The 121,896-nt window shown below is 51.4% G+C and overlaps 10 protein-coding genes, 1 long non-coding RNA gene and 1 other non-coding gene across 18 annotated transcripts in view; 4 read left to right on the plus strand and 8 right to left on the minus strand.

Annotated features, from left to right (window-relative positions):
* The window catches only part of LEUTX (leucine twenty homeobox), a 4,504-nt gene extending 3,124 nt beyond the window's left edge, over positions 1–1,380 (minus strand). Inside the window, exon 1 of the mRNA XM_038525554.1 lies at positions 1,374–1,380. Within this exon, the coding sequence (XP_038381482.1) occupies positions 1,374–1,380 (7 nt within the window). The remainder of the gene's footprint in view (positions 1–1,373) is intronic.
* Positions 1,381–19,474: 18,094 nt separating this feature from the next.
* On the minus strand, positions 19,475–20,572 carry LOC484507 (ferritin light chain-like). Its single transcript, XM_038528905.1, has one exon. It carries the CDS (start codon positions 20,374–20,376, stop codon positions 19,591–19,593), a length of 786 nt encoding a protein of 261 aa, XP_038384833.1. The 5' UTR covers positions 20,377–20,572; the 3' UTR covers positions 19,475–19,590.
* A 99-nt stretch (positions 20,573–20,671) lies between these two features.
* On the plus strand, positions 20,672–21,866 carry LOC612523 (EP300-interacting inhibitor of differentiation 2). Its single transcript, XM_038525555.1, has one exon. The coding sequence runs from the start codon at positions 20,741–20,743 to the stop codon at positions 21,290–21,292; it is 552 nt and encodes a 183-aa protein (XP_038381483.1). The 5' UTR covers positions 20,672–20,740; the 3' UTR covers positions 21,293–21,866.
* Positions 21,867–29,819: 7,953 nt separating this feature from the next.
* SELENOV (selenoprotein V) lies at positions 29,820–38,524 on the minus strand. The gene is made up of 7 exons (XM_038528907.1): positions 37,867–38,524; positions 36,432–36,456; positions 36,232–36,285; positions 36,051–36,125; positions 35,835–35,908; positions 30,164–30,209; positions 29,820–30,042 (listed from the first exon to the last, which is right to left on the minus strand). Exons 1-7 carry the CDS (start codon positions 38,382–38,384, stop codon positions 29,956–29,958), a joined length of 879 nt encoding a protein of 292 aa, XP_038384835.1. The 5' UTR covers positions 38,385–38,524; the 3' UTR covers positions 29,820–29,955.
* Positions 38,525–46,452: 7,928 nt separating this feature from the next.
* On the minus strand, positions 46,453–54,445 carry DLL3 (delta like canonical Notch ligand 3). The gene is made up of 9 exons (XM_038528906.1): positions 54,297–54,445; positions 53,902–54,183; positions 52,994–53,048; positions 51,690–51,932; positions 50,453–50,667; positions 49,328–49,550; positions 47,890–48,481; positions 47,575–47,659; positions 46,453–47,234 (listed from the first exon to the last, which is right to left on the minus strand). Exons 1-9 carry the CDS (start codon positions 54,363–54,365, stop codon positions 47,229–47,231), a joined length of 1,770 nt encoding a protein of 589 aa, XP_038384834.1. The 5' UTR covers positions 54,366–54,445; the 3' UTR covers positions 46,453–47,228.
* Positions 54,446–58,762: 4,317 nt separating this feature from the next.
* On the minus strand, positions 58,763–66,733 carry TIMM50 (translocase of inner mitochondrial membrane 50). The gene is made up of 11 exons (XM_038528908.1): positions 66,585–66,733; positions 65,568–65,727; positions 64,995–65,026; positions 64,746–64,767; positions 61,721–61,779; positions 61,510–61,629; positions 61,005–61,109; positions 60,812–60,910; positions 60,285–60,441; positions 59,831–59,937; positions 58,763–58,973 (listed from the first exon to the last, which is right to left on the minus strand). The coding sequence occupies exons 1-11, from the start codon at positions 66,690–66,692 to the stop codon at positions 58,872–58,874; spliced, it is 1,071 nt and encodes a 356-aa protein (XP_038384836.1). The 5' UTR covers positions 66,693–66,733; the 3' UTR covers positions 58,763–58,871.
* A 1,448-nt stretch (positions 66,734–68,181) lies between these two features.
* Positions 68,182–97,445, minus strand: SUPT5H (SPT5 homolog, DSIF elongation factor subunit). Of its 5 annotated transcripts, none has more exons than XM_038528910.1 (30): positions 97,368–97,445; positions 97,028–97,105; positions 91,364–91,529; positions 86,991–87,056; positions 86,435–86,446; positions 85,873–85,942; positions 85,690–85,758; positions 85,527–85,592; positions 85,242–85,272; positions 84,830–84,898; positions 80,066–80,317; positions 78,665–78,754; positions 78,486–78,556; positions 76,902–77,007; positions 76,581–76,674; positions 76,352–76,488; positions 75,737–75,892; positions 75,494–75,640; positions 74,523–74,669; positions 74,311–74,436; positions 73,362–73,446; positions 72,915–73,034; positions 72,721–72,823; positions 72,504–72,631; positions 72,299–72,404; positions 71,730–71,888; positions 71,444–71,612; positions 70,680–70,883; positions 68,693–68,788; positions 68,182–68,615 (listed from the first exon to the last, which is right to left on the minus strand). In XM_038528910.1, the coding sequence occupies exons 2-30, from the start codon at positions 97,100–97,102 to the stop codon at positions 68,472–68,474; spliced, it is 3,264 nt and encodes a 1,087-aa protein (XP_038384838.1). In that variant the 5' UTR covers positions 97,103–97,105; positions 97,368–97,445; the 3' UTR covers positions 68,182–68,471. The 5 variants fall into 5 exon arrangements, with proteins under 5 accessions (XP_038384838.1, XP_038384839.1, XP_038384841.1 ...); XM_038528911.1 differs by having other exon boundaries at positions 97,217–97,443; XM_038528913.1 differs by having other exon boundaries at positions 97,382–97,436.
* Positions 97,446–97,531: 86 nt separating this feature from the next.
* LOC106559902 lies at positions 97,532–102,732 on the plus strand. Of its 2 annotated transcripts, XR_005354638.1 has the most exons (5): positions 97,532–97,752; positions 100,152–100,330; positions 101,247–101,388; positions 102,025–102,120; positions 102,524–102,701. It is a non-coding gene; the product is annotated as an uncharacterized LOC106559902 (long non-coding RNA). The 2 variants fall into 2 exon arrangements; XR_005354639.1 differs by lacking the exon at positions 100,152–100,330 and having other exon boundaries at positions 97,533–97,752; positions 102,524–102,732.
* IL-15L (interleukin 15-like) lies at positions 99,332–102,700 on the minus strand. Of its 2 annotated transcripts, none has more exons than XM_038528916.1 (4): positions 102,217–102,700; positions 101,660–101,737; positions 101,413–101,457; positions 99,332–100,309 (listed from the first exon to the last, which is right to left on the minus strand). In XM_038528916.1, exons 1-4 carry the CDS (start codon positions 102,358–102,360, stop codon positions 100,055–100,057), a joined length of 522 nt encoding a protein of 173 aa, XP_038384844.1. In that variant the 5' UTR covers positions 102,361–102,700; the 3' UTR covers positions 99,332–100,054. The 2 variants fall into 2 exon arrangements, with proteins under 2 accessions (XP_038384844.1, XP_038384843.1); XM_038528915.1 differs by having other exon boundaries at positions 101,579–101,737; positions 102,217–102,694.
* A 1,488-nt stretch (positions 102,733–104,220) lies between the features above and the next one.
* Positions 104,221–107,349, plus strand: RPS16 (ribosomal protein S16). The gene is made up of 5 exons (XM_038528917.1): positions 104,221–104,381; positions 104,502–104,603; positions 106,738–106,834; positions 106,965–107,012; positions 107,139–107,349. The coding sequence occupies exons 1-5, from the start codon at positions 104,334–104,336 to the stop codon at positions 107,282–107,284; spliced, it is 441 nt and encodes a 146-aa protein (XP_038384845.1). The 5' UTR covers positions 104,221–104,333; the 3' UTR covers positions 107,285–107,349.
* Positions 107,350–109,588: 2,239 nt separating this feature from the next.
* Positions 109,589–120,201, minus strand: PLEKHG2 (pleckstrin homology and RhoGEF domain containing G2). Its single transcript, XM_038528909.1, is given in 20 exon segments — positions 109,589–112,687; positions 112,770–112,986; positions 112,988–113,695; positions 113,807–113,983; positions 114,113–114,129; positions 114,294–114,332; positions 114,412–114,459; positions 114,580–114,681; positions 114,775–114,808; positions 115,168–115,254; positions 115,345–115,437; positions 115,871–116,071; positions 116,217–116,354; positions 116,628–116,778; positions 117,020–117,066; positions 117,207–117,273; positions 118,249–118,349; positions 118,426–118,697; positions 119,528–119,654; positions 120,105–120,201. Coding segments are annotated over 19 exon segments (4,167 nt in total). The 5' UTR covers positions 119,637–119,654; positions 120,105–120,201; the 3' UTR covers positions 109,589–111,128.
* A 1,247-nt stretch (positions 120,202–121,448) lies between these two features.
* TRNAI-UAU lies at positions 121,449–121,541 on the plus strand. The gene is given in 2 exon segments: positions 121,449–121,486; positions 121,506–121,541. It is a non-coding gene; the product is annotated as a tRNA-Ile (tRNA).
* The last annotated feature ends 355 nt before the right edge of the window (positions 121,542–121,896 follow it).

Genomic DNA, 121,896 nt, shown 5'->3' on the forward strand with positions numbered 1-121,896 from the left:
AGAATGGAAAGTTAAAAATAAAAATTTAATCAAGGATGTCTAATATCAGCAATATTGGACTACAGAGTACCTCTTTAACTTAAAAAATTTTCCAGAGAATATCTTGAAAGTATTATAAAATAAATGATTTACAATTTGAGAATAAAGTGTAAGAGTCTCCAGGTTGAGGCTACTCAAGGATGAGCACAATAAATGATAAAAAGGACCCATTGTTGCAAAATATCAGAATACAAGAAATATAGAAAAGCCTAAAAGCTTCTTTTTAAATTTTTACTTATTTATTAATGAGAGACACAGGCAGAGGGAGAAGCAGGCTCCACACAGGAAGCCCGATGTGGGACTTGATCCCGGGTCTCTAAGATCACGCTCTGGGCTAAAGACAGACAGATGCTCAACCGCTGAGCCACCCAAGCATTCCAAGCATATAAAAGTTTCTAAATGAAAATAAAAGTTCCATACAAAAAAATGATAATCAAAATTCCATTGGTCTTCAGTAAAGTGACACCGTGTATCAGAAGACAGTGAATCAGGACTTTAACTTTCTTTAAGATTTATTTTTATTATATAAATATATTTTTTTAAGAGAGAGAGAGTGCTCAAGTGAAGTGGAAAGAAGAGGGAGAGGGAGAGAATCTCAAGCAGACTTCACGCTCAGTGTGGAGCCTGACCCAGGGCTCCATCTCACAACTCTGAGGGCATAATCTGAGTCAAAATCAGAAGTCCAACACCTAACTGACTGCGCCACCTAGGTGCCCTAAGACTCTGTTTTTAAGTAATATGCATACCCAATGTGAGTCTCTAACTTACAGCCCTGAGACCAAGAGTCCCGTGCCCTACCAAGTAAGTCGGCCAGGTGCCCCAAAGACTGTAACATTCTTAAGAAACCTATTTTCTTTTCTTTTTTTAAAGATTTTATTTAATGGAACCCCTGGGTGGCGCAGCGGTTTGGCGCCTGCCTTTGGCCCAGGGCGCGATCCTGGAGACCCGGGATCAAATCCCACGTCGGGCTCCCGGTGCATGGAGCCTGCTTCTCCCTCTGCCTGTGTCTCTGCCTCTCTCTCTCTCTGTGTGTGACTATCATAAATAAATAAAAGTTTAAAATAAATAAATAAAGATTTTATTTATTCATTTATGAGAATACACAGAGAGGAGAGAGAGGCAGAGACACAGGCGGAGGGAGAAGCAGGCTCCATGCAGGGAGCCCAACATGGGTCTCCATCCCGGGTCTCCAGGATCACACCCTGGGCCGAAGGCGGGCGCTCAACCGCTGGGCCACTGGGGCTGCACAAGAAACCTATTTTTAATGTAGAATTCTCCATGCAAATTTATCCTTTCATGTGAGAAAAGAATAAAGGCAGTTTCAGCCAACTTACCTGCCATGTACCCTTTCTTAAGGAACCATGTGAGGATGTAGTTCCAACAAACAAAATAAAAGAAAGGGGGAAATGTGTATGGGAGAAAAGAGAAGTGTAAAGAGAAGTCCCAGATGGATGCTCAAACACCAGGCCTAGAAAACAAAGTGGCGGATTTCAGGAGGATGACACAAGCTCTGTGCAGAAGCTTCCCTTTATCCTCGATTTCATTTTCCCTGGTTTCAGTGACTCCTGGTCACTCGTGGTCCTGAAGCAGGTGATCCTCTTTCTGACCTATTGTCAGAAGTTCAATAATAGCCTAACATAGACATCACAATCCATACATCATTTGCCTCACCTCGCTTCACCACATAAGCATTTTATCATGTCATATCATCACAAAAAGGATGAGGACAGTGCAATACTTTGAGAAACTAAGACTACATTCGGGGATGCCTCGGTGGCTCAGCGGTTTAGCACCTGCCTTTGGCCCAGGGTATGATCCTGGAGTCCCAGGATCAAGGCCTATATTGGGCTCTCTGCATGGAGCCTGCTTCTTCCACTGCCTATGTCTCTCTCTCTCTCTCACTGTGCCTCATGAATAAATAAATGAAACCTTTGGTAAGAAAAAAAAATTAACATAACTTTTATAACAACTTATTGTTAAAGTTGTTTTATTTTTCCTTTAAGATTTTTTTTGAGAGGGATCCCTGGGTGGCGCAGCGGTTTGGCGCCTGCCTTTGGCCCAGGGCGCGATCCTGGAGACCCAGGATCGAATCCCACGTCGGGCTCCCGGTGCATGGAGCCTGCTTCTCCCTCTGCCTGTGTCTCTGCCTCTCTCTCTCTCTCTCTGTGACTATCATAAATAAATAAAAATTAAAAAAAAAAAAAAAAAAGATTTTTTTTGAGAGAGAGAGAAAGAGAAAGAGCATGAGAGAGCACAACTAGTGGAGAGGGAGAAGTAGATTTCCCATTGAGCAGGGACCCCGACTTGGGGATTGATCCAGGACCTTGGGATCATGACCTGAGCCAAAGGCAGACACTTAACCAACTGAACTACCCAGGCACCCCAGTGTTGTTCTATTTTATTACTAGTTATTGTTATTAATCCCTTACTGTGCCCAATTTATAAACTTTATCAGAAGAATGTATGTTTAGGAAAAAATACATAGAGGATTCGATGCTATCCGCAGTTTCAGGCATCCAATGGGGTCTTGGATTGTAATCCCCCCACAGATAAGAGCAAGACTCCTGTATAGTAGACAATCAAGAAAATGAACCCAATTGACTACTCGATTAATGGGTTTGGATATTTGGGGAAAAAGATTGAATATACCAGAAAACAAATTGATAAACTGTAAGGTTGAAAATTAAGAAAGCTGCATCTTAAGCATATGAGAAAAAAAGGAAATTATTAACACTTAAAATTATGAAGTTTATATTAAATGAATCATTCAGATGTGGACTGAATCTGCAGTAATGATATTTACAAAAGTCTGAATAAAATGAATTGATATTGACTTAATCAAATTATTATCATACCTGTATTTATAAATTATAGAGAATGAAATTGAAGAAGGATGCAGATGTGATTCTGAAATCATCTACCAATCTGAGAGATCAGTATATAAAAAAGGTGAATTAATATTTTCATTAGTTCAGTATTAAGCAACATGGAACATCTATCAGAAGAGCCAGTTACAAGTTCCAATAAGTGCGTGTGTTGAGACACAATACGGCTCTTTCTATTCTTAAAATGAAGTTGTTTTTAAAAATTCAAGGAAAATATGAATAAAATTATATTCATGTCCTTAGACAAGAAATAGCACTTTTCCGAGTGCCTGTCAGAGCGTGTGACTCTTGATCTCAGGAGTCATGAGTTCAAGTTCCACATGGGTGTAGAGATTGCTTAAAAAATAAAGTCTTGGGGATCCCTGGGTGGCACAGCGGTTTAGCGCCTGCCTTTGGCCCAGGGCGCGACCCTGGAGACCCGGGATCGAATCCCACGTCGGGCTCCCGGTGCATGGAGCCTGCTTCTGCCTCTGCCTATGTCTCTGCCTCTCTCTGCGTGACTATCATAAATAAATTTAAAAAATTATAAAAAAAATAAAAATAAAAAAAATAAAGTCTTAAAGGGGTGCCTGGGTGGCCCAGTCAGTTGAGCACCCAACTCTTGGTTTTGGCTCAGGTCATGATCTCAGGGTCATGAGATCAAATCCTGTGTCAGCTCCATGCTCAGCCAGGAGTCTCCTGAAGAATCTCCCTTTCATTCCCCCCACCCCCACCCTTTGCTTGCCTGCTCACATTCGTGCTTGCTCTTGCACACTCTCTCTCGCAAATAAGTAAATATTTTTTAAAGTATTTTATTTATTTATTCATGAGACATGGGGAGAGAGAGGCAGAGACACAGGCAGAGGGAGAAGCAGGCTCTATGCAGGGAGCCCAATGCGGGACCCGATCCCGGACCCGATCCCGGGACCCCAGGATCATGCCCTAAATCGAAGGCAGACGCCCAACCGCTGAGCCACCCAGGTGTCGCTAAATAAATATTTTTGAAAAATAAAAAATAAAAATAAATCTTAAAAAAGAAAAAGAAAAAGAAATTCAGACCGAGCCCCAGGTCAGGCTCTGTGCTCCATTTGGGGTCTACCTCAGATTTTTTCTCCCTCTCCCCCTGCCCCTCCACACTGCGTGGGCCCTCTCTCAATAAATAAAATCTCTAAAAAACAAAACAAAACAAAAAAAAAAAAAAAAGCAAGAGTAGTGCCTGGGTGGCTCAGTCGGTGAAAAGGCTGCTTTCAGCTCAGGTTATGATCTCAGAGTCCTGGGATCAAGCCCCGCATCAGGCTCCCTATTCAGCGGGGAGCCTGCTTCTCCCTTGCTTGTGGTCTCTCTCCAATAAATAAGTTAAAAATCTTGAAGAAAAAAATCAAACAAACAAACAAAAAAAAAAAACAGGGCAACCCGGGTGGCTCAGCGGTTTAGCGCCGCCTTCAGCCCAGGAGGTGGTCCTGGAGACCTGGATTGAGTCCCGCGTTGGATTCCCTGCTTGGAGTCCGCTTCTTCTGCCTGTGTCTCTGCCCCTCTGTCTCTGTCTCTCTGTCTCTGTCTCTCTCTCTCATAAATAAATAAAGTATTTTAAAAACAAACAAAAAAGACAATGAGCTCAAAAAGGAGTGGCTCATGCTAGTCCCCACATCACCATACTGAGACTTAGAGTTTCTGCTCTCCCAAGAAAGAAACCTTAAACCAATCAGGAATTGCTGGATCACCACTAGTTAGGGAACCACCTGATAGACCTCGCCATCCCCCAGGGGAAAGCAACCTTGCAATAACCAATCCACTTGTTTGCCCAGAAAAGTCTTTCTCTTACTACAGCTCCCCAGAGGCCCTTTCTATCTGCTAGATTGGATGTGGCCTGATTCATGAAACATCAGATATTGCCAGTAAGATCTTAACAATTTACCCAATTGAATTTCACTATTTAACACCACCAAATGGTTGACATTTGAACATCTGACGGTACCAGGTGTTAAAAAGTACATGGAAAGGGACACCTGGGTGGCTCAGCGGTTGAGCATCACCTTTGACTCAGGTCCTGATTCTGGGGTCCTGGGATCGAGTCCCATGTCGGGCTCCCTGCATGGATCCTGCTTCTCTCTCTGCCTGTGTCTCTGCCTCTCTCTCTCTTTCTCTGTCTTTCAAGAATAAATAAATAAAATCTTAAAAAAAAAAAGACTTGGAAAAACAAAATCTCAAAGTAATGGTGGAATCCAGTTACAAATAGTTTTCCAGTGCTTGCTGTTGGTATAACCCAGTGGTTTCCCAAACTTACCACTTGATGTTGGCAAGAGGCTACCAAAATCCCACCCACTTACCTCAGCCTGTCCGCAACCCAACCGCTCAACCCCTAGGACTGCAGCATACCCTTGCCCCAGCTTACCTGCCATACTGTCCTCTTGAAGGGCAATGACTTCTTCAGCTGTGTGTTTTCCAAGCTCCTGAACTCAACTATGTATCTGCTGGGTTTAGGGACCTCTCATTTAAGAAAAATTTTGATGCAATCAGGTCCCTGCTCTACCCCTCCCTAACGTCACACCCTCCAAAAATCCAATTAACATGCGCTCATAGAGAACCTCTGTGCCCAGTGCTGAGCAGGGCCCAGGGATAAAGCGGTGATTCCAGACTTAATCTCTGCCCTCAAATGGTGGAGAGAAACAAATGGAAGTCAAGCAAACAGAAAATGGATAAAATGTTCAAAACTTTCACCCAGGACAAAAGGGTGCTGGGAGAAAGAGTAAGCTGGTAAGACAACTGAATCCGGAAGGTGAAGGATGGACTCTGTGTGGGCTGCTCCTGGTGAAACCTGCAGAGGGGGCATGAGGTACCAGAGGGGAGAGAGGATGGGGAGCACGGGAGAGCCCCCACCACCCCGCTACCTGGCCGTTCCCAAATGAGGCAGCAGCAGGCAAGGGTGAAGGTCTTGGCAGAGCCTAAATCATAGACATCTTCGTAAATTCTGTTAAGGAGTTTGGGTTTGGGACAGTTGAAAACCCAAGGAGAGTTCTGAGCAATGGAACTCAACATACAAATCGCCTTTCTTTTTTTTTTTTTTTTTAATCATACCTCCCTCTTGCCTCTGAGCTTCCCATTCCTTGTCCCTCTGTTCTGTATTTTCTCCATCTCTGGCAGACATGTTTGCTCTCTTCTTTATTCCTTCCCGTGGTGTTCTTCTCCAAGACAGGTTTTATTCATAAGAAGGGTCTAACTGGATGGACGAGTTGGCTCTAGTGCTTGGTCATCCTCCCTGGATGCCCCACACCCAATGTGGACCCAACTTCTCAGAAGTGGAGCTTGGACTCTGGCCTAGGCCCATCTCACCTGCACCCCCACTCCACCCTCATCCTTCATCCCCACACACTCATTAGGCTGGCTTGGAGAGGTCTTGAAAGAGCCAAAGAACCCAATGAAAACATTGGAGGAGGGGATCCCTTGGTGGCTCAGTGGTTTGGCGCCTGCCTTGGGCCCAGGGCGTGATCCTGGGGTCCTGGGATCAAGTCCCATGTCAGGGTCCCTGCATGGAGCCTGCTTCTCCCTCTCTCTCTCTCTGTCTCTCTCTGTCTCTCTCTGTCTTTCAAGAATAAATAAATAAAATCTTAAAAAAAAAAGACTTGGAAAAACAAAATCTCAAGGTAATCGTGGAATCCAGTTACAAATAGTTTTCCAGTGCTTGCTGTTGGTATAACCCAGTGGTTTCCCAAACTTACCACTTGATGTTGGCAAGAGGCTACCAAAATCCCACCCACTTACCTCGGCCTGTCCGCAACCCAACCGCTCAACCCCTAGGACTGCAGCATACCCTTGCCCCAGCTTACCTGCCATACTGTCCTCTTGAAGGGCAATGACTTCTTCAGCTGTGTGTTTTCCAAGCTCCTGAACTCATCTATGTATCTGCTGGGTTTAGGGACCTCTCATTTAAGAAAAATTTTGATGCAATCAGGTCCCTGCTCTACCCCTCCCTAACGTCACACCCTCCAAAAATCCAATTAACATGCGCTCATAGAGAACCTCTGTGCCCAGTGCTGAGCAGGGCCCAGGGATAAAGCGGTGATTCCAGACTTAATCTCTGCCCTCAAATGGTGGAGAGAAACAAATGGAAGTCAAGCAAACAGAAAATGGATAAAATGTTCAAAACTTTCACCCAGGACAAAAGGGTGCTGGGAGAAAGAGTAAGCTGGTAAGACAACTGAATCCGGAAGGTGAAGGGTGGACTCTGTGTGGGCTGCTCCTGGTGAAACCTGCAGAGGGGGCATGAGGTACCAGAGGGGAGAGAGGATGGGGAGCACGGGAGAGCCCCCACCACCCCGCTACCTGGCCGTTCCCAAATGAGGCAGCAGCAGGCAAGGGTGAAGGTCTTGGCAGAGCCTAAATCATAGACATCTTCGTAAATTCTGTTAAGGAGTTTGGGTTTGGGACAGTTGAAAACCCAAGGAGAGTTCTGAGCAATGGAACTCAACATACAAATCGCCTTTCTTTTTTTTTTTTTTAATCATACCTCCCTCTTGCCTCTGAGCTTCCCATTCCTTGTCCCTCTGTTCTGTATTTTCTCCATCTCTGGCAGACATGTTTGCTCTCTTCTTTATTCCTTCCCGTGGTGTTCTTCTCCAAGACAGGTTTTATTCATAAGAAGGGTCTAACTGGATGGACGAGTTGGCTCTAGTGCTTGGTCATCCCCCCTGGATGCCCCACACCCAATGTGGACCCAACTTCTCAGAAGTGGAGCTGGGACTCTGGCCTAGGCCCATCTCACCTGCACCCCCACTCCACCCTCATCCTTCATCCCCACACACTCATTAGGCTGGCTTGGAGAGGTCTTGAAAGAGCCAAAGAACCCAATGAAAACATTGGAGGAGGGGATCCCTTGGTGGCTCAGTGGTTTGGTGCCTGCCTTGGGCCCAGGGCGTGATCCTGGGGTCCTGGGATCAAGTCCCATGTCAGGGTCCCTGCATGGAGCCTGCTTCTCTCTCTGCCTGTGTCTCTGCCTCTCTCTGTGTGTGTCTCTTGTGAATAAATAAATAATTTTTAAAAAACCCTCTTCTCTGATCCTCTGAACGAGGTCAGGATCTCTGTTTTATGTGCCAGCATTCCTGTACCTCATTTTAACCTTTCTGGGTTTATTTGTATGGGTTCTGATAATGCTTCTCTCCACGGTGGGGGCTCCTTCTCTCCCCGGTGATCCTCAAAACCTACAGAGGACCCAGTCCCTGGTAGTTGCTCATAACAAGAGTTTAAGGGGCATGAAAAAATATTGAACTCCTTCTGGAGGAAAGGGCGGCTATAATTGACCTTGCTACTGCAGGATTTTGAAAATAGAACTTTTTATTTCAGCGGACCTTTGAACAACGCGGGTTTGAACAGCATGAATCCACTTATTTTAAGTATTTTTTAAGATTTTGTTTACTCATTAGAGACACAGATCCCCATCTTTATGATTTTCTTAACCACGTTTTCTTTTCTCCAGCTTACCTTTTTTAATTTTTCTTTTTTTTTTTTTAAGATTTTATTTTTAAGTAATCTCTACACCCAACGCAGGGCTCAAACCCACAACCCTGAAATCAAGAGTCACACACTTGGGACGCCTGGGTGGCTAAGCGGTTGAGCATCTGCCTTTGGCTCAGGATGTGATCCCGGGGTCCTGGGATCAAGTTCCATATCGGGCTCCTCTGGGGAGCCTGCTTCTCTGTCTGCCTATGTCTCGGCCTCTCTCTCTCTCTCTCTCTCTCTCTCTCTCTCTCTGTCTCTCATGAATAAATAGATGAAATGTTTAAAAAAAAAAAAAAAGACTCACACACTCCACTGACTGAGCCAGCCAGGGACCCTTAGCTTACTTTATTGTAAAAATCCAGTATATGATACATAAAACATACAAGATAGATGTTGATCAACTCTATGCTATCTATAAGGCTTTCAGTCAATAGTAGGCTATTAGTAGTTACATTTTGGAGAGTCAAAAGCTATACGTGGTTTTTTCCACTATGCCAGAAGTCAACATCCCTAACCCTTGCGCTGTTCAAGGGTCCACTCTTTTTAGTGTCTATTGCAGAATTGTGAACATGTTTCTAAGTTGGTGAATTATGGGGCACCTGGGTGGCTCAGTCAGTTAGGCATCTGCCTTCGGCTCAGGTCATGATCCCAGGGTCCCAGGATCAAGCCCTGCATCAGGCTTCCTGTTTAGTGAGGAGTCTGCTTCTCCCTCTCCCTCTGCAGCTCTCCCTGCTTGTGCTTGGTCTCTCAATTTTTTTAAAAGATCTTTAAAAATAAATAAATAGGAAATTATGCGGTAGGAGGTGTGCGAAATGGGTGAAGGGGGTAAGAGACACGGGCTTCCAGTTATAGAGTGAATAAGTCATAGGAACAAAAGGTACAGCATAGAGATCATAGTCAATGGCATTATAATAGGGTTTCATGGTGACAGATGGTAGCTACACTTGTGATAAACAGCCTAAAGGTAGAGACTTGTCGAATCACTATGTTGTACACTTGAAACTAAGGTAGCATTGTGTGTCAACTATAATTCAAATTTTTTGAAGTTTTACCATGCATACTTTATTTTTTTAATAAATTTATTTTTTATTGGTGTTCAATTTGTCAACATACAGAATAACACCCAGTGCTCATCCCGTCAAGTGCCCCCCTCAGTTCCCGCCACCCAGTCACCCCCACCCCCCGCCCACCTCCCCTTCCACCACCCCTAGTTCGTTTCCCAGAGTTAGGAGTCTCTCATGTTCTGTCTCCTTTTCTGATATTTCCCACTTATTTTTTCTCCTTTCCCCTTTATTCCCTTTCACTATTTTTTATATTCCCCAAATGAATGAGACCATATAATTTTTGTCCTTCTCCGATTGACTTATTTCACTCAATTTTTTAAAAGCCAAAACTAACTAACTATATGTAGTTTGTCACTGTAGGTAGTACTTCGGACCACAGGACACTTCCACTAGCCTGTCTCAGGCATGTCCAGTTTATAAACCACGATTTTATTTTCTATTTTTATTTAACATACGTATAGAGAAGTACACAAACAAGTGCACAGTTGGTGATTTCTCGCGCACGCACACACACAGCACCCAGATCTTGAAACACAAATATGACCAGCACCCTAAAAGCCTCTTTCATGCCCTTCCAGTGTCTGCCATCTAATGGTAACTCTTCTTCCAACTGATGACATCAGAGTAGTTCTGCCTCTGAGCTTTATCTAAATGGATCACACAGTGTGGTGCTCTTTCCTGTCTAGCTTCTTTTGCTAAACATATGGTTTCCATCAATAGTTTACTTATTCATTCTCATTTCTGTATTATACTCAATTGTGTAAATGTACCAATTTATAAATTCATCCTAATGTCAATGAGTATTTGCGCAACTTGGACTATAACAAACAGTGCTGCTATGAACATTCCTGTACATGTATTTTGGTGGACACATGTAAGCATACATTCCATATTTTCTGAGATTTTCCCAGGATCCAGCCTTGGAGATTACCCTTTCCCAAAGACCTTATGTACCTTGTTGAATTTATTTCTAGTTGTGTGATCTTTTGAACTGGTCATTGAGGCCTCCTGGACTCTAAGTTTTCCAGGTAGAGTTTGTAGTGGTTTTCCATTTGTTTGAATAAACATTTCATTTGGAATAATTGTAGACTTACAGAAACCTTGCAAAGATAGAACAACGTGTCCTTATACACTTTGTTCAGCTCCCTCTGATGTTAACATTTTACATAGCCAAGTACATTTCCCAAAACTAAGAAATTTACATTGCTACATTATTATCAACGAAATTTTAGACTTTACAATTTTTTAAAGATTTTATTTATTCATTCATGAGAGACAGAGAGAGGGGGCGGGCAGAGACACGGGCAGAGGGAGAAGCAGGCTCCATGAAGGGAGCCAGATGCGGGACCCGATCCAGGGAATCCAGGATCACACCCTGGGCCGAAGGCAGGCACCAAACTGCTGAGCCACCCAGGGATCCCCCCTGCCTTTTTTTTTAAGTAGACTTTACAATTGATTATCTTACTGTCTCCATAATTTTTCCTTTTCCTAAATGTCATATAGCTGTAATCATATAGTATGGAGCTCTTGCAAATTGGCTTCTTTTGTTTAGTAATATGCATTTAAGGATCTTCCACATCTTCTTGTAGCTTGATAGCTTATCTCTTTTTAGCACTGAATAATATTTCATTGTCCGGATGGATCAGTTTATTTATCCACTCACATACCGAGGGACATCTTGTTTGGGTGGTTATGAATAGACATTCCATAAACATTTGTATGCAGGCTTTTGTGTGGACATAAATTTTTAACTCCTTTGGATAAATATTTAGGAGCACAACTGCTGAATCATAAGAATATATTTAATTAGGATGCCTGGGTAATAAATACATTTAAAAAAATTTTTTTAAAAAGGATATGTTTAGGGAAATCCCTGGGTGGCTCAGCGGTTTAGCGCCTGCTTTTGGCCCAAGGTGTGATCCTGGAGTCCCAGGATCGAGTCCCACATCAGGCTCCCTGCATGGAGCCTGCTTCTCCCTCTGCCTGTGTCTCTGCCTCTGTGTGTGTGTGTGTGTGTCTTTCATGAATGAATGAATAAATAAATAAATAAAATCTTTTTTTAAAAGATATGTTTAATTTTGTAAGAAACCACCAAACTGTCTTCCAAAGTAGCTGTACTATTTTGCATTCCCACCAGCAATGAATGAGAACTCCTGTTGCTCACACCCTCACCAGCGTTTGGTACTGCCAGTGTTCCAGATATGGGCCATTCTAATAGGTATGGAGTGGTATCTCATTGTTTTAATTTGCAATTCCCTAATAACATATGATGTGAAGCATCTTATCATATGCTGATTTGCCATCTGTATGTCTTCTTTGGTGAGGTGTCTGTTCAAGTTTTTCGCCTATTTTTAAATTGGGTTGTTCATCTACTTGTTAAAAACAATTCTCTATTTCTTTTGGACAACAACTTTTTTTTAAGATTTTGATGAAAGATCAAACTTTGGCATGCATGAGAACCGCCTGGAGGGCTTGTGAAACACAGCTGGGTCCCAGCTCCAGAGTTTAAGTCAGTAGGTATGGGCTGGGAGCCACAAATATGTATTTTAAGAAGTTCCCAAATATACTGATGCTGTTGGTCTGGAAACCACATTTGAGAACCACTGTTCCTGGAAATCCCAGGGTCATCTTTTCATAGATACTGAGACCTCGTGATGACTTCTTGGATGAACTATGAAGCTTTAGGCCAACTCTATAACTGTTATAAATGTTACCAAAGGGTCACCTGGGTGGCTCAGTCAATTAAGCATCTGCCTTTGGCTTAGGTCATGATCCCCGGGTCCCAGGATCAACCCCCACATGGGGTTCCCTGCTCTGTGGGGAGTTTGCATCTCCCTCTGCTGCTCCCCTTGGTTGTAATCTTTCTCTCTCTCTCTCTCTCTCTTTCTTCCCTCTCTCTCTCTCTCTCTGTCAAATAAATAAAATTTATTTTTACAAATGTTACCAAAATTAAGTTTCAATGGTAGTTTTGTTTTAAAAAGCCTTTTAATAAAAAATAATAAAAATAAAAAATAAACTAAAAGCCTTTTAAATTTATGACATTATGAAGTGCCTGGGTGGCTCAGTCAGACTCTTGATTTTGGCTCAGGTCATGATCTCAGGGTTGTGTGATTGAGCCCATGTCAGGCTTTGTGCTGGGTGTGGAGCCTGCTTAAGATTCTCTCTCTGTCAAAAAAAAAAAAAAAGATTCTCTCTCTGTCTCTCTCTCTTCCTCTCTCTAAAGAAGAAGAAGATGGCTTAGTATCATGATACTATGTCATAGTTTTTCTCAGTAGTGATAGGTCTTTATTGTGACCGGATCAATGAGAGATCCAGCTTCAGTTTCCCATTGTAAGGCTGCAACTGCCTTTTAGGATTTTTCTGGCATCAGCTTGGTTTCCACTCTTCCCTCTAAATTCTGAAGTGTTTCTTCACACTCTCTGCCTAGTAGATAAAAGGAAATATTTGTTCATCTGCTGTCATCCCCAGTAGTTAAAATGCCACCCTCCTGGCATCAATTTCCCTGCAAGTACATGGATGCTGAGAGTGCTTCTGCAGGACTGTTGGGCCAAGTGTGGAAGAAACCCAGTGGTAGGCAAAGAACAGTGCTGAGGAAAAGTGCTGTCAGCATGCTCCTACGTGAAGCTAGCAGGAAAACTGTGGCCCCGGTCACCTCAGTAATGGCTGCAGTAAATGTAAGTCTAAGAGGTTATAATGGGATGCAGAAAAATCCTGATATACTGACCTCCTTTCAGTTCCCCAGGCACGCCAGGCTCATTCTTGTATTCGGAGCCTTTTATATGACAACTGTCCTGGAAACTTCACAAAATGACATAACAAGACAGGAGGAATGTTCTGGATTAAGAAAGACAAAAGAGACAGAGCAACCCCATGGAATGCATGGCACTTGGACTCTGGACTTTTTTTTTAGATTTTATTTATTTGACAGAACGGGAGAATGAGCAGGGAGGAGGGACAGAGGGAGACGGAGAAGCAGACTTCCTGCCGAGCAGGGAGCCTGGTGTGGGGCTCAATGTAGGATCATGACCTGAGCTGAAGGCAGATGCTTAACTGACTGAGACACCCTGGTACACTGGATTCTGATCTTTAAAACTGCTATAAGGGACATGTTTTTGGACAACTGGGAAGATTTAACTGTGGAGTGTACATTAGTCGCTTATTCTTTAGCAGGAGCAGAGCAGAATGGCTGTTTTGTGGAAGGTACAAAAATGGGAACTTGGTATTTGCCAGGGGGAGGAGATCCGGTTAACACCTTCCCCTAAAGTTGGAGCCCCAGAGGAATACACCCTAGGGGAAGAAGTGTACCAATCAGCTCTCGGAGCAGTCAAAGACTGAATCTGATCAGCTCAGACACTATTTGGATTAAAATAATATGTCTTTCCCCCACCACCACCACCCTGCCCCTCATTCTCACTGCATGAGAAGCTAATCCACTCTAGGCAAAGATAGTATATTATCTTCTTTATCTTCACATAAACCCTGTGATGTCGGACAAACCTTTTGAAGTAACTGGTTTCTACCCCTGGGCTAACAAATAGAATCAGGCTTTGAATCCAGCCAATTCCGGTCCAAAATTTCCTGTCTTAATCACAATGATATTGTTATCAGCCTCTCCTCTGAGCTGGAGCCTTGTGTGTCTTGACTTCTGATCTCATCTTGACTATCTCAAAGGATCACTGTTATCTCCAAAATCAAAATCCTGATTTCCTTTTCCCAAACAAACATCCTCCAGTTTTTCCCATCTTTGGGACTGCCAACATCATCCATCCATGGCAAACAAGTCAGAAAGCCAGTCCCCTTCCATCCATGAGAGTCAGGTTTTCCTCCTAAACATCCCTTGGGTGTGGCCACTTTCTCTGTCAAACCCTAGGCCTGCTTATCCACATCATCCAGTTGCACAACTGTGGTAGCCAAGATTCAAGTGACCTGCCTCCCGCACCCCATTTTCCAGGATGTAGCAAGACACATCCTTTCAGATACATATTGAAGCATGTCACATTCCCTTGTCACACACCAATGGTTTCTCGTTGCTCTCAGGTAAAGATCAAACCCTTGACAATAGCGTTTGGCTTCGCATGAGACCGCTGCACACTTGTCCCTCCTCAGTTCCTGGAGGGAAAAATGTCAAAGACTTTGTTTTCATATATGAAAACCATCACAGTAACGAATGAATATGGGAAGAGACTTTGAGGCTGTGCAAATGACCTGTCTCACCTCACGTTCCTCCTCCTGATTTTAGCATCCATCAGTGGATCTTGCCTGGGATGGTTATTACTGTGTTGTTCTTTTTTCTTTCTTTTTTTTTTTTAAGTTGGTTCCATGCCCAATGAATTTGGCTTGAACTCTCAATCCCAAGATCAAAAGTCACATGCTCAACCGACTGAGCCAGCCGGGAGCCCCTAAAGTGTGTTTTTTCTAATCCGTGAAAAATATCTTTCAAAAACAAATGTGAACTCTTGATGTTTTTCACGAAAAAAAAGGTCCTTATGAGGCACCTCAGTGGCTCAGTAGGTTAAGCATCTGCCTTTGGCTCAGGTCATGATCCTGACGTTCTGAAATTGAGACCTCTGTCATTGGGAATCTGCTTCTCCCTCTCCCTCTGCTATTCCCACCCACCCCCTTGTGCTCTTTGGCTCACTCTCTCTCTCTCTGTCAAGTAAATAAATAAAATCTAAAAAGAAAGAAAAGAAAGAAAGAAAGAAAGAAAGAAAGAAAGAAAGAAGAAAGAAAGAAGAAAGAAAGAAGAAGAAAGAAGAAAGAAGAAAGAAGAAGAAAGAAAGACAGAAACAAGAAGAACTAAATACGACAGAAGAAATAACAGCCCTCCAGCAGACGACAAAGAAAGAAAGAACAAAAGAATAGAAAGACGAAAGAAGAAGAAAGAAAAGAAAGAAAGAAAGAAAGAAAGAAAGAAAGAAAGAAAGAAAGAAAGAAGAAAGAAAGATCCTCCATAGCAGACCCATGGTATAAGAAATGTTAACATCCTTACATCCTTGAGGGAGAAGAAAAATGATACCAGATGAACATCTGGGTTTACACAAAGGAAGAAAGAATGCTGGAAACTGTTGCTACATGTGTAATTACGTAATTGACTGTTGAATTAAAATAATAAATAAAAATAACAATGTATTGCAGAGTTTATAATATATAAAAATAAAATACATGATAATAGCATAAAATCAGGGGAGACATAGAAATACACTACAGTAAAATTTTTATTTTTTTATTATTTATTACTTTTTAAAGATTTTATTTACTTATTCATGAGAGACACACACACACACAGAGAAAGGCAGAGACACAGGCAGAGGGAAAAGCAGGCTCCATGCAGGGAGCCTGACATGGGACTCGATTCCAGGTCTCCAAGATCAGGCCCTGGGCCAAAGGCAGGCACTAGACTACTGAGCCATCCAGGAATCCCAAAAATTTTAATTTTTAAATTATGGAATTATACCACCTAAAGGTAAACTGTAATAAATTAAATACATATAGTAAAATCCCCAAATCAACCACTAAACTAAAATGATTTTTTTCATATTTTATTTTTAAGTAGTCTCTACACCCAACGTGGGGCTCAAACTTATAGCCCCAAGATCAAGAGTCACATGCTCTACCAACTGAGCCAGTCAGGCATCTCCAAAATGAAGATTTTTATTTATCTCATAAGCCAACAAAGATAAAATGAAATCATAAACACACTTGAGTAATCTAAAAGACAGAAGAAAAAAGAAGTAGTGAACAAAGAACAAATGGGACAAGTAAATAACAAATAGCCATATGAGGGGATCCCTGGGTGGCTCAGCGGTTTGGTGCCTGCCTTCGGCCCAGGGCGTGATCCTGGAGTCTGGGGATCGAGTCCCACATCGGGCTCCTTGCCTGGAGCCTGCTTCTCCCTCTGCCTGTGTCTCTGTCTCTCATGAATAAATGAATTAAAAAAAATAGCCATATGATAGACTTAAACTTAACCATTTCATAATCACATGCAAATTATCTAAACTCTAGCTGAAAGGCAGAAGTTATATAGGGTTAAAAAAAAAAAAAAGAAAGCAAGACTCAACTATATACTACTCATAAGAAACACACTTTAGGGCAGCCCGGGTGGCTCAGTGGTTGGGCGTGTGCCTTCAGCTCAGGGCATGACTCCAGGGTCCTGGGATCAAGTCCCGCATCAGGCTCCCTGCAGGGAGCCTGCTTCTCCCTCTGCTTGTGTCTCTGCCTCTCTGTGTGTGTCTCTCATGAATAAATGAATTTTTAAAACGAGCCTCCATCCAAAACACCATTTCCAACCTCCTTGTCCTTCTCCATAAAACAATCTCCCTCTCCTTTGTTAGACCTGCCTATGGTTTTGCTATAGTTTGCATGTCCTGAATTGCAATTCTCTGCCTTTCCTGAATAAACCTGTTTTGCTGGCAAAATCACTGGCTGTTTTATTTATTTAGGTTAAAAACGTTAAGGACAAATTTCCCACTCAGGGCTCTTTACTAGAGGTTTTGCAACCATTGAGACAAGTGGATCTTGTTCCTTTCCTTATAAACTTCACCTCCTCTTTAAACATGTTTGTTGGGCATGCCTGGGTAATGCAGATGGTTAAGCATCCACCTCTTGGTTTTGGCTCAGGTTGTGATCTCAGGGTTGTGAGATTGAGCTGGGCCTAGAGACTGCTTGAGGTTCTCTCTCTTCCTCCATCTGCCACTCCTGCTCCTGCTTACTCTCTCTCTCTCAAATAAATAAATAAATAAATAAATAAATAAATAAATACATACATACATACATACATACATACATACATACATACATAAAATTAAAAGCCACACACATACTAACTGCAGAGATGCTGGTGAGAAGTTGTGTTTAAAGCAGCAAGTAGGCTTGGACCGGAAAATAAAAATGCAGCCTCCTGATCTGTGAGGAAGACTTAACTGCCTCAAAATAGCTACTTCTGGGACTCCTGGGTGGCTCAGTGGTTGAGCATCTGCCTCTGGCTCAGGGCTTGATCCCAGGGTCCTGGGATCCAGTCCTGCATTGAGCTCCCCACAGGAAGCCTACTTCTCCCTCTGCCTATGTCTCTGTCTTTCTCTGTGTGTCTCTCATGAATAAATAAAATCTTAAAAAAAAAAAAAAGAATAGCTACTCCTGACAGGGCAGAGAGCAATGTCACTAAGTTTACTTGCTGATGCTCATGAATCACAGCACCATGATGGGGGGTGGGAGGGTCACACCAGCAAAATCAAAGGTGGGATTTCCCTATCTGAAGTTTTCTCTCGAACTTAGAATAGAGAAAGTAACTGAAAACCAGTATTTAAGATGCATGTCGTAATATTCTGAGCCACATAACGAGAATAGTAATGACTGTGGGGTTGCCTGGGTGCAGTCGGTTGAGCGGCCGGCTCCTGGTTTTCGGCTGGGGTCATGATCTCTGAGTCCACAGATTGAGCCCTGCATCCTCACTGCCCCTCTCCACCTCAGTTCGCTTGCACACGCTCTAATATAAATAAATAAATATTTAAAAAATAGTAATGACTATGTAACTCTCAAGAAAATGAACCATTGGGGCGCCTGGCTGGCTGCGACGGTGGAGCATGCGACTCTTGATCTCCATGTCGTGAGTTCAAACCCCACATTGGACTGAGACTACTTAACATTAAAAAAAATTTTTTTTTAAGAAAATGAACTATTGGGAACCCTGGGTGGCGCAGCGGTTCGGCACCTGCCTTTGGCCCAGGGCGCGATACCAGAGATCCGGGATCGAATCCCACGTCAGGCTCCTGGTGCATGGAGCCTGCTTCTCCCTCTGCCTGTGTCTCTGCCTCTCTCTCTCTCTGTGTGACTATCATAAATAAATAATTTTTTTAAAAAAAGAAAATGAATTATTTATAACCACAATGAAAAAAACCCACAATGAAAAACATGAATCTCAAAGAAATAATGTTGTGTGAAAGAAACCAGACATAAGCATACATAAAGTTCAAAAAAATAAGGAAAACTAAAATACAGAAATGCATCCCTATCCCTAGGTAGTAAAACAAAAAGCAAAGCAAGTAAAAAATTACCATAAATACCAGGATGGTAGTTACCTCTGGGTAGGAAAGAGAGGACAGTGAAGAAGGGGGAAGGGCTCAGGAATACCGGAAATTGATTTCCAACGGTAGTTACACTGGATGTTCACTTTCTGATAATTCAGTCAGCTGTATTTATTTTTTAATATTTTATTTACTCATGAGAGACACATACATACAGAGAGAGAGAGGCAGAGACACAGGCAGAGGGAGAAGCAGGCTCCATGCAGGGAGCCCGATGTGGGACTCCATCCCAGGACTCCAGGATCATGCCCTGGGCGGAAGGCAGGCACTAAACCGCTGAGCCATCAGGGATCCCTGTACATTTATATTTCATATATCTTTCTACATATGTTATATTGCACAAATAAGATTTAGAAAAAAAATCCAAGAGTAGCCAAAGAGGCCTCCTAGGTTCTCTAGCAGAAGAAGGCATCTGCCTTCTGCTGAGGTCATGATCCCCAGGACCTCGGATCCAGTCCCACATGGGGCTCCCTGCTCAGCAGGGAGTCGGCTTCTCCCTCTGCCCCTCCCCCTTGCTTGTGATCTCTTTCTCTAAATAAAATCTAAAAAAAAAAAAAAAAAAAGAAGTATGGGACGCCTGGGTGGCTCAGTAGTTAAGCATCTGCCCTCGGCTCCAGGCGTGATCCTGGAGTCCCTGGATTGAGTCCCACATCTGACTCCCTGCATGGAGCCTGCTTCTCCCTCTGCCTGTGTCTCTCCCTCTCTGTGTGTGTCTCTCATGAATAAATAGATAAAATATTTTTTAAAAAGGTAGCCAAAGCAATTTTCAAGATTACAAGAAGGGAGTGTAATTATAGAGCTTCGGTAGATAAGAGGCTTATTGTGGGGAAGATAGAAAAATGAATAAATGGAAAATAATAAAGAACACCCTTTCCCCCTCCCAACAAAAAACCCTCATGAATCTAGAATATTTTGGTATATAATACAGACGGCGTTTTTTCTTTCCCCCTGCAAAAAGCTTTATTGTTTCCATTCAGTCCGGGGTGGTTAAAAAGCTGCCTGGCGGCAGCTGGACAAAACAAACAGAGGCCCTGGCACAGAGGGGGGCCCTCAAAGGCCGCTGGGCTCCAGAGGCTGCCAGGCATGCTTGAGGGTGAGCCTTTCGAAGAGATACTCGCCCAGCCCAACCAGGGGGCAGGCCAGCCTGCGGAGGTTAGTCAGGTGATCGCCCATCTCCTTGAGGAGTTTCACCTCCTGGCCTAGGAAGTGGCCCTCCAGGAAGTCACAGAGATGGGCGTCGGCCTGGGCAGAAGCCAGGGCATGCAGATCCAGAAGGGCCTCGTTCAGGTTCTTCTCCAGGACCACAGCAGTTTCCATGGCGTCCAGGGCTTTGCCCCACTTGTCGTGGGACGGCTTCTGCACGTCCTGGAACAGGGCGTTGCCGACGCGCTGGGTTTGCAACTTCAAGAGCCGCTGGGCGCCCTCGTGCTTCTCCCGGGCTAACTCGCGGAAGAAGTGGCCCAAGGCCTCCAGAGCCACCTCGCTGCAGTCGAAATAGAAGGCCAGGGAGAGGTAGGTGTTGGAGGCCCGCAGGTGCATGTTGGCCAGGCAGCTGATGGAGGACTCCACCTCGGCGGAATAATTCTGACGACCCCGACAGCTCGTAGTTGACGTGCAACGAGGGGCTATGCTCACAAAGCGGGGTTGGCTGCACCCCGTAGGACCCCCGGAGGCAGAGGGTGGCTGAGGAGGCGGTTCGGGGGGTTGAGGCTGTAAAACCGGCTGGAAGGTGGTCGGAGCCGGGAATAAGGGGTGGCCCTGGGTCTGCTCAGCCCAAGGTCGGCTGAAGCACGGAGCAGGCCCCGGGGCCCGCCGGGCGCTCTGCATGTGGGGCATTACAGTCACCGGAGACGAAGCTCAGAGTGAAGCATCCTGGATGGGCTCTGGGGAAAGCCGACAAGAAGCCGTCTTGTAAGGCTCTCCTCGGAAACGTTAAGCTGGTCCAAATGGAAAATATGGCTGCGCCCCTCGACGTTCGGTCCCCCCCGACCGCGGGCAGTTTCAGCCGCGACGGCGCTTCCGGACGCCAGGTGGCGCCTGGCGGGAGCGCGGGCGCCCGGCAATGACGCGTGCGCAGTGCTCCCCGGGTGCGTCGTAGGGCCTCCGCTCGCGCACGCGCACTCGGCTGCACGCCCGCCATCCCCCCGGTCGCGGTCTTGCGGTGGCTGCGGCGGCGGCCGAGCGGAGCCCGCGGTCCGAGATGTCCGAGCTGCCCGCCGACAGCAGCGTCCGGCAGACGGACGCGGCGAATGGCCCCCGCGACGTCGGGCAGGCGGAGGTAGGCGGCGGGAGGCGGGAGCCCGCGCCGGCGCGGCCTGCGGAGCCCGGGGAAGGGGCGGCGGCGGCGGCGGCGGCCAGGGAGGCCCGCGAGTTGGCGGGGCCGGCGGAGGAGGAGGGCGCGCAGGCCAGGCCCCGGCCCCGGCCCGCCAACGGCCCCGGCCTGGCTGCGTTGCCGTACCTCCGCCTCCGCCACCCGCTCAGCGTCCTAGGGATTAACTACCAGCAGTTCCTCCGCCACTACCTGGAGCACTACCCGATCGCCCCGGGCAGGATCCAGGAGCTGGAGGAGCGCCGCAGGAGGTTTGTGGAAGCCTGCAGAGCCCGGGAAGCCGCGTTCGACGCCGAGTACCAGCGGAATCCCCAGAGGATGGATTTTGACATTTTGACGTTTACAATAGCTCTCACTGCATCCGAGGTTATCAATCCCCTGATAGAAGAACTTGGTTGCGATAAGTTCATCAGCAGGGAATAGCCAGGCGATGGAACTGCTTCCGGGGGAGCCCCTGCGTTCAGGACCTAACGCCAAATCCTGTCGCCGCACTTTAAAAAGTCATCGTATATGAGATAAAGCCTGGCCTGGCGGGGTGGCAGGGGACGAGTTTATCACGAAAAAGCACCAGGAAAGAGAGAAGGGGGAATTCAAAGCCCCGTGCCTCCTTCTCCCGCGTTGAGTTTGCGATTGATGACAGATTCTTTGCCCTGCGGCGTGGAGAGGCCTTTCCAGAATTGCTTCCCCGAAAGGCGAAGGATGGGTTTTAGGAAACCGAGACTGGATGAAGAAGTGTTGAGGATAGCAGAGCCCGGGATGATGGAAGGGATTATCAAATAATGATGGGAGGAGTGAGGAGTCCCAGGGGAGATGCCCGGGGAGACCCCGGAAGGCTACGGACAGAACTTGAAATTGGCGGAACGCGTGCTCTCCTGGTTCAGGTTCCACGGAAGGTTGTAGTCTAAATGGATTTTGTGTTTTCTGAGGCATTTCAAATGGCAGGCAGTGTCACTGTTGTACATATTCCCTGATAAATATGTATTCGAGAACATCTGAAGTTTGTGAATTTTCTTTCTTTTTTTATTTTTACTCAAGCTTCTTCTGGTAAATGTATTCACAAAGCCCCAAAATGTAAATCTATACTCCGAAAAGCCTTCCATCCCTGTCCCCTCCACCCAGTGGGTACCACAACCCACATCTGTAGTTGCCTCCTCTGTCTTAAAGTTTTCTTGTGTACACACGAGTGAATGCGAATTTGGGTGGGTGTTGTTTTTTTCATTTCTTCACAAAAGTTGGTGTATTTACTAAGTTATGCGTTGCTCTTTTCAGTAAGAATGTATTTTGAAGATCCTTCCAAATGGCTCCATTTTCCTCGTTCTTTTTTAGAGCTGCATTTTGTTTCATCCTGTGGCTGGTTATGTTGTAATTCTCTAGAAATGTACTGATGGGCATCTGGGTGGTTCCCCATCTTTTTCTTTTTCTTTAGATTTCTTTTCCTTTCTTTTGAAGATTTTATTTATTTGAGAGCACAGCGGGAAGGCAGGGCAGAGGGAGAAGGATAAGGAGACTGTCCACTGAGCAGGGAGCTGGATGTGGGACTTGATCCCAGAACCCTGAGATCATGAGCTGAGCTGAAGGCAGACACTTAACTGACTGAGCTACCCAGGTGCCCCAATAATATGTTTTTTTTTTTTTTAAGATTTTATTTATTCATGAGAGACAGAGAAAGGTAGAGACACAGGCAGAGGGAGCAGCAGGCTCCATGCAGGGAGCCCGATGCAGGACTCAATCCGGGTCTCCAGAATCACACCCTGGGCGGAAGGCAGATGCTCAACTGCTGAGCTACCCCGGCGTCCCAATATCAGTTTTTTTTTTTTTTAAGAGAATTTTTTTAAAATTTTTATTTATTTATGATAGTCACACACACAGAGAGAGAGAGAGGCAGAGACACAGGCAGAGGGAGAAGCAGGCTCCATGCACCAGGAGCCCGACGTGGGATTCAATCCCCGGTCTCCAGGATCACACCCTGGGCCAAAGGCAGGCGCCAAACCGCGGCGCCACCCAGGGATCCCCAATATCAGTTTTAATTTGCTTTTCTCCTATAAGTGAAGAATCTCTTCTGAGAATTCTGTATATTCCCTTTTCCATGAACTGTCTTTATATCTTTTATGCATTTCTCGCCTGAAGAATTTTGTCCTTTCTCTGTTGATTCCACTGGCTATTTATGTCATAGCGATATGAGATAATGATAATTGTTTGTAATGCAAGATGGGTATTTTTTTCCCAGCTGGTCTTTTGCGTTTGGTTTTCCTGAAAGCCTTTTGGCATGGAGAGTTTTCCCTTTCTTTTTGTTTGCTGTTCTCTTTTAAACTGGTAAGGTTTTGAATCTCAAGGTTTTCTTGGGGGAGGGGGTGTGTGTAGTTTGTGTATATTTGAGTCTTTGAACCACTTGGAATCTATGCTGATGTACAGTAGGAGGTAAGAATTCAAAATTCCTTTTTTAGATGGCTACTGGCTGTCCTAATACCAGTTACTAACTAGTCCATATTTTCCCCACTAACTTTGTTTAAAGATGCTGCTTCATCGTATACTAAACAGTGCTTTCGATTTTTTGACTACGTACTTTCCAATCTGGAAGTGCTAAAACTCTTCGTTATACTTCTTTTTTCAGAGCTTTTGGCTGTTTCTGTTTATCTTACTGATCAGCCTCAAAGTCAACTTACCTTGTTTCAGGCAAAGTTGTTGTTTTGTTGTCGTTGTTGTTTTTGAGAGAGGGAGGGATGCCTCCAGCCCAGGGTGTGATCCTGGGATCCCAGGATCGAGTCCCACGTTGGGCTCCCTGCATGGAGCCTACTTTTCCCTCTGTGTCTTGGCCTCTCTCTCTCTCTCTCATGAATAAATAAATCTTTTTAAAAAAAGATTTTATTTGTTTATTCATGAGGGACACAGAGAGAACAGAGACATAGGCAGAGGGAGAAGCAGGCTCCCTGCGAGGAGCCCGATGTGGGACTCGATCCCAGGGCCCCGGGATCACGACCTAAGCCAAAGGCAGACACTCAACCACTGAGCCACCAGGCATCCCAGTATTTGTTACTTTTAGATATTAATGTTATCAATCATATAAATAATCTGGAAGCCTTCCTTTCCTATATTCTGGAACACTTTAAAATCCACCGGAATTATCTTGCTTTGGTAACATTCCTTTTGACCGAGCCCGTGCTTGTGGTGGAGAGGGTGAGGGTGTCGCCACTTTCCCTCCTTTTCCCCGTGGTAAAAGCAGTAGTTGTACTTAGAAGACAGACGTGTCCTCACAGAGTCCGATTGCAGCGTTTTTTCCTGACTTGCTTGATCAGATGCCTTTCCCTGCGCTCTACGGTAACAGAAGGGAGTTGCTGGACTCGGAGGACGGCATGCAATAGATGAAAGTGCGTGGCACATAAAACTGCAAAGAATCTCCGTGAAGCGCCAGGTTTCACTTTCTCCGGTGTGGTGGGCATCTCAAGGTCAAAACTGTCTCCCTGGGTGTGGGAGGTCAGCCTGGAGTTTCTACCTATCAAGTGACCTAGTCTCAGAGTTCTCCCGGGATCTGGCCTGAGACAGACACTGCAGGTGTCTACCCCACAGAGAAGCTGAACTCTAGTTTAGAGAAAAAGAGGCTGTTGCCCAAACAGGAAGCATCGTGTGAACTCAGACTTCCATGGTTCCCAACTGCTCAGACATTTTGTCCCTTATTTTGTCCAGAAAAGAACACTGAGGCCTAGAAGCCTCCAGGTCCATCTGACTCCAGATCATGTGTTCTTCCCACCAAAGGTCATGGACCTGAAAGTGGGGCTAGCCTCTCAGCAGGGGAGCAGGACCAGGGGGAGGGGGGTGGCATCAGGGAGGGTGCATATAAACCGCATCACTTCGGGGGTCAGACTACTTGGGTTCATGCTCTGATTTTGACATTTATCTGTGACGCCCCAGGCTTAATACCCAATGCTCTGTTTGTCTCTTAAATTTCTCCCACTCCATTCTTTCTACACCTCTCTGAGTGATGAAATCTTAAAGAGGTTAAATATATACAGTTTCAGAATTTCAGCTGAGGGGAACACAAGAATCTAGACTTCCCAGACCAACGCACATCCTTAGAATGTCTCAATACATATTGTCATGCGGCCAAATTAAGTTTTCTTTTATGAAAACCTGAGTATAGGACATCCTAGCAAGAGTCCCAGACTCAGCTGCTTTAGAGAAATGATCACCTGCCATTGGGTGTCCAATAGAAATGGCTTTGGACCATCAGTTCCAAAGTGGATATAACTAGGATAGTGGGTAAGTCTCTGCTTTCTTCAAGGACTGAGAGACGCAGAAAAGGAAAGTAGGTAGTTCTCTGTGAGCTAATAAAAATGGCTAAGTGGTTTCTCTTTCCTCCTGTCCCCAAGACCTGCCCATACCTATCATTTTCTGCAAGGAAAGAAGAATACTTCTATTTCTCCGGAAATGGATGGGTGGCAGGACGCCAACGTGAGTAAACACCCAGGTGAGAAGCATTTCCACCTCAAAGTAGAAACAGCCTTTCTGGTATAATGACACTTGGTCTCTGTCCCTGGTTGCGGCACAGAGCTCCCAAAACCTGGGATTCCCTGAATGATGAGGATGATGTAAGCATCTTTTGTTCCTTTTTAAGATTTCATTTATTTATTCATGAGAGACACAGAGAGAGAGGCAGAAACCCAAGCAGAGGGAGAAGCAGGGGCCCTGCAGAGAGCCCAGTGCGGGACTCGATCCCCAGACCCGGGATCACGCCCTGAACTGAAGGTAGATGCTGAACCCCTGAGCCACCCAGGCATCCCGAGCATTTTTTGTTCTAACGAGGTGACTCGGTGGCCCCATAGCTAGCTTCCAGATAAGAACTGGCTGCCAGGAAGACCAGGCCTTGATGAGAAGCTTCCAGCCCCACCCCCAACCTCTGGGGAAGAGAGACAGGGTGGAGATTGAGTTACCCACAGCCGGTCACATCTACATAAGGAAACCTCCATAAAAACCCTGAATCCAGAGTTTGGAGAGATTCCAAGTGGGTGGACACCATGAGATGTGGGGAGCATGGGGCACCCAGAGAGGATGCAGAAGCTCCGTGCCCCTCCCAGCACACCATGCCCTACGTCTCTCCCCTATGGCTGTTCCTGAGTTGTGTCTTCTGTAATAAACCAGTAATAGTAAGTAAAGTGCTTTCCTGAGTTCTGTGAATCATTCTGGTGAACTAGCAAACTCGAGGAGGGGCTAGAAGAACCCCTGAACTTAGAGCTCATTGGTGAGAAGTACCGGTGACAACCTGGGGGTCCTGAGTGGCATCTGACATGGGGCAGACTTGTGAGGCTCAGCCCTTAACTTGTGGGATCTGACACGAATTCCAGGAGATAGTGTCAGCACTGAGTTGAATGGTAGGACACCCAGCTGGTGTCCAGAGAGTGGGTTCCTGGTTTAGATAAAACCCACACATTTGGTGTCAGGCCTGTTTGGGGTAATCTCCAGTTTGATTAACTCAAAGTTGGCGCAAAATCCTTTTTGTCATTTAATATGACACAGTCATGGGAGTGCTAGCCCATCACACTCCCATATCCCACACTAAAGGGAAAGGGGAGGGATTATATGAAGGTGTAGGTCATTGGGGGTCACCTTAGAATTCTGCCTACCATTAAAAGTAAATATTTTAGGGGGTCCCTGGGTGGCTCGGCAGTTTAGCACCTGCCTTTGGCTCAGGGCGTGATCCTGGGGTCCTGGATCAGGTCCCGCATCAGGCTCCCTGCATAGAGCCTGCTTCTCTCTCTGCCTGTGTCTCTGCCTCTGTGTGTGTGTGTGTGTCTCATGAATAAACAAAATATTTTTTAAAAAGTAAATATTTTATTAAAGTACTTACTACCTTACTATGAAATCTTACATTTATCTTATGACATAGTAAAAAAACAAAAAGCCTACAGTTGAACCTTCTGGCTCACCCATTGCTCTAACTCGTGCATCACATCCTCCCAATCCTGGGGCATTTGTTATGATTCAGGTTTGACAGTGTGTGACAGAGACCCAAAATAACAGCATCTTTTTTTTTTTTTTTTTTTTTTTTTTTTTTTTCAAAATAACAGCATCTTAAACAAGAAAGCTTACTTTTCCCTCCTGTAACGGTCCATTTCTGGCAACTCCACCAAAGGATCCCAGGCCCCTTCCCTATTGTTGCTCCATCCTCCCAACTCCACCCCCATGGAATGTTCCCTGTCTCATACCAAGATGGCGCACCATCAAATTCCACATTCAATACAGAAGGTTGGATGGCACCCCTTCTCTTAGGAGCACAACCCCAAAACTGCACATATCACTTCTGATCACTTCCTATCATCCAAACTTGGTCCTGTGGCCACGCCTAGTGGCAAAGGAGGCTGGGAACTGTAGTCTTCCTCTGGGGGCTATCTGGGAGTAAGGGAGGAGAGATACGGAGGGACACCTAGTGGTCTCTGCCACAACTGGGATGGCCAACTCTTTGTCTTCATTTTGTGGCTGGAGACACCAAGCTTGGAGGGCTGATGTCACCAGAAAGGGATGGATAAATCAATGGGGGGGGGGGGGGGGCATCCTCTGTACCGTAGCCCAAGACCAGGGCTTTTACCAGCTGAGAAAAGCTAACATCTTGGGGCACCTGGGTGGCTCAGCGGTTGCGCCTGCCTCCGGCCTAGGGCTTGATCCTGGGCTCCTGGGATCGAGTCCCGCATCGGGTTCCCTGCGTGGAGCCTGCTTCTCCCTCTGCCTGTGTCTCTGCCTCTCTCTGTGTGTTCTCATAAATAAATAAAATCTTAAGAAAGCTAGTATCTCATCTCTGGTGCAGGGAAAGGCACACAAATGAAGGTGGGGAAATAGATTGGACAAACAAGGGCCATGAAGGTGTCTCTCTCATGGTTGTCACTTCGTGTCTGCGTGTGGGGTTGTGGACGGCATGAGAATGTTCTGCATTTACTGAAGCACCAGTCCTGGGCTCCGCAGACACACGGCCCCCGGATTCTCTGCTTACAGGAGCTAGGCAGGACTTCTGTTCTTTCAAGCAGATAAATACACCCTAAGAGATTTAACCTTCACATGGCTCCTGTGCATCTTCCGAGATTTTCACATATTTAACTTGTTGACTCTTTTCAACAGCCCTAGGAGCTAAGTGCTATTATGTTCCCCATTTTACAGATGGAGCCACTGAGGCACAGGGAGAGCCATGGAGAGCCATGCCAGAGCCAGGAAGTGGCAAAGCCAGGATTCAAATCCAGGCAGGGATTTGGCTCCAGGGTCTGTGCTTTTAACTGGTCGGTTTTAGGGTTTTCCGGTCTGCCCATGAGCTGCACCTGCTAATTGCTGCCGGGAACAGAGTCCAGACTCGGGAGAGGTGCAGAGCTTCACTGTGGAAGTCTGGGCGGGCGGCGTGTCCGACCTCCCTCCAGCCACCGCCACGGCGGCCACTGTGCTGGGGCAGATCCTGTTCCATCCTGTTCCATCCTGTTCATTGGAGCCAAACCCCATGCTGAGCCCAACTGTGAGGTCTCCCCTTCTCCCCTCCACCCGCCCACCATTCCCTCCCCGGGAGGAGGACAGACCCGCCCAGGCGGCAGGGGAGTTTGAAGTGTTTGAAGAAGGTGATCTGACATGGAGAGTGGGTGGTGCTGGGATGGGGGGGGTTGGAGGGAGACAAATATGTTCTTTCCCCTCTGTGCCCAGAAAGGTGATGGCTTGGGGGATGAGGCCAGGCTGCAGGAAATTGTGAGCATTATCAATGAGGAGATTGGCAGAAGGAGCAGGAGCCGGCAACCTGGAGGGGAGGCCAGGGAGGTGAGGTTGAGGGGGTGCAGAGGGGCAGGGGGCAGGGCACCGTCCTGGCATCACAGCAGAAGACTGGGGGCGGGGGGGAGGGCTTCCTTGTTCAACCTTCTTCCGTCTACAATACAGACATAATGGGTAGAGGTGCAACAATGAAACAGTGTGTGTGAGCCCCAAAGCCCCAGATGGAGGTCCCCAAAGCCAACACTTCTTTTCATGGCAGAAAAGAAATATAGGGGACACCTGGGTGGCTCAGGGGTTGGGCATCTGCCTTTGGCTCAGGTCGTGATCCCGGAGTCCTGGGATCGAGTCCCACATCCGGCTCTGCCCTGCAGGCAGCCTGCTTCTCCCTCTGCCTCTGCCTCTGCCTCTGCCTCTCTCTCCCTCTCTTTTCTCTGTCACTCATGAATAAATCAATAAAATCTTTAAAAAATAAAAAAAGAAATCCAGAAAGACTGGGTCTCTGATGGCATCGCTGGACAGCCAGCCAGCTCCAGCCCCTCTTACCAGTTCATAAGGAAAACAATTGATTTGTCCTATTGGGTGAGCCACTGGTGGTCTGGCTTGCTGTCACTTGCAGAGAGGAGCACCCCAACTGAAACCTACTTATTCTGTGCCAGGCCTTGGGAATTCCACGATTAAATAGTGGTGTGGGGATCCCTGGGTGGCGCAGCGGTTTGGCGCCTGCCTTTGGCCCAGGGCGCGATCCTGGAGACCCGGGATCGAATCCCACATCGGGCTCCCTGCATGGAGCCTGCTTCTCCCTCTGCCTGTGTCTCTGCCTCTCTCTCTCTCTCTCTGTGTGTGTGACTATCATGAATAAATAAAAAAAAAAAAATAGTGGTGTGATGCCCACTTTACAGAGGAGGAAATTAAGGCTCCCAGAGGTGGTGTCCCTTATTGGAGGTCACAGTAATTAGGCAGCAAAGGTCTGACTCCCACACCTTGCAGTGACCTCTTGGCACGTGCCCAGTGACCCCACGGCACTTATGTCCCCACTTATTTATGTCCCATAAATCCACAAGTGGCCCTCCATCCTCCCCGTCCTGGTCGCCGAGACGCCTCCCAACATTAGGGTTCGAGAATGCGGGCTCCAGGGTGTAAAGAAGTTTGGGACGTCGAGGGTTTGACACCTGCCACAACCCCCATTTCTGTCCCACCCCCTAAAAGAATACCACTAAGACTAGAAATTTTCCAAATGTATCCCAAGCCAGGGATGGGAAATGGAGAAGCTGCCAAGGGAGAAACGGACCTGAGAGCACGAGGAGTTGAGGCCAGATGACAGGGTGCAAACCTGGGGAGCAACAGGGCAAGGCTTCTCTTCACAGCTGCCCCTGCTCCCCGCCACCACCACCCAGTCCAGGCCGCTGGCGATGCTGGGAGCCCAGGAGCAGGCGACGGCCACACACCTGGGGGGACGGGGTGCCAACACTAGACGCGGGCAGCCCAGGATGCAGGGGGGCAGACTGTATGTATTTCCCTGTCCCCCTCCCCGACCCGCCCCAGCCCCAGCCCCCATCAGAGAAGGACCTGACTTGGCAACATTTCAGCCCTTCTCGGCATCCTGCTGAGGCTCCTGAAATGGAGAAAGAGAAATTTTTCTGAGATACAATAAATAGTGGTTATTTAAAATAACGACACCATCAAAAACAGCCTTTATGTTGGGGTTTCCTATGCGTCAGGCACCGTCCTAACACTCCCCCCTTGAGTCTCCTTGCCATTTCTCAATACACAGGACACAGTCCTACCACAGGCCCTTTGTACTTGCTGTTCCCTCTGCCTGGAATACTTTCCGCCAGATAGCCGCACGGTCCCACCCCTTACTTCTTTCAAGTGTTTAAAAGATTTTTTTTTCTGTTATTGAGTGAGAGAGAGCACGAGTGGGGGAAGGGAGGGGCAGAGGGAGAAGCAGACTCCCTGCTGAGGGGGGAGCCCATATGGGGCTGGATCCCAGGACCCCGGTATCACAACCTGAGCCGAAGGCAGACGCTCAACCCGCTGAGCCACCCAGGCACCCCCTCAAGTGTTTAAATACCCTCTTCCCCAAAAGGTCTTCCCTGACCACCCAATCTCGGATTGCAAAGAACTCCCAGCACCCGCCCGCTCCTTTCTTGCTTTCTTCTCTTCTCACTCCTTATTTTTATCTTCCGTCTGCCTGGCGTCTTGTTGGTTGTCCGTCCCCACCACTAGACTACCAGCTTCACTAGGGCCGAGGTCCTATCGTCCCCACCACCTAGAACACACACAGTAGGTTCTCAGCAAGTGTTTGTCGGGTAGAATGAAATCCAAGGAGGTAAAGGCCCCCGTAGTTTCTGCTTTACAGAGGAGGTCCCCGAGGCAGAGAGAGGTGACAGCCTTAAGTCACACAGCCAATAAATAGCAGAGCTGGGACTGAAGCCACACGGCACTGATTTAGCCATTATCCACCCTCCGGATTTGCCATGTCCATCAGGTGTACTATGTTCCCTTGGGCCTCAGTGATTGGTTCAGGGATGAACATGTGACCTAATCCAGGCCAGTGGGAACGAAGTTTTTTTTATGATTTTTTTTTTTTTCTTTCTTTCTTTGTTTTCCAATGGGAACTTTCTTCAGGATTTATGCCACCAGGAGGAGGAGCCAGTCTGAGAATAAAGTTGGCCCAGGGGAAAAAACAGAACACAGAGTAAGGGAGGATCAGATTCCCAATGACTATGTTTTGGTGCCTGGATCAAGTTATGCCTGAAGCTGCAGGAAGCCTCTAGATTTTTATTCTCATGAGCCGATTTTTTTCTCTTAAGCCAATTTGAACTGGTTTCTCTGCTTCAGTAAAAACAGTCACGACTTATTCCAATAACAACAGTCATCACTTACTGAAGAAGGGTTTTGACAGGTCTTTAATTCACAACATCTAATATCATTTGCTTCAGCCTTGTGTGGCTGGTGGATCCAGGGTTTGAACCTAAGTCGCTGTGCCCCTGGAAGCTGCATGCACAACCACTATAGTATTCTGCTTATTGACAGATGTGAGACACAGGCCTCTCCTCTGCCTGCCCTGCCCCCACCCCAGCATGGCTGCTTGAACAAAGACCTAGTCAGAGCCTGGCACATAATAGGGGTCCAAACCCTGTTTGTAATTTAAAAAAAGGAGGGGGGGGCAGCCCAGGTGACTCAGCAGTTTAGAGCCGCCTTCGGCCCAGGGCCTGATCCTGGAGTCCTGGGATGGAGTCCCACGTTGTCGGGCTCCCTGCATGGAGCCTGCTTCTCCCTCTGCCTGTGTCTCTGCCTCTCTCTCTCTGTGAGTCTCATGAATAAATAAAATCTTAAAACAACAACAACAACTAACATACGATGTGGACATTGTCTGGATCCTGATTCTCAAACCACCTCTAAAAAGATATTTTTTTAATTTTTTTTAAGATTATTTATTTATTTATTCAGAGAGAGAGAGAGGCAGAGACACAGGCAGAGGGAGAAGCAGGTTCCATGCAGGGAGCCCGACGAGGGACTCAATCCTGGGTCTCCAGGATCACACCCCCGGCTGCAGGCAGCGCTAAACTGCTGTGCCACTGGGGCTGCCCTAAAAAGATATTTTTGAGACACTTGAGTAGTATTAGATGACATTAAAATTTTTTTAATTTGTTTAAATTTTGAGGGGCTGGCTCACTTGATATAGAATGCAACTCTTGGTCTCAGTGTCATGAGTGCAGGCCCCATGTTGGGCAGGAAACCTACCTAAAAATAAATAAAATAGGGCAGCCCGGGTGTCTTAGCAGTTCAGCGCTGCCTTGGGCCCAGGGTGTGATCCTGGGGACCCAGGATCGAGTCCCGCGTCGGGCTCCCTGCATGGAACCTGCTTCTCCCTCCCGTGTCTCTGCCTCTCTCTCTCTCTTTGTGTCTCTAATGAATGAATGAATCAATCAATCAATCAATCAATAAATAAATAATAAATATAGGGCACCTGGGGGTATCAGTTGGTTAAGCATCTACCCTTGGCTCAGGTCATGATTCCAGGGTGCTGGGATCGAGCCCTACACCAGGCTCCCTGCTTGGCAGGAGCCTGCTTCTCCCTCTCCCTCTGCCTAATGTCCCTGATTGTGTTCTCTCTCTCTATCAAATAACTAACTAAAATCTTTTAAATTAATTTTAACTAATTAATTGATTTAACTTTAATAAAGAAATTAATTTAATTTTTTAAAATAAATTTTTATTTATTTATGATAGTCACACACAGAGAGAGAGAAAGAGGCAGAGACACAGGCAGAGGGAGAAGCAGGCTCCATGCACCGGGAGCCCGACGTGGGAGTCGATCCAGGGTCTCCAGGATCACGCCCCGGGCCAAAGGCAGGCGCCAAACCGCAGAGCCACCCAGGGATCCCAGAAATTAATTTAATTAATTAAAGTTTCTATTGGGTGTGAGAATGGCTTTGTACTTCTGTTTTATTTCATTTTTTTATTTATTCATGAGAGACACAGGCAGAGGGAGAAGCAGGCTCCATGGAGGGAGCCCGACACAGGACTCGATCCCATGTCTCCAGGAGCATGTCCCGGCAAAGGCAGTGCTCAACCGCTGAGCCACCAGGGCTGCCCCTGTACTTCTGTTTTAAAAACTTATTCATTAGGGATCCCTGGGTGGCTCAGCGGTTGAGCATCTGCCTTCAGCTTAGGGTGTGATCCTGGGGTCCCAGGATCGAGTCCCACATCAGGCTCCCTGCATGGAGCCTGCTTCTCCCTCTGCCTGTGTCTCTCGTGAATAAATAAATAAAATATTTTTTAAAAACTTACTAGAGATACATACCGAAGTATTTACAGGTGGAATAACGTGAGGTTGGAATATATCTTCATACTACCATCACACACACACACACACACACACACACACACAAAAGCAGGGAGGAAAACAGTGGAGAGTGTAGGTTGATAATAGACCTGGTTGGTGAGTACGTGGAACTCATTATACTCATCTCTGAACTAGTGTATATGTCTAAAATTTTCCAACAAATATGTTTAAAACCATTATCACCTCCATTTATGTAAGAAGTCTAGAAAATGAGAAGTCTAGAAAATGAGAAGTCTAGAAATGAGCCTGGGTGGCTCAGTCAGTTAAGTGTCTTGCTCAGCTCAAGTCATGATTTCAGGTCCTGGGGTCAGGGCCCCATGTCTGGCTACCTGCGCAGCGGGGAGCTGGCTTGTCCCTCTCCCTCTGCTCCTCCCCCTGCTTGTTCTCTCCCTCTCTCTTAAATAAATAAAATGTTTTTTAAAAAAAATCAAAAAATCCAGAAAATGTAGGGGTATCTGGGGTGCCTGGTGGTTTCACAGGTACATTCATATGTTAAAACTCATCAACATACTATCTCTTACACATCACTTATACCCCAAAAAGGTGAAAACTTTTTATAAAAAATAGATATACAACAGATAAAGTATTAAATGAGTAATGGCAAAAAATAAATAAATAAATAAATAAATAAATAAATAAATAAATAAATAAATAAATAAATGAGTAATGGCTTGAAAATATGTATATAGGGATCCATGGGTGGCGCAGCGGTTTGGCGCCTGCCTTTGGCCCAGGGCGCGATCCTGGAGACCCGGGATCGAATCCCACATCGGGCTCCCGGTGCATGGAGCCTGCTTCTCCCTCGGCCTGTGTCTCTGCCTCTCTCTCTCTCTCTCTCTGTGACTATCATAAATAAATAAAAAAAAATTGAAAAAAAATATTAAAAAAAAAAAAGAAAATGTGTATATAGTAAATGGGTTTTTTGTTTGTTTTATTTTTTTTTTTTTTTTAATTTTTATTTATTTATGATAGTCACAGAGAGAGAGAGAGAGGCAGAGACATAGGCAGAGGGAGAAGCAGGCTCCATGCACCGGGAGCCCGACGTGGGATTCGATCCCGGGTCTCCAGGATCGTGCCCTGGGCCAAGGGCAGGCGCCAAACCGCTGCGCCACCCAGGGATCCCTGTTTGTTTTATTTTAAAAGATTTTATTTATTTATTTGAGAGAGAGAGAAAGCACACAGAGAGAGGAAGACTCAGACTCCCCACTGAGCAGAGAGCCTGATGGGGGGCTCGATCCCAGGACTCTGGGATCATGACCTGGGCGGAGGAAGACAGATGCTCAACTGACTGAGCCACCCAGGGACCCCTATAGTAAGTGGTTTCTAAAATCCAGTATCTGGGGGGGAAAAATCCACTATCTGGGGCCCCTGGCTGGCTCAGTCAGAAGAGCATGTGACCCTTGACCTCAGGGTTGTGAGTTGGAGCTCACGTTGGGTGTAGGGATTATGTACATAAATTTTAAAAATTAATAAACATTTAAAAATAAAAATCCAGGTCAGCCCGGGTGGCTTAGCAGTTTAGCGCCGCCTTCAGCCCAGGGCCTGATCTTGGAGACCTGGGATTGAGTCCCACGTTGGGCTCCCTGCATGGCGCCTGCTTCTCCCTCTGCCTCTCTTTCTCTCTCATGAGTAAATAGATAAAAATCCAAAAAAAAAATTTTTAAATAAAAACCCAAAAGAAATTACTGTGCATATGCTTTAATACCTTAAAACAACATTAGCAACGGAACTTTCTGAGTCCTATATCTGCACTGTCCAATCCAGTAGCCACATGTGGCCAGTGTGACTAATAACTGAGTTTTTACTGTATTCCATTTTAATTAACTGTAAATTGCAGAGCTCCGGGCTGCTATGGATAGTACAGCTTTACAATTAAAAGCAAGCAAGCAAGCAAGAAGAAAGAAAGAAAGAAAGAAAGAAAGAAAAAGAAAGAAAGAAAGAAAGAAAGAAAGAAAGAAAAAGAAAGAAGAAAGAAAGAAAGAAAGAAAGAAAAAAGAAAGAGAAAGAAAGAAAGAAAGAAAGAAAGAAAGAAAGAAAGAAAGAAAGAAAGAAAGAAAAAGAAAGAAAGAAAGAAAGAAAGAAAGAAGTCTAGAGCTCTTTTGGAAAAAAAGTTAGCTGACATCCACTGACCCACGTAAATTTATTACATTATGAGGCATCTTGTGGAAGCATCTCAACAAACCCATTTTACAGAAGACACAACTTCAGAAAAGGGTATAGATGACTTGCCCTGATCTGAACTGGGAGGATGGGCTGAGCCAGGACTGGGACTAGGGTGCCCTTGACTCCAAGCCAGTGCCCTGCCTCGTGCCCTCCCCGCCACCCCCTCTGCTCCCCCCACCTCACCTCCCTCACCTCTCCTCCAGCTTGCCATTTGCCTGCTACCTTTTCCTGACCTCCTCCTCGATAACATTCATAATCTTCTGCAGCCTGGCCTCATCCACAAAACCATCACCTTTCTGGGCACGGAGGGAAAAGAGCACGGACATGTTTGTCTCCCCCACCCACCTAGCCACCCACCCTCACCCTCACCCTCACCCCCACCCCCAGGGATGCCAGCAAGGCCCTCCTTCCCTGTCTGGAACCCTTGCTCAGAATCACCTTCTTTGAATGGACCAGTTTTCCATCCACAAACACTTCAAACTCCCCTGTAGCCTGGGCAGCTCTCTCCTCCTCCTGGGGAGGGAATATTGGGGGTTGAAGGGCAGTGAGAGCTCCCCCCAAGCCCCTGGGTTCTCGGACCCCTGACCATCCCCCTCCTCCGGGCCACGGGCACACTCACAAAGAGTAGACAGTTTGGAAATTGCTGTTCCAGACTTTTTTTCAGTAGAATGTACTGCAGAGAGGAAACGAGATCATGGAGTCATGGGATCCCAGGATCATGGGGTCCCAGGTCTTGGGGAGAGGGGGAAACAGTACCTCCTTCCAGATTCATGTCGTATACTCCCACCCCCACCCCCTCCAAAGTCAAAAACTACTTACCCGAAGGCCATAGCTTCAGAGGCCGCTGGAGGCCGAGGGTAAGAGCAGGGAGGGCGGAGAGAGATGGAGGGAAGACACTGCATCAGGATCTCCTCAAGCCCGGAGGGAACACACGAGTCCAATCCCGTCCCTCCCCTGCTTGGAACCCTCTCGTCGTGCCAGCTCAAGCAGGGAAAACGCCAGTCCTCTGCATGGTCCATGAGCCCCCACGGGATCCACCCCATCTCCGCCACTCTCCCCAGGCCCACCGAGCTCCAGCCACAGGGACCTCGGAGCTCCTCCTCCAATACTCCAGGCAGGCCTGCCTCAGGGCCTTTGCACTGCCTGCTCCCGCTGCAGAATGCTCTTTCCCGGGTATCTACATGGCTCCTTCTCGCCCCTCCTTCAAATCTTTGCTCATACATCACCTTCTCAGGGAGGCCTTCCTGACCACCCCAGTTACAATTGTGACCCTCCCCATGCCTTCTGCCATTAGCACTGATCGCCTTCTAAGATGCCAGATAGTTACTGGGTGTCATATTTATTGTTCATTCCCGTCCCCTACACACCAGAATGTGAGTGCCACAAGGACAAAGATTGTCTGTCTTACTCACTGCTATGTCCCTGGTGCCGAGGACAGGGCCTGGCACAAGGTAGGTGCATAATAAATGAATGAATTAGTGAATTCATGAATCCATGGAGTCAGGGATAGAGCTAGGAAGGAGAAGGCAGAGAAAGGGGGCGGGGGGAGATGAGGAAACATGGGGAGAAGGAGAAAGAGACACACACAACATGGAACACTGAGTTGGGGAGAGAGAGCTGGAGAGATGGCCTGGGCAGACAGAAGCAGGGGTGGGGGTAGGGGGGTGCGGGAGGAGTGAGGTTGGGAGAGAGGAGGGGAGAGGAGGGGACGTTTTACGCAGGAGAGAGGCACGGGGATTGCAGGGAAAAACAAGCCCCCCCCCCCCCTGCTGTTACTGTCAGCGCTGGGATCAGCAGTGAGAACAGAAGCCACCTTCCCTCGACCTCTGCGCTCGGGCTCCCCTCCCCCTGGCTACTCGGCCCCTCCCGCCGCCCCAGCTCTTTCTTCACCCAGAGGCTTCCTTCTCACCGCGCGGAGAGGCCCTCCCCAGGGGCCAGCCTGAAATCACCCCGCCCGCGTCCTCCGGGGCGCAGCTCTGCGTCTGCAATGCGCCCCCCAGCGTGGGCTGCGGGGAAGGCGGGCGGCTCCGCTCCGCGCTCGGCCCCGCACAGGCCTGGCCCAGGGCGGCCGCGCGCTCCGGGAGGGAAAAGGGAATGAGCGTGAATGAGCGCGGCTCAGAGCAGGGATGCGAAGCCACAGATCTCTGGCCCCGCTTCCAACCTGGGACCGGCGACTCCCTCGCCTCCCCCTCCCAGAAGCCCCCGCGCCGCGCCGCTCCCCCAGGAGGCAGGGGCGGACGCGGACGGCCCTCACCAGTAGATCACTCGGACCGCGATCTTGTCCACCGAGCAGCTCTCGCCGACGGGGGCGAAGGTGTTGGTGGACGTGGCTAAGGCGGTGGCCGCGAAGGGGTCGGTCCCCGGGATGGGCACCCGAACGGATTCCGAGGTGGAATCGGTCAACTTGGTGGCCGAGGAGTCTGCCCTCGAGGTGGACCCAAGGGTGGGCCCCAGGAAATCAGTGGCCGGTGGAGTGAGGTCAGGAAGGGGCTCTTGGGTGGACCCGAACCCATTTGTGACCGATGGGAGGGGCTTCACGCTCGGCGTGGGCGAAAGATCCTGGTGGGGCGAGGCCGTCGTGGGCTCCGAGGCAGGTTCTGGGGGCGGTTCCAGGGGCAGGGCCGAGCTCCCGAAGGATTCCGAGGCAGGGGCCGCGGCCGCGGCCTCGACCTCCCCCGGGGATGAAATTGGGGTTGGGGTCCGGGCCGGAGTCGGGGTCCAGATCTGAGTAGGCGTCCGGGCCGGAATGGGGGCCCGGACCTGGGTCGGCATCTGCAGGGGAGTCGGGGTCCGGATCCGGGTTGGAGTTCGGACGGACAGTCCGGATTGCGAGCGGGGTCGGGGTCGGGACGGGAGTCGGGGTCCGGGCGGAGGTCGGAAGGGGGGCCGGGGGCCGGGCCAGGGTCGGGACGGGAGTCGGGGTTCGGGGCGGGGTCGGAAGGGGGGCCGGGGGCCGGGCCAGGGTCGGGACGGGAGTCGGGGTCCGGGCGGAGGTCGGAAGGGGGGCCGGGGGCCGGGCCAGGGTCGGGCCAGAAGTTGGGGTTCGGGGCGGGGTCGGCATCTGGATGGGATTCGGAGTCTGGACGGGAGTTGGGGTCCGGGCGTAGGTCTGAATGGGAGTCGGGGTCCGGGGCTGGGTTGGGACAGGAACTGGGGCTCGGGGTGGGGTCAGCATCTGGACCGGATTCGGGGTCCACGCCGAGGCCGGGGTCTGGACGGGAGTCAGGGTCCGGGCCAAAGTCGGGATGGGAGTCGGGCCTCCAGCCGGGGTCGGCGTCTGGACCGGATTCGGGATTCGGGCCGAGGTTGAGGTCTGGACGGGAGTCGGAGTCCGAGCCAGAGTTGGCATGGGAGTCGGAGTTTGGGCCGGGCTGGTCATCTGGACGGGATTCGGGGTCCTGGCCGGAGCTGGGGTCTGGACGGAAGTCGGAGCCCGGGAGGAGGTCGGAATCAGGACAGGATTCAGGGTCCGGACCGAGGTCGGAATCTGGGCGGGATGTGGGGTCCGGGCAGGAGTGGAGGAGGCCCGGGCAGGCGTTGGGGTCCGGACAGGGATCGAGGTCCTGACGGGGGTCGAAGCCCGGACCCAGGCCAAGACCCGGGCCGAGGTGCGGGGTGGGGCCCTCGCCTGGTTGTTCATGGGGGGCAGGGGCCCCGGGGTAACGGGGGTTGGGATCCCCGCCGGGTCCTCCTTCCTCCGGCAGGGAGAGCCTCACTCACACCAGGGTTCTAAAATGGAAGGTGACCACAAGGGGGCACTGTGACATCGTGTTCCACCCGGTGCTCAGGTTCCATTGCTCTGGGCCGGGGAGGCGGTGGGAGGGACCTCTAGGTCTCACCCAAAAATTCCCATCCCTAAAACCCCACCTCCGAGGTAAGAAGCAGAGATGTCTCCAGTGTTCTCACTGTCGCTAACATTCACATGTTCAGTATATATTTCTTGAGTGCCTGCCGTGTGCACGGTCCTGTCCTGCGAGATTCTGAGGTCAGAGTCCTCATCAGCAAAGGCCCGGTCCCGTGATTAGGTTCCCAGCCCAATGACGGAAACACACCTATCACCAAACGACGGACAGCGCAGCCTGGTGGGGGCTGGAGGAGGGGAGGCAAGAGGCAGAAGGATCAGAGATGCGGTGAAGGAGGCACAGTAATCTACAGGATCCCAAAAGGTGCTCCAACCAGCCTGGGGCAGAGAGGGCTCTCTAAAGGGGTAACCGGGTTATCTGGAGAAAAAGAAACATAATAGTAAAAAACAACAACAACGACAACAACAAAAAACAGAGTTTACAATTACACACTGTTAAGTGCTACACATATAACCACAGCTAGTAAGCGGCACAGCCAGGATTCAGATGGACACTGTCAGGCTCAAGTCCTGGCACTTGCACCACTTGGCCCCATCGCACTGGGAGCTCCTTCATGGGGACTTGTCTTGTGCACTGCTGAATCCCCAGCTCCTAGAACAAGGCCTGGCATGTTCACAGGAGGTGCTTCCTAGATATTTGTCTTTTCAAAGTTTACCAGTCACACGAAATTGGAAAAATAGTACAGAGAATCCTGTATAATTTCCACCCAGCTTGAAAGCTGATAATAACATCAGATGTAACCATGGTGCGTTGCCAAAACCAGGACTCCGGCATTGCTCCAATACCATTAGGTCAGGTACAGAACTTATTTTGAATCATACAAGAGTTTCTTTTTTTTTTTTTTAAGATTTTATTTATTTGGGGGAGAGGGAGAGACAGAGCCAGAGAGAGCAGGGGAAGGGGCACAGGGAGAGGGAGAAGCAGACTCCCTGCTCCCTGGGAGCAAGATGTGGGGCTCGCTTGAAGGACCCTGAGATCATGACCTGAGCCAAAGGCAGAGGCTTAACTGCTTAACTGACTGAACCCCCCCCCCTTGTGTCCCATGGATGTTTTTTTTTTTTTTTTCGTTTTTTTTGTTTTTGTTTTTTAATTTAAATCTAAATTTAGTTTCCATGGAAGGAAACTAAACTTTTTTTTTTTTTTTAAGATTTTATACTTATTCACGAGAGACAGAGAAAGGCAGAGGGAGAAGCAGGCTCCCTGCTGGAAGCCCGACGACTAGGGACTCGACCCTGGACTTCAGGATCACGCCCTGAGCCGAAGGCAAGGCACTCAACTGCTGAACCACCCAGGTATCCCGAGTCCCAACTCTTGATCTGAGCTTGGGTCATGACCTTGGGGTCCTGGACCAAGCCCCAGGTCAGGGTCCAGGCTCATCAGGGAGTGTCCTTAGGATTCTCCCTATGCCCCTCTCCCACTACTCACTCACGTGCACTCTCTCCCTCCCTCTCTTTCTCTAAAATAAATAAATCTAAAAAAAGGAAGAGTTATGACCTACTGCGCTTTGTGAGCTCTGAGCACTTCCTGTGTTAACCCTTGGGCCTGTGCCTCAAACATATAAAGATCATGAGAGGGGATGCCTGGGTGGCTCAGTGGTTGAGCATCTGCCTTTGGCTCAGATTGTGATCCCAAAGTCCAAGGATCAAGTCCCGCATTGGGCTTCCTGCGAGGAGCCTGCTTCTCTCTCTGCCTATGTCTCTGCCTCTGTGTGTGTGTGTGTGTGTGTGTCTCACGAATAAATAAACCTTAAAAAAAAAAAAATCATGAGACACACCGAATTTCCTGCATGATGCTAAGCAAGTTTCTACCCCTCTTTGGGCTACAGTTTGCCTCTCTGTGAAATGGGCTTTTCTCTGCCAGCGTCATATTGAGAGCTAACACTTACTGAGCATGTTATCTGCGGCCTCTGATAGAAAATGCTTTGTGCACATTTAAGACATTTCTCCGAGGCTCTGTTCCTTTTCCGGCTCTTTCCCTCTAGTTCAGATTGCACAACCTCTTTTACTCTTATCTTCAAGCTTGAGAATTCTTTCTTCTGACTGTTCAAATCTATTACTGAGCCCCTCCAGAGAATTTTGCATTTTAGATATTGTACTTTTCAACTCCAGAATTTCCATCCGATTCTTTTTTAAATAACACCTGCCTGTCCGTTGGTGTTCTCGATTCGGTGCTTGTACTTCCGTTACTCACGGTTGCCTGTCCCTCTCCAAACATGTTTGCAGCAGCTACTGGGTTTTTGGTTTTGGTTTGGTTTGAAAGGCTCCATGCCCAGTGTGAGCCCAACACAGGGCTTGAACCCACCACCCAGAGATCAAGACTTGAGCTGAGATCAAGAGTCTGAGCCACCCAGGCATCCCTGAGGAGGCTACTTTGAAGGCTTGGTCTGTTCATCCCAAGGTCTGGTCACTCTCTGGGACAGTTTCTGTTGCCTCCCTCCCCTTCCTCCATTATATGGGTCTTATTTTCCAGTTTCTTCACCTTGCTCATTTTTTTGTTGTCGGCAACTGGACATTTCAGATAGCAAACAAGTGTAGAGCCAGGGTGGGAGGCGCAAGGCCTAAGATACGCCCAGGCATCCTGGGCTGGTGGGTTTGGGCAGGTTTTCTGGGTCTTTCTCTGACCTTGCTTGGCTAGTAGGCTCCACCAATCATCAGCTGTTGCTCTACTGGTCTCATAATTTCAACACGGCGGGGAGATTGATCCAATCAAATTAGGGATCCTTAGAAGGGTTACTTCCCAAGCTCCCCAAGTAGGTTTAAGATTAGTTCTGACCCAGGGAGGGCTCTTGCCAGCTGCCTCTTTCCCTGGATCTCTGGCAAAGTAGCCAGAATCTATCAGTCTCCTTCCTCTGGCCTTCCACCACAACCTCCGCTGTTTCCGAGGCAACTTTAGCCTTGAACTTCTCCATACTCTGTCGTGAAGAGAGCCACGGAAAGACATGGAGCTCTCTGCTCCGCAGCCTGCTTCTCCTGCAGACAAAATCTCTGAGCAGGAGGATGGTTGGGGTGGGGAGGATGGTTGACTTTGCTCAGAGGGACCCCACTTTAGGAGGGGAGTCCTAACTGGGGTGAGGCGGCAGCCCCAGATCTCCTAGCTTGCCCTTAAAAAAAAAAGATCTTTTTTTTTTTTAATCTTTAAAAAAATACTTCATTTATTCATGAGAGAGAGAGAGAGAGAGGCAGAGATGCAGGCAGAGGGAGAAGCAGGCTCCATGCAGGGAGCCTAACGTGGGACTCGATCCCGGGTCTCCAGGATCACACCCTGGGCCGAAGGAAGGCACTAAACGCTGAGCCACCCAAGATGCTCCCCCGCCCCCCACAAAAAAAAATCTTATTTAGGGATGCCTGGGTGGCTCAGCAGTTGAGCATCTACCTTAGGCTCAGGACATGATCCTGGGATCGAGTCCCACATTGCACTCCCCGTGAGGAGGCTGCTTCTCCCTCTATGTCTCTGCCTGTGTCTCTCATGAATAAATAAAATCTTTTAAAAAGATCTTATTTTTTTGAAAGAGAAAGAGCATAAGCAGTGGGGAGGGGCAAAGGGAGAGGGAGAAACAGCCTCCCCGCTGAGCAGGGAGCCCGACTCAAGGACCCTGGGATCATGCCCTGAACTAAAGGCAGAAGTTTAAATGACTGAACCACCCAGGTGCCCCCTGGCTTGCTTTCTTGATGTGAAACTACTGCCCTGGGAGTCGCAGAGGGGCAACCAGGGCCCCAGTATTTTTAGCCATACCATGACCAAAATACAGCCCCAAAAGTATGGGCTGGGCTGAAGATGGGCGCTCCCACCTCATGGCTGTGCTCCCCCAGAACTCAGCCTCAGCAACATGTAGTTGGGGGCAGGATGAGAAAGGCTGACACCCTGTCCTACCCCTTCCCAGGATAGCCCTCCAACTGGGAGTTGGGAGCTGGGGGCAGAGAGGGAGCCCAGTCAGGAATGGGAGGGAGTTTTGTGGAGCTGCGGGGGGAGGGGGGAGGGGGGGCATGGTGATGGTGGGAGCACTGGGGAGGGAAGAAGAGGGTCTTGATTCACCCATCACTGATTCTCCCTGTGTTCACCAAATTTTTAGTAGATTTTTTTAAAGATTTTATTTATTTATTCATGCGAGACACAGAAAGAGAGAGAGGCAGAGACACAGGCAGAGGGAGAAGCAGGCTCCATGCAGGGAGCCCGACATGGGACTCGATCCCAGGACTCCAGGATCACACCCTGGGCCTAAGGCAGGCGCCAAACTGCTGAGCCACCAGGCGTCCCGATTTTCTTGAATAAATGTTTATTAATTTGCTATGTGCCCTCTGGATCATTCCCAGAAGCTTCAAATGGTTGGTTTGTCATTTCGTTTTTATAACTTCCACCAGTGTGCCAGCAGGCAGGTCCGCCGAGCTCCTTCCATGCCAGAAGTGGAACTCCATATAGTCCATTTTTAAAACACAAATGGTAGCACCCTATGGGTTCTTCTGTACCTTCTACTTTCCCCATTGGACAAAATCTATCAAAGATAATTTCATATTAGCATGTCTACAGCATTTTTAAGGGTTGTGAAATATCCTGCTTATAAATGGCCCCAAATTAAAATAACCAGTCCCTTCTTATCAGACATTTAGATTGTTTACGGCCTTTGGCTGTTACAAACCACTGCACTACAGAGAGCTTTGTGCTCAAGTCAAAGTTTACACATAAAGTCCTAGACCTGAGACCATTAGATCTAAAGGAATGTGAATTTTTTTCTCACGTTAGAAGTTATATTAAATTACTTTCTTGATGTTTTATTTTGTGATACCTTATAAACATCAGGGTGTTGCAGGCAGCCAACATAGCTGCATTTTTTTTTTGTTTTTTTTTCTTAAAGATTTTATTTATTTATTCATGAGAGACACACACAGACACACACAGAGAGAGAGAGAGAGAGAGATGGGCAGAGACATAGGCAGAGGGAGAAGCAGGCTCCTCAAGGGGTGTCCAATGTGGGACTTGATCCCAGGACTCCGAGATCACACCGAAGGCAGATGCTCAACCCCTGAGCCACCCAGGCGTCCCTGCATTTTGGTTTTTAGAAACAGGGAAGCGTAACACGGATCTACAAAAATCCTACAAGCTGGGGATCCCTGGGTGGCTTGGCAGTTTAGCTCCTGCCTTCGGCCTAGGGCATGGTCCTGGAGTCCTGGGATCAACTCCCGCATCCAGCTCCCTCTGCCTGTGTCTCTGCCTCTCTGTGTGTCTCTCATGAATAAATAAATAAAATCTTAAAAAAAAAAATCCTACAAGCTCTTTAGCACAAAGGCATCATGCAGGATGACTGCACCCCAAACCCCACACTGTCTTTGCAGTAGTTACTTCAAACTCTCTGAGCCTAATTTTCTCTTCTGTAAAATGAAACTTTTTTTTTTTTTAAGATTTTATTCGGGGATCCCTGGGTGGCTCAGTGGTTTAGCGCCTGCCTTTGGCCCAGGGCATAATCCTGGAGTCCCGGGGTCAAGTCCCACATGGGCCTCCCAGCATGGAGCCCGCTTCTCCCTCCTCCTGTGTCTCCCTCCTCCTGTGTCTCTCTCCGCCTCTCTATCATAAATAAATAAATAAATAAATAAATAAATAAATAAATAAATATCTTAAAAAATAAATAAAAGATTTTATTCATTTATTCATTCAAGACACAGAGAGGCAGAGATATAGGCAGAGAGAGAAGCAGGCTCTTCTCCCTCCCACCCTCCCTGAAGGGAGGCCAATGGGGGACTCATCCCTGGACTCCCAGCCCTGAGCCAAAGGCAGCAGCTCAACCACTGAGCCACCCAGGCATCCCAAAATGGATTCTTTCCACTCTGACTGGTTCTGTTGTGTTAAAAAAAGAAAGCACAGGGATCCCTGGGTGGCGCAGCGGTTTGGCGCCTGCCTTTGGCCCAGGGCGCGATCCTGGAGACCCGGGATCGAATCCCACATCAGGCTCCCGGTGCATGGAGCCTGCTTCTCCCTCTGCCTATGTCTCTGTGCCTCTCTCTCTCTCTCTCTCTGTGACTATCATAAATAAATAAAAATTTAAAAAAAAAAAAAAAAAAGGAAAGCACAGGCTTGGGGAGCCTGGCTGGCTCAGTTGGTGGAACATGCAACATTTGCTCTTGGGGCTGTGAGTTCGAGCCCCACACTGGGATGTAGAGATTACTTAAAAAATAATATCTTAAAAAAAGAAAGGGACAGGGATCCCTGGGTGGCTCAGCGGTTTGGTGCCTGCCTTTGGCCCAGGGCGCGATCCTGGAGTCCCGGGATTGAGTCCCGAGTCGGGCTCCCCTGCATGGAGCCTGCTTCTCCCTCCTCCTGTGTCTCTGCCTCTCTCTCTCTATCATGGATAATAAACAAACAAACAAACAAACAAATAAATAAAATGGGACACCTGGGTGGCTCAGTGGTTAGGCGTCTGTCCTCCCCTCGAGGTGTGATCCCAGAGTTCTGATATGAGTCCCACACTGGGCTCCCTGTGGGGAGCCTGCTTCTCCCTCTGCCTGTCTCTGCCTCTCTCTCTATCATAAATAAATAAATAAATAAATAAATAAATAAATAAATAAATAAATAAAATAAATAAATAAATAAATAAATAAATAAATAAATAAATAAATAAATAAATAGCCCAGGCACAAAATGGCATCACTTAGGCTGTCACCAAACTGGGACTTAATACTTAACTTAATTGCAGTTTCAAGTTCACTCAAAAACATGTCTCAACAGGCCAGTCAGGAATTCTCTGGTCAGCACCAATGATGGAATCCATCACATGGACCCCTTCCATCCCCCCAAAAATGAGGTAACTCCCCAATAAGACTCCAGCCCTTCCTGAAGGTGACCTTCCCTGGAACAACCCTTCCTTTTCTCTTTTGCTTATTTTCTCATCCCACCCTCCTTCCTATAAAAACCTTCTATTTTATACACTTCTCCCAGCTCCCCTCTACTCACCAGACAGGGTGCTGCCCAATTATGAATCACTTAATGAAGCCAATTAACTCATCAAATTTATTGAGTTTTTGTTCTTGTAACAGTTGGTTTGCCGGCCCAATGCAATACCCAATGCAATACTCGTATCTATTAACAAACCTAGAATTTGGGAGAGGGAGAGACACTGCTTTACCCATCCATGTGCCCCACTTGATTTGGATAGGCTGACTGGCCTTACTTCCCACCACACACTAGACAACCAAGCCTGGCCAATCATAATAAACCTTTCTGCCTGGTCCGTAATCCTGGTCCGTAATCCTGGTCCCTAATCCTGGTCCCTCAAGGCCATGTGACAAGCCAGAGTCAAAGGAAGCCTCATTTAAATCAACCAAGTTATTCCCAGACACAACTGGGGAAGAGGTACTGAAGGTACCTGAATGCAGCCCTGCTGAAGCTACCCCTACCACAAGATCTTTCATTTTTGTGAACTATTAAATTCTCCTACTTAAGCCACTTTGAAGTGTTTCTGCTCCCTCCAGCAAAGTCCTAGTCTTCTCAGGACACAGTATCTCCCCCCTCCGTCCCAACCTAAGTCCAAAGCACTCAGCCCAAGGACTCAAAGCTGATACAAAATATGAACCTTTATAGATGTCTCTGGAGAGATGGAGAGAGGAAAAAATAGGATTTAAATAACCATTATGTACAACGCCCCAAGGGAAAATTCTCCCGGCCACCCCCTCCGGCTCCAAGGTGTCTGAGACAGAGACTGGGCACCACCAGGTAAACAGAAAACTATCCAGGTTCTGTCTCCAGGCGCTGATGGAGAAGGGGCAGGTCAGGCCTAGAAATGAAATAAGTAGGAGGCATTAGAAAGGGCTGCCCCCGTGCCTCCTCTCCCGCTCCCCAGTGAGTGCGAAACAGCGGAGCTCGGGCTGCGGGGCTGCGGCTCTCCCCACCGAGACCTCTAGAAGCCCTTACGGTCTTCCAAAGAGAAGAGGGAAATAGCTCCAAAGGACAGCAAGAGGGCTGCAAGACAGAACCCCATTAAGCCTCAAGGACGTCCCAGAGACTCCACCCTCCTCCTTCGTGCAGACGGGAGGAAAGGGGGGCTGCGGGAAACGCAGGGGCCGCCTCCGCCCAGCGCCCCCACAGTGTGCGGAGAAGGCAGAGGGGGTAGTTACCTCCCGGGCGTAGACGGAAGGGGCGGGTATGACGTAAATGGCCCGCGAGTCTCCATCTTCAGGGTGATTCCAATCCTCGGGCTGGCTGCGGGAGGAAAAGCCTCAGGCCCAGGCCCTTCGTCTTCTCAGATCTGGATTTGCCCCCCCACCCCCACCCCCGCCCCGCCACGGAGAGAACCCGAAGCCTCCTAGGGGCGCCGTGGGAAGAGGCCGGGAGCAGAGGAAAGGAAGGGACCGGGCGGGAAGGCCTAACGAGGCGGGCGGCACCTGCAGTCCGGGGCCCACGAGGCAGCCGGGACACGCGCGGCCGCTCACCTCGGCCCGGCGGCCGCGCCGTCCTGCGCTCTGCGGTTGTTGAGGGCGTCGGGCAGCGCGTGCGCCGACGGCTCCGGGGTCCCCGCCAGCAGGCGAGGCCCAGGGTCCCGGCCCGGGCCGCGGCGCCGCACGTGGACCAGCAAGAGCGCGGCGCCGGCCAGCCCCGCGGCCACCAGCAGCCCCAAAGCCGGAGGCAGAAGGAAGCGCTGCGGGTCCCCCGGCCGCAGGCCCGGCCTCGCCGCGGGCAGCGCCCCCGCGCCGTCGTCCGCGCCGTCGGGGCGAACCGCGAACTCGCAGCGCGCGCCCATGTAGCCGGGCGCGCAGGCGCAGACGAGGCCGGAGAAGTGGGCGTAGCAGCGGCCGCCGTGGGCGCAGGGGCGCGCGGCGCACGGGTCGGCGCGCTCGCGGCAGTCGCGGCCGCCGAAGCCCAGCGCGCAGGAGCAGCGGCGCGCGCCGCCGCCCTCCAGGCACGTGCCGCCGTTGGCGCAGGCGCGGCCGGCGCAGTCGTCCAGGTCGTGCTCGCAGCGCGGCCCCGCGAAGCCGGCGCGGCAGCGGCAGCGCAGGGCGCGGCCCAGGTCCAGGCAGAGCCCGCCTGCGGGGAAGGGGCGGGGGCGGCGGCGGCGTCAGGGACCCTCGGCTCTGCCCGCCGGGCCTCGGGGTCCCCGCCGCCGCCTCCAGGGCCAGCCCCTGGGAGTGGCCGGAGCGCCCGCGCGCCCAGTCTTGGATGGAGGCCGCGCTCCGGATCTCCCTTTATCTCCCGCCGTCGGCCTTCTCTCGCAGCGGCCCCTGCCCGTGCCTTGTGCCCCTCGCTCCTGTCCTCCCCTTCTTTTCACCGTGTCTCTCCCCAGCTCAGCCTTCAGGTCTCTGCTCGGATGCCCCCTCCTCCAGGAAGCCTTCCTGACTCTCCATCCCAGCCCCGCGCTCCCCCATCCTAACCCTGACGGCTCTGGGTTTCAAGGACAAGCGTGGCTTCTCCTCTGGGCTGGTACCCCCTGAGGGCGCGGCCAGAGCTGCCCGGGTCACTGCCGTGTCCCTAGTACCACTCAGCCCAGAGTGCACGCCCCGTGTCTTGGAGAGAATTATTATTATTATTATTATAAGAATGCACTGAGCTGGGGCCCCCGGGTGGCTCAGTCAGCTAAGTGTCAGCCTCTGGCTCAGGTCATGATCTCCGGGTCCTGGGATCTCTACACCCAACATGGGGCTTGAACTTACAGCCCTGAGATCAAGAATCACATGCTCTCCCGACTGAGCCAGCCACGTGTCCCTGACTCAAGTATTTTTGAGATAGGGATACCACCTTGCCCAGAACAAACAGACTGGGCAGAGAGAGTCCCTTTCCCAGGCCACGGCCAGAGAAAGCACAGCCAGATTCCCACCCAGGACCGTGTGAGCCACTGACCATGCAGGGACCCCCACCCCGACCCCCACCCCTCACCGTTCCGGCATGGCTTCAGGCTGCACCGGTCCACTCTCTTCTCACAGTTGGAGCCTTGGAATCCGGGCGGGCAGTGGCAGACGTAGGCAGAGTCAGGGTCTGCGCCTCCCACACACAGGCCACCATTGAAGCAAGGTCCATCCGCACACGTCACCCCGCTCACCTCACACCGCAATCCATAGAACCCGCGGGGACAGGCGCATTCGAAGGATCCTGGGGTCTCCTGGGTGGCAGCAAGGGGACTTCAGCACAGGGGCTCCTGGGAGCAAAATCCCATCCCCCCTCCTACCTTGATCATGGAGGGCTGCTCCTGGTCTGGTCCTACCTCCCAGTCTTCAGGGGCCTCACCTGGGAAGTCCTCCTGAAATCACTCGGCGTTTCTGGATCTGCCCATCCAACCCCGCAGAGGGGAAGCTCTGGGGGCCCGGAGAGATCCCATTCCCTCCTCTACACTTTTGCCCACAGATGCTCCCAGGCAGGTCTCCCCAATTCTGTCCACATAGCCACCTCCTACCTCCAGGTCCTAGCCCTAAGCCCACCTCCTCCACGAAGCCTTCTCTGGATCTCCCTTTCTCAGGCCTTCCCCCTAACCTGAACCCTGTTTCTCGCTGTCCCTTAGCGGCAGTGTCCGGGAGCCCACGCTGGGCTCCACTTTATCCCAGTACACACCAGACTCATTCCCACTGCCACACTTTGGCTGACCCCAGGCCACTCACCTGGTCTACCCGCTCCACTGCCCCTCGGCCAAATTGGACTTGGGCCCCAGCCCTGGGCCCGTCTCCAGGAAGCCTTCTCTGATGCCCCCTCATCCTAAATTCCCACCCCCCCTCCCTTCCTTGCACCCTGAGTTGTCCTCAGGGTGCCCCCTCATTCCAGGGGCAGGGGTGGGGGACAGTTGGTAGCTACACCCACATGCCCACCCCTTTAGGTGCCACCCACTGCGTTGGCTCTTCCCAATCCCATTTCCTAATCCTACTTCAAGGCCCCAGATGAAGACTGGACACCTCCAGGAAGCCCTCCCCTGACAGCTGCCCCCAGCCCTCTCCAGGTTGTGATCTCAGGGAGCCCCAGACAGGAGGCCACCCGGAACTCCCTCAGGATGAGGTAGGAGGGGGTGATACTGACACTACAGCTGCCCCCGTTGGCACATGGGTTCCCGTCACAGGGCCCGGGCCTGGGTACAAGGCATCCGGTGGTGGCAGAGGACGGGCCCCTGGGAGTGTGGCAGCTGCTGGAGACTGGGATGGTGCAGAGGGGCCCAGTCCAGCCCTCCAGGCATCGACATTCATTGGGCTGCTCACAGAAGCCGTGGTCTGGACTGCAGCCCGCTCGACATGCCGCTATGGGGGAAGGAGAGGCAGAGGGAAGAGTAATAGTGATGAGGGCAGCTCAGGAGGACAGGAATCAGAGAAGTTTCTGAGCACTTTGTGCACTGCTTTGTTTCATCCTTGTGACAACAACACCCACCCCCGGGCTAGATGGTATTGTGACCCCTCGGTTTCCACACAGGGAAACTGAGGCCTAGAGAGGCAGATGGGAAGTGGCAGATGGAGGATGTGAACCCAGGCCACTGAGCTCCAGAGTCTGTGCTCTTGGAAGGAGAATGGAGTGGGGTCCCCAGGGTCTGAGCTTGGCGAGAGCAGAATGAGAGAAGGCGATGAGGGTTCGGGGAGGGGCCCCTGGCCTTTCAAGCGAAATGGGAGGGTGTTGGCTTAGGGCAGGTTTGGGAGCATCTGGATAAGCCTGGGAGTCCTAGGGGCTTCCGTGGGATTCAGAAGTTTGGGGAGCGGTCTGAGGATCCAAGCTTTGGAAACCAGTGATATCTGGCCTGCAAGTTGCAGAGAAGGAGGATAAAGATCCCTTGGCAGGGGTAGGGGGTGGGGGGTGCGGGAAACTGCAGTTTCCAAAGCTCCAGGGTGGGGGTGAGAAGGGCCCCAGCATGAGAAGAGTTTAAAGGGTCCTAGCATCTGGAAAGGGCTGTGGTCCTCCGTTAGAGGAACCCGGGGTGGGTCCCAGCATGGGAAATGGGTGTGGGGTTCCTAGGAAAGTGCCCTAGAAAGAGGGAAGGGGGCTGGAGTGCCCAGGCAGGGCTGGAGAGGAGTCTGGGCTCCTCAGTTTCCCCGAGGGGGCGGTAGCTGGACCGTGGGAGGGGGATGAGGACGGCGCAGGGGGCGAAGGGGGCTGGAGCGGGGCCTGGGGGGGCCTGGCCAGCGGGCAGCAGCTTTAGCTTCCCGGAGGGGGCGTCTGCGGACGCGGGCAGAGCACCCTGAGGCGGGGTACCCGGCTGCCTGCACAGCTAACCGGGCGGTGAGAGGCGGCCGAGCAAGGGCGGCGGGGGGGGGCGCTGGGACGCAGCACTCACGCGTGGCCTCGCACTCGTCCTCGAGCGGCGCGCAGGGGCGCAGTCCCGGACCGCACCGCGAGGGGGCGCTGCGGGGCCGGCAGAGGCGCGCGCACGCGGCCCCGACGGCGGGCGGCTCGCAGCGCGCGCGGTACGAGAAGCGCAGCTCCCAGGAGCCTGCGCGCTGCACATCCCGGGCCCACGGGCCCCCGGCCGCCAGGCGGCGCCGTCCGGCCACGCGCGCCAGCAGGCTCCAGGCGGGCCCTGCGGGGACAAGGGAGCGGGCTGGGGCGGCGGACTCGGGCGGTGCCCACGCAGCTTGCGCTCTGCCCTCTCCCTGCCCCTCTCAGCGAGGCCCCGACAGCGCCCAGAGGATGGCGGCCACCCCTTGGCGAGGCCGCGACCTCCCATAACGATGTCGCCGTCCCACTGGGACCCTATGGCCCCCTATGGCCATCGCGATAACAGTCCTCCCCCAGAAACCGAAATACCCCCCACCTGCCCCAGAATCTTTTATATTAAAGTGGTAACGAGCCCCCTAAGACCCTGTGACATCCGAGATGGCCAAGGGGCAACTCCAGTCCCTTGAAGGGAGGTCGTAACACGCCCAAACCGTGCCTCGGATCTTCCTATATCAAAACGGTGGCAGAGACCCCAATTACCAGACCACAAATTACCCTTCTTGTCTGAAGCCTCGGATACCGAGAGAGTGGCACTTTATCCCCAGCAAAGCTGTCACACCCCGACACTGTGCCACAGGAGCTTTCTGTGCCTCAGTGGTCACAGACCTCATGGCTGTGAGCTGTACATGGCACCCAAATCCCCTCAAATTAAGAATAAAACCACCCCATCTCCCTCCCTGAAACCTTTGCTCAATATTGTCTCTGGGGAACCTGCGAACATCCCACAGGGCTCCTGGGACCTCTACGTGGACGTCATGACAGAGCTTTGAAAAGAAAACAGAAGTAACTGACATTGTACCCCAGCTTATCAAACTCAGATGGTGACAGTGCCGACCTGTGAGGTGCTATATCCTGCTCTGGTGGCTTCGATTCCAAGATAGGAAGAGTGTCCTTTGCCTGGTATCAGGCCAGAGACTCCTACGTCCGGCACAAGGACACTTCTACACTGACATGCCTAGAGTCCTGGGGCTACCAACACCCAGCACCGCACTCCGGGAGCTGTGAGGACATCACAGATGGGCAATCCCGTGAATGCTCCACCCCACAGACGGCCACGTGTCACTGTCGTGGACCTTACATCGGGCCCCAACTCCCTGGAGCCCCCACACTCCTCACTTCAGTCTGATGACTGAAGACACTCACCTCCAATCTGTTCTAACTCCTCTCTCCAGGTTTCGATGATAAGAGAGAAGGTGCCCTGGTTGGGTGAAGGAAGGAGAAGAAAGAACGGAAGACAGTGGTCAGGATGGGTGCTTGATGAAGGCCAGACTTTAGGGGGTGGTCATCATTCCAGGGACCAGGCAGACAAGGGACAATTCCCAGAGGGGCTGGCTCGGGGAAGGAAGGACAGTGTGGGCTTCCTCTATTGAGCACTTCCTGTGGGTAAACATTAAATTGGAGATACCTGGTTAAATCCCTCAAAGGGTTAAATCCCTTTATAAGGTACCAGGATGATCCCATTTTACAGATGGGGAAACTGAGGCTGGGACAGGGAAAGCCACCTTGCCCAAAGGACAGGGGTCTAGAATTCAAGCAAAGTTCTGTCCACCTGTCTGCTTCTGGGGTTGGGAGATGGGAGGTAGGAATTTGGGAGTAGAAGTCATGAATATGGGCCCCAACTGGAAGATGTGAGAAGGGATAAGGTGAGAGGAGATTGGGGTCCCAAAGACAAGCTGTGGCAAGGTCCCTAAGTGCAGAGAGATCTAAAGATAAAGATAAGGATTCCAGTGTTTCAGGATCCCCAGGGAACAGAGGAAGGGTTCTAAGAATTTGGGATTTACAGAGGGTGAGTTTGAGGTTCTGGGAACTTGGGGTCCCAAGCATGCAGGGTGGGGGTCAGAACATTTGGGATCCCCAAAGTGGAAGCTGGAGTCAGAAATTTGGGGTACCCTGTGGGTAGGATTCACGGGTCTAAGAATGTAGGATGCTAGGTGATAGTTACTGGTTTGGGAATTTGGGGTCCCTGGGTGGGGGGCAAAGTTGGGGCCATAGAAGTTGGAGGGTAGAAGGCCGGAGAGGTTTGGGTAAGGCCTCGGGCACGGGGTTCTCACCGGCCAGGCTTCCCGGAAGGGCACGCGCATGAAGCCGTCGGGCAGCGGCAGGTCGGGCGCCGGGGCTCCGGGCTGCTGGGTGTAGACCGGTCCGCGCGCGCTCAGGGCCGCTCCCAGGGCGCACGGAGCCTCGGCGGCCTCCTCGGAGACCCCTGGCTTCAGGCAGACCCGAAAGAAGAGGCGGCACGGGCCCTGCGCGCTGCAGGGGGACCGCGGCGCCCCGGGGCCTGGTCCCGGCCCGAAAGAGTGGATCTGCAGCTCGAAGACGCCTGCCGGCCGGGCCTGGGGCCGCAAAGGGGCACAGGATGAGGAGGCGCGGGGCCCAGGCGTCCCGTCCGCCCCGAGACCCCTGGGTCGCACCCCTTCCCTTCCTCCCTTTCCACTCCTGCTCTGACCTGGGGAAGGAAAATAAGCGCCAGGATCACCGTCCGGGACAGGAGCTGGGGCATCTGCGGGCTGACCATGGCCTTTCGGGGGGTGCTGGAGCCGCAGCTGCTGGCTCCCCGGCCTTATATCTGAGGGGACGGCTCCGCCCCCTCGGGCAGCCGCCGGGCTCCGGGAGACCCTAGGGGAGGAGGTCGCAGGGGAAGGGGAGCGTGCTGGAGCACCCGTGAGATTGTGATGTGGGCACAGGCAATGTGCGTGTGTGATCTCGTGTGGCTCTGGCACGACTGTGTGTGGCTGAGGATGGGGTGGGGCCAGGGGGTCAGCGTGCGAGGTTATATATGATTTTAAGATCCGCGCCTGTGTGTGGTGTGAGCAGGCGCTCCTGGCTGGAGGCTGTGCCTGTGATTGTGTGTGCCTACAACTGTATGCGGTTAAGACGATTTGTGAGGTTGTAGGTAATTGTGTCGGGGCGGGGGGGGGGGGGTACGCGTGTGCACCTGCATGGGAGGATGGAGGCGTCCGTGACTTCAGGATTGTGTCACCTTGGGGGTCCTGGATGCTTCTCTGTGCGTGGATGAGGAAGCCTGAGATCCTGGACCCCTGAGTGGAGTCATAGGAATCTCTAACTTTGTGGTCGGTGCAGGTACGTCTGGGTGTGTGTGTGTGTGTGTGTGTGTGTGTGTGTGTGTGTGTGTCGGGGTCTGTGTCAGCTGCGAATAACCGAGCGTGCGCGTGTGAAGATCAGGTGTGGGAGGTCCGTGGGTGTAGCCACGTGTGGGTACGATGAAGATCCGGGGTTCTTTGTGGCCCTCGTGTGTGTGTGGACGTGCGTGGTGCGTGCGCTCCCCGCCGGGAGACAAAGCCCGCACCGCGGCCCGCGGGCCTGGGGGAGGCGCCCCGCCCGGGCGGCCCCAGCTGTATGTAAATGTCGCCATCTGCCGGGCGGCCGGCCCCTCCCCCCGAGCCGCAGCTGGGCGGCCCGTTTGGCCTCCGGAAGGTGTGAGGAGCAAATGGGCAGGAAATTCCGTCCTCACAGATCAGGGGCGCCCCCAGCTCCCTCACAGTGGGGGGAGGGGGCACCCCCGGGCCAAGGCCAGCCGGGGCCGGGGCGGCGCAGATGCTCCGGCTTCTGGATCTTAGTCGCTCAGCGCCAGGTGCTGAGTGAAGCCCGTAGGTGACGCCAACTCCCTCTTCCGCCCCAGAGAAAACATTTTAATACTTCGAGGCTAATAATTGTTCGGGGAAATGGGGTTCGATTTACAGAGCTCTTCTCGAGAAGACAGGATGGTCAGTAGAGTACAGCCCGGCTGACCCCGGAGTGGGCCGGCGCTCAGCGAGTTTTAATGAGCCTCCTCTTAGGGCGCTGGGCTGGCTCCCCCTGGAGCCAGAGGCTCTGGATCTCGAGGTTGGGAGTTCAAGCCCCACATTGGCTGGAGAGATTACTTAAAAACCTTTTTAAAAAGATTTTTTTAAATTTATTTATTCATGAGAGACACACAGAGAGAGAGGCAGAGACAGGGCAGAGGGAGAAGCAGGCTCCATTCACGAAGCCCGATGTGGGATTCGATTCCAGGTCTCTGGGATCACGCCCGGAGCCAAAGGCAGACGCTCAACCGCTGAGCCACCCTGGTGTCCCAAGATTTATTTATTTTACAGAGAGAGGGCGAGTGGTCGGGAGGGGGGGGGGTCGGGAGTGTGGGGGAGGAAAGGGGGAGAGAAGCCGACTCTCCGCTGAGCGCAGAGCCCAATGCAGGGGATGCAGGGCTCCACCAGCCAGCGCTCCATCCCACAGGCCCTGAAAGCAGGACCTGAGCTGAAATCAAGAGGCAGATGCTCAACCAAGTGAGCCATCCAGGCACCACAAAAATATAAGCTTAAAAAAAAAAATTTCCTCTTAATCCTGAGGACTGGAGTCATGGAAGGTCTGCTCAGAGGCCGGGGAGGGCCATGGTCACTGTGTGGACGCCCCCAGCCTCTGTCTTCGCATAGGTCTTCCACTCCCTCCTGTTGAATTGTTCTCAGCAGAGTTCCGCCTCCTGCAGGCACTTCCTTGACATTCACCAAGGTGGCAGGTACCTCCTCTGAGTCCCACAGCCCCCCAGTTCCTCCCAGCCATGACCCTTCTGGCCTATGGGGTCTAAGGCCAAATCTGACCGTGGTCCCTCTCCTGCGGACTCTTGCAAGGCTCCCCAGTGCCTTCAAAATACACTCTGAGGGGGTATCTGGGTGGCTCAGTCAGTAAAGTGTCCCACTCTCAATTTCAGCTCAGGTCTTGATCTCAGGTTGTGAGTTCAAGTCCTGCATTGGGCTCCACACTTGAGTGTGGAACCTACAAAGAAAAAGAAAAGAAAGGAAGGAAAACATACACACCAGGACTCTAAGTTTGACACTTGTGGCCCTCCGTCCACATCCCCCTACCCTAACTGGCTTTGTGGCACAAAACAGAGCCACACCCCTAGGCCAACTACCAGGAGGCAAAGTAGGCCCTGTACTGGAATAGATGGAGGAGTGAGTTTCCCATCACAGGAGACATTCAAATAGAATTTGGACAATCTTTAGAACCTGCTGTGGGAGAAGGTAAATTCCTGCCTTTGGGTAGTAACTTGGGAAGATAACAGATTCCAGGTCTGAGATAGCTCAAACATTTTCAAGGTCACAGAAATAGCCAGGCTTTATTGAAGGTTTGTGCCAGACATGATGGGATTTCAGGTGATTCTGTCACGTGTATGGAGTACACTGTAGGAGTTTCCTGAGTCTCTTTGGCTATGGAGGACTTTTCCTTACAGGCCGATCTTAGGGCCAGATAGGCCACACTGAGGTGACATGTGAGCAAGACCTGAGGTAGGGGAAGAGGGGCAGTGATATGGATCCTGGGAAAATATTCCTGCCAGTACAGCAAGTGCAAAGGCCCTGAGGGGACTGCCTGACACGCTCAGAGATCCTCATTTCATTATGGTCAAATGCACCCTCCAAAGAGGCCTTGACTATTCCATCTGGTCTAAATCAGCACAAGTCCCCAAACCACTCTATCTACTTTCCATACTTTATTTTTCTTAATGCATTTATTACCTCGAGAAATATCTTACCATTGTCTCCTCCACGAGGTGAGAGCTTTTTACCTAATTTGCTCACTGATGCACCCTACTGCCTAGAACAAGGCCAGGCACTCAGCACTTAGGAGTGAATGGACGAGAGAGGTACTATCATTAATCTCTGATGAATGAGTAAACCAAGACCCCTAAAACCTAGCCCCAGGTATAGATAGTAGACCTCGGGGCTGGGAAGTTCGGCAAATTTTAACTTCTTTGTAGATATCAGTAAGGTTTTAAAAAAATCTAGAGTTCAAAGGCTCCATCAATCTGGCCCACAAAGTTACATTTTAATTATTATAGCAACACCAAAATATTTAGCTGGTCCTGGCACTAAATGCTGGCTGGAGAGGCTGGGCCAGCCGGGTGTGGGGGCCGTCAAGCCGGTCCAGGATGCTGCAGTCTGTGAAGAGCTAGTGTGGTCACCTGGTAAGAAGGCTCATCGCCTGAGCACGGGCTGTCCTGTCTACCCCTCACAGCTGCTCCAAGATCAGTCCTCCCATCACCCCCATTTGTGAGATGAGGAGGCAGAAGCAGAAGGATGCCTTGCCCAAGGTACACAGCTACCATCCGGGTGCCTCCATGGAGTGTCTCCCTCAGCCCTCAGTAACCTACTCAAGACCATGGTAGACAGAAGTGGTGAAGCTGGGACTTGAACTTGGACAGTCCGGATCCCATACCGTGGAGTGCCATGCAACTGTGCTGTCCACGTCAGAAGCCAGGACCCATGCATGGCTGCTTAAGTTAAAGTTAATTAAAATGATACAAACAGAAACTCCAGTCCTCAGTATCATGACGCCGTATGACCACTGGCTGCTGGACTGGATCAGTCTCACAGAAAATGCCACCATTCAGGGCTACGACAGTCTGCCTGTCCTAGTTAGGACCCAACATTTAAAAATTGGGAGACTTAATATAAAAACCCCAACTTAAAAAAAAAAAAACAAAAAACCCAACTTCTGGCTTCTATTGAAAAAGCTGATCAAGCAACTCCAGGCCCACCTTCCCACAGGGCCACAGCTGGCAGAGGGGGTAACAGCTGCCCTCTGGTCCCCCCAGAACCCCAAGGAGCCCAGGCTTCGCGCTTGTACACAACACCCTGGCAGTGACCTGGCTCTAAATCCCCAGTGTTGACCTCTCTTCCCTTTTCCATAGATGAGGACACGGTCAAAGAGTGAGAAGTACTTTTTGAGGTCACACTGCACACAAGCCATGGCTAGAAGGATCTGGGTTTGCAGATTCCCAGGCCAGGGTTCAAAACCAATCCTGATCCATCAAACAACTGACACTGTGCTTGGCAGCCAATTAGCCACTGTGGGACGATGTCCCAAGAGTCCCGGACCTCACCCCGATGCCCCCATCTGGAGACTCTCCGGACACAGGAGTGTGGCATCTGGGATGGACTTTATTGGATGTGGCTGCCCAAGCCATGATCTGGGAGCACTGGGGCCTCGGGCCCAGGACCCAGGCAGTGAGTCTGAAGAGGCTCAGAAGTCAGGGCTGTTTGGAGCGAGGCCATAAGCGGTTGGTAAGAGAGCCAAAGAAGAGGTTCTGCTTGCTGGATTTGGAGAGCTCAGCCAGGCGCTGCTGTTCTTCCTGGGGTGAAAGACAGGGAGGAGGGTCAGCCTGGGCTGGGTATTCTCCTAGACTCCCTCATCCAAGGGGCCATCTTCCTTAAACCTCTGCCCAGCCCTAAACCCCTTCCCCAAGCTCCTAGAACGCCAGCCCAGACACAGGAGCCCAGATTCAAGTCCTGGTACTGTCATGATCCCCCTCTCCTGAACCCCGGGAACCTACCCCAGATCCTTTTTACCCTAAACATAGATGCTGGTGAGACCCCAGGCTCTTCATCAGACTACACTGTTCTGGTCTCTGAGCCCCAGTGTCCAGCCCTCAGCCGAAGGACCCCTAGTTTGAATGTTGGGGGAATCCCAGGCCCAAATCTCCAAAGACTCATCCTTTGGGCACTCAGGAGCTCCAGCCCTACTCGCAGGCATCCAACCCAGAATCTGGTCAACCTCAATTTAGATCCCAGAGGATTTCTTTCCCAGGCTCAATCCATATTCTCAGCTTCATTTCCAAATTACCAGGATCACACTGAGAACACCAGAACTCCTTGCCCTGTCCCTTGGGCCAAGTGTCCAGGGATCCCCATTCTCCAGGCCTGACCCAAACCTCCTGTCCACACAAAACCTGGGCCCTCATATCTGCTTGAAATCATCACGGACTACACCTCTCCAAGATCCATGCTTGGCTTTCCTGCCTCCTGCTCTCAAAGCAGGCTGTGGAAATCGACCACCTCCTTCGCCATTACAAGAGCCCTACAGGACAGTTGTGTGGAAGACCAGGTCCTTGGTCAAGGTCTTGCAGCCAGAGCAGAGACAGGCTGCTCTAGGGGCCCTCCCTTGGGAACTGACATGATGACCCCACCCATCTGCAGTCTGAGCACCCACCTGCTCTAGCCGGCTCTGCCGCTGTTTGAAAGCCTCCAGTGGGTCATCCTCCAGGGCGTAATGTTCTAACACGGTCCTGACATCCTCCACTCGGTTCAGCGCAATGGCTGTGGGCACAGTAGGTAGGGGTCAGGCAGGCAGAAAGACCCCAGGGAAGCAGAGCCCACGAGGGTAAAGGTCAGACCCTGGGGCTGGTCAGACCTACCTCGAACATTTCTTAACAGGCCAAAAGGGCTCCCCTGGACATCCCCCCAAGAATCCCCTAAATATTCCAGAGCACCCCAAACATTCTCTCAGAAACTTCTAAAGACTGCAGGATGCTTGTGAATCTCTCATATCTCAAGTACCCAATTTTACATGCGGGTTGGGGGAGGCAGCCAGAATTAAGCATCTATTATTCCTCTTGAGACTCAAGGGCTCCAAGGCCAGTAGCCAGGTCAGGGATTAGCCTCACTCTTAAGGAAGGCAGACAGGTCCAACAAGACCCGGTCATCAGAGTTGCCGTCCCAGGGCCGCAGGGCGACGCCATTGTAGGGCTGGAGGCGAAAAGCTTCCTTCTTGCAGTCCACAACTACTACGCGGGCAGGGTCCCGATTCAGACATGAAATATCCTGCAAGTACACATAGGCCCAGAGTCTCGTGTAAGCTACTACAATTACAATCCCAAAGACACTCAGCTCCACACAGAGACAACAGACAGCTTCCAAATCTCATATCCCTCCATTACCCCCAACTGTCTTCTTTGGAGAGCCTTCATTTCCCCCCACTCCCATCCCCAGATACCAAGGAAGGGAGAAGAACCTAGGAGCCCAGCCTGTGCTGAGGGCAGGCTAAAGTTCTGTCAGAATCAGATCTGGGGCAGAAGAAGGGTTGAGACTGGGGTCAGAGCTGAGGCCTCTTTTCTTTTCCTCAGAAGGCGTCAGTACCCCACCCCTCAAGTCCCAGAGGACCACCTATGCCCCACCCCCCCAACCATGACACCTTAACATGGTGCCCATCCATGTATCTTGTGGCATCCCGGAACAGGCGGTAGGAGATGAAGCCATGAGGGTCCACGCTGTCGATGAGTGGGAATGCAGTCTGGGGGTGGGATGGGAGACACAAGATCAGGGTGAGCCTGACCCTCTGGATCTCCTGCCACACCGACCATCCCTCCCCTGTCCCGGGGCCTTACCATGCCAGTCTCTGATGTAAAGATGACGATTTCATACAAAGGGGCAAGCTGCTGGAATAAAGTTTCGATGCCTGGACGCTTCTTAAACCTCCAGCCGGTGGCCAGCTGGGGAGGCAGGAAGGACAGTGGAGTCAGTGAGGACAGTGAAACGCCAAGACTCGGAAACCCCGAAGAGAACAAAGCCCCAGCCAGGGGATCTCCAGAACTAGAGTGCTCTCCCCCATCTTTGTAGCTCCAGGTGGGGGGTGCTCAGAAGCACATGGGTCTAGGAGTGACTGAGGGTCTAGGAGTCTGGAGGGTGTAGCACATATTGTGTGCTCAGCCACACTCACAACAACCCACAGGGTGGGCAGTCTCACAGCTGAGAAAACCAGTGAGAGATGCCCCCTCCCCTACATCACACGATGGATCTGGCTCCAGAGTCTCTGCTCTCAACTGTATCATCGAGATCTGGCCACCCACGTCTATCTAGTGTCCCCAGCCCGCTGCCTTCCCCAGGACACACCGACCACTCAGGGTGCAAGAGGACGCCTGTGAGCTCCAAGACCAGCGTGTAGGGCGGCTGGTAGTACGGCTCCTTTAGAGGGTCTGGGAGGAGGCAGGGACTGGTGGGCTCGATGATCATCTGTGGGGACAGGGACGGAATGGGAGCACTCAGACAAGGAGGCAGGGGCTGGGGCTGGAGGGTGGGGACTTGACTCAGAGTTCCTGCTCACCTGTCTGTAGTCTTTGAAATATTTGTATGTGCGGCGCAACTGCTGTACCAGAATTGGATCTAGGAGGATACAGGGGCACAAAGGGATTCCAAGATGAGCCATTGCTCAACCTCCCCAACAAACCAGGGCTTTATTTACCTACCAAACACAAACAAGTCTATACACCCACCTGGTCTGAAAGAGCTCATTTCTAAGTCAAAAAGTAGGAGGCAGGGACATAACCGCCAGGCAGGAGTAGATACTTTTATTCACCTGCCCAATTCTAATGTGAATACTTCTACTCACACACCACCCCAGATATAAAACAGAATGTTTATGCATACATGTAACTCTGCTGACATTATACCAGCGTGTTCAGTCCGTTTTGAACCACTAGGCTTCTTCTACATCTGTCGGTTAAAGCTAATATGCTAAGTCTACTGAAACCATGCTAAATATACATATACACTTACATACTCTTAATCTAGTGGTTCTCAACTCGGAGGAATCTGGTCCGGTATCTTCCAGGGACTCAAGGCAATGTTTGAAGACACATGTGATGGCCACGATACTGGCAAATAGTGGACTGAGGCCTACCATGCTGCTCAACACCCTCCAATGCACCCACCACTCCCCACAACAATGCACTACCTGCTTCAAAGTACCAACAGGGGGATGGACGCCTGGGTGGCTCAGTGGTTGAGCATCTGCCTTTAGCTCAGGGTGTGATCTCGTAGTGCCAGGATTGAGTTCCACATCAGGCTCCCTGCATGGAGCCTGCTTCTCCCTCTGCCTATATCTCTGTCTCTCTCGTGAATAAATAAATACGATCTTTAAAACAAAACAAAACATGGGACACCTGGGTGGCTCAGCAGTTGAGCATCTGCCTTCGACCCAGGGCATGACCCGGGAGTCCCAGGATTGAGTACCACACTGGGATCCCTGCATGGAGCCTGCTTCTCTCTGCCTGTGTCTCTGCCTCTCTCTCTCTGTGTCTCTTATGAATATATAAATAAAATCTTTAAAAAATAAAAATAAAAAATAAAATAAACAAAACAAAGTACCAATGGGGCCAAGGTTGAAAAATCCTGGCTTAAATGAATATACTGGGACAGCCCAGGTGGCTCAGTGATTTGGCGTTCCCTTTGGCCCTGGACAGAATCCTGGAGACCCGGGATCAAGTCCCACGTCGGAGTCCCTGCATGGAGCCTGCTTCTCCCTCTGCCTGTGTCTCTGCCTCTCTCTCTATGTCTCTCATGAATAAATAGATAAAATCTTAAAAATAAATAAATAAAAATAAACTGGGTTCAGAATATTCATTTTTTTAATTTTGTTTATTTATTCATGAGAGACACAGGCAGAGGGAGAAGCAGGCTCCATGCAGGAAGCCCGACGCGGAACTCGATCCTGGGTCTCCAGGATCACACCCCGAACCGAAGGTGGCGCCAAACCGCTGAGCCACCCGGGCTGCCCTGAACCCAGTTTAAAGCAGGAAGTTTATCTGACTGCCTGCTTCATTAGGTACTTTTAGTTTAGTTAAACCACTGCCTATGTAAGGGCTTGCCTTTTCAAAACCAAAGTGTTGATGGGACGCCTGGATGGCTCAGCGGTTGAGCATTTGCCTTTGGCTCAGGGAGTGATCCAGGTCCCAGGATTGAGTCCCACATTGGGCTCCCTGCAAGGAGCCTGCTTCTCTCTCTGCCCGTGTCTCTGCCTCTCTCTCTCTCTCTCTCTTTTTTTTTTTAATTTTTATTTATTACTTATGATAGTCACACAGAGAGAGAGAGAGAGAGGCAGAGACACAGGCAGAGGGAGAAGCAGGCTCCATGCACTGGGAGCCCGACGTGGGATTCGATCCCGGGTCTCCAGGATCGCGCCCTGGGCCAAAGGCAGGCGCCAAACCACTGCGCCACCCAGGGATCCCTCTGCCTCTCTTTATGTGTCTCTCATGAATAAAAAAAACAAAAACAAAACAAACAAAACCCAAAATGTTGAAACTAGTTATGCTAGCAAACACATTTTAAACCTGCAGGTTTACCCGTTCTTTCTTTTCTTTTTTCTTTTCTTTTCTTTTCTTTTCTTTCTCTCTCTTTCTCTATCTATCTATCTATCTATCTATCTATCTATCTATCTATCTATCTATCTATCTTTACCCGGCCAACTTAAATCAGTATGTTGATTTATTTAAATCAGGAATAGGTAAAATCTTAAAAAAAAAAATCAATATGGGACGCCTGAGTGGCTCAGCAGTTGAGTGTCTGCCTTTGGCTCAGGGCATTATCCCCCAATCCGGGATGGAGTCCTGCATTGGGCCCCCTGCATGGAGCCTGCTTCTATCTCTGTCTCTCTCTCTCTCTCTCTCATAAGTGGATAGATAAAATCTTAAAAAAAAATAAAAATAAACTAGGAAGATTACCCAGTTAAAACACCATTACTTACCCACCTGGCCAGCTTAACTAACCAATGTATTAACATGTGGGTTTGCAAACTTTCCCAGCACGAACAGGTGGCTTTCTGGACCTACCAATTGTATTTTTCTCTGGGGAAGGGTCAGGTGTGACAGAACTGACAACTACTCTCTACTTATCTAACTTGCCAGAAACTCTCTACCAAAAGCTGGTTAACTAAAAGGGAGGGAGGAAAGACATTGTTTTGGAAATGAGCCTGATGAGGTGGGGGGCTTAGGGGGAAAGAGGAGGCCGTCAGAAAGAGGAGGGGATTAAGGGCTGCAGCCGCTCAGATCTAAGGCACAGGAAGCCATGCGTCTGGTGGTAGACAGGCCCCCCTCTCTCCAAGCACTCCTACCGGTGAACTCCCCTCCCCCATCTCTCCCTGACCATCTGCTCCTGGGCCAGTGAAGAGGACTGAAGAGGACTGCGGCTTTGTAATGCCCCTCCCCCCAAAGCCATCCAGCTGCTGACTCCCCCACCCCCCAAAGAAAGGAGGAGGGGTGGGGGGCACCAGAAGGAAGGGTAACATCCCTATAAGTTGCAGGATCGGGAGGTTCAGCGGGGGGACCTCAGAACCTGTGGCTGTTTTTACTCACCATTGTCGAATTCATCAGGAATCTGGAAAGTGGAGACAAAAATGTACGGTTTGGGATGGCAGAGGCTGAAACCCATCAAACCCAAAAAAGGAATCTCCAGGGCCCTGGGAGTTGTAGGCAAAGGTCCCTGGGAGGGAAAGGCTCATCCTGAGACCAGCAATGAGCCTGAGCAGACCAAAGGGGAAAGGACCCATAGGATGGGACCCCTGGCAAGGCTTAGGGTCCCATCTGGGTCTCTCTCCTCCTCACCTTGGCACCAGTTTCATCCACAGAGTTGTTTCCTGTAAAGGAGACAGGAAGGAATGAGAGAAATTGAGGCCCGGTCTCCTGGATCTTGAGGAAGGAAGAGGGCAGGGGGCCTGGATTCCTGGGTCTGAGGGAAGAAGGAAGAGGCATGGTCTCCAGAGGTCAAGAGAGGATGGGGCCGGTAGTCAGGATCCTGGGTTTCCAAGAGAAGAGGGACTGAGGCAGGGTCTCCTCAGTCTCTGAAGGAGGAAGGGACTACGGGGAGGGCTGGAGTTTTGGGTGCTGCAGGAAGAGGTAGCTTAGGAGGCGGCTCCAGGCCTCTCCTTCCCCATCTTCCCCTCTTCCAAATGACTCTCTGTATCCTAGTGCAGAACCAACTAAGAGTTCAACCTTGAGCAAAGTGGGCAGAGGGAGAAGAAAGGTCTCCCATTTCCAAGGCTGATGTTCTAGTTGGCTGCCTTAAGGAGGGAGGAGCCAGGGAATGAAGATGGGCCAAACTCTTAAGAGAAAGGGGGGAGGTTCTGCAGAAGAGAGAGTCAAGGGAACAAAACTGGGAAACAGGCACATGTCCCTCACCAAAGATATAGACGACGCTCACAGTCCCACCGGCCCCGAGCAGCCCAGCCAGCCAGAGTGCGACTTTTTTGGCGTAGCTGGGACCCTCTGTGCCCCGCTGCTGCTGCTGTGGCCCCTGAGCCTGGGCCTTGGTGCCCGAGCGGCTCCCAATTTCCGTGGCCTGCAATTGAGAGTAGGTAGATTAGCCGAAAGAGAAGTGAGAAAGGTCAGGATGATTCTGGCACCCTGGTCAGAGAAGAATCAAGGTTGGGAGCCAGGAAGCAGACACCCACATAGCCTCAGGGTGTTGGGTCTCTGCACAGGCAACCAGGGGATTGGGTTTCTTAGAATAGTCAAGAACTTGACTGTCCTGGGCCAGGTGCCCAAGGGTTGATAGGCTGGGCGCCCAGGATCCCGCAGGGCAGGGAAATGAAGTCAGGGAGCCTGGCTGAATGCCGGGAGCAAGGTGATGGAGAGCACAAAAGTGGATTGGACGGGTAGTTAAGTCATGCGGATGCCCGGGGCGCACAGCAGTGGGGTACAGAGGGGAAGGGTTGGGAGTGGGGACAGAGCGGCAATCGCTTGCCTGGGGAAGTAAGGGCACGGAGGTCGGAAAGGCCCGATCTCCGTCAGTGTGGAGGCAGGTTGAATCAAAAGCCCGGGCATGGACCTCATCATCACCGCCACCACCGCGGGGACAGTACCCCCAGGCCAGTCTGGGACCCCAGCATCCCGGGCCCCTCCCCGCCAAGCATTACCTGAGAGGTCACCGAGATGGGAAACAGGTGACCTCCCTTCCCCCAGTACCCACGTGGGGTCCAGAGGAGATGGCGTTCAGAGGACGCACTTCGGCCCCCAGCATCTAGCTCAGGGGCGCAAGCGCTGCCCACCCGGGAGGCAGGGAAGCGCCCCGAAACGCGGGCGGCGTTCCAATCAGCACCCTGAGGTGCTGCGTCCCAGAACCCTCGCGCGGCGCGGGCCGCCCGGAATTTCAGGAGGGGGCACCCCGCACTCCCGGGCCACCTGCGTCCGGCTCACCTGGTCCGGGGTCCGGGGCGGCGGCGTCGCCAGCCTCGCGCACAGCCCCCGCGCGCCGCGCCGCAGCTCGCTCCGCAAGCGCAAGGCCAGCGCCGCCGAGGCCGCCATCTTGCGCTGACGCCACGCGGCCCCGCCCACTCGCTCCTCATCGCCCGGCCCGGGCCGCGGCCTGGGCCAATGGGGGCTCGGGGGTGGGGCGGGTGGACGGGAGCCCGAGAGGGACAAAGGGCTGCGGAGCAGAGCCGCCCGCGTCCTCGTTTCGGGTCGACCCGGCGCGCCGCCGTCAGGCGTTCCGCCGACCCCACGCCTCGCCGCCCCTACAGCGGCGCGGAGCGGCTCACGCAAGGCCCGGGGGCAAGGCTGAGGCCGCCGCGTAGGACCCTGTGGCTGCGGATCGCGTCCTGAGAAGCAAAGCAGCGAGCTAGTTCGTTTCGCCCACGTGGTCCGCCCAGGAAGCGGGCTGAAAGCCAGCCCTCCCAAACCCTTCCTCCTGAGGAGCCTGGAAGCCGAATCTCTCCCGACCTCGCAGCCCTTTCTTGCCCCTCCTCCCCTGAGCTGCTCTAGGAAGGGTCTGGAAAGCCAGCGCTTTCAAGCGAAGGCTCGGCCAAAGGAGCAGCGGCCGCCTCCCCGGGTTCGGGCTTATCGAGACAGAAATCCATGAGTAAGGGGCGACAGGTGGCCGCGAAGACTCTCCCTCCTTACTTTAAAAGGAAGGGAAGTCTCCTACTGCTTATGGGAACTTTGAAAGCATGGAAAATCACGTTACATTTAGGGAAAAATACTAAGGTCAGGCTTCTGGTCCCCTCTGGTGGGGGTGGGGACGCACGGACTGGGGTTGCTGTTTAAAGCTCTCTCTCCTACGTACTGTACTATGTACTGCCAAGCCGGGTGGTGGGTGAGGCATGGATGTTCTAGGGGTTGTAGTATCTTTTCGAATATTAAAAAAAATTTTTTTTAAAGATTTTATTTATTCATGACAGACACACAGAGAGAGAGGCAGAGACACAGGCAAAGGGAGAAGCAGGCTCCACAGAGAACCCGATGTGGGACTTGATCCCGGGTCTCCAGGATCACGCCCTGGGCTGCAGGCGGCACTAAACCGCTGCGCCACGGAGGCTGCCCCCTTTTCGAATATTTGAAATGTTTTATATTGCATTAATTAAAAAAAAATTTGTCAAATGAGTAAGGTGAAGGAAGGTCAGGGTACTGAAGCCCCATTTTCCAGCTTGCTCGTCTCTACCCTCAAGCCACCAGACAAGCCACAGAAATTCTGGTGTCGCTGCTCTGTGGGCTCAAGAAGAGGACCTTCAACTGCAGTATCCTGCACCATAGGAGGAATTTCGGTTTTCCTGGAGGGTTTTACTGATTTTCACTTCACGTAACTCAAGTGAGAGTGGGATGTTAACTTCAATGAGGGGCAGGCTCTGTTCTAATAATCTTTCCAATGTCTCCTCATACATTCATGCTGGGGTAGGCAGCATCATTTTCTAGATGGGGAAACTGAGGCTTAGGTGCCCCCATCTAGTTATTTGCCCAGGAAGTAAGTGGGGTCTACAAATGACCGCACTTACAAAACAGACACACACATACACACCCCTTCTGACCAAACAGCTTTTTATTGAAAGACCGAAACACAAAAGCAAGCTGGGGAAGGGAGGGTACAAGAAGGTGGGGACCCTCCCCCCAGACTCTATTCTGATTCCCATGAACATCAGGGAGGAAGATAGGAACTCAAAAGGAAAATAAAAGAAATCCTAAAGACCAGATTAGCCCTGGTCCGGACCCCAGACCCTGTGTCAAGAGCCAAGGGCCATGGAACGAAGGAAGGACAGACACTCCACTCTCTATCTGCCAGATAATCTGCCAAGTCCACCCGCCCTGCGTTCCTCAGGCCTCCAGGAGCTTCCCCAGGAAGCGGAGGTTGAGGATCTTGAGCTGCTCGTCAAGGTCCATGCGGACGATGCCATCCTCACCATCGATGCTCAACAGGACCCCTGTGGCTTCCCGATCCTCACCCAGGATCACCTTCACCTGAGGTGGGGAGGAACGGGGGTCAGGGTCCATGTCAGCAACCCAAGGCCCCCACGTCCCCTGCCCTACCTCCTTACCTTGTTGTTCTTGGTGGGGGTGATGGGCTCCAGGTGCTCACTGGAGATGCTGACAACCTTCTCACTGTCCTTTAGGTATACAGAGCACATGCCTCCCTGTGGGTAGGGACAGCCTGGTCAGTGTCCAACAGAGCACTGCTGCCCACGCTCAGAGGCCACCGGCTCAGGGATCGTCCTAACAAGTTACTTGCCCCTAAGGTGATGGGCAGGAAAGGTCAAAAGCTGGGCCTGGTTCCTGGGCCTGTGGGGTGTTGGGGTGGGGTGGCCAGATCAGCAAGGGAAGCACCAGAACGAAGCTAACTTAGGCCAAAAGAGACTGCTGCTCAGGCATGTGACTCCACGTTCCAAGTGGGCCTCCTCACCTTTCCCCTCCTGGCCCCACCTATACCTCAGGGATATCCTCACAGGCCCTACCTAGTCCCTGGCCAGAGCTCTGACCTCAATGTAGGTCAGCCCTTTCACCAACAGCCTTCAGTGCTGGGGTGTGTTCACTTGGCCTCCTGAGGGTCTCTGCCACCTGCCTCCCTCCTCTCTTCCTCACAACCAGAGCTCCCCCTGGGTTCCCAGCCCCCAGTCTCACCACCCTAGTCCATCCCTGCTAGAGCAACATAGTGAATTAATTCCAAACCACAGACCTGGTCCACCACTGCCCTGCCTGCTTGGATTCCTCCGGACACAGTCCAAGTTCCCCAGGCTGCCATGTGACCTGGCCTAGTCACTTCTCTGGCCCTGTCACTCACCTTCCCCCTGGGCTTTTTATGTTCTAACCACAATGAACATATTTCAACTCCCCAGATGTGCCAGGCTTTGCCTCATCTCCAGGCTTTTGCAAGGCCCCTGTCTTTGGAACACACTTTCCCCCCTCCCCCACTACTTCTCTTGGTTTACTCCTATCCAGTCTTCAGATCTTGGTGCAGATGCTGCTTCCTCTGGGAGGCACCCCTCCAAAGTTGATTAAGTTGCCTCCTCTAAGGTTCCCATAGCTCCCCTTACTGTCAGGGCTTCTGGTATCCCAGCTCAGGTCACTCAGGCTGTCCCTGTTTGGGGACACGTCTGCCTCCCCAACTAGGATGTGAGCCTCTGTGAGGGCAGGGCCTGGAGCCATCTTGGTCTCTGGTGTCTCTCTCTCTCTCTTTTTTAAAGATTTTATTTATTCATGAGAGACACAGAGAGAGAGAGACAGAGACATAGGCAGAGGGAGAAGCAGGCTCCATGCAGGGAGCCCGACGTGGGACTCGATCCCAGGACTCCAGGATCACACCCTGGGCCAAGGATGGCGCTAAACCACTGAGCCACCCGGGCTGCCCCTCTGGTGTCTAATTCATTAAAGTAACATTTACCAGAAGACCAACACTCTGTTGGTTCCTCATCTAGGAACTAGGGCTGCTTAGGAATGAAATACAGGCTTAGTAACCAAAGAATCACACACTGAATAAACTTTAAGCTAATTTTAGGCAGCAGGTAGGTAATGTGAAAAAAAATTACATGGACGTGTAAGAGTCAGACCTGAGATAGCTCAAAGGCTTCCCTGAAGGATGAAAAGAAGAGCGTCCCAAACAGAGGAAAGTGACAAGCTAAGGCCCTGAGGCTGGAGAGAACCTAGTGACTGTGAGGGATGGAAAGACCAGTAATGCTGGAGCAGGAGGAGCACTAGGGGTAGGGTGCCTGGCTCTAAGCCGAGGCCTGGCATAGGGAAGCTCTCTGTCCGTGTTACTGAACTGGTCTCAGAGGAATACGTTAACGTGTAATCTAGCTCCTGGGTGCCAGTCACTACTCCAGGCTAAGGTGGCCCCAGCCATGTACACAACATGCAAAAACCCCTGCCCTGTGGAGCCTGCAGGCCAGACCGTCCACACCTGCTTTTCCAGCTATAAACAGGTACCAGAAAACATGGTTAGATGGTTAAAAAGAAAAAAAACAGTAACCACAGAGGTTGGGGACCCCAAATGAGGGGTCCTGCCCACCCACCGGCCTGGGCCCCACTTACTGTGACGCTGCGGATGACGCCTGTCTGCCCCACCACCTGTGTATCCAGGTAGGTGTCCCGCACCTTCACCTGGATGTCAGTGGTTACCCAGTCGCTGGAGTTCTGCTCAATGCCTGAGCCTGGTGTGTGGGGGTTGTAGCCACCAGGGGAGGGGGCTCCGGGTGTCATCGGACTGTAGCCAACAGGGCTCGGGCTGGGGCTGGCCTGTAGGTGAAAGGGGGGTGGCGTTATTGAAAATAGGTCATCGGTCATCTAGCTTGGTTGCCCCCATAGACCCAAGACTCATCCTAACCCACCCCCCCCCCCATTTTTTTTTAAAGGTTTATTCATTTGAGGGCAGCCGGGGTGGCTCAGCAGTTTAGCGCTGCCTTCGGCCCAGGTTGTGATCCTGGAGACCCGGAATTGAGTCCCATGTCTGGCTCCCTGCATGGAGCCTGTTTCTCCCTCTGCCTGTGTGTCTGCCTCTCTCGTGCTCTCTCTCATGAATAAATAAATAAAATCTTTAAAAAAAAAAAAAGGTTTATTCATTTAAGAGAGAGAGAGAGCACACATGCGTGCACGCAGGAGTACACGAAGGAGCAGAGGGAAAGGGAGAGAGAAACTTCAGCAGATTCCTCACCAAGCGTGGAGCCTGATGCAGGGCTCAATCCCAAGACCCTGAGATCACGACGTAAGCAGAAACCAAGAGTCGGTTGCTTAATCAACTGCGCCACCCAAGTGCCCCCTAGCCCACCACCCTTAAGGGCATGCAAGCTCACCAGTACCTGATAGGCCATGGGTGAGGGTGTGGGGTGGTAGCTGGCTGGAGAGTGGGTGTTCTGGTAGCCTGCTGGGCTTGGCGCCACCTGGTGGTAACTCTGGGGGCTGGGGCTGGGCTGGTAGGAGCCTTGTGGGGAGGGGGCGGCATAGGGGGAGAACTGGTCTGTGTTGTACCTGGAGAGTCAAAGACAGAAGGGCGCAGCTGTTGGGGATGGTGCAGAAGAGAAGAAGGTAGTGGCAGCAGAGAGGGTTTGGGCAAGGGTTGATTAGGGTTAGCCCCAGTGGACTCACATGGCTGGCGTCCCTGGTGTCTGTGGGTTGTACTGTGGGTTGACCTGTGGGGATGAGGGGTCAGGATAGCCAGGTGTTTGGGGATTGGGGGTGCCCCCATAGGCCTGTGGGGATGGGGTGGGCTCGTCGTCGAAGGCATACTCGTATTCTTCCTCAGCCCTGTTGGAGAGAGAAGTCTGTTGAGAAAGACTGGTAATCACAGCAATGTAGCAAATGCTTCCAGAACAGCAAGGAACACCTCACAATGGCACTGAACACCCCACAACAGCCCCAACCAGAGGCCTCCATTTCATAGCTGAGCAGCCTGGGAGGCAGAGACCTGGTCACACAACTGGTCACATGACCTAAGTCACACACAAATCTGTCTCCAAGCTCAGGTCTGATGCATAGCATGCTACTATGGTGGGGATTAGAGATCATCTGACCACCCATCCCAGCCATACCTAACCCTTCGCACATGAACAGCGTGGGGATGGAAGCAGAGTGTTCAGGGAGGGCCATGTAGATCCCTCCAACCGCACACAAACACACGGGCTCAAGGAACCATGCCTCCCACCCCTGATCCTCACCGCGACGGTGTGTTAGGGTTATTGGGGTCCCAGGCCCCACTCTGAGCAGGAGTGCGGCTGCCATCATGCAGGGGTGTCTGTGAACCGTAATGTGGGGTGCGGCTGCCTGAAATGGGAGAGTGGGAGAAATGAGTTTGTCTGTTATGTCCTGTCTCCAGCCCCACCCCTATGTCACCCCTTAACCCCATCCCCTGGGCACACTCACCATCCTGGAGAGGAGTCTGGGAGCCATACATGGGTGTGCGGGAGCCAGAGCCATACATGGGCGTCTGGGAGCCATACATGGGCGTCCGTCCATAGGTTGAGGTCATGCCACCTGGGCGCCGTGAACCCCTGTGGACACAGAGAAGTAGTGGGGTGAGTAGAGCTCCCTTACCCACCCAGCAACCCCCATCCTGGCCCTGCCCTGCCCCAGCCCGTACACTGTAGTGAGCCGCTGACGGTCCACAGAGATGGTCTGGCAGGTAGAGTGCAGCTCCACGCGGGCTGTGGACTCAGTGGCATCCTTCACCACACCAATGTAGCCTGTGAGGAGACCGGAGGTCAGGCTGAATGGGGTTCTCCACCACGTCCCTCCCCCAGCCCTCCAACACAGCCCTGAAGGCCTGAAGGTCACCTTTGTAGGGTCCTTGGGAGATGCGCACAGTTTGGCCTATGAGTTCGTTGTCTCTCCGTCCCCGACCCCTGCTCATGCCTCCGCTGCCGCCACCAGGGCTGCCAAAGCCACCACGCTGACCTGGGGAGGAAGAAGATCACCAGTCCCCAGGGCCATGTCCTCCCCTCATATGCTGTGTCCATTGACAGAGCACCCTCTCAAGCCCCCTCTTCACCTGCCTGACTCCCCCAGTGCACCCCCACTGGTTCAGGAGCTTCCTCTGGGGGCCCCCACCAGAGCCCCAGCACAATTGTGGCCACTCTGGCCTGCCACTGGGGCAGTGGTGTGGGAAGGTCCTGGTCTCTGTGAGCCCCTACATGGCCAGGCCAGCCAAGCAGGCACTCAGTGAGTGTGAGCTGAATGATCCCACCCCCCCAACCCTCAGAGACATTCCGCCCCACTCCTCACCTCCAGCGCTGGGGTGCATGGGGCTGCTGATCCGGGGGCTCATAGGGGCAAAACCACCCACTGTGAAGTTGGTCACATCTCGGGGCTAGGGAAGGGACAAGAAGTGAACTGGCTGGCAGGGCCTGGGTGATAGACTCCTGGCCCCCATGCCACTGCCTGCCTCCTGCTTGAACAGCCTGGCAGCCATCTCTCCCAACTCCTAGTGACAATGCCTCGATTTCCCTTTGGGGAAACTACCACCCCTGTGCCAGTGTGGGCCTGTCAATCAAGAGGCCTGGTCCTCCCCTGGCCAGGACTTTATGGCCCCGGTGACCTAAAAACTGCAAATCAGGAGAATTTCTCAGCCCAATGTTTAGGGCTGTGAGGACCACCTCCTGGTCCCAGCTCCCCAGATCCAGGGCCTGATTTCCTTTCCAATACTTGGTTCTGCACAGCTTTCCTACATGTTCTAACTCAGAGCCCCTGTATCTGCTGCTCCCCAGAGACAGGCAGCTCTGGGCCCCTTCATTCGGATCTCTGCTCAGGTGTCACATCAAAGACACCTTTCCCTGATGACCCCCATCTAAAGCAGCAACCCCGTTATTCTCTCCCCATTGTCTCTCTCCCTATCCTGTTTAACCTTCCTTCAATTGCCTATCATCACCTCACACTGTACGATGTACGTATATATTGATCTGTTCGTCTCTGGGGTAGCATCTCTAGAAGGGCAGAGACTTTTTGTTCATTATTCTATCTCCAGTGCCAGGCATCTAACAGGTGCTCAATAAAACAGAATGGATGAATGATTTGATTAAAAGCTCAGAATCCCAGTAAACTCTACCAATGACCTGAGCCTGACATCCGCTCTCCTAACCCTCCACAAGCCAGTTCTTGTCACTGCGGGGGCCAGAGAAGGCTGGAGAGCTGAGCCAGGAACCCAAGAGCCAGGAGGCCATCACACCCGCCTCACCTTGGAGCCCCCTGCCAGGACGAGGTGGCGGGTCTTGCAGACAAACATCCCCCCGTTCTCCACCAGTTTCTTGCAGTGCAGAAAGGCAAAGCTGCGGAAGAGATGGCGAATTTCGCCCTCCCGGCCCTGAGTGGGGAAAGGACGGTCACTCTCATGGCCATGCCCACCCCAGCAATTTCAGGCGTGGTCAACAGGCAGGAGGTTATACTCACTGAGTGGGGGCCATCAATGACCTTGACGATGTCTTTCACATGGATGTTATTCTGTTCTGAGTCCAGGGCCACAGCAAAGCGGTTGTCCTTCTTTCGTGTCACAGCCTGGTGTCTGACAGTCACCACCTTCCCATACATGTTCAGCACCTATGGAGGGAGGGGGGGATGCTGAGCTGTGAGAGTAGAAAGAAGCGAAGTGGAGTAGGGCTTTCCTAAGGTGGAATGATCCTTCCTTGTGGGAAACCATCTCAAGCTCTGCGGAAATCTAGCCTCCTTGGCTCTGAGGACACTGCTGCCGAGGCACTGCATCAAATAAAAATGTTCCCAATCATTTCAAAACACTTTTGGGAAGACACTCCATCAGAGACCTGAAAAATGGGTAAAGGAGTAAATATTAACATAATTTTTACCCATCTCTGTGTGCCAGGTCATGTACTAAATTCTTCACACAACATTTCACTGAAGCCTCAAAACTTCCCTCTGAGATGGATGTGGTCATGATTCCCATTTTACAAGGGGGCGGGGGGGCAGATCTCAGGCCCAGAGAGGGCAAGTCACGAGCCCAGGGTCATACAGCATGGAGCAATAGGACCAAGATATGAATCCAGAGTCCAGGGTCCTAAGCATTAGGACTCTGACTCCCACGTCCACTGGGAAGAGATGGAGGAAAGGAGAGCACCTGCAGCCCCCAGCCCTTGAGCAAGCACCTGTGTTTACAATATTTGATCTCAGGGCTTCAACGAAATACATGATACCGATATCTCCATTTTACAGGGTATGAAACAAGTACAGAGAGGGTAATGACATGCCACCTGCCCAACACCACACAGCCAGCCACGGCTGACAGAGTCAGATCTGCCACTCAGAGCAGTGTGGATCTTAGCCACCACGATCTGCCACCTCCCTAGGATGAGGAGCTCAAGGGAGAGGAAGGAAGGCAGGCCCCACCACTGAGTACAACACACACACACCTGGAAGGTCTCTCGCTCCAGTCGCACGATGACACCCACGGTCTGGGGGTCCAGCTGCACCAGCTCCCCCCACTCATGCTGGCCCCCCACATCCACACCCGACGCCGTCTCTGAGCAGAGCTGCAGGTCCCGGGGGAGCACCTTCAGCTGTGGGAAACAGGAAAGGGTGAAGCAGGGTCCAAGTGGCTCTTTAGCCTGGGTCTCATTAGGCACGTTCCACCTCGACCCCAGTCCCCCACTTACCTCGTGCATGGTGAGGTCAGAGAAGAGGATAACAAAGTTCTCCTCCACTCGCACAATGAGGCCTGTGTCACCCTCAAATCGACCAGCAATCACCTTCACGTGGTCCCCCATTTTAAAGTACTTCCGGAGCTCCTGGGCCGGGAACTCCAGCATGTCCTGGGGATTGGGTATGGGGACACTGAGCAGGTCAAGAAAAGCTACTATGGCCCACCTGCTTCCCCATCTCCAGAAGCCGCTCATATTCTCAGAAAAGACCTTGCCAAAACCCACTCCAGACTTACACTACCCAATCACAGACTCCTTGCACAACCCTCAGACTGCCCTAGAGACAGCTCACCTCAGACTCAGGAAATCAGCCTGGATACCCCTTTACTCCACACACAGAAAGCCTACCCCCAAAACATACGACACAGACTAAACACTTCCTCAGACCTAGCCAGAGAAAGCCTCACCCCAGACACATCATGCTAGCCTGGACAAACTCTCAAAACAGACAGACAGACACAGACACCCACACCCTTAAAGCAAACTAAAACCAGGCAGCCAGCTTAGATTATGCTATGATGACACCATGCTCTCAACCCAATACGCACATATGGGCCGTGTGGTACCTACCTTGAGGTCCTCGTGCTTGGGCATGATGGTGATCTTGTTGCCATCCACGCTGAGGATCTTGCCCTGCAGGTTGATGAGCTCACCCTCACACACCTCCACATTGTCCCCAGGTTGGAAGTTGTGTTCCCGCTCCTTCCCTGCAGGGACAGATGCCGGGTTGATGTGAGGGCTGCCTGCCACAAGCCACCCCGTCCTCTGGAGGCCTGAGCTACTGACAGGGACCAAGTACCTGTGCTCTCGGTCACCACCTCAAGGTCAATGCCCTCTGGCTGGTCCTCAAACTTCTCCAGCTCGGAGAGCGTTGGCTTCACACCCTCTGTGATCTGAGCCCCAAGAGACAAAGGGAAGAGGAGGAAGTAGACGAAGGTCAGTGTCACAGCCCAGCCATGCGGGCTAGTGAGATGGTGAGATTTATTTCCCCAGGGACACTCCTACACTAACGGCTTAGCAGATTAAGCAGGAGAGACCCAGATAACCCACTGCTCTGGGACCTGGACTTGGCCTCCCTGCACCCCACCATGGTAAGCAAGATGCCCTCTGGGACCCTCACCACAGCAGACATAGCAAAGCTCTTGAAGAGAAAACCCTTCCGGCTGTAACGGTTCCCCTCGAAGATGAGGAAGTCACCATCAGAGGCAACATCACCACCCAGGGACCTGGGATTTTGTGGGGGAGAGAAGATTGCAAGGGAGATTAAGAAGAGAATCTTGCTGAGTCTCAGGCTCCTCTACTGGCAGACACAGCAGAGCAGGGAGAGGATTGCAGGATGGCTGTCCCGTCCCATCCCATCCCATCCCATCCCATCCCATCGAGTGACCTGTCCCAAGCCCAAGGGCTCCTCCCTGCACTCTGCTGCCCTCTCCCTACATGACTGTTCAGCACAGTACACCTTACCCTCTGATGAGTTACTGTTTGATACATCTCCTGAAGGGCAGACCTTTAACATTTTTCATTCACTGATCTTTCCCCTAGAGCAACACCTCACACGCACACCAGAGGCACTCGGAGAATACTAGCTGGACCAAGTACTGGACGGTGCTATTGGTTAACATGCCTGGAGCACTCCGCCTGCACCTGGCCACATACCTTGTAGACTCTTCACTAACATGATCCACATTTCCCAGGGAAATGAGAGAGTGAGGCTCGCTTGGGGTACACCTCATGGCAAGGGTGGTCTGAGTCAGGATTTAAAGGCGGGGGATGAGACTCCCAAGCCTATGCCTTAATTTTCCTGGCCCTGCATGTGGGGTGGGGACACTCAGTTTCTGCCCACGCTTCTAGAATGAGGAGGGAAAGCCTGCCCCACTCCCAAAATAGGGAGTGTGGGGGAGCAGGCCGAGCTCCTCCTGCCACTCACTCAACCCTCTTCTTGTTTGAATACTGAGTTTGGTAGAGGCCCAAGCCAGTTCTGCAGGCCATGTCAGGGTGCTCAGGAAAAGGAGGTCCGATCAGGTGGGACAGCAGAGGGGTAAGTAAGTAGGTCCAATTTAGGCATGTGACGTATTAGCCAAGTCCTGGGATGCAGCTCAAAAGATGTTCCATAATCCCCTTAACAGAATGAAAAACCATCTGGTGGCTCACGAGGGGTTCCAGAACAGGACAGTGGGAAAGGGTCAGTGCGGCTCTCATTCCTCCAGCTCCTCCTCTCCCTCCCTCCCCATCAGGAGCCCTCTGGCTAGCCCTGGAACACTGGGGTCACTGCGCTGCTCCAAAGCTTCCTCCAGCTGGGGAGGGCGAGGGATACATCCTGACGAGGAAGGGCTCTGTGGCCTCATCTCTGCTGTCCAGGGATCAGAAGGTCAGGGAAAGAGACCTTACAAAGCCTGCCAGGCTGAGAAACCCCATTTTAGCATGTGATACTGAAGCCAAGTGCTATTCTGGGTACACGTGCTCTGTAACTCATCTGATTCTTACGACAATCCCAAGAGGCAGGGATCATTACTGTGGATGTTTATAGCACAGGAGCCAGAGGCCCAGGGATGTTAAATTGGCTGAGGCAATGCTCCCAAGCTGACCACTCACAAAATAAACCACAGATGGGTCAGGGGGCCCATTCCCTTGGGGGAACCTGCAAAGGTGCACTCTGCATCACAGCTCAGGGAACTCTGCCCAGCCAGGCCCCAAGGACACTTACCTGATCTTCTCGGCGTCAAACAGCCTCTGGGGAGGCCGCTTAAACTTCTTCCTTTTAGCAAACCAGTCTTTCTGTGGAGGAGAGGGGGCATGGGTGGGAAGGGTGAAGGAGGAGCACTCAGCCCCCAGCAGGATGGAGCATCCTCCCCACCCATGAGCCACAGTGTGTCCCCCTGGTACCAAGCTCATGCGGGCCTTGATGCGGTCGTAATCAATGCGGGGGATCATCTTCAAGGAGATCGTGTTTTGGCTGGGTTCCACATAATCCACCTGAAGGGAGGGAGGTGGTCAGGAGGGCTCTGGCCCTAGACATAGAAGGGCAGGAGGGGATGATGGGGAAGAAACTGGACTGCTGACAATTCCCCATTCTCTGTAGCCTCTCTCCCCTCAATTCTGAAGCAGATTACCCAGTGCCTGCTTGACGTATCTACTTGGATGTCTAAAAGGCCCCTCAGGGACGCCTGGGTGGCTCAGTGGTTGAGCGTCTGTCTTGGGGTCCTGGGATTAGGCCTGCATTGGGCTCCCTGCAGGGAGGCTGCTTCTCCCTCTGCCTATGTCTCTGCCTCTGTGTGTCTCTTATGAATAAATAAAATCCTTAAAAAAATAAAAAGAAATAAAAGGCCCCTCAAAGCTAGTACAACCACAACTAACCTCCTGGTTACCCCCAATCCTGCTCCTCTTCTAGTCTTCTCCCATTCCATCATTCCTTCTGCACTGGCACACAGCCTGGGAGTCGTTCTGAACTCACTTCTTACTCTCCCGTCCATCTCCAGTGTCCTAACAACTCCTGTCAGCTCTGTCTTCAGAAAATCTGACCTCTCCCTGCTCCTCTCAACTGCAACTCAGGGCCTGTCCCACCATAACCTGCTCCCAGGACTATGGTGGCAGTCTCCTCACTGGTCTCTGTGCTTCTATAGCCCCATCTGGTGCAGTCCAGGGTTTGACAGCCAGCTAATTCTTTGTTGTGGGGGCTCTTCCCTACATTGGAGGACGTTAGCAGCAACCCTGGCTTCTATCCACTAGATGCTAGTAACTACCCCCCTCAGTTGACACAACCAAGAAAAGTCCCCTGCCGGACAATACTGCCCCTGCTTGAGAACAGGAATCGATTCTCAATGAAACTACCAGAGTAATCCTATTAAATTCCAAGTCAGGCTATGTCCCTCCATCTCCAGTAGAAGCTAAAGCCCTAGGATGGGCCACAAGCACAGTTCCCTCCTTGAGCCCACCTCCTACCACTCTCACCCTTGAGCACTCTGCTTCGGCCAGGGCAGCCCTATTCACATGCTGTTCCTTCTGCTGCAACACTCTTCCCCAAGAATTCCACAAGGCTCCCTCCCTTACCTCCTTCAGATTTTTACTCAGCATGCTTTGAACATGCACAGAAGATGGTCATCTATTTCCTATGTGTTCCCAATAAAATCTAAGCTCTGCATCACCTAACCTGAGTGGAGGTCTGCTGTGCACCAGGTAGGGGCTGGGAATGACCAAAGGAAAAGGAAGGGGACAAAAGAGGGGAGCAGGAGTGTAAAAGCGAGCCTTAGCCCCTCAGTTACCCAGCCCCACCCCCACCCCTGGCACCTGGGCGATGTCGTCCTTATAGATGCCCCTCTTCAGGCGGACCCAGGATTTTGGCTTCAGGTTGGCCACCTCCTTCACGACTTTGAGAACATCTGTCATCTCCTTGATGGGCACCATCTGCTGGTTCCAGTAGCCAAGCCGCAGGTTGCCTACACCTTCAATGGCCTGCTTCACATGTGTCTGCTTATAGGCCTCCACGTAGATATAACCCTTCACGTGCTCTGGTGCCACCACTGACTTAATCTGCAGGGGCTGTAGGACCGACCCAGTAGCAGGAGACAGTGAGACACAAGTAACATGAACAGTAACAGCTGCCACTACAGCACTCTCTCCCAGGAATTTATCCAACAGAAATGTGTGTGAAATGACCCGGACACAAGGATGTCCACTGCAGTTATTGATTACGGCAAACAAACAAGACTGGAAATTTTTAAATGCCCCCAAGAGGGATTTGTTAAACTATAGCATAACCATTCCACGAAATATAATGTAACACTTAAAAAAAATAATGAATCTACACATAGTGATGTAGAAAGGAAACCAACAGAGGTGCTCCTGGGTGGCTCAGTCAGTTAAGCATCCAAAACTTGATTTCAGTTCAGGTCACGATTTCAGGGTTGTGAGATGGAGCCCCATGTTGGACTCTAAGCTGGGTGTGTAGCCTGCTTAAGGTTCTCTCTTCCTCTGCCCCTCCCATCCTGCTCCTGCTCACACATCCCCTTGCCCCCCCAAAAAAGGGAAAAAAAAAAATAAAAGAAAGGTAAACAACACATACCATGTATAAAAAAGAACTGGATGGAAGAGAACTGAAATGACTATACTAATAGCAAACAGAACACACTTTAAGACAAAAGGTGTTACCAGAGACAAACAAGAATGTCTTATACTGGTAAAGTTCAATCATCCAAGAAGATACAAGAAGTGCAAACCTATATGAACTTAACAATAGAACCTCAAAATACACAAGGCAAAAAGCAACAGAAATAAAAGGAGAAATTGATAGTTCACCAATAATAACTGGGGACAACACCCCACTTTCAACAACAGGCAGAACTAAACAGGAGATGAACAAGGAAACAGCACTTAAACAATCCTGTATACCGACTAGACCTCACACACATCTACAGATACAATTCTGTTGAACAGTAGTGGAATGCAGCACATTCTTAGGGTATACTTAACATTCTCCAGAATAAACCATATTGTTAGCCCATTAAAGTAAGTCTCAATAAATGTAAAAGAATTGAAATCATATGAGATATATCCTCCAACCACATAGAAGTGAAATTAGAAATCAGTAAAGATTTAGAAAATTCACAACTATGTGGAAATACACTCCTAAGTAACCAATGGATTTAAATTAAGAATTACAGGGTGCTTGGCCGGCTCAGTGGGTGGAGCATATGACTCTTGATCTCATGGTTATGGAGTTCAAGCCCTACCTTGGGTACAGAGATTACTTAAAAATATTTTTAAAAAAAAAAAAGAATTACAAGGGATATTAGAAAGTATTTTGAGGGGTGCCTGGGTGGCTCAGTTGGTTAAATGTCTACCTTCAGCTCAGGTCATGATCTCAGGGTCCTGGGATCAAGCCCCACATCAGACTCTCTGCTCAGCAAGGAGCTTGTTTCTCCCTCTACCTCTGCCTGCCTCTCTGCCTACTTATGTGTGCTCTCTCTCTCTCTACCAAATAAATAAAATCTTAAAAGATTTTAAGATTTTTTATTAAAATAAAATCTTAAAAAAAGTATCTTGAATGAAAACAAAAACACTAAACCTTAAGGGATATGAGAGAGCTGTGCTTAGAGGTAAATTTACACCTGTAAAAAAGAAAAAAAGTCTCACATCAATAACCTAACCTTCCACCTTTAAGAAACTAGAAAAGGAGGGGTGCCTGGGTGGCTCAGTTTATTAAGCATCCCAACTCTTGATTTCAGCTCATATGATCTCAGGGTTGTAGGACTGAGCCCCATGTCAGGCTCCAAGCTGGGCATTGAGCCTGCTTGGGATTCTTTTGCTCCCTGTCCCTCTGCCTCTCTCCACTCTTAAAAAAAAAAAAAAAAAGAAAAAGAAAAAGAAAAAAAGAAAGAAAAGGGAAAGAAAACTAAACACCAAGCAAGCAGAAAAAAAAAAAAAAAAAGAAATAACAAGCATCAGAATGGAAATAAATAAAAGACATAAAAGAAAAATTGAGGGATCCCTGGGTGGCGCAGTGGTTTGGCGCCTGCCTTTGGCCCAGGGCGCGATCCTGGAGACCCGGGATCGAGTCCCACGTCAGGCTCCCGGTGCATGGAGCCTGCTTCTCCCTCTGCCTGTGTCTCTGCCTCTCTCTCTCTCTCTGTGACTATCATAAAAAAATAAATAAAAATTAAAAAAAAAAAAAAAAAAAAAGAAAAATTGAGAAGTCCATCAAAACCAAAAGCTGGTTCTTTGAAAAGACTAACAAATTTGACACACCTGTAGCCAGACTGACCAAGAAAAAGACAAGACTCAAGCTACTCAAGACTGAAATGAGTAAAACCAGGAATGGAAGAAAGGACATCACCACCAACTTTACAGGATAATGAAGCAATACTATGCTACTATGTACATGAGCAAGTGTACATAATCACACCAAGAGATTAGATATCCTCAATGAAATGAATGTTTTCCGCAAAAAGACATGCACTACCAAAACTGACTCAAAAAGAAACAGAAAATCTAGGACGCCCTGGGGGGCTCACTGGTTGAGTGTCTGCCTTTGTTTTTTTTTTTTTTTTAATTTATTTTTTATTGGTGTTCAATTTACTAACATACAGAATAACACCCAGTGCCCGTCACCCATTCACTCCCACCCGAGTGTCTGCCTTTGGCTCATGTTGTGATCCTAGAGCTCCAGGATCGAGTCCCACATAGGGCTCCTGTGTGGAGCCTGCTTCTCCTCCCTCTGCCTGTCTCTGCCTGTCTCTGTGTCTCTCATGAATAAATAAATAAAATCTTAAAAAAAAAAAAAAAAAAACTGAAAAAAGAAATAGAAAATCTGAATAGACCTACTAAGAAGTAAAGATATTGAATAACTAATTGAAAACTTTTTTTTTCTAATTGAAAAATTTCTACATGCACACAAACAGAAAATCACCAGCCTATCACAAACAGCCAGGACTAGATAGCTTCACTGGTGAATTCTATCCAACATTTTAATAATATTGTTCCTCCACAGACTCTTTTTAGAAGGAGGAATATTTTCCATCTCATCCCTTGAATCTACTATTAACTTGATACCAAAAACAGTATCAAATGTGGATGCAAGTATCTTTTTTTTTTTCCCCAAAGATGTTATTTGAGAGAGAGAGAGACACACCTCACAAGCAGGGGGAACAGCAGGGAGCCCTATGCAGGACTCGATCTCAGCACCCTGAGATCATGACCTGAGTCAAAACCAAGAGTCAGATGCTTAACTGACTGAGCCACCCAAGTGGCCTTGGATACAAATATTTTTAATAAAAAAGCATAATTGGATCTAGCAACACATAAGATCATACACCATGACCCTGAATTTTATGGTACGGAAATTATATCACAATCGAAAAAAAACAAAAAACAACTATATTGTTTCAGCATTGCTTGTAATAGTGGAAAAAAGAAACAGCCTTATATTTACTGGGCATACAAAGATACTTAAGGTATTGAGAAAACGCTCACTACAGAATAATACATACACTACATAATATTGTTTTACACAAACAAAACAAAACAAACAAAAAACACCCCCAAAAACTGACATTTCTTGACTTGCAGAGAAGATGACCTGGAAAGACACACACCAACAGTAATTTCTTTTGAAAACTGGGACTCAGGGATGGAGATGTGGCCTTCTCCAACACACATATACTTCTTTGGTCATCAAAAACAAAAACAATAATCAGTCATGACTCAAATGGTCACTGGAATTTTGCCTAGGATGCACGATCGAGGTTTGAGCACACTTAAAATGACCTGCAAATCAGGTCAAACTATCCACTTAGTCCCAGTGACATACACCCACTGCTTCAGCAAGTAAAAACAATGCATTTGGCCCAACATGGATCATAGTAAGTGAGAAAATCACCAGCCAGCAAAGGGTTGGTAGTAGCCACCCCCCGCCCCCATGTTTCGTGAATTTGGAGTATACCCTTTGTAGGGTTTGCCCCTGTTCCAAAACTGACAATTACATCTCTGACAATAACTATACTTACTGAACACAAGCTGCAGGACAAGTCCCAGCGGAAAGCTGGACATGTCCAAAGCTACTTAATCCTAATGATGCTGAAGGGCAAGCAAGGTGCCTAGAAACGGGGAGTGGCTTGATCTAAGTCACAGGGCTAGGACGCAGCAGGGGCAGGATTCCAACTCCAAGAATTAATTAATTAATTAATTAATTAATTTTTAAACTCCAAGAATTTAAAGAGAGATCTGAGAACCTAATGCAGCATCTTCCTGTTTTGTGTGCTGTGAGTGAACAGGGTTGGGAACAGGCAGAAAAGGCTCAGGAAGCTAACAAGGCTGGCTTCTGGGGGGCTACATGGGCTGGTGAGCCCTACCAGAAGGGCAAAAAAAGTGAAGACGGTACCTCTGTCAGGCACTGAAGAGCCTTTCAAATCCAGGGAGGGGTCAATTTTCCAGCTAAAGCAGCTCACTTTACGGGCACTGCTCCTGGCTGCAAGGGTACCTGGTACCCTTGGATCTATACTGTCCTTCCCTCTGGGCTTCACTCTCTTTTCCAAGCTACCTGCCTACCCAACTTACCGTGTCTGTGAACTGGTAGGCAATGAACTTGCGCATCAAGGAAATGGCTGTGGCCCTTTCCTCCCCAATCTGGAAGAAGAGACACAGACTTCAGAGAGATGACGACAGGAAACATGGACACAGTAAAGGGGATAGGAGACAGCAGCAAGGCAGACAGAGTCATCAGGCAAGAAAGATAAAATAGAAGAAAGAGAGAGAGGAGCAAGAGAGATGAAGTCCAGAGCAAGAGGGTGGGCAGCAGGACAGACCGGGTGAGACACAGTGAGTGACAGGCGGAGAGGGGGGAAGGGGGCTGGGAGGTGGGGGATGAAGAGGCAGAGACTCACAGGCCCAGGAGACCCAGGATAGAAAGATGGCAAGCTCTCCCGGACAAGGCCACCTCCCCCAGCCTCCTGCTACCCAGAGTACACACCTTACATTTGACAGTCCACAGATTTGGATCCCTAGACAGGAGAGGAAAAGGAACCCCTTCAGTGAAATGGCCTCATCACGAGACCTGAAACACCACACCCATCTTTCTTCCCCTCCCTCTATGCCCCCTTCTCCATCCTGCCATCCATAAGCAGGGGAAAGAGGGCAAGTGCCAACCTGCCACTAGTCCCCATCATCCAGCACTCTGGGTCTGCCTAGGTACATGTCCCCACTCTCAATACAAAATTTCCCCCATCTCAGCCTGCCCATCCCACCCCTCCCTTACTTGACTCCTGGGAGCAGCTGCTGCTGGGTGATGTCATCTGAGAGCTCATCGGATCCTCCATATACCCTGGAGAGGGGAGAGCAGTTGGAAAGGGGGGTGATGCTCTGTCAGAGCCTTGACCCTTCCCGAAAAGGGACCACCTGTCCCCACTCCATGCCCTTACGTCTCTCCCACAGACGACTTGGCATATTTCTTCATGTAATACTCGCCCAGTTCTTCCTCTCGCTGGTCCCTGGGATGTGAAGGGGGAAAGTGAACATGAATGAAAGGCTGGAGAGGAGGGTGGGCTGACCTGCCCCCAGATCTCCCCTGGGAGCCAATCTCACCCTTTTGCCTCCCTGCTTACCTCCAGAGGTTTTGTAGGCGGCGAGCCCCAGAACGGTCTTCATCCAAGACAACATTATCGATATTGGAAGCTGCAGAAAAATGTGCAAATGGGGTGAATACAGGGAGGTGAAGGGCAGGGATCTGGAGAAAGTGATAGGGGCTGAGAGGGCCGGAGCTGGGCCCTGGGGCAGGAGACACCTCACTTAGGAACCCCCAACCCTCACCCTCTACTCTGTCCTGCTAAGCATCCTGCTTCTCACGAAAAAGACTTGGGGACAGGGCCCAACAGGTGGGGGCATCCAGCCATTCCCCATCTCACAACCACTAAGTATGCCCTTAACTCCATCTCACTCCACCTATCCCTGCCACCCACAATGCTCACACACACGCACAAACACATACACACTTTCCCAGGCCAATGGCTGGAGACCTGGCCTCAGGACTCTCTGATTCTGGATCCTATATGAGTCAGAGCCCCCAGGGCTAGTTGGGGGTCAGGGGTTAGGGAGGGTGCTGTGGGCAGGAAGGAGATGTCAGGATATGGGAGGAGGGTCGGGGACTCACAGTTTTCAGACTCTTACCTTCAATCTCTTCTACTTGGAGGAAGAGGAGGTGGTGGTGGTGGTGGTGGTGGTGGTGGTGGTGGGCGAGGGCAGACAAAGTATGAGCCAAATTATAGCAGCGAAATCAACCAATGGGTTGGGGGAAGGGGAAGGGAGGGACACAGGAAGGTTGAAAATCAAAAGTAAAGGCCAGGCATCAGGTGGTTGGGGGAGAAGCCGAAATGTATGAGGCGCACAAAACGGAAAATAACAGGGAAGTAGGGTCACTGGCCCAGGAAGTGGGGGGTATCTCGGGACAGAGCCCACCCCCCTACAACCCCTAGAAGGGGATTCACTGGGGCCCTGGGATCCCAGAGTCCTCTTCCCACCACACCCACCACCCACAGCCCCCACCCCCCAACTCATGGGCCTAAAAGGAAAAGGGTACAGAGCTGGTCTCTCTGGCAACGACAGAAAGAAGCGAGGTGAGGAGGGTGGGGGGTGGGGGTGGTGCAGGGCATGGGGTGGGGAATGGGCTCTCAAGACCATTGGTCACACCCCAAAGTGGTCTTGCAGAGGTGGGGCCCCCACACACCTTTCTCTAGAATGTCCTCTGCTCCGTCCTCCCACTGGTCCTCATCCTCATACTCATCATCCACATCTGCAACAGAAAAGCCAAGTAGTCAGGGAGGTGGGTGCAGCAAAGGCAACCTCAGAACAGTGGCTCCTGGGAGACATCACTGGGAGATTGGCAAGACAACCACCTACCCTGCAGATCATGACAGAGGCCTGCATAGGTGAGGCTCTTGCTCTATGCCACCAAGCTGCTTCAAGCCACAGTATTAGGTTTTCCATGCAGCTCCACCTCCATCTGGCTCTAAAAGCCATCCCTCCCTCAACCCCACCCATAAGTCCATTTAAAAAATCATATCGGGGGATGCCTGGGTGGCTCAGTGGTTGAGTGTCTGCCTTCGGCTTAGAGCGTGATCCTGGAGTTCTGGGATCGAGTCCCACATTGGGCTCCCTGCAAGTAGCCTGCTTCTCCCTCTGCCTGTGTCTCTGCCTCTCTCTGTGTTTCTCATGAATAAATAAATAAAATCTTAAAAAAAAAAATCAGATCAGGGACACCAGCCTGGCAGAGTCTGTACAGCATGTGACTCTTGATCTTGGGGTTTGAACCATGAGATTGGTTCAAATCTCGTGCTGGGTGTAGAGATTACAAAAAAAAATAAACTAAACTTAAAAATATATATATATATATCAGATCAAAATAAGCACAAAAATTTCCTCCAAGCTATCAAGACCATTATATGTTTTTTTAAAGACAGGATTTACAGTCTATTGGTTTTGTTATCTTCCCCTTACATTTGTAACACTGACACTTAGTGTCCTGTGCACACTGCTCTGTTGTGAGTACGTGCCACCGAGTCCCAGCTGAATCCTCTGGGCGACTCTGAAGGAGGTACCACCACCGTTCTGATTTTTACAGTGATGGCTCTGAGGCCCAGAGAAGTGACCTAACTGGCCCAAAGACTCTCAACTGGTCCCTGAGAAACAGGCTAGCTCCAGGGCTCATGCACCAAACCTCTTCACTAAGATACTCATACTCTTTCATACATAGCGAATTTTATGCTAAAAGCTGAAGAGTGATACCCCCACATGATAAAAGAATCCAGGGATCCCTGGGTGGCGCAGCGGTTTGGCGCCTGCCTTTGGCCCAGGGCGCGATCCTGGAGACCCGGGATCGAATCCCACATCAGGCTCCCGGTGCATGGAGCCTGCTTCTCCCTCTGCCTATGTCTCTGCCTCTCTCTCTCTCTCTCTGACTATCATAAACAAATAAAAATTTAAAAAAATTATATTTAAAAAAAAAAGAATCCAAAGCAGAGGATGTATGTGTGCAATGAAGTTTCCCTCCCATCTAGCTCCCACTAGCTCAGTCCCCTTCCCCAGAGGCAACTCTGTGACCAGTTTCCTGCCTAGAAATCATCTGTGCATATAGAAAAGATGCATCTAAATCCCCCACCACTACCTGCCCCAATGCAACTTTTTAACACACTGTTGGGTACTTTCCTCTTTTTTCTAAGCAATCATACCAGCCTGGGGCTCTTCCATAGGAGAATATGCCACATTTGCTGATGATCTGCCCCATAACACATTTTACCAGGCCCTTACCATCAACGGACATTTAGGTCACCAGACATTTACAACTGCAAACAGGACTGCGGCAACTATCTTTGGCCTCATATCTTTCTGCACCTGTGCGAGTTTAATTGTCTGGTGAATTCCTAAAAAAAAAGAATTGCTGGATCGAAGGGTCCCTGCCTGTTAAACGTCAATGGGCACTGCCACACACCTTACCATGGGCAGTGCCCAATGCCACTCCCCCCACCGAAACATGATTGTCCCTAGTAGTCCGTGTCTGTGTCACACAGCATGTTATCCCTTTTCTCGATCTGGGCCCATCAGCTACCTAAGATTTCTTCTCAAAGAAAGGACTCCCTCCCCTCAGCCTTTAAGGGGGGACCAGGAGTGTTTCAAGCATTTCCTGCCCCTCTGCTCCCCAATCTTCTCCCAAGAAAATGGTGGCTGGCATTCCAAGTTGTTCTCCTTACGTGGGGTGCCTAGGTGGCTCAGTCAGTTAAGCATCTGTCATCTGCAGGTCATGGTCTCAAGATCCTGGGATCTAACCCCAAATGGGCTCACTGCTCAGCGGGGAGTCTGCTTCTCCTTTTCTCTCTGCCCCTCCCTTAAATAAATGAATAAAATCTTTGAAAAAAAAGTTCTACTTTACATGGGCGTGGGGAACAAGGACTCTCACAGATGGGGGCCAATATCTGGACACAGACATCAAAAGGTTTTAAAAACATATACATCCCCTTTGCCCAGCAGTTTGACTTATAGAGATTTACCATGTAGAAAATCTTCAGGGGCCAGGTTAGATAAAATACATCTTCTCTAATCTCTAAAGAAAATGTATTTATGTCAATTACGAGCAGTGGAAATAAATCACGACAATGTTAACAGCAAATTCAGATATTTTCACGTACAGCTACAGATATTTCAAGATGTCACTTGCATCCATTGTTACTTCAAAATTAGATTCTTATCAGACCCTCCACTAAACCTTGTTATTTTAACACATTCATGATGAAACCCAAACATTCTGCGAATATTTAGGTACTGTATTTCAGTAGAAATGTTCTCTTTGGAATCCTATGCTATTTTTCTGTTAAGCATTTCAGAGCATAATTCTAGGAAGGGGTCTGCAGACTTCAGATTGCCAAAGGAGCCGCAATACAAAAGAGGTTAAGATCCCCTGGTCCAGGGATCCCTGGGTGGCGCAGCGGTTTGGCGCCTGCCTTTGGCCCAGGGCGCGATCCTGGAGACCCGGGATCGAATCCCACGTCGGGCTCCCGGTGCATGGAGTCTGCTTCTCCCTCTGCCTGTGTCTCTGCGCCTCTCTCTCTCTCTCTCTCTCTCTGTGACTATCATAAATAAATAAAAAAATTTAAAAAAAAATTAAAAAAAAAAAAAAAGATCCCCTGGTCCAGGGACGTCTGGGTGGCTCAGCAGTAGAGCGTCTGCCTTCAGCTCAAGGCGTGATCCCGGGGTCCTGGGATCGAGTCCCCTATCAGGCTCCCTGTAGGGAGACTGCTACTCCCTCTGCCTATGTCTCTGCCTCTTTCTCTGTGTTTCTCATGAATAAATAAATAAAATCTTAAAAAAAAAAAAAAAAAAGAACCCCTGGTTCAGGTAATAAGTTGTGTCTACGTCTAAACACATAGAAAGGTGTTCCCCAGCAGTGTTGCTCGTAATAATGAAAAACACAAACTTCAATGTCTAAGAAGAGATTGGTTAAATAAAACAGATTCTGGAGAAAATACTACCATGTAGCCACTGGGGGAAAAATGGGTATTTTCAAGATGATGATGATGATGATGACAGTAGCTAAAGTTTATAGAGCACTGAGGTGCCAAAAGTTGATCAGAAAACTTTATTTTTTTTTTGATCAGAAAACTTTAAATGAATTAACTTATTTAACTTATCTATGTTATATCTACCTGCACAATCGCTGAAAGTAAAAAAAAAAAAAGTTTACAGATCAGTAAATATAATGTGAGCCTTATACTGTTAATAGATAACCACCTTTTCTGAGGGGCTTCTAGGCTGGGGATTTCACTCTGGGTTGCCATTACTTGATGTGCTTTACTTGCTTGGCCCCCCCCAAATCCTCAAATATCCCTGCTGGATTAGGAAGGACTGTTTGTTCCCTGGTAGAGAGGGGAAAAGGGGCTCTGAGAGATGAACAGCAACTCACCCAGAGCCACACAGGGAAGAGAGCAGAGCCAGGCCAAAGGAATCCAGGCCTGTCGGCCTCCACTCCCATGCTGCCTACATCTAGGTCATCAGAGGTTTTCACGACGAGCACAGACTTCAGGTCTTTAAGAAATGATAATGGTATTATAACTGTGTATTTATTTTAAAAGGACTGATAGGGACGCCTGGGTGGCTCAGCAGCTGGACATCTGTCTTTGGCTCAGGGCACAATCCTGGAGTCCCAGGATCGAGTCCCACATCAGGCTCCCTGCATGGAGTCTCCTTCTCCCTCTGCCTATGTCTCTGCCTCTCTCTGTCTCTCATGAATGAATAAAAATCTTAAAAAAAATAAAAGGACTGATGTTTTAGGAACACAGAAATATTTCAAAGCAAAATTCTACATTTGGTATTTGCTTTGACATCATCAAGCAGTGAGTGGAAGTGAGTAGGAAAAAGCAAAACAGGATTGGTACTAAGCTATTTACTCTTGACACTATGTGGTTAGTATGTGGACTTTCCATATACTATCCCACCAGTGTGTGTTTGACATTTACCAAAGTAAAAAAAATTTTTTAAAGTATGTTCAAGAAATAGAAGTGAAGGTGGAAGTCCAGCCTCCGCTCAGCACTCGCCAGCCCTGTGACATACCGGCCTCGTCCAGAATGAAGCCGCCATGGCGGGGTTTCTTGGGAGGCCGGTCATCATCTTCTTCTTCCTCTTCCTCATCATATTCTTCCTCCTCTTCCTCCTCCTCTTCCTCCTCCGGCTCTTCCTCCTTCTCACTGCCTGCTACACTCCGCCGCTCTTCCTCTACCTGGAGAGTCAGGTAGGGTTGAGGCACCAAGGTTCTGCACCCCCAGATCCAGACACCAAGTCCCCCACCCCCAAGTCTGACACCAGCTAGTCATCACCCCCTGTGCTCTGCATACACTCCCTTCCGCCCTGGCCAGGCCTCTCTGGCAGCCATCCTATCTCAATGACAGCACTGCCATCCCCCCAATCCGCCCAACCAATACCCGGGAGCTGGTCAGACTCCTCTACCTGGCCTGTAAATGCTGCAGCTCCACGAGGTTTGCTCCTTGGCCCTCATCTCTCTGCACCCTACAATTCCCTAGCCCATCTCTTCCGCTCCCTTGGCTGGTGGACATCTCTGCAACGATTCTTGTATCTCTAATCCCAGTCTACACTGCTCCCCGAAGTTACTGCCTGCCTCTTGTTGCTAATTCTTTTTTTTTTTTTTTTTTAAGATTTTACTTATTTGGGATCCCTGGGTGGCGCAGCGGTTTGGCGCCTGCCTTTGGCCCAGGGCGCGATCCTGGAGACCCGGGATCGAATCCCACATCGGGCTCCCGGTGCATGGAGCCTGCTTCTCCCTCTGCCTGTGTCTCTGCCGCGCTCTCTCTCTCTCTGTGACTATCATAAATAAAAAAAATAAAAAAAAAAAAAAAAAAAAAAAAAAAAAAAAGATTTTACTTATTTATTCATGAGAGATACAGAGAGAGAGGGAGGCAGAGACACAGGCAGAGGGAGAAGCAGGCTCCACGCAGGGAGCCCGATGTGGGACTCGATCCCTGGTCTCCAGGATCACACCCCAGGATGAAGGCGTTGCTAAACCGGTGGGCCACCACCAGGGCTGCCCTCTTGTTGCTAATTCTACGCACAATCTTTACTCCTCAGCTACAAAACACCTCACACCACTGATCCTCCCTAGGGAAAAGCTCTTCCCTTGGCATCTGTCACATCACATCCCCCTGGCTTTTCTCCAACCTCTCTGGCTGATCTTCTGCAAGCCCCTCCTCCTTGTTCAACCCTCAAGTACTGGCTTCAGTCCCCAGGGTTCAGCAGGGGGCCCACTCTGCTTCTGCCTGCAGACACTCTCCCCCTCGGCCACTTTACCTTCCATAGTCTCGCCTTCCATCTCTGCAGGTGATGCCCCATCTGTTTTCAGTTCCCCACTTTCTTCCAGAACTAGAGGCCCCCATGTGTCAGCAGCCTCCACAGATGCCTCCCTCAGGGGTCCTCTGAGCACACACACCATGTCCTACACTGACTTCGATGTCCTCCCTTAGGTTTCTGCTGGCTCCCTCTAGCTTCCAGGAGGCACCAAACTCTTGACCTTCCTGTTTTTGGAACATTATCCCTCCAATCTGTCCCTTCTTCCCCATCCCCATATCCCCCAGCCTAAGCCAGAACGCTGCCCTCTAAAACCCAGCCCCTTGGGACGCCTGGGTGGCTCTGTGGTTGAGCACCTGCCTTCAGCTCAGTGCGTAATCCTGGAGTCCTGGAATCAAGTCCCACATCAGGCTCCCTGCGTGGAATGGAGCCTGCTTCTCTCTCTGCCTGTGTCTCTGCCTCTCCCTGTGTCTCTCATGAATAAATAAATAAATAAATAAATAAATAAATAAATAAATAAATAAATAAAATCTTTAAAACTAAACAAAACCCAGCCCCTTGCCCAGCCTCTTTTCTGGTCTCTTGGCCTCTAAGCCCTCTTTCTGTACCAGTCACAAAAGGAGATGATCCACACAAAGCAGTGTTTGCCAACTTCAATCTTTTCCTCATTAACTTCATGCCTTCTTGCCAAGTTCACATCAGTACAACCCATTTATCTGCTATTTTCTTTAAATTCACTCCAATTTTCATTTAACTTAACAGAAAAACTTTTCCATATTTTGAAATATTTCACAAGTAAAAACGTTTTTAAAGTTAACTTGTCATGGGACAAGACATGGGTGGCTCAGTGGTTGAGTGTCTTGCCTTTGGCCCAAGGTGTGATCCTGGAGTCCCGTGGGATCAAGTCTCACATCAGGCTCCCTAAATGGAGCCTGCTTCTCTCTCTGCTCATATCTCTGCCTCTCTCTCTCTCATGAGTAAATAAATAAAGTCTTTAAAAATAAATAAACTTAACTTGTTATAAGCAAAAAGTAACCATAAAGATAAAAGTAAAACAATGTTATTAAGCACTAGTAAGATACTATTGCCTGCTGCAAGCTCTAAGCCAAAAACCTGTTTGCCTAATAAACATGGAGACAAGCTCTTATTATAAGTGTTCAAGGCACAGTAGCACCAAAATGAAACTTTCTGTGACCCAACTAAAAGACAGGACATGCAACTTATACAGGAAATAACTTCATGATGATTCAATGTGGCTTGAGGTCTTGTTCTTATCCCACCTAAAACCACCTCTCATCAACCCCTACCTGGAATGTAACCTATAGTCTTGGGAAACTAAATATGATCAACACAAAAATGGGTCATTTGGTTCCCCGCTTGAAACAACATGGCCATGGTTTCCCACTGCCCTCAGGTAAAGAACTAGCTCCCTAGCAGCCTAGACTAGAAGCACACACTCTGCCCACTGCCTCTCCTTCTCATCCTGCCTCTTTAGGCTCCCCACTCACCCAAATGCTAGGTCCCAGCCATACTGAACTACTCATACCATGCTCTCTGTGCTATCCATTGCCCATGCTGGTCCTCTGCAAAAAAAGCCATTCTCCTTTGACTCTTACTCATAGTTCAATCAAAATACCCCCCTTTTCAGGGAGTCATGCTACCCCCCATCCCCAGCAAAGTCAGGCATATCCTCTGAGCTTCCTCCATCACAGCCTTGTACCACTGTGAGCTCCCTAAGAGCAGGGCCCAGGCTATCTTAGGCATTGCTAGGTTTCTAACATCACCCAGTCCAGGGATAGGAACTGAAGCAACTGAAATATTTGTTTCATACATATTCCTGACTAGTTCACAATGTCCCACTTTTTAACAACTCAAACTACAACAGGACCACAGCTTGATTTCAAGGAACCTTGTCATCACTCTCCTGGCTCAGTCCCAGCAAAACCTTCTCTCCAAACCTGGCTCCCCAATCACTGAGGAGAGAGCTCCTATTACTATCTTTGTGTTATCCTGAAGCTTGAACATGCTCTTACGCTGGGCATCCTCACAATCCCCTGAAGTAACCATCTGTTTGTACAATTATCTCTACCCCGGGACAGAGAGCTCCATGAAGGAGCCTGTGACCCACCATGACAGCAATACTAGTAACACATGTTCATCGAATGAATGAGCAAATTACTGGGACTGAGAATGGTGAAACGGCTCATTCTCCTCAACACTGACTCATCGTCTGCCATCCCTACCTTCTGTGTTCCACAAGGCCTGGTCCTTCAAAGACCATGCTAACATTTGGCTGTCAAAAAAGCCTATCCAGTCCTATCTCTGGTTGGCCTTTCACTGTCCTCCTGCCTCATCTGGTGATAGCTGACAAGCCAGCAGGTGAGTCAAGAGCCTGGTGTGGTGTTGGGAAGTGAGATCTGGACATAGCAAACCAGATGCCCCAGCCAGGAAAAGGACCCAGGGATCGTGTTCTTATTACCACCAGGATCTAACCACAAACAGTGTCCTGAAGCCATGAGTCAGAGAAACCAAGAACCCAGTGCTGCTTGAAGCAAAAGCCCTTCCTAGCATCCTCCCACTTTGCCCCACCCTGACGATGGCTTCCCAATTCCTTCAACTCTTCACTGGAGGCTGAGGATTCCCCAGAGAGCACAAGGATTGACAATCAAATACCTACAGAGAGCAAGAAAAGAACAAAAGTAAGTGGAGGAGGTCAAAGGAAATCCATGGCACTCTCTACCTGATGTTTCCTAGGATACAAGTATATGAAATGTTTACTTAAATCCACCACAAGGCAGGTATGATGATAAATGGCAACTGATATATACCAGGAAATGGGAGAAAATTCCCCATTCTACAGCAGGCTGACACTTCTTAAGCAAAGAGCTGCTGGGGGGCAGCCCCGGTGGTGCAGCGGTTTGGCGTCGCTTGCAGCCCGGGGTGTGATCTTGGAGACCCGGGATCGAGTCCCACATCGGGCTTCCTGCATGGAGCCTGCTTCTCCCTCTGCCTGTGTCTCTGCCTCTCTCTCGCTCTCTCTGAATGAATAAATAAATAAATCTTAAAAAAAAAAAAAAAAAAAAGCTGCTGGGTAGAACAGTCCTGGGTTTCATGTTGCTGGATCCTCTCACTTTCCCAGAAAAGCAGAAAATCATGACTTTTACATGAAATAGTCCTTACAAGTGTTGGCAACTAACTTTAAAAATGATTTAGAGGCAGCCCTGGTGGCTCAGCGGTTTAGCGCTGCCTTCAGTCCAGGGCTTGAGCCTGGAGACCCGGGATCAAGTCCCAAGTTCAGGCTCCCTGCATGGAGCTGCTTCTCCCTCTGCCTCGCTCTCTCTCTCATGAATAAATATATAAAATCTAAAAAACCAAAAACAAAACAAAAACAAACAAAAAAACCTGATTTACCTTTCTGGAGGTTAAAAGAAACATTTACAATCATCAAGTCATCTCTTTGTTAGTTTGCAACTGTTGCCTACTAAGTGTAAACTCTGAAAGAAAATTTGCCTGGCTCCACTCTCTTCAACACCTAAGGAAGAATCTGGAACACAGGAGTAGCTGCTCAAACATTTATTTAATCAGCGAAAAAGCCAGAAGTAAACAAAAGAGGAAAATAGGTAACAGCAGAATATTTAAAATCAGATGAACCAAATAGAGCCAAAGCCAGAGTAATCCTTTCAAAACATGAGATCACACCCCTTCTTTGCTCAAAACCTTTCTCACGGCTCTGTCCCACTCAACCAGGACAAATTCCTTAGCAGAACCTTCAAGATCCTATATGATCTGGCTCCTGCTACTTCTTTGCGGCACACGCTCTCCTTGTTACTTCTTGAACAGGCAGGCCCACGCTCCCAACTCTGCACGTGCTGCCCCCCTTACTGCAACACTTTTAACTTCTACACATGGCTCACTCCCTCACCTCCGACATGTCTTTTTTCAAACATCACCCTCTCAGGCTCACCTTACTTAAAACTGACCAAGACTTCCTATTCGCTACTTTTCTCCAGGGTACCCTCTGCCTTACTAAACGATAAACTTATTAGTTATGTTTACTTAGAAACAAGGAGCAAAGACTTTCAAAGTCTGTTTTGTTTATTGGTGCCGGCCCAGGGCAAAGAATTGTGTAGGCACTAAAAATATATTTCTGAAATGAAATGCACACCCCAAAATAGAAGCGAACAGGGAGTGCTTGCTCTATGCCAGGTCCTGTTATTTCACTGTACCTGGCGCATCCCTGGCTTCGCGCACCCATCCATCTGCTGGACTTAGGCTTGCCTACTTCTCTATCACTACCAGCAAGCTGGAAGCTCCCAGAGGCCAGAGTTCGTTTTGATGTCCTCCGAGCTCCCACAGGGGCCCTTCTGCCCTGGTCCTGCCCCAGGCGCGATGCCTCCCCACCAAGTCCCAGCCACACACCTCGGCCTCCTCGCCGTCACTGCTGTGCTCACTATCCTCCTCCTCGGAGAAGTTGCTGTCCTCGCTGTCCGACATCTTCTGCTCTTGCAGGAAAAGACGGCGGCCTCAGTGCGCCCCCCAAACAACGGCCCCACCCCAGCCTCAGTTTCCCCGCCAGTTCCCGGGGAGAAGAAAAATCCCTTAGCGCACTTCCGGCAGCCTCGTTCTGGCAACCGTGGTCTCGAAAGGCTATCCCTAAGCCACCTGGTACACCTTCCGAGTCCCCGAATCCGGGCTCTAAGCCTCCCTGGACCCCGGCGACCCTCGGTGCTGCCACCTCGGCGACCGACCCACCCCTCACCGCTCGAGTTCCACCTCAGCCTTCGGTACCAGCAGCTGTTCACACGACGCCCGGCTGGGACTGACGTGCCCTCTCGCGAGAACCTACCCGTTGGCCTCGCCTAACGCGAGATTTCCGGAGCTCGTCTCCGGTGACGCACTTCCTGGGCGCCATCTTGAAAGTGGCAGGTCTGCTTAACGTAGAGCATGGAGTCGACATCTTGGGAGTGTCAAAGAGGGGTACAGCTCCTCCCCTTCTCCGTTAGGCATTTCCAACCGGGAGCTCGAGCTTGTACTTAACTGATGCGGTGTGCCGAGCCGCGAGGAGTCAGGGAAGGACTAAATAATAATGAATTAGCAGATAAATCAGACTTTATCCCCTAGATCCTCTAAAAGATTCCTAGAAGGTAAGTACCCCCATTTTGCCGACAAGAAAACTGAAGCTCAGAAAAATTAACCGCGCAATGGCAGACCTAAGACTCCTCCCCAAGTGTAGGTGACCCTTAAAAACCCTTGCTTTCCTTTACAAATCCCTAAGTTTAAATCAACGGGAATTTACATATTAGTAATTATTTGTCTGACAGGTGGCAAAGAGGACCAGGCGATGAGAGAGAAGAAAAATTAATCTGATGAAGGGGGAAAAAAATCAAACTTTTAAAACACATTGCTGGGGATCCCTGAGTGGCTCAGCGGTTTCTCGCCTGCCTTAGGCCCAGGGCGCGATCCTGGAGTCTCAGGATCGAGTCCCGCGTCAGGCTCCTGGCACGGAGCCTTCTCCCTCTCCCTGTGTCTCTGCCCCTCTCTCTCTCTATGTCTATCATGAATAAATAAATAAAATCTTTAAAAAAAATTGCTAAAATTTCTTGCATAAGCATTGAGACACCTGGATTCAATTTACAGAATTTTAATATGCACCTAGTACAGGGTAATATGTGGTTTGGCCACCAACTGGCTCACAAGACAGCTACCAGGGAATGAATACACACTCCCTGATCCAACAATCCCAAACTGAAACCAATATAAACTGGGGAGGGGCTGGTCACTCTATTTTCCTTTCTATAAAATTGGTTCGTGTATTCATTTTTTAAAAGATTTTATTTATTCATGAGAGAAAGAGAGAGAAAGTCAGAGACACAGAGAGAGAAGCAGGCTCCATTCAGGGAGCCCGATGTGGGACTCCATCCCAGAATTCCAGGATCGCGCCTTGGGCCAAAGGCAGACACTCAATCGCTGGGCCACCCAGGTGTGTTCACCTTTATTCATTTTTTAAAGATTTATTTATTTGTATATATATTTATTCATGAGAGGCACAGAGACAGGCAGAGACATAGGCCGAGAGAGAAGCAGGCTACCTACAGGGAGCTTGATGTAGGACTCCATCCTAGGACCCCAGGATCACACCCTGACTCCAAGGCAGAAATTCAACCACTGAGCCACCCAAGCATCCCAAGCTCGGTCTTATTTATTTATTTATTTTTATTTTAAGATTTTATTCATTCACAAGAGACACAGACACAGGCAGAGGGAGTAGCAGGTTCCATGCAGGGAGCTGTATGTGGGACTTGATCCGGGGACCCCAGGATCACACCCTGAGCCAAAGGCAGATGCCCAACCGCTGAGCCACCCAACTATCCCCCAACCTCGGTTCCTTTAAACAGCAGCCCTTCAAAATAGGATTCTACATATAAAATGCTTATTGACCTTGCTGCAAAAAGACATTTACTCCAGGAAACAGTAATTTTCTCCCCATAGAAAGTTCTTCCTTTGTGTGTCAGGTGTTCTCAACCCTTAGCCCCAGTGGTACGTAAGATGCAAGAAGAGAGCGATGCACAATAGCCCCAAAGTGGAAACAGTCCAATATCCATCATGAGGAGAGTGGATAAACAAATTGGGGTGCATCTATACAATGGAATAGTAACAAAACTGCTGGTTGGTACATGAATGAATCTCAAAAACATGCTGAATGAAAGAAACCAGACACTAGAATATATGTAAATATATATATACATAGTACAATTCCATTCATATGAAACCCTAGAGAAAGCAAAATTGATCCAGAGAGAAAGCAGACTGGTGGGTGTCTACGACTGGAGGTGAAGATTAACTGGGAAGGGGCATGAAGGATGCTTTGGGGTGATGGAAATGTGGCTGTGTGTATACATTTGTCCGAACTCAATGAAATATCCACTTGAAATGTATGCTTTTTACGGTACATAAACTACACCTCAATGAAGTTGATTTTGAAACTATGGATGTTCAGGATCCACCAGAGACCAATTATCAAAATCTCTGGGTTGGGGCCTTGACATCAGTATTATTTCAAAACTCTCCAGGTGGTAATTATTTGTTTTCAGGGACTTGAGGCACAAGCCTCTCTCTGTCTGTCCTCTAGGGGTGGGATTAGGTTAGAAGAAATCTGTGCAATTCTGTCCTTTCCCAGAAGAGAGAGGAGGGAGTATCTGAGAGGGAGAGCAGAGGCAGGTGAGAGCCGATTTATCTACCCACCCCCATCCCAGGAGGTCAGAGACTTCAGGTTTCAGATCTTATTTTCCTTCTCTCCTCTCCCCCTTGGCTCCTTGGGTTCCAGATGGGGTCCTCTGGCCTAGAAGAAGGCTTAGGACTGGGAACTGGGGCTAGAAACCCAAGTCCTCTCTCCCTCTCTCCACCCAGCCTCTCCAGCAGTTCCAGGGAGTCTGTGTCTTCCCAGGCTCATGCTGAGGGCAGGTGCTGAGCACAAGCCCCCTGTAATAACTCTAAGAGTTTGGACAGAAAGAGAGGGACAGGTCTCTGAGGATGTCCTTCGCAGGGTGGACAAGGGCCCTGGCCAGTCACCCACAGCCGAGACCCCAGGGCATCCAGCAGACGCTGTAGCCGGAACACCGCAATCCCCAAGGATGGGCCCTCTTCGAACTGGATCACAGACAGCTCCAGCCGGAAGCACCCCAGAGTCTCAGCAGGACACACCTGTGGGGACAGAGTGACTTGGTATCTCTGGGCAAGGGTCTGATCCCAAAATCCCAACCCCAGGGTTTCTGAATTATGGCCTGGGATAAGCCCCTTCACCTCTTTGGCCCTCAGTTTTCTAATCTGTGACAGAGTTCTGAATAATTCCTACCTTCAGGGCTAATGCAAACCTATACCTAGAAAATGACACTTCTTTCTTAAATTACTTTAAAGTGTTGATTTTGTTAGAACAAAATACATTACTGCTATCTACCAGAAATTGATGAATATATCCTGGATGGGAATACTGCCCTAGTTGATGTGGGATCCTTGTGTGGTGTATGTTCTTCACATCCATATACAGTGGACCTCTCTACCTCATAGGGTCAGTGTGAAGAGTTTTTTTTTTTTAAGATTTTTATTTATTTATTCATGAAAGACACACAGAGAGAGAGGCAGAAACACAGGCAGAGGGAGAAGCATGCTCCATGCTGGGAGCCCAACATGGGTCTCGATCCCGGGACTCCAGGATCACGCCCTGGGCCAAAGGCAGACGCTAAACTGCCGAGCCACCCAGGGATCCTGGTCAGTGTGAAGAGTAAACAAGCTCATATACTTAAACCATTTAGACCAATGCCTGGCAGATGGAGCACTATTTAACCATCACCACCATCATCATCATTTGTTGCTATGTGCCACTTATGTTCTAGGTGTTGGGAGATGGCACAGGGCACCTGGGTGGCTCAGTCCGTTAGGCGTCCAACTCTTGGTTTTGGCTGGGGTCCTGATCTCAGGTTCATGGGATCAAGCTCTACATCGGGCTCCCCACTAAGTGAGGGAGTCTGCTTGGGATTCTCTCCCTCTCCCTCTGTCCCTCCCCACTGCTCACATGCATCTGCAAGTGTGCTCCCTCTCTCTCTCTCTCTCAAATAAATAAATAAATCTTTTTAAAAAATAGGTATTGGAGACAGCAGCAAACAAAATCTATTTGAAGGCTGGGAGCTGGGTCAGCAGCTGGACAGCCAAACACCAGCCCTACTGCCTCCTGCCGCCAACATGTATTCTGAGCTAGTGGATTCTCCCTAAATTTCCAACGCCTGGTAAGGAGCTAATGAAATACTCACCGAAAGGTCATCTGGGGTGTAAAGAGTGCCATCATTTTTGTTTCCCTATAATTTGAGGCAGGGAGAAGAATCAGATCTTGAAGGGGAAAGCCGGACCCTTCTTCAAACATGCCCCCCCCAACCCCCTCCCTGCCTATCTGCTGGCTCTCCCCTCCCTCCTCCTCACCAGCATCTTCATGATGGCAATTAAGAAGTAGAAAGGCTCCCGAGGACAGAGGGGTGATCCTAGGCTTCCCAAGGGCCGTACCAGCAGGAGGATGGTCCAGAGAGGCCACACGGGCACCCTGCCCACCACCCAGGCTTTCTCTGGTCCCAGCCCAGGGTCCTGGAAGCAAGAAGTGCAAAGAGACAGAGCAAGTTGGAAGACTGAAGTGTCCTGACCCCTTCTGGTCCAGCTCCACTCAACCCACAGATACTCAGAAAATGTTCTTCAAGAGGCCAGGGAAGATGGTCATGCTACAGTAGGGAGGGTCCAGGTCAGAGGGCTCCCTGACACACCCCCCCACACACACACACACACAGGAAGATAAAAGACTCAGCAAGCGTATGAGGATTAGCCCAGAGAGATTAGAGGATTTTGGGAAGTCTAATCCCACCCTCCTCCCCCAACAGGTGCATCAGGCAGCATAAGAGTGTGTGAGTACGTGAATCCCATGGCCTGTCTTCTCATTGGAAAACACCCCTGCTAGGCTTTATCTGTGTTTGCAGGTGCATATTTGGGGATCTGCTCTCCCTTCTACTTCTATTCCTACATCAAGTTTCTCCATATTTCAAATATCTTGAAATCTCCATGCTTGCCTGTACCTGTCTGTCTTCGTTCTCTGAGGGCTGGCCTCTCTGCCTCCGAATCGCCGTCACTTGTGTTTTCTGGGTCCATCTGTAATTGACCCTGTGTCTATCTTCTTTTTCCTCTTCTCCATTGGCCCCTTCTTTGTCTTTCTCCTTCATGTGTGTCTGTCTCTCTTGTGCTTTGTATGTCTGTCTGTCCCCCCAAGTCAGCGTCTGGGTGCTCCCTCCCTCCACCTCTCCTCTCTCTCACCTTGTTGGAGCTGGACTCTGGGCTGGAGGATTCTCCCTCCAGCCACAGATCCGCCCACTAACCTCCACCCAGTCTCCACCTTCCAGGTGCAAAGTGAGTCACCACAGCCCTTTGAACCTTGGACTTCAGGGACGCCTGGATGGCTCAGCGGTTGGGTGTCTGCCTTCGGCTCAGGTCCTGATCCTGGGATCTGGGATCCAGTCTCGCATCAGGCTCTTTGTGGGGAGCCTGCTTCTCCCTCTGCCTGTGTCTCTGTGTCTCTCATAAATAAAATCTTAAAAAAAAAAAAAAAAAAAAAAAAAAAAAGGAACCTTATGGGCAGCCCCTGTGGCTCAGCGGTTTAGCACCGCCTTCAGCCCAGGGCATGATCCTGGAGACCTGGGATGGAGTCTCATGTTGAGCTCCCAGGTTGGAGCCTGTTTCTCTGCCTCTCTCTGTGTGTCTCTCATAAATAAATAAAATCTTAAAAAAAAAAAAAAAAAAAAAGAACCTTGGACTTCTGACTCAGTACTGCCAGAGAAACTGAAGCAACTGTGGCCCCTCTGCAGCTCTGAGACAAGCCTTTTGCCTGGGGAGGGAGTACCCTGAGTGTGGGGGAGTAAAAGGGCAACTCAATCCCGAGATTCCTCAGATGGGATGAGAGGGTGCTAGGGATGAATTCTGTGGGGAGGAGCTTGGAGAGTAGGGTGACTTGAAGGAGGGAATGAAGAGATGATTTGAAGGTCCCTGGAGAAAGAGGGATTCTAGGGTAGGGACCCTGAAGGGGGGAGCATTCTGAAGGGAGAGTCTCGGGGCACCTAGGTGGCTCAGTGGTTGAGCACTGCCTTTAGCTCAGGTCGTGATCCTGGGGTCCTGGGATCGAGTCTCACATCGGGCTCCCTGCATGGAGCCTGCTTCTCCCACTGCCTGTGTCTCTGCCTCTCTCTCTGTGAATAAACAAATAATGAATAAAATCTTTCTCATGAATAAATAAAATCTTTTTAAAAAAGAAATGAAGGGAGGGTCTCTAAGGTGTGGAGAATTCTAGGGGAGGAACATCCTAGGGGAGGCAGTTGCTGGGAAGAGGAGGCTCTAAAGGGAAGGGAATTCTTAAGTAGATTTTGAAGGAGGGAGGCTCTAAAAGGGAGAGAAATTTTGTGAAAGGGGATTCTACCGAGGAGGTTCCAGGAAGGGTGGATTGCGGGCAGAAGTAGATTCCGGGGCCCCTGAGTGGACGAAGATTCGGGGAAAGAGGAGCTGAGTGAGGGCTCTGAAGAGGGGGGGGGGAGTCTGGAGGAGACTCTAAAAGGAAGGGAATTCTGGTGAAGAGTAGATTCTGAGCGTGGGGCGCTAAAAGGAGATTCTGGGAGAGGATTCTCGGAGCAGGTGGGTTCTGAATCCTGAATCTGGAAATCCCGCCTGACTTCCGGCTGTGGGTTCCGTAGGTGCGATTCCGAGGGAGGATTTGCGGAGCAGGGGAGGACGATAGCCAGTGGCGAGGGGTAAACGGGAGCCTCTTCTGAGGACCGTGAGAATCGAGCTTTTGGGTGGAGGGAAATTTTTAAAGAGCCGAAAGGCAAACGTGGCAGCGGGGGGGCAACGACCAGGGTGAGTGTGAAGAACAGCGGGTGTTCAGCCTTCTCCAGCGATTGCACGCAGCGCACTTCAGGCCCCGCCCCTTCCGCTCCCAGGTCCCGCCTCCTCCGGTCCTTGGACCCACCTTCCCGCCGCTATTCCGAAGTCCCGCCCCCTGGCTGCAATATGTGCCGTCAAGCTCTCTCCCGTCGCGACGTAGCTCCCAAAGCGCCTGCGCAGACCCTGAAAAGCGGCTGGGGCGGCCCCGCATTTTCCTTTTCCGGTTGCAGCGCCGCGCGGTGAAGAGCTCTTCCCTACCGTCGCAGCCATGCCGTCCAAGGGTCCTCTGCAGTCCGTGCAGGTCTTCGGACGTAAGGTAGTCTGGGTGCCCGAAGGGAGGGGCGGAGGGAGGCGGGGGTCAGCCGTTGTGGGGTGGACATGGGAGCCGGGGGCCGAAGCTCACGTGGCTGCGCGGTTGCTCCCTTGCTTTCCACAGAAGACGGCCACCGCCGTGGCGCACTGCAAGCGGGGCAACGGCCTCATCAAGGTGAACGGGCGGCCCCTGGAGATGATCGAGCCACGCACGCTGCAGTACAAGGTGCTGGATTGGGGAGGGGCGTTTGGGTTGAGTGGAGGCCTTTAGCTAGAAAGAGATGTTTAAGTAAGTCGGTTCCTGGAGTTCATTGGCCTTGGAAGCTGGAGGATATTTAGAAACAGTTGGGGGCAGAGAAAAAGGGGCCTTGGGAAGTGGTTTTCGGGGGTTTGAGATACCGTGATAAAAGTTTGAGTGGGCAGAGTGAAAACGTGGATATTGCAGATATCCACGTTTGCTTTGGAAAGCATCCAAAGAGGGTCCTTTCAGGGACACCTGGGTGGCTCAGAGGTTGAGCATCAGCCTTCGGCTCAGGGCGTGATCCTGGAGTCTGGGATCGGGTCCCACATCGGGCTTCCTGCACGGAGCCTGTTTCTCGCTCTGCCTGTGTCTCTGCCTCTTTGTGTGTCTTTCATGAATAAAGTCTTTTTTTTAAAAATGAAGATGCTTTAAAAACTCGGATTTTTGGAAGTCCACTCACTGGGGGAATGAAAGGCAACAGGAGTTGGTGCAGTCTGGTTTCTTGCACTAAGTTAATGCGGGACGTGTGTTGTGTTCACAAGCTAACATCTTTTTTCCTGCTAGAGTGTAGACTCAGAGAACAGAAATCAATTTCTTATTTCTGTCAGGGTTTCTTAAAACTTTGTAAGAGTAGGGTTTGGACACTGTTGATGGTCAACAATTAAATATTGGAAGAACAGAAACAGAATTTGGGTTTGTTGTGATTTGCTGTGAAAGGGGTTCGTGGTCCCCTGCGTGTTTTTGCCTCAGTTTCTTGAGCTCAGAATGGAAAGAGCAGAGTCTGTTTTTTGCCTGTTTTATATATGTTATTGTTTGAGGGAAGTAACTTCATTTTTCTTTTTTGGGTTCTTCTATAAAAGTGGGATAACTATTACCTTGAAGGACTGTTGTGAGGATGAATTAGGTTGTTAGTGTAAACTGCTTAACATGTGAATAAATGCATTTGTTTCTTCATAAAGTATGTTGCTTTTATTTTATTACCTTTGAATTTTTGATTTTAGTGTAGTGGGCACACAATGTTACATTAGTCTCCAGTGTGTAGGGTTGTGGTAAAATTGTTACTTTTAATTGCGGAAAATAATTTTACTGTAGTAGGTTTATTAGTTAGAATTTAATAGGATAGAGTCTTAGATGCCTTGGCATAGTAGATAATCGAGTACTGTGGTTTACTCTTACCGACTGTCAGTTATACAAAAGTTTTGCTTGTGTGTCCTGTGTACAGAGCGGTGGTCCCAGGCCCTACCCTCATAGAGCTCCTAGTCCACTGGAGGAAGCAGACTGGACCCAGTACCAGACACTAATCCAGCGTAGTCTGTTGGAATGGAAGAACCCGGAGAACGCTTCCACTTAGGTGGAAGGATCAGGACAGGCTTGGGGAGTGGGTGGAAGTGATGATGGGGATCTGTGAGCTGAGACCTAGAGTAGGTAAAACAGGAGCACGCAGGCACTTGCAAAACATCTAGAGCCAGCAAGGGGATAGCATGGCACAGGTTGTGTAGTATTGTAATTTGGAAATGGGAGGTTCAAAGGGCTGGGCAGAGAGCTCAAGGGGAGAAATCCAGAAAAAGCGCAAGACATGGTCCAGGAGTGGCTTTTCACCGTTTGCAGTAGTTTTGGTGGTTGTAGAGGTTTGCCGTGTTCAGTTAAAATGCTAACACTTTTTTTTTTTTTTTTTAATTTTTATTTATTTATGATAGTCACAGAGAGAGAGAGAGAGAGGCAGAGACACAGGCAGAGGGAGAAGCAGGCTCCATGCACCGGGAGCCTGACGTGGGATTCGATCCCGGGTCTCCAGGATCGCGCCCTGGGCCAAAGGCAGGCGCCAAACCGCTGCGCCACCCAGGGATCCCAATGCTAACACTTTTAAGAACCAGTCCTAGAGATGGGAACACTGAGGCCCAGAGGGACAGAAATAGGAGGGCCCAGCTCAGGTTGCCTTCAGGAGTCTCTCATCCATCTTCAAGTGCTCCCTGCTCTCCTGGCTGTGCATCTCCTTGCCCACTAGTGCTTTGAGGTCAGTGGTGGCAGTTATTTGGAGAGAGAGGAGTAGGGTGCTCAGTGAGATAGTCAGCTGTCCAGGTTGTGATAGGAAATCCTGTCATGTCCCCTGTTTCTCCAGCTACTGGAACCTGTTCTGCTTCTGGGCAAGGAGCGATTTGCCGGGGTGGACATCCGTGTCCGAGTGAAGGGTGGTGGTCACGTGGCCCAGATTTACGGTAAGTTCCAGGAATTGGGCGTATGGCGGGGGGGTGGGGGACGGATGGGCAGGTGGCTCTGAGAGCCAGGCCCTATTCTTGGGCCTTCTCAAAGCTGATATACTCTTCTGTGCATGTATTTCTCTCACAGCCATCCGCCAGTCCATCTCCAAGGCGCTGGTGGCCTATTACCAGAAATGTGAGTGAGAACGGCTCCTTCCCGTGGGTGGGTGGGTGGGTGGCAGGTTGAGGACCAGCCCCTATCTTCATCCCAGAGACTGGGGGATGCTTCCACCGCTCTGACCTTTCACTGTCCTTCCTCCAGATGTGGACGAGGCCTCCAAGAAGGAGATCAAAGACATCCTTATCCAGTACGACCGGACCCTGCTGGTGGCAGATCCCCGGCGCTGCGAATCCAAAAAGTTTGGCGGTCCTGGTGCCCGTGCTCGCTACCAGAAATCCTACCGATGAAATTGTTGTGACGATGAGGGTTCATCTTTATAATAAACCGCTGTCGTGGGACTTAAGGTTTCAAAGGTTGTGCTTTGGTTGTTTGTGGTGGGTCTTGGGCTAAAAGAAAAGAAACACCCCGGCCCAGTGTCAGTCTGGATTGTAAGCCGGCATCACCCCAGGGTTAGTGTGGACGGGTTGGAGAGGCAGGTGGGAGCAGGCTTGCTCTCCATCTCCCTGTACCTCCAGTGGAGTCCAGTGTGGGCACAGCAGAGGTTGAGTGGTTGTGTGGGGTGTCTTTGTGAGTTTGTCTTTTTTTTTCCAGTCCCTTTGCTGCTGTTGTCCTGGAATGTCAGGGAGGAGTGGGAAATGTATAAGATTGGTAAACTTTAACAAAGACCAGAGAAACAACTTAGGTGCATTCCAAAGTCACACTTTGGGCCACACATAGATTGGAAAGGAATTTTTCCTAATGTCAACCTGTAGGTAGGTAGGCTTGAGATGTGGGGAGATGGGGTGGGCGTGGCATTTCCCCTGACCATCCCTTCAGGTTGTCAATACTCCCTCCTGGGGAAAGGTCCTGATTACACTGTGTGGTGGCTGTCTTTGCAGGGCTCAGAACGTGTGTCTGACTGAGGACTTGTTCACCCGTTGTGCCTCCCATGTAGTAAGAGCCAACACTTAGTAGGCTCTCGGTTGCTACTTCTGGGCTACACATATAACACAGGATGTTTCCATTGTCTAAAAAAGTTCTGTGGGACAGCGCTGGTGTATGTATAGGAAAGTAAAGTGTTGCTTGTGGATTCAGTTAACTTTTGTTCTGCACTCCCCCTCCCATTTTTGCAGGAAGCGAGAGCCCTTCATTGAGAGGGAAGGGCATCTCCGCCCACATTAACCTTGCAGCCAACCTGGATAACCCCAGTCATTGTACCCAAGGTGCCACACTATTCCCCCGGCTGCTGGGGGTACTAGCAAGAACATTGTGTGGCAGTTGGAAGTTGCTGGCTGAGGGAAAATTTTACAGATTTTTTTTTTTTTTTAATCTATATAAGAGAGGGAACTTGAAATTTACTGTCCAGTGGGGCAGATATAAGAAAGCTTGTATATGCCCCACTCAATACAGTAGCTTAGCGTGGCTGGCATACTGGGCTACACAGATGAGAGAACACTTGGATTGTGAGGAAAATTCTACAGGACGGCACTGGTAACAGGGAGTATACTCAGCGCTTCTTAGAGATGGACAGTGGGGTTGATGGGCACCAAGTAGATGCCCAGCTAAGTGTTCCTGGGAGATTGGTGGCAGGCAGGTGTCTAGATGGTAGGTATGAAAATTAACCTGGTGGCCACAAGAGCAGCTCACCAAGTTTTGCACTGGAGGTGTAGTTAAAGGGTTAAAGGTTTAGCTGGCCTTAACCTCAGTGTCCCAAAGAGGGCAGCAGGGCACTGGCGGCCTACTGCAGAGCCTGATGGAACTGACTGGAGGCTTTGAAGAAGGCTGGGCTTACGCGGGGCAGGTTGTGTGGGGCAGGTTGTAGTAGACCTGCAAGGAAGGTGTACCTGAGGAGGTATCAGCTTGGGCTGTGAGGGAGAGCTGGGAGTCTGGCAGGTGGGAGTAGGAGTCCAGGGGCAGGGATCAGGAGGGGTTGAAGCAGGCCTGATGTCCAAGGTTTTCCTACAGGGTTGAGGGACCCCCTTCTGAGGCTCCTGGCTCCCTGCCAGAGGCACAGCTGGGATGCATCTTGCATCTGGAAAGGCTGAGGGGGCTCGCCTCTCCTTCCCCACTTGAGGCTATGGAGTAGCCGGCCTCTTCCTCCTTCCCTGCCGCCTCCTCAAATACCGGGAATTCCGGCGCCACTGGGAGCCCGGGCCAGGCTGAGAACTTTCCTTCAGCTGGGAATGTGCAGCTGGGGGCGGAGGAGGGGAGGGCCAGCCTCCGTCCTGACCTCTGGGAGGCTGCAGCAAGCGGGCCCAGGCCCTGCTGTATGGCTCAGTAACCATCCAATAAACAAATGAAAGAAGCCAGCAGCTAGTATTTATTGAGCCAGGCCTTGTTCAGGCTACTTTCCTCAACTGAGAATTACCTGGGGCCCTGGGAGTGCTAGGCTACAAGCCTTATTCCAAGGAGTGTTTTCTTGAACCATGCCTGGCATAGGAGAATCACTCAGGTAAGAGGACTCTTAGCTAGGTGACTAGGCAAATCCTTTTTTCTCTATATACGCCTGTTTTTCTCTAAAGTGAGGATCAGAAACCCTTCTCACGTGCCTTTTAGGGACATTGAGAGGATTCAAAGTGAATGAGTTCACATAAAGTGACTAATGTTCGTGCTATGCAGCTGGTACTCAATCTTTTTTTTTTTTTTTTTTTTCCTGTTAGCTGATTGTTCAAACTTCAGATTCCCAGGCTCCTGCCCTGGAGGTTCTGAGTCCATAGGTGGAACTAAGAGCCTGAGTCCTTGGGGATCTGTGAGCTGAACAATGCCCTGGTGAGTCAGAGGCTCAAATACATTTGGGAAGTGAGGCTGTGCTCCCTGAATCTTTACAAACAATGATCTTACAGGGCAGGTACTGTTAGAATTTCTCAACTGTAGCAGTTGAGAAGACCCAGACTCCAGACTTGAAGGTCATATAGCAACTGGAAAAGTCAGGATTTGAACTCAGCTATGACGCTGTGGTGCCTCAGGAAATTCCAGAGAAAAATTAAGTAAGACAATGTGCTAAGTACAAGACGTTTAACGTTCAAGGAACGAAGCTAGTCTATTACCAAAGAAACTGCTTAAATTCGGCTGCTCGCCAGGCATGCCACTGCTGGGAGGAGGCAGAGTGATTCTAACATAAAAGCCTTTGTCTCTGACCTGAATTTCTTTCTTGGGAGTGGGGGCACAGAGGCACTGTAGAGGTCCTGAACTAGAGCGAGGGGGTATGAAGATCTGATGTGTGTAGGTGGGCACAAGAATTGGAACATTCATGTGTCGGGGAGTGAAATCTGATGTGGAACAGACTTCCCAGAATCCCAAACCCAATTCACTCTAGTGTTAGTGTGAAACAATTCCTGAAATCTTGTTCCAAGACCCAAAAGAATCTAAGGAAGGATGGATGGTGGTAGAGAACACTGGGTTGCTGCGCTGATGGATTAGATGGCTGAGTCAGTGAGACAGATGAATGGATAGAGATGCAAATCTGGAGGGATGGATGAATGGAGAAAGGTTGGTTGGACAACATGGACAGGAGACAGTGGAGGAATGGATGAATGGGTAGGAGAATGGGGGTAGGATGATGGGTGGATGAATAGGCAGAGTGGACGAAATAAAGCATGGCATATGGATTGAAGTTGGAATAGGTAGCCAGGCAGGAGATGGACGGAGACCACTGAACAAGATGAGCTAGGACACAGGAACAGGCTGAACTGCTAAGGGAATGGCCTTCCAAGTCTACTTGGAATGAAGCTGCTTAACTTGGCTTTTCTGGATGACATCAAGCAGTTCCTGAACTCTGAAAGCAAACACCGAATGGTAATGGAGCGTTCTAATTCTCAAAGACTGTTTGAGATGCCTCCAGTTTTCAGAACCACTGATTCACGGATGTGTCAGAGCTTCGCATTCATTGTCTTGTCATCCCCCACTGCCTCCAGAATGGGAAAAGATACAGAACTTCATAATATTAACAAAATATTAATGATATCCCCCTCCCCATCCCTGTTGAGTTAATCAAGGCAAGTAAAAAGGACCATTTGCCAAAGCAGCTCCCAGGAGTTGAAAAGCTGCAGCAATTTTTACACCTGTGTTCAGTGTCTGGACTTCAGGGTGAAGTTCTGAGGGTCGGTGGCATCTGGTTGAGGTCCTTGCTTTTCAAGAAGCCCGGCATCCGGCTCACGTGTGGAAAGGGGCATCAGGAGTTCCCTGGGCCCCGCGAAGGCCCACAGATTCCTGGGGGGGCGCCAGGAGAGTGGGGTGGTTCAACCTGACCTGGGCCTTGGCCGGCCGCAACCGCCCACCACCCCCGACATGGATGTTGACCGTGGTGGCATAGCTGAGCCTCCTGGCTGGGGGTGGTGGGGGCTGGGGTTGGGGCGGTGGTGAAGGTGCCCGCGATGCAGGGGCAGAGGAGGACCAGGGACCCCGGGAGGCTGCGGGAGCGTCCCCTCCAGGCCCTTGCCGCCGAGCCAGGCTCTGGCTGATGTACGAGGCTGCCAGGTATCTTGAGAGGGCAGCTGCATTGGGGCCCAGGAGCTGACGGGTTGGAGGAGCGGGACTGTGGGGCGGGGTCAACTCTGAAGTCTCTGACCGGACTACAGGAGAGACCAGGTGGCCTCCCGGTTTGGACATAACCACGGCGCTCTGGCCTGGGGTGGGTACCAGGCCCTGGATGTCCTGAGAGCCTCTTCGCTCGGGCGAAAGCATTGCAGCTGGACCATGCCCATCTGTGAGGCTCTTCTGCTCCAACAAAGGTGCAGCAGATGGACCGGCGCTGTCTGGGAGGCTGTCCTGCTCGGGCAAAGGTGGGAGGGCCTGGACTTGGGTGTCCGGGAGGCCTGGTTGCTGGGGCAAAGGTGTGGTAGCTGGGACCTCCGGGTTGTGGGGCACACACAGCGGCGTGCTGGCTGGGACCCGATCGTCTAGGCAGCTCCCATGTGCGGGCAAAGGCGAGGGGTTTGGAGCCTGAACGTCTGAGCAGTCTTGGGGTGAAGACAGTGGAGCACCGGCTGGGACGTGATGGCTTAGGTGGCCTCCACATGCAGGCACAGGTGAGGCACCTGGAGCCTGAATGTCCGGGAGCTCGTGTCGCAGGGGCAGTGGGGTGCTGCCTGGGATCTGATGGTTCCCTCCACGCGTAAGCAAAGTGTTCATGGCCTGATCGCAGCCACCGGCTGGGAACTGAACATCCCGGGGACCTCCTTGCTTAGTTAGCGGGGTACCGGCCAGGGTCTGGGTGCGCAAGTGACCTTCTTGCTTCAGCGTAGTGGCCGTGGCTACAACCGTAACATCGGAACAGCATCCCCGCCTGGGCAAAGCGGGGCTGCTTGGATCCCGGATGTCCACATGGCCTCCATCCTCAGCCAAAGGAGCGGTGCCTGGAACTTGGATTTCCAGGTGGGCTTCCTGAGCAGGCAAAGCTGTAGCCGGCACCCGAACACCTGGGGCGTCCTCCTGCTTCGGCACGGCTGCGGCGGCTCCAGCCACACTCTGTATATTCCAGAGGCCTCTCCGCTCAGGCAACGGGGCCGCAGCTGGAACCTGGATGCCCAGATGGTCTTGCTCAGGCAAATTTGAAACGTTTAGACCCTCGCCCCCCAGGCAGCCTCCCTGCTTGGACAAAGGTGTGGCGGCTTGAACCCGGGTGGCGGGACCCAGAGGAACAGACTCCTGGGCACAGGTCAGCGGGAAGGCCAGCTCACAAACCAGCACATGTCCAAAGGCAGGCAGGGGCCCTGTGTGCACAGAAAGAACCGAGTGAGTCAGCACTCCCGTCTCCGCGTGGGCCGTCTCTGCGGACACACACCTGGACCTCACCTGGCTCAGCCTGCTCGTGCGGCAGGCAGGGGGACAGCTGCGGTTGGGCCAGGGCGCGCGGCCGGCGGCGGGGGGCGTTGGCCGACGCCCGGGTCTCAGCCCGCTGCATCTGCTGGATGCGCTCGCTGTAGAGCCGGGCTAACTCTCGCACTCGGGAGGCCGCCCGCTCCGAACTCGAACTCGGGGCTCCTGCCTTCCCACTCCCGCCGCTGCCTCCTGCCCAGATCCGAATCTTCCAGGATGAGCAGTGGCTCCGGGAAACCCGGCCGGGCCAGCTGCCCCTGCTCCAGGGCCTGCCAGGCGCTCCGGATCTCCGAACAGGAGCGGAATTCCAGCTCATCCGGGATTCCCTGATCTCGGGGGACATCCTGCGGCTGGAAGTCTGGGAACGACTCCCCTTCCGCAGCCTCCTCCCGCCCTGCCCTGCCGCCTGAGGACGGCTCTCCCAGTTTTGTGGAACTGCTTCCAGGGAACAGTTCTCTCCTGGTGGCCAGGGCCTCATCGGGCCCCCGCAGAGGTCCCTGGAGCCATGAGTCACAGGGCAGGGTGGGAGCGCTGGGAAGACTAGGAATGTCAGGGACACTAGGTATGGCTGGAAGGCAGGGCATTTCAAAAACACTGGAAATGTCTGACAGACTGGGAAGGTGGGGAATCTTGGGAATTTCAGCCAGGCTGGGAATTTCAGGGAGGTTGGGTGTATCTGGACTTTTCGTAAGGCCGGGAACGTCAGGATTTTCAGCTGTGCTGGAACTTTCGAGCCCCTCCAGGACATGGAGTGGGGAAGGCCCACGTTCGTCCATTTCCAGCTCCTCCTCCTCCTCCTCTTCTGAAGAGTCCCGGCTGGGCAGGGCTTGGAATGTGAGGGGGTCACTGCCCTCCGGCACCTGGGAGTCTCCAGGGAACTTGGGGATGTCGTGGGGCGATGGCTGTAGTGGGCAGTGTGGAAGAGGCCAAAGATAATCAGGGTGGGCTGGCCCCCCACCCCCCGACCCCCAGCCGAGAGCCCCGAGGACACGATGCTGGGATGCCCAGCTCACCGCTGGATCCCGGAGGCCTCTCTGGTTCAGCAGCTCCAGGATCTCTTCAGTGATCGAGGTCCCAGAGGGTTCCAGGGTGGGGGGTCCAGTGTCTTCCAGGTCCTCAGGGGGTCCGGAAGCTGGAACTGATGGCTGAGGCTCTAAGGTGGGGTACAGCTCCCCCTCACTGCCAGCGTGCTGTGAGCAAGGAGAGAGGATGGAGGGTAGGAGTCGAGGGCCCTGTCCCCTCCTCCCAGACCCAGGAGTCTGGGTCCCCAGACCCTGTCCTAGACGACTTCTCTTTTTTTTCCCTAGGGGACTTCTTACCTTGAGTCTAGGCTGAGCTGGGGATGGAGAGATGAGAAAGAGAAGAGTGAGATGCAGGAATAAGGCACTTCCTGACCCTCCGATGAGCTGCCCCTGCCACCCCTCCCCCATGCACATGGGCCATCCCCCGTGAAGACAGACAGACAGGGCTGCACCCAGCTGGGCCAGGGCGGTCACGTACCGTTCTGTGGAAACATAACGTATGGGTCCTTCATCGGCTCTGGGGAGAGGACACAGTGACGTCAGGGGCCCAGCTCCCACCGCAATCTCCAGTCAACCTTTAGGTGGAGGACACTCACCGGACTGTCTGCGGCCACGGCGGGTAGCAGAGGGTCCTGGAGACGGAGCTGTGAGAGAGGCAGGTTAGAAGCCTGTGAGGGGCCCAGCCCCAGCTCCTGAAGGAGGAGAAGGCTGGGGGTGCAGCTGCTGGGGAAGAGGCGGGGGGATCCTCAGGGTTCCGTCTTTACCTGTGTTCCTTCGTCCAGGGGTGAAACTTCTAGCATCTCGAGGTCGGGGAGACCCAAGCGGGGGTGTCAGGGGCTCTGGGATAGGCTTACTTTTAGGAGCACCTAGGGGTAGAAATTTGGAACCCAATAATCTCCTTCTCCTTGGGGAGGAATTCCTCTACTCCCACATCCTCCCAACCCAAGGCCTCAACTCACAGTGCAGGCTGTTTTCAAGGAGAACTTGTTTTGCCTGAAAGAGACAAGGACAAGGGTGGCGTCCCGGAGGCCTCGTCTCTGAGCACCCCTGTCCTAGTCCCGGTAACGGGTGCTGCTATGTGTGAGGCTGATGATTGTTAGCAATCACCACGACTCTGGGGGGTCGGTGATGATTCCTCCAGGGGAGGAAACTGAGACCAGAGAGGTTGCGTTACTTGCCCGAAGTCACAGAGCCGCAGGGTGGAGCTGGGATTCAAACCCAGGCAGCCTGGCTCTGTGATTTATCGATCACAGTCTAAGTGGGTCCCCCAGCACTCAGGGTCTTGCGGTACTGGGGGGCCCGGGGGTAGTCCTCCAGCATGCTGAAGGCCCACGGATGGGCAGGAGCTGTACCTTGGCAGGGATAGAGGCCGGGTGGTTCTCAAAGAAGAGGCGCTGGAGACAGTGAATCCACAGCCTCTTCTCTTCTTGGTTCTTGGCCTGGGGGTGGGATGGGGTGGAGTAGGGAGCCGGGTATGAGGTCTAGGGACCAAGGGGAACCCTGACCGCCCAGCCCCACCTGGCACTCACCTGGAGGAGGTGCCTGTGTTTGGGAATGGTCAGATCGGACACCTTGAACCCCAGAGGGTCTCGAGGGCTCTCGCTCACACTCAGGTTGCAGCACTGGGGTGAGGGGAGACAGAGGAGCAGCAACCTTAGACTGGGCAGAGGCCTCCTGTGCGTATCTGGGTCCCTACCTCCCAGACAGATGTGCCCCTAACGTTGCGTGGTGGGTCCCCTTTGCCCCTGGTGAGCCTCCCCACCAGGCTGAGCTCTGCCCTCCTTCACCAGCCCCTCCCCTTCATCTGGATCAAGAAGATGCTTGTCAGGTGGGCAAATCCAGCCCCCGCTCCCCAGGTCCTCACCTGCATCCTGCTTGGCCTCACCCCTCATTAAACCTCACCCTCCCATCCTTGGACTCAAGAAAACGTGGCCCTTTTAAGCTGGGTGGTCCCTCTTTTGCAGACTGTGCCCCGGGTCCTCCCTGTAAGGACACTGGTATATACGACACAGCTGGCAGGTAACCCTCTGGCCTCGCCCCCAACCCTGAACTCACGAAGATGTGGCCCTTGTAGGTGTACTCCGGTCCCCGGCGCTTGGCCACGAGCAGCATCCGGGAGAAGAGAAAGAGCAGCCGCTCGCCCCCTCGAAGTCGGGGGCCACCCCCGCCGCCGCCTCGGAAGGCGCCCTCCAGCACCAGCTCCCCGAAGGCACTGAGCTCCGGGCCGGTCCAGCCGCCCAGCCGCCGCTGCACTTCCTGCCGGGCCCCGCCAGGTGCGACGGCACAGAAGCGGGCACAGCAAGACAGGGGCGTTAGCCACCCGGGGAGCACTGATTCCCCACCCTCCCCCTGCCAAAGGCCCCCCTGCCCCGTCCAGCCGCCCCTCCCCTGCCGGGGTCACCTGGAGGCGCGCAGCATGCTCCTGCTTGCGTTTCATGTCATTGATGTACCAGGCGACGGCTGTCATGGACACAATTGCCTCTTCCACCATCTCGCGGCCCCCGGCGCCCGGGCCCTCTGCCCAGTGCTTGCCAAGCTCCTGCCAGGCAGCCACCAGGCACCCAGGGAGGGGACAGACATGAGAGAAAGATGAGAATGACAGGAGACAGACAGAGGTAGGGGCAGAGGTGGCGACCCAGAGAAGGGGACAAACAACAGAGACAGAAAGTGGAATCAGCTGGCACCAGAAGCCCTGGCCCCAACTGCTGTCCCGGTTTCTAGGGGACTTGTCCTGGGCCCACCCTCCAGATGTACCACCAGGACCCCCCCCCCCACCGCCTACCACGAGCAGCCCCCCGGGGCCACGGCTGACCTGCAGCAGCAGGTGGTACTTGAGGATCCGCTGAACAGGTTTGAGCAGGAAGCTCTGCAGGGGCAGCGAGTGGTGGAGCTGGGCCTGGCGCTCCTGCAACCACAGGGCTGCAGGCGGGGACAGCGACAGCTCCCGGAGCAGGGCTAGGGAGCTGGGGGCACAGCACGGGTCAGGGGTCAGCTGGCGGCCTCGGTGGGCGGGCTGGAAGTGGCCAGGGTTGCAGGGGCTGGGGAGGCTGGGGGGCGGTCAGGGGCAGCTTAGGGAGAGGTGGGGGGTCAGGCAGGGGTCGAGCTGGGCGGGTGGAGGTGGAGGGGGTGGAGGGAGGCAGGCTGGCGGGCGCATCCGCTCAGTGGGCAAGGCCTGGGGCCCAGCAGGGGCTCCTCACCCCTCACCTCGGGTAGTTCATGCAGTACAACGTGTAGATGTCAAAATCCTCACTCTGCGGGGGACACGGGAGTCGGGGAGAGCTGAGGTGTGACTGCCCCGCCCCGTGGGCCCCCCTCAGGCCTGGCCCAGGCCTGCCCCGCCCCCTACCCAGGCCACCGCATCCCAGACTGGGCACCCTCACCCCTGACTCACCCTCTGCACAAAGCACTCGGCAATGCCCCCCGCGCTGGGGCTGCCCTCTAGGTCCTCCAGGAGCTCACTGTGGGGGAGAGGGGGAGGTGAGGGACTGCCCCAGCCCCCAAGCCCCCTGTGGGAGGACTCCAGGAAGCTGGGGACTTGGCTGTCAGGATCTCTCAAGGGGCCACCTATCCAAAGGGAGTTTTCCAAGTGCTACACGGGAGATCGCAACCTGCTCAGCCTTTATCCACGGACAGCGTCACCTTCCTCAGCCCAAAATCTTGTTACAGCTGACATGAGCCCGGGGGGGGGGGGGGGATCTTGTGATATGACCCCGGGAGAGGGGCGTCATGACCCTCAGAGCTGTGATGATCTTAAGATCCTGAGAGCTTGGGATCCCTGGGTGGCGCAGCGGTTTGGCGCCTGCCTTTGGCCCAGGGTGCGATCCTGGAGACCCGGGATCGAATCCCACATCGGGCTCCCGGTGCATGGAGCCTGCTTCTCCCTCTGCCTGTGTCTCTGCCCCTCTCTCTCTCTCTCTGTGACTATCATGAATAAATAAAAAAAAAAAAAAATTAAAAAAAAAAGATCCTGAGAGCTTGTCATGACTTCTCAGATCTCCTGCAATGATCTCAAGATCTCATTAAGATGCTCGCAGGTGTCAAGATCCTTGGATCCCAGCCTCGTCCTCGCTGGGTCCCGGCCAACCATCTGGTTTGTCTGGGACTGAGGGGTTTCCCAGGACGGGATGGTGATGAAAATGCTCACACTGGCACGATCTTCAGGCCCGGGAGCCCCGGATCCATTGTGATCCCAGACCTGACATGGTGCTGAGACACCCCAATATTTAGACCTCATCTGGGTCCTCAGGCTCCATCCCCCTCACCCTCCGCCACTCTGGGTCCTCACTCCCCGTCGTGATCCCTGCCCGGCAGCGCTACAGCCCAGGTACCAGCCTGGACGGGGCACGATGGGGCTCCAAGGTTTGGGTCAGGCTACAGCCCACCGCCCCTGACCCTGCCGGCCGGTGCCCTGGCCCATCCCTCCCGCCTCTGACCTGCTGAACTCGTAGATGTCCTCGATGTTGGCAAATAGTATGCCCACCTGCTCCGCGCTCAGCCCCAGGACCCCACCGTCCAGCAGAGGGCCCAGGTAGTCCTGTGGGGGTGACTGGGGTTATGGGGGTGGAGGCCGGCCGGGGTTCCCACTGGGCTCAGGTGCCCACCTGCCTCACCTCCACGATGCTGCGAAGGTCCCGGACATAGGCCCGCTCTGTCTCCACGATCTCTCGCGCCACTCGCTCCAGCCTCGAGGGTTTGGCCGAACCCGGGGTGCCCACAGGTGACAGATGCAGGCGGATGGGGGGCCCTGGAAGGGGCTCTGGCCTGGACGCTGAGCAGGCTGGGGTGGGCCCCGGAGCCGGGTCCCCCTCGGAGCCCACAGTGCTGAGGGATGTGGAGCTCCCAGAACCTCGGGGGGAGGCCATGGCCGGGGTTGCAGGGGCTGCTGGGGGTGTGGAGCAGATCAGGGGGGGGTCTCCCCAAACACAGCGAGTGCTCTCAGCCCTACACTCACCCCCACCTGGTTGAGCCTGGGCTTTCCCCTGGGTTCCCTTCTCCTCTGTCCTGGTCTGCTCTGGTCCTGTCCAGTCCTCTCCCTTCAAGGTCTTCTCTGGGCTCTGGCCTCCACTCTTCTAATCCACCTCCATGTGTCAGCCTGGGAGATCTTTATTAATTTGCCCATTTGACCCTGTCACTCCAAGTATAACCCTTTCATATCCTGAGGATAAAGTCCAAACTTATCAGATCCACAGGGCCTTATGCAACGCGGCCATTAAAGACCTTTCCATTCTGCTCTCTTCGCACAGCCACACCACTTCTCACCAGTCCTATTCGACTGCTTTCACTCACTTAAAAAAAACCCAAACAGCCTCTCTCACCTCCGCACACACCGTTCCCTCCGTGTAGAATACTCTTCCTTGCTTTTCCCAACTCTGTCCTCCTAATCTTTCGCTTCTGTTTAGATGTCCCCTCCTCCACACAGCATCCACTGCCTTCCCAGACCGGGCTCCCACAGTGAGGGGACGGGTCTTTCTCTACCAACCCCCCCTACACCCTGTCCCAGCCGTGACCTGGGTTTCCCCCTCTGGGCTGTCCCCATCTGGGGACGGTGTCGTCTGCCCGCGCAGAGCAGAGCTCTGCGTAGGCAGGGCTGGGACTGTCCCTGTCACCCTGTGTTGTCAGCACTGCCCAGCACCCGGCCAGCCACCGAGGGCTGCAGTGCCCGGAATGAAGGACAAACGCCCAGCAGACCCCCACCCTCCCTTGCACGCTCACCTGTCTGGGTCTCACACACAGCTGCACAGTTGCACACTTCACCTGTGGGGCCGCGGCCAAGGCCAGGGCTGGGTTTGGACAGGCTGGGTCCCCGGGCTCCCTCGGGCATGGCTGAGCGGCTCAGCGGCTGCAGCAGGAAGACCCCCTTCTGGGATGCGAGGACCCCATCAGCCTCCCCCGCCGCCCACACTCACAGATTGGGCCAGGGACTTAGGAGCACGGTCTAAACCCACGCGGGACCCCCGAGAGTAACGAATGGGGCAGACGGAGGCCGAGCGCTAGAAAGAGGGGCACAAGGAGACGGAACACAGAGGAAAAGATGGAAAGGTTGAGACAAAGAAGAGTGAAGCCGGGAGCCTGGTCTGTCCGGGCCGGCGGCTCAGGGATCCTGGGAACGCTCGGGCCCGGCTGGAGCGGAGGGCGAGGGGCAGGGCTGGGAAAAGCCGTGGGCGGGAGGCCGCGGGGTCCCAGGGGAGGGCGGAGGAGGCTGGGGGACCGGATGCCAGGGTCCTGCAGACGGCTCCCTCCCCCGCCCGGGACTGCGAGTTGGGGCGCTGGCCCTGAGCCCTCGACCCACCTCCCCTCCTCCGGCCGGTCCCTCCGCGATCCGCTTACTGTCCCCACCGCCGCAGCCCGGGTCCCCAGCGCCTTCCCACACCCCTCCAGACCCAAACTCCCGCCGGCGCCTCCGCTCGCCCCCCGCCGGCACGCCCCCTCATTGTTCGGCGGCTGCGGCGCCGCCCCCTCCCCCAGCCCGTCGGGGCCCCTCGCCTCCCCCCTCACCTCCCAGGGAGTCTCCAGCCCCGAGCCGAGGCTGCTCGCTGCTTATTCGACCCCAGCACGGTCCCCGGGGAGGCGCAAGGCCGGACTCCCCGGTCTCCGCGAGTCAGGGGCGTGCACTTCGGGTTCTCAGGCTCCGGGGACCAGAATCCGGGGTCTCTCGGAGAATGGGATGCAGCGGTCCGAACTGCTCGGTCCTCCAAGTGAGGGATGCTGGGGGTCCCGACTCTTGGGTCTCGGATGGGGCGCTGCGGACCCAAATTCCTGAGTCTTCTAGGTAGGGCTGTGGGGCGACCGGGTTCCCGAGTTCTCCCAACTCCAGGAGCAGAGGTTAAACCATCTCCAGGCGGGGGTCCCAAATTCCTGGGTCCCCTTGAAGTAGTGGGCGTTTCAGCCCCAGACTGGCTGGGGCGCTAGGAGTCCGTGTGCCAAGTTCGGATGTCTGGGCTGGGGTGTCTGGGAACCCCTGGAGGAAATCACCGGTCCAGGATCCGAAGTTCTTTAAACCGGGGTGCGGGAAGCTCGGCCTCCTGGATCGCGCCGGTCTGAGGTCCCGGACTGCCGGCTCCTCCAGGAGGGGGCGCTGGGCACCTGGATATCTGGGCTCCTTTAGCCTGCGCTTCGGGGTCTCTCAGGGCGCGGTGCACACTCGCGACTCCCGAGTCCACGACTTTGAACCCCTCAGGCTCTGGGACAAGTACCACGGGGCTCCCGCGGCGGCGGCGCCACATCTGTGGCGGGAGAGTCCGGTCCCAGCTGTGAGGCGGGGGGCGGTCGCCTGGGGCCTCCCCTCCCCCCCCAGCCGCCCGGGCTCATATCCTGTTCCCGCCTGCGGGGGGGAGGGGCTGCCTTCCGGCCGGCCCGCGGGTAAAGGGTTAAGACCCCTCCCCTGGCTCTGAATATTCATGAGAAGGCGAGTCCCAGGCAGGCCCCGCCCCCGCATTCCAAACGCCTCTCTTTTACTTTTCCCTTTTACAGCAAGGGCCTTCGGGGCGTGAGAATCCGGAACTGGTAGCCCGCTTTCTCCCATTGGTCAACCAAAAGATTCTCATTTGCATATGCAGTAAAAGGCGGAGCTGTCCAGTAAAGTCACGTGGCCAAGAACGACTGAAGGACCTCGCGACGCGAGGGTGCGGCCGGAGCTCCAGTGGCGCAATCGGTTAGCGCGCGGTACTTATACGACAGTGCGAGCGGAGCGATGCCGAGGTTGTGAGTTCGATCCTCACCTGGAGCATCTCTTTTTGGCTCGGCCTCTTTTTAGAAATGTATACATCTTAAAAATCACCAAAAACATCACATCGTCACTTATAGGAATGAATGTTTTGATCTTCGGAGTTTTCGGGCTGGAAAGACTCCTGGAACTCTGGCGATCGCCCGGGAGAGCGGCCTGTGTTGCGGCGAGGTGCCGTTTCCATCCGGGCCGCCAGAGGGTAGTATGGCCTCTTAAATGGGTCTGCAAATCTCAGTTTAAGACTTCTGTAGAGGTGTAGTGTCCTCCGCAAACTGTGTATGGCACTGCCTCTTCATCTTTTCTGTCTTGGATTTTTTTTTTTTCCATATAACACCGTATTGTACAACATGATTCAATA

Source organism: Canis lupus, chromosome 1 (assembly GCF_011100685.1).
Source record: "Canis lupus familiaris isolate Mischka breed German Shepherd chromosome 1, alternate assembly UU_Cfam_GSD_1.0, whole genome shotgun sequence".
Taxonomy (NCBI): Eukaryota; Metazoa; Chordata; class Mammalia; order Carnivora; family Canidae; genus Canis; species Canis lupus.

Coding starts and splice junctions, on each gene's coding strand:
- LOC484507 (XM_038528905.1), bottom strand. CDS start 20,376: ATGCCCCACATGCAGAGCGCCCGGCGGGCCCCGGGGCCTGCTCCGTGC.
- LOC612523 (XM_038525555.1), top strand. CDS start 20,741: ATGTCCGAGCTGCCCGCCGACAGCAGCGTCCGGCAGACGGACGCGGCG.
- DLL3 (XM_038528906.1), bottom strand. CDS start 54,365: ATGGTCAGCCCGCAGATGCCCCAGCTCCTGTCCCGGACGGTGATCCTG. Junction 51,933..52,993: donor GGAGTTAGAACAGATTGGAG/GTGAGTGTCTTC, acceptor TTGTCCCCGCAG/GGCCCGCCTGGAGCCTGCTG. Junction 50,668..51,689: donor GGACGAGTGCGAGGCCACGC/GTGAGTGCTGCG, acceptor CTTCCCCCATAG/CGGCATGTCGAGCGGGCTGC.
- TIMM50 (XM_038528908.1), bottom strand. CDS start 66,692: ATGGCGGCCTCGGCGGCGCTGGCCTTGCGCTTGCGGAGCGAGCTGCGG. Junction 65,027..65,567: donor GAGCGTCGTCTATATCTTTG/GTGAGGGACATG, acceptor TCTCCTTTACAG/GAAACAACTCTGTGGATGAA. Junction 58,974..59,830: donor GGCAGAGCCGGCTAGAGCAG/GTGGGTGCTCAG, acceptor CTTTCACCCCAG/GAAGAACAGCAGCGCCTGGC.
- SUPT5H (XM_038528910.1), bottom strand. CDS start 97,102: ATGTCGGACAGCGAGGACAGCAACTTCTCCGAGGAGGAGGATAGTGAG. Junction 71,613..71,729: donor ACACCAGGGACGCCAGCCAT/GTGAGTCCACTG, acceptor TTGACTCTCCAG/GTACAACACAGACCAGTTCT. Junction 70,884..71,443: donor CCTCACCCATGGCCTATCAG/GTACTGGTGAGC, acceptor TTTCACCTACAG/GCCAGCCCCAGCCCGAGCCC.
- IL-15L (XM_038528915.1), bottom strand. CDS start 102,360: ATGAAGGAGAAAGACAAAGAAGGGGCCAATGGAGAAGAGGAAAAAGAA. Junction 101,738..102,216: donor CAGAGAACGAAGACAGACAG/GTACAGGCAAGC, acceptor TCTTGCTTCCAG/GACCCTGGGCTGGGACCAGA. Junction 101,458..101,578: donor TTGCCATCATGAAGATGCTG/GTGAGGAGGAGG, acceptor CTCAAATTATAG/GGAAACAAAAATGATGGCAC.
- RPS16 (XM_038528917.1), top strand. CDS start 104,334: ATGCCGTCCAAGGGTCCTCTGCAGTCCGTGCAGGTCTTCGGACGTAAG. Junction 104,382..104,501: donor TGCAGGTCTTCGGACGTAAG/GTAGTCTGGGTG, acceptor TGCTTTCCACAG/AAGACGGCCACCGCCGTGGC. Junction 104,604..106,737: donor CACGCACGCTGCAGTACAAG/GTGCTGGATTGG, acceptor CTGTTTCTCCAG/CTACTGGAACCTGTTCTGCT.